Consider the following 144179-nt stretch of genomic DNA (forward strand, 5'->3'; position numbering starts at 1 on the left):
CAGACAATGTTTGTTTGTTATAAACTAATGTAGCCTCACCGTAAAGGGGTATTCCATTTTTGAAAACGTTGAACTACCGATGCCATCGACAGAAACATGGCTGAAATTCAGGAGCAATTTATTGTTTTAAAAAGTTTAGAAAGAACATTAGGGTGAGCTTGTTAGCTACCATGATGCTAGCTCACTGTGATTGGTTACTCGGACACTTGATGGAACTGAGACATAATTAACCTCATTTGTTTCACCTGGGTTTTTCCTACTGTGAGGTCAAATGACTGCTGTGAAAACAAGTCTTCAATATAAGAAGAAGAAAAATAAGTCTTCAATATTCTTAACCCTTGTGTTATGTTCACATTTTGCACCCTTTGGTAATGTTCGGGGTCAAATTGACCCGGGACATATTTCAGGGTTTAAAAAAAATACAGAACTAAATTCAACATGCACAATTCCTTCTATACATTGTCTTTAACTCATTCCCCAACAATATAAATGAAATATATGATTAGTTTTTGAAAATAGTCTTTGCTAGATCAAATTTAACAATGGAAGTGTCCATCGTTTTTTGTGTTAAAAATGTAATTTATGTTAAAAAAAAAAGACACTGTAATAAAAACTGGGTTTACATTTTGCTCATGCTTTTCTAGGACAAATGTAAATGAAACATCTTTTCATTAATGTTTATTATTTTTAATCTGTCATATAATAGTTAAAGCCCTGAAGGAAATAAAGCAATCTAACAGCAATTGAAACACAAGGACCAAACATCCAAAAGTGTTTGGCTGTGAAATATATAGAGATGATGAAACTAAATGACATAGAACAGACATAAACACAAAGCAAATAAAAACAATTAACAGTCACTATTCATAAAATACAGTATATCCGAAAAATATATTGATAAAGTGACGCTGCAGAACATCATGTGAGTCAATGGGCAAGTCCGTTTAGGAAACACATGATGTACAGAACTTCTTTGTGTGTATAGCACAGATGTACTTGTTGCAGTTGCTGCATGTAGTCTGTGTCTTGGAGTCCTTTGAGGGTCCACAGACCTCACAGCGCTTCCTTTTGCCGGCACAGGGTGCAATCTAGAACAGTAAAATATGTATTAGTTCAGAAATTGTTTTCACCACATCTCCTAACACTGGAAAACACACACACACACACACACACACACACACACACACACACACACACACACACACACACACACACACACACACACACACACACACACACACACAGACACACACACACACACACACACACACACACACACACACACACACACACACACACACACACACACACACACACACACACACACCACTTACTTCAGGCACTGCAGGTTGTGGTTGTGTTGGCCGTGCAGGTGTAGCAGCAGGAGTTGCCACCATCTTCCTCAATATAGCAACAGAGGCTGGGTTCCTGGGCATGTGTTGTCTTCGCTGCATGTGAGGTCACCAGTCACTAGTGCCTTGCCAAGCTCCTCCAGAAAATGCGTCTTCTTTGGAGCTTATTTTGGTTCCATTCTGGGTTTATTGCCATCCAAAGTGCAAAGGCATTGTAAGCAGAGACATCCAAGATGTTGTAGAATGTCACAAGTGGCCACCTCAAGGTCCTTCTTTGGCAGCTGTAGCAGGACAGCAGCTTGTCCAAGTTCTCTACTCCTCCTTTGGTGTCATTGTAATCAAGCATTATATCTGGCTTACGGTCCTCACGTCCACTGATCTTTGCATCTCTGTTTAATGTGCTCATGAGAATGACATTTCTGCCCTTTTTTGGTATGTAGGATACCAGGGCAGTGTTGTCTGTGAACACAGTCGGAGGAATGAACTGGCCTTTTCCTCACTGTTAGAAGATGAGGGGGAAGCTCTGTCTTGATTTTTCGTACTGTTCCAATCATTGTGACTTTTCTTCTGAGAAGTTCTTGTCCCAGGCTGTGCGATGTGAACAAATTATCGCAGGTGTCATTGTGGCCACTGAGGCCCTGCACCATGTCAAGCACCACTCTTTTACATGTTACTTGTTAGACGCTTTTATCCAAATCGACTTACATACTCAATACTGTGGGCAATCCCCGCAGGAGCAATTTGTGGTGAAGTGTCTTGCCCAGGGACACAGCGACATGCTGACTACAGTGGGGTTTGAACCTGTGCTCCCCTGATCCCAACACCAACGCACAAACCACTGCGCCACAGCCTCCCAATCTTGCCCCCTGGTTTTTCTCAGGCACTCCTCCCTCTGGCTTCCCTGTAAACATTTGCATATTCCATGCATAGGATGATACAGCATCGCAGGCAGCCCAGATTTTTATTCCATACCTTGCTGGCTTGGAGGGAATATACTGCCTGAAAGGGCAGCGGCCTCTAAACCCCACAAGCCGTTCATCCACAGTAACATTTGGCCCAGGGTTTTAGAGGGATGGAAGCCGCTGCACCCACTTGTCCCACACTGTGCGGATTGCTGCCAACTTGTCCCTCCGTCGTCTAGCAGGTCTGGTCTCCCTGTCATCAAACCTGATGATCCTTGAAAACATATGAAAAGTCTCAAGAGACATTGTTGCCCTGAAAATGTCTCTCCCTGTTTCAGCATCCCCCAGACTCTCAGTGGACTCCCCTCTTGACCTATACACACCTGCAAGAATAAGGATGCCAAAGTATGCATGCACATGTGTAATATCCAACTCTTTCCATTCCTTCCCAAAAACCTGTCTCCCCTCAAGATTGGTCATGTCCAATATGATGTTTTCTATTGAGTCTGGCATCAAAAGCTCAAATGATGACTTGATGTTGTGAACATGCGTCACTGCCATGCGTATCGGCCCGGGTACCATCCTTAATATATTTGCAGACAAGCGAGTGGGCTCACTTATTGGGGATGAACACCATTCAATCCTGCCGTTCTTTGACATGTATGTCTTGACCTCTTCTCCTACTGTGGCTGGCTGTGGGGGTCTTCTTGCGGCTGGTTGTGGGGGTCCTTGAGCGGCTGGCTGTGGGGGTCCTTGATCGGCTGGCTGTGGGGGTCTTCCAGCAGCTGGCTCTGAGTCAAGTTCATCTTCCAATTCGCTGTCAAATTCTGAGTTTACCTCCACATTATCCTCTGCTTCAGAAATGTCTTCCTGTTCCACTTCACTGTGTTCTTCGAATGCATTCCACTCACTCTCATTCATTATTAGCTCCAAGGCTATACACCTTAATGTGAGGTTATTTCTCTGTTTAGTCCCTCCTCCGACGGGTGTGTGTGTGTGTGTGTGTGTGTGTGTGTGTGTGTGTGTGTGTGTGTGTGTGTGTGTGTGTGTGTGTGTGTGTGTGTGTGTGTGTGTGTGTGTGTGTGTGTGTGTGTGTGTGTGTGTGTGTGTGTGTGTGTGTGTGATTGTGTGATTTTGTGTGTGTCTTTAGTTTGTGTGTTTTTAGTTTGTGTGTTTTTCTGTCTGTCTGTCCTGGTATTGTATCTGGGTCAGATTGACCCGAACCTCTTATGAAGGACATAAATGCGGGTGGGCATTTTTTCACAAGTGGAAAAAAAATAAAATCAATTCCACATGTCCTTCACAATAAATAAGCCCCGGCCATTGAGTTTCAGGTTGAACGAAAATATCCTTATATTTTTTTTATTCATTGAAAATGGAAATCGGGTCAATTTGACCCGAACACCACACAAGGGAGCTAGTTAGTTAGTTGTTCTCTATATCGCTGCAATAATTATTTCATTAAAGGTCCTATGACATGCTTTTCCGGTTATTACCCGTCCCCTTGTGTGTTATGAAGGTTTTTCTGCATCTAAATGGTCTGCAGAGTCACAAACCCTCAAAGTACACCCTGTAGCAAGTAAAACTCTAACACAGAAAAGACCTGTCTATGCTGCCATAGAACGCCTCGTTGGAGATTTCTCTTTTTCCAGTTCTCTCTTCTTGGCCATAGTGTAATATATATATATATATATATATATATATATATATATATATATATGTATATGTAATATATAGTCAAAGTGACGTAACGGCTCCGAGCCACACACACACACACACACACACACACACACACACACACACACACACACACACACACACACACACACACACACACCTTCTTTTCACAGTCGCAGCATGTATATGTAATATATAGTCAAAGTGACGTAACGGCTCCGAGCCACCCACACACACACACACACACACACACACACACACACACACACACACACACACACACACACACACACACACACACACACACACACACACACACACACACACACACACACACACACACACACACACACACACACACACACACACACACACACACACACACACACACCTTCTTTTCTCAGTCGCAGCACTCCACACAGGGTCGGCTCTGGAACAAATCAAATGGGGGGGGCAATCATTTACCAAGGGGGGGGGGAACACACTGCCGTCAACAACCAACACACAAACACCAACGCAACTTCAATTTAAAAAACATGCTGCAAAGTCTGTTGTCTTTCACACACATTGCATGGATGTAGTGCTATTTTATAGCGCCCCCATGACTTGTGCATACATGCACGGTTGTGGCACGACCACCAAAACAGAAACATATGGACATAGGCCACCATGTAAAAAGTGTGCAAATGTATTTAGTATCCTACTGTATCCATGTGAACATGTTTTAGGTGGGGGGTGGACCTAACCTCCTCTAGAGGGGTCTGGGGGCATGCTCCACCGGGAAGATTTTTTTTCAATATTGAAGTTAAATGCATCAATCTGATGCATTTTTAGAACAAAATGAAGAGATCTATGGATAGCCTACATCTCTCAACATCCATATGAAACAGAAGTGTACACAGATTTACTTTTTCTTTATGGATATTTTACTAATCACTCCCCTTTTAAACTGTATTCTTGTGTTACTGTACTGTTAATGAAAAACGGGTATGAAATACTATAAGACAGTAATTCTCTTATTCTTTAATAACTATATGATCATATAAAGGTAGCCTATTCCTCACAAATACTTGTTTGACCAAACCAGTTGAGACCCACTGAGATAACCTACACTAAAGTTAACTATCTAAACACTGAGCGAGTCCTTACCTCACTGAGCTGAGGTTATATCCCTCGACTGGACTCTATGGGTACTACCTTATCATGCAAGCATTCACCTACTGAGACGTAGCCGGCCCGGGGCGGGCCTACCTGAATGCGTGCGCATCTCACTTCCGTATAAAAGGAGGCCTCGCCTCTTGACCACCATCCTTTACTGTTCAGCGAGCGGAGGTGATAGCCTAGCACTGAGTCAGAGACGTACTTTTTGAGAAAAAGGAAGAAAGAGAAAGAAAGATATCGGGCGCCGATCCCCACCACCTCTGCTTCGAGTGTTTGGGGGACCAGGATATGGCCGAGGCGGTGACATTTCACGTTCGCCATTCCTTCTGAGTCCGGCGTCGATGGAAGTCCACCGCTCAGGGCTGTACTCTCCCTGGATGATGATCATGGCGGCGGGTGTGTGGGCTACTCGCTCATTGCTAGAGATGCCCCCGCCTCACCAGGTCAGAGCGATTATTGGGCGCAAGGCCGGATAAGTAGCTTGGTCCACGATTCTTGCCCCAGGCCCGGTTCCCCCGGGGACAGGTGCTCGGTGGCTTCACATGCTATAGGGTCGACCTTACTTCATCACAGGCCGCCGCCACTGCCTGCCGTGTAATGTGCCTGCTGGGATATCACGGCATGGCATTTTTCCAAAGAGGACCGTGTTGATCTCCTGGGAGCCCCCGTCTTTACGGAAGGGCTCTATGGATCGATCTCCTTGCTCACGGGATAAGGAGTAATCGCAGCGTGGCTGATTCTTGCCCATCCCCAGCGGAAGAAACACTGTCCTACACTCCCCGCTCCTGCTGTTAACCCCAGTAAAGGGAGCCAGCAGGTGGGCGTGTGCACGTGAGTGGAATAAACCGAGTGCTGTCAAAGCACTGTGCGGGTTCAAGAGACGCTATTGCCGGCGTGCTGTTGTCCAAAAACACACCTTGCCTGGTATAATAGCTCCGATTAATGCATTTCACCGTTGAATGGGAAATACAGCGTTAATACGTGGGCGCGCGGCCCTCGTGAGAGTGGCCGGAAAAAAAAGTGCATTTATCCCAGAGTAAGAGTAATCTCTCTCCACAATTCCACTTTTTCCCATAATGTCCGTTTCGAAGAGACGGCATTGTGACGGCACGCGCCCTCCCCTGAGGGCAGGCCGCAGTGCGTGCAAAGACCTCAGTAGAGAGAAGAGTCACCGCAGCGCGCGCTCCTCCACAAGCTTTTCTGCAGACGAGGGAGCGCGACGCGACGGTGAGACGAAGGGAGAGGTGCCGGCACGGAGATCTCGTGCCCGCGGCGCCCTCCACCTCTTCAGCCCACCCCGTGGAACCGGCGTGCCGGCACTCACGGGGACTGGCTGCCCGTCTTCACGGATCTGACTGGCCTGGCGGGGGGAGAAAATCTCTCCGCCCAGGACGAGAGAGCGAATCCGCCTCCTCCCTGTATAATGCACAGATCACTACGTTTTCTAATAAGAATGAGGTTGATCTGTATCCAAACCTGAGTCTTTTGTTTCCACAAATGCTACACTTACACACAATGTTAACCGTACAGATTCCCCATTCGCTGTAGCTCCTGTAAAGGAGGTGGCTAGTGGGCATGCGCAGATGAGAGGGATGAACCGCAGGGAGTGCTATCTAAAGGAGAGCGCTATGCGGGTGCAGGGACATTATGGCCGGCGTATTGCTGTCAGAGAACCCACTACGCCTAGAGCAAAGACTCCAATTAATGCATTTTTCCATAGTGGTAAAGGCTGCATTATAGCGGAGCCCGCATTCACACAAGAGCGCGTGGCGGCGCGTTCAGGGACCTCAGTAGAACACACTACGCCTATAAAGACTCCGATTAAATGCTGTTTACTGTAGTGGTAAAAACAGCATTATGGTGGAGCGCGCGCTCACACAAGAGCGCACGGCGGTGCGTTCAGGGACCTCAGTAAATAATCGGCCCTTTCTGTGTCGACCCTCCATGGGAAATCTTCCCTTCACAGGGAGTTTTGCGGCGGAACGGGTCACCAGAGAGTATCACAGCTTCATAGCTGCGGCCCCACAGCTGAGGGCTTTCCATTAACACAATGTTATGGGGAATGGAAACTCAGCTGTGTGCTAACAAAGTTGATGGACAGGACGCTGAAACGGGGCTATTCACTCCAGTTTTGCAGTGTCCCACCTCCTTTTATGGGCATGCGAGAGGAAATCTGTCTTCCCAGGAGGAGATTGGTTTCCTCTCAGCAGAGATTCAGGCTCTGGTGCAGAAACAGGCTGTGTCTGTTGTGCACCCTCAGCACAGAGAAAATGGTCTTTATTCCATGTACTTCCTGGTTCTCAGGAAGACAGGGGAATGAGAATGAGGCGAGAACGTCTGGCAGTCATTCTGGTAGCGCCGGATCGCGTCGGGGCTCCGTGGTACTCAGAGATGACACAGATGAAGGTGGGCCAGCCCTGGGCAATTCCCCAGTTCTGGGGGGCGATATCTCAAGAGGCAGGTGCAATCGGGGCGTTACCCACTCTGGGAAGTCCTCTCCGGGCTTGGCTCCTGAGAGGGACAGGCTGAGACAGGGTGGATTGTCTGACAGCGTTATTCAGTCTATCCAGGCAGCTAGAGCAGGATCCACCACAGCCTGTTACAGGCCGAAGTGGCTGGGATTCCAGCGATGGTGTGAGGAGCGGAAAATAGAGCCCCTATCCTGTGAGTTGGGCTCTATTTTGTCCTTGTCACAGTTATTGGTGGACAGAGGACTTGCTCATTCCACTGTAAAGTTTATGCAGCAGCCATCTCGTCCAGTCATGAGGGATTCAACGGCATGTCAGCCTTTTCTCATCCACTGATGTTGCGGTTTTTACAGGGGATCAGGAGGCTGCGCCCAGTAGTGCGCGCCTCCACCCCGCAGTGGGACCTGCCGCTGGTACTCGAGGCTCTGGTCACAGAGCCATTTGAGCCTCTAGAGCTCTCCTCCCTGAAAGCACTGTCGTGGAAGACAGCGTTGCTACTTGTCTTAACGTTAGCCAAAAGAGTGTTTGAGTTAACCGCTCTGTCGGTGCACCCGAGCTGTTTACTGATTCGGGGTGACCGGAGCGGCGCGACACTCAGACCGAACCCCTCCTTTGTGCCCAAGAGCCTAAGGAGTGCGTTCAGGTCGAGGGCTATTCAGTTGGGGGGGATTTAGTCTTCCACCCCATGTTGGGCCAGGGAAGATAAATTACATCTCCTCTGCCCGGTGCGCGCGTTAGCATGTTATGTAGAGCGCACAGCTACCCTGAGATGCACTGAACAGTTTGTGTGCTTCGGGGGCGGGGTGACTGGAAAAGCTCTGTCCAAGAAACGCCTGGCAGGCTGACTTTGCGGAGGCATTGCACACGCCTACGAGCAGGCAGGGATAGCCTGTCCCACGGGGGTCCGTGCGCACTCCACACAAGCTGTGGCTGCGTCGACAGCTTTATTCAACGGTGCGAGTGTGGAGGACATATGCACGGCGGCGTCTTGGTCAATGCCAGGTCCCTTCATAAAGTGTTATCTCTTGGATATGTCTGGCTCTTTCTCAGCGTCTGTGCTTGCTGGGGCAACACAGGAATGGTGAGGAAGGGGGGGTCTGTGGGTCAGTGGGCATCTGACCCCCTCCCCGGGTGTAAATGTGCTTACGTTTCCCCCGGACTCCTGGAGGGTCGCGGGGTGACGTAATGCGCTTTGGGCCCTTACAGGGCTAAAGGGCTCCCCTCGCCTGCCTGGAGGCAGGAGGGGGAGAGCCCTCCATACTATAGTCCGTACACACTCTGCACGGGGTCAGTGTCTGAGTGTGGGAACATAGGGGGCACTTGCGCTCTCCCCGTGCTCTTTAGGGACTCAGGAGAGAGGGTGCATAGTGAACCCATACAGCTGCGGACTTTCCCTGTCTGCCTAAAACGCGGACGCAGGGGAGCCCTCAGCACTGTTTTCGAGCACACTTTTTTGCGAGGCAAGCACGTCAGGGTGTGCTCTATCGGCCGCAGCCTGGACTTCTCCACGGTTACAACCGAGGGAGACGTGAGTGAGGCGCAGCGGCTGCTAAAGCCGGTCAGGGACAGTGAGGTGGAACGGTGTGCTGGACGATAGTGCGTACATACATCGGGGCTCTGCCCACTGTACCCATAGAGTCCAGTAGAGGGCGGAGCCTGTGAGAAATATAACGCCGGGTTACGTATTGTAACCCTTGTTATATTAGCACAGGCGGAGCCCTCTACCCTGGGGCACTGTCTGTCCTATACCGCTCGCTGAAGAGTGGTGAAGGATGATGGTCAGGAGGCGGGGCCTCCTTTTATACGGAAGTGAAAAGCGCACGCATTCAGGTAGGCCCGCCCCGGGGCCGGCTACGTCTATAGAAATCTCAGTAGGTGAATGCTTGCATGATAAGGTAGTACCCATAGAGTCCAGTAGAGGGCTCCATCTGTGCTAATATAACAAGGGTTACAATACGTAACCCGGCGTTATACGATCCTCTCAGTCTGACAGGAGAGGACACTCCTCCTCCACCTTGGTGTAGAAACAGCTCTTTATTCCGTTAGCATAGCTAGCTAACCAGATGCTAACAACAACATCCACGTTACCGCTCGCGCACTGACAAAATGCGCTCGTGCCACACACACAGAGAGCCGAGCTTGAATAAAACACAGAGACCCATGTACGTGTACTGTCATATCATATTATTTTCGATGGCTTTACTGTATAATCAGTGTAACAGATGAACAGATCGCCACTGGGCTTTCTAAACACAGCCACGTAATGATAACAAAACAAAGGTCGGGGGTCATTGGTCAAGGAACACACCAATCAAAGAGCAGCAGTGAGAACACCTCAGGCTGTGTTTCATATGTATTATTTATTTCTGATGTATTTCACACAAAAAACCTTTAGTGGAAACGTTTTAACGTATATGATAAAAAAAAAAAGGCAAAGTGGCAAGGCTTGCCCACCCTGCGTTAGGGGGGAACAGTGACTCATTTGGGGGGGCATGGCCGCGAATGACCCCCCATGACGCCGACCCTGACTCCGCAGAGCTTCCCCGGCACACACACTCACTCAGCCTTATATTTCCTCAGCCGCGGCTCCGCGGATCTCTGCAGGCTGTGAGTGTGTGTGTGTGTGTGTGTGCTCAGGCTGAGTTCCACTGTGTCTCGCTGACTCACATACCCCACGCAGCAACCAGGAAACGACACCAGTAATCCAGCTGACACTGTCCGCTCCTCGAGCCTCAAAGGGCGGAGCAGCGAGCCCCGCAACGTCCCGCCGCCAACACGGCACCCAGACCCCACGCAGCATTCTCATCTGTTTGTCATTACTGGTGTCATTTTCTGGTTGATACCAAATGCCATTGTAACAGATAAACACTGATGCTCCGCTGTAACGGTGGTGGACTCATCAGAATAGAGTGGGCGACCTGACCAATCAGAGCACAGTGGGCTCATAAGGAGGGGGGGCAGGAGCTCCGTTTAGGACAGAGACACATAGGCCTACTGTACAAAGATGCTGTATGAGAAACCAATGTGATTTTGGAACATCGAACAATGTACATCTATTCTAGTAGACCCCAACAATGGAATTATGATCAGTAGAAATGGCCATGTCATGGGACCTTTATGGCAGAACTAGATGGATAACTCACAAGCGGGTAACATTAAGTAGCCTAGCTATCTGAACGGCTATGGTAAGTGAGTTGTTGTTGTATAACCTTTTACTGCAAGCAAAGAAAGCTCCTACACTTAATGAGAACACATAACGAACAAAAAGTTTGTGCACTCAGCCGATAATTAAGTAATTTAAATGTGTTCACATTCTAACTTTTTATGCAAAGCACAGGTGTTTACTACAGCTTATAGGGTGTTACCAATACAATGAATGATGGCACTCTTCTATAAGTGTCCCAGTAGCCTAAGCCATGAATGTGTGACAGTGAGCCAGTATGCACAAAATGAGGAAATCAATTCCATACAATTCATAATATAGTTTTAGTCTAGTGTGGCCAACAACATATCCAGGGGCGCCTAAGGGGTAGGGGTGGGCGGATCGATCCCAAAATATCGATACTTCCGATATTACGTGACGTTTCAAAATATCGATACTAGAGCCAATAGGATCGATACTTTTATACTTTTTTTCCCCGTCTCCTCTACTCGTCAATTTCTTCAAAAAACTATGTGCATAGCCTACGAACACAAGTATATGCTCTTTTCTTCTCTCTCCACTGCTGTCCTCCTTTCCTGGAGGCTCGAGCACGCGCAGCGCGCTCCCTGCCTGAACGCCGATTATCAAGCTGATTGAAAGCAGCCAGCAGGGCAGGACAGCAGCAGCCAGCGACTCGCGAGTGCAACACACACACGCGCATGATGGCTGAAAGAAAGGGGAGCGTTGTGTGGAGCAATTTCACAACGGGCAATTCAAACTTAGCGAACTGTCATGTGTGCAAGAAGACAGTTCGCTACTCTAGCCACTTTGTATTGTTATTTTTCATGTTTGCACTTTAAATTTGCAAAAGTAAAACGTCCTGTCTTTATTCATGAAAATGAATTCAGATTTAGTCTATTTATGATGATTTCAGCTCAAAAATCATGTCATGCAGCTCTCCCCTATATGAAAGTAGGGTACATAAGACGCTTTTCATTAAAAAAAAGTATCGGTATCGATATCGGTATCGGCGATACTGGCCCTGAAATACTTGGTATCGGATCGAATCCAGATTTTGTGGTATCGCCCACCCCTTAAGGGGGTGAAAAGTGTGGACGATTCTAAGGGCCTGTGACTGACAGGTGGCCCAAACATTTTTAGAACATTAAGAAAAAATGTTTAAGTAATCTTTCATCAATCATGAATAATTAACATTAATCTAATGTCATATTGATAATGTACTCACTAAACTTATGATTCATTTACCTTATTTTCTTCCAAAAGTTAATTATCCAATGCATCGACCACCCCCCTCTATTTACATGTAATGGTTTGGTCCTGCCTCCAAAAGCTGTGCGGCACCGGCCGCTAGCAGAGAGTGAGAGCATGGCCCCGTCTCAGGTCGGTTAAATTAGATCCTTGCTTCCCGCAATTGCGTCGTTTCCCTGTGTTTAGTCCCTCCCTCCAGGGAAGCATGGAGGGACGCAAGGAAACCAAGAGAAGCAGGGAAATGAGTTTTAAGAGCAATGGGACGTCCTTTCCTCCGGAGCGTCACGTGAAGCGACGTCCGTTTGTGATGACGCCGCACAGCTGTTCGTCTGACAGCAGCTCTGTCCCCGTTATTTTCAAAAACACCCCTGCCACACATTTACTGACACAAACATTTGTATCATATGTTGTAGACCCCAATAAATCAAATCAAATAAGAACTCATTCTCAAAAAAGATAAACGCCATTCTTAAAATGTATAAACGAACAATAGTTGGATTAATATTGATTAGAGTGCACAATAGAAATAAAAAAATTGAGAGAAGAAAAAGATATATATTATCTATCAAAACCCAGTTAGATTAACATTCATTGGATTGCACACTTTGTTTGTTTGTGTGGATATGTAGCACATTAACATTTTAATAGCACTTAATGACTGACTGAATGGAAATTACAGTAAATGAAAATATAAAACGAAAAAAGCGATCATGAAAATGTTTCCAATAAATTAATAAAATGATTTTTCACCAGATATATCACATATTTGTAACTAAATGATACATGAATTGAAAAAAAAAACAGTTTAAACTGAGGAGTGACTCTCGTGAGTTTCATTTATTTTCTTCACTCCGCTGGGGTACTGCTCTCATGTCAAGAACAAGAAGCATGAGATCAGTGCATGCACTGCATCGTCCAATCAGTGAGCGATACACAGTAAGGGGGCGGGGCGAGTATCTGAGGATTTCATCGGAGGATGGCATGGTGGTTCCTCGATTATCGCTCCTCCATTATCGCTCCTCGCTCCTCAATCCTCGGTCGTCCGGCAGAAATAAGAGCCATGGGACGGTACTCAAGATGGCGCAGACAAATCAACTTCCGGTGAGACCGAGGACCGAGGAGCGAGGAAATGAAAATAGTCGACCTGAGATAGGGCCCATGTGAGGAGGGATGCTATGGACGATGTCTCAACGACTAACAAAGTCAGGCTTTCAAGAAAGAAAAAAAAAGGAGAGAGAGACGGACTAAAGGGCGACAGTATATCACCCAGTTTTTCAAAAGAAAAGGTGGGTGTGGTCCATGAGTGGTGGAAATTAGTCTGTTAGCTAAGCGTAGTCCATTGTAAATAATAATTTAATGTTTTGCTGACATTAAAGGTGGGGTAGGTAAGTTTGAGAAACCGGCTCGAGATACACTTTTTGTCATATTGCATGGAATTCTCTTAACATCCCAATAGCAATGAATATCTTAAGTGCTTTGACAAAAAATCCATTAAAAAAATTCATCTGCGGAAGCCGTGGCGCTGTAAAAAGCCGGCCCGGCTAAAAAAACTGGATGGCCTACCTGCCTGTCAGCCTTCCATCTGTGCACAAACTTATCTTGTGCCCTCATTGGTCATGTGCGCGTTCGTGTGTTGGAGGAGGGGCTCTGTAAGGAAGTGGCAGATTTTTTCCGGTTGTGTATTTTCAAATTCTAGCACACCTTGAAGTACTATTAATATCTTCGCAGACTGTTGAGCATATTTAGTTATATGACAAAGCCATGTTAAGCCAATCACATTAGTTACATTTGGAACATGTGTTGCCTGCGTGCACACTGGGCACACTGGGATGCTGTTGCGAGCATGCGCACAATAAACGGTCTTGTGAACTCCGACCAAAGAGATGATGGTTGTGTGTGATTTCTCTCCGTGAATATAGCTAGCTAACCACATTGGTGACTGATATAACGTGCTGCAGAAATGTCTCACGCTACAGGTTATGGGCCCAGTCATGCAGGCCAAAGGTGGTTCAGACTTTTATTCGACGGTGAAGAGAAAAGTTACGAGCTCTGGGAGACGAGGTTCCTCGCGCACATGGAGTTACGTGGTCTCAGAGAAGTTATCTCGGAAGACCCGGAGATAGATGGGTATGACGAAGAAACTCTCGCGGAAGATGAAACCAAGAACGGTGAGGCATATGCAGAGCTAGTGCAATGTCTGGACAACAAGAGCTTGTCGTTAGTAATGAGGGACGCGAAACGTGATGGAAGAAAAGCACTGAATATTCTTCGCGAGCACTATGCAGGAAAAGACAAACCCCGCGTGGTGAGTTTGTACTGTGAACTTTCCTCGCTCCATAAAGCTAGCAATGAAACGGTCACTGACTATATTATTCGAGCAGAAACTATATTCACGTCATTGAGAAGAGCAGAAGAGCACATTAGTGATGGGCTTCAGATAGCTATGGTAGTTAAGGGGCTACCTGATTCATACAAGCCATTCGTCGTGCACATCACCCAGACGAATGACACTGTAACGTTTGGCGAGTTTAAAACGAAACTGCGAAGTTATGAGAGTACAGAAAAATATGGGAAGAGTGACGTGAATGTTGAAGAAGACAACGTGATGAAATCTAGCGGGGCAACGAGGTCACGAGGACGAGGAAGAGGAAAGAAAATGGACCTGGCTGATGTTGAGTGTTACACGTGCGGTAAAAAGGGACACATGGCCAGAATATGTCCTGACGGGTACCACGTGAGACGAGAGGAACGAAAATGGGACACACCACAGCGAGGAATGGGGCGCAGTCGAGGACGAGGCCGTGACCATATGAAGAAAGCTGATGAAGAGACGGAGGCAGAGCCAACATCTTTCAGTTTCTTCAGGATGAGTGACTGCCCTACACAGAGAGGGAACAAGAAAGGTCTAATGGTCGACTGCGGCGCCACAGCACACATGATCAACGACGCCACAAAGTTCAAAACAGTTGACAAGAGCTTCAGACCCGAGGACCACATGATCGAGCTGGCCGACGGATCCAAGGTGAGCGGGATGGCGAAGATGAGGGGAGACGCTGAAGTCTGTTTGCTGGACAGCGAAGGACGACAGGTGAAAACGAGGCTCAAGCAAGCGCTCTACATCCCATCTTTTCCACAAAACATCTTTTCAGTCAAAGCAGCGACAGCCAACGGAGCTGAGGTCCACTTCAAGGACGGTAATGACTGGCTGGTCAACAAGAATGGTACCAAGTTCAAAATGGACGTGTATGGTAGGCTGTATTACCTAAGCACAGTAGAGGATGAAAATGTTGATGAAATGTATGGGTGTCATGACATTCAAACGTGGCATAGGATACTTGGTCATTGCAATTTTGATGATGTTGCAAAATTAGAGAAGGTGGTTGAAGGGATGTCTATAAAAGGGAAACATGACATGTCCAATCAAAACTGTGAAATATGCACACAGGGCAAATTTACACAAAGTAGAAACAGGCATGCAGATGCTAAAGCTACAACTGTGTTAGAGCTAGTTCACACAGACCTATGCGGTCGTATAGAACCAGCAGATAAAGATGGGTACAGATATGCAATAGCATTTACTGATGATTACAGTGGGATGATTTTTCCATACTTTATCAAAGCAAAGAGTGACGCGACAAAAGCTACTGAAAAATTCATAGCAGATGTAGCGCCATATGGAAAGATAAAGTGCATAAGGTCTGATAACGGCACAGAGTTTACGGGACAAGAGTTCCAGTCTCTACTTAGGAGTAACGGGATAAGGCATGAGAAGAGTGCACCCTACTCACCTCATCAGAATGGAACTGCCGAAAGAGGTTGGAGAACCTTATTTGAGATGTCACGATGCATGCTATTGGAGAGTAACCTCCCAAAGCAATTATGGACATATGCTGTACAGACAGCAGCTCAAATCCGCAACAGGTGCTACAGTAAGCGGCTAGAGCAGACACCTTACTGTGTTTTCACAGGAAAAACACCTAACCTATCTAACATGAGGATATTTGGCTCTGAATGCTATGTATATAAGCAGGATAAAAAGAAGCTGGATTCTAGATGTGAAAAGGGGATCCTTGTAGGCTATGACAAATACAGTCCAGCATACAATGTGTATTATCCTGAGACAGGAAAAGTCCTAAAACATAGGCTGGTGAAATTCATCACCAAAGGTAGCGCAGATAGACAGACTCGGACAGATTGTGACATGGGGGAAGACTTTGAGAGTTATGCAGATACACCACCAAAGAGAGTCAACCAGGTACAGGGACAGCCTAAGGAGCGTAAAGAGTCCAGTGGTGAAGAGACTGCTGAGGCAGGTCCTACCCAGATAGATAGTACTGAGAGAGAAGAGGGAGAAAGGAGATACCCTACGAGACAGAGAAAGGCTCCAGAATACTTTAAGGAGTACCAGTGTAAAGCTGAGTGTGATGGTGACGAAAGTGAGAATGTAGATTATTTCTACAGAGTAGCTTATGGTGTACCTAATACACTTAAAGAGGCAATGGACTCTAAGAAGTCAAAAATGTGGGCTGATGCGATGAAAGAGGAGATTAATTCTTTGACCGAGAATGAAACTTTCACTCTGACTCCACTGCCAAGAGGCAAACAAGCAGTGGGAGGTCGCTGGGTATATGCAGTGAAAGAGAGCCCAGATGGATCTGAGATTTGTAAAGCCAGATATGTTGCAAAGGGGTATAGTCAAGTTGAAGGGATTGATTATAAAGAGACCTTTTCACCAACAGCCAACATGACCTCTGTACGAGCATTAATGCAGGTGGCTGTACAGGAGGATCTTACTTTACACCAAATGGATGTGAAGACTGCTTACCTCCATGCTCCAATCGACTGTGAGGTATATATGGAGCAGCCGGAAGGTTTTGAAATCAAATCAAAAACAGGGGAACACTTAGTGTGTAAACTAAACAAGTCATTGTATGGTTTAAAACAGTCCGGACGTAACTGGAACATGTTACTGCATGATCACCTTACAGAGAACGGTTTTGTGCAAAATGATGCTGATCATTGTGTCTACAGCAGAAATACTGAGAATGAGAAAGTGATTCTGTTAGTATGGGTGGATGACTTAATCATAGCAGCGAGTGACAACACCTTACTCACTGATGTCAAAGAAATGTTGAACAAAAGTTTTAAGATGAAGGATATGGGTCCACTTAAACACTTCCTGGGTATCGATTTCAGACAGAGTGATGGAGAGATCAAAATGACTCAAAAGAGACATATAGAGAAGATGTTAGCAAAATTTGGAATGTCTGAATGCAAACCGAGATCCACCCCATGTGAGCAAAAGTTAAACTTTGACAGTGAGGGTGAAGTGATTGATTCAACAGGATACCGAGAGATAGTAGGTAGCTTGATATACATTATGACATGTACTAGACCTGACCTGAGCTGGGTGGTTAGTAAACTATCTCAATACCTAGCAGAACCAAAGCAGCAGCATTGGGCTACAGCCAAACACCTACTGAGGTACTTAAAGGGTACTATAGATCAAGAGCTACACTACCAGAAATGTGAGGAAAGCGTTCTAAAGCTGGAGGGGTACAGTGATGCTGATTGGGCAGCCGATAGGGATGATAGGAGGAGCACAACTGGATACTGTTTCAGCTTAACTGAGAATGGTCCAGTTATATCGTGGAAGAGCAGGAAACAGCCAACGGTGGCATTATCCACCTGCGAAGCTGAGTATATGGCACTAGCAGCCACTACTCAAGAGAGTATGTACCTTGTACAACTACTAAGAGGAATAGATAGTTGTAACCAGCATGTACCAGTCAAGATATATGAGGACAACCAGGGGGCGATAGCTTTATCTAAGAACCCAGTATGCAGACAGAGAAGCAAACATATTGACATAAAGTATCACTTTGTACGGTCTGCACACACAGAAGGGAAAATATGTATAGAATACTGTCCTACTGCAAACATGGTAGCGGATGTCTTTACCAAGCCAGTGACAAAGGCTAAGTTTGAGAGTTTCAAGGGATATTTGTTTGGAGAGTAATGTGAACTGGCAGATGTAAATGTTTTGAAGTCTTAAGAACACTGCCAGTATGCCAAATGTTTTATTTATTTTTTTGGAGTTTTGTATTTTTGGTTTTATTTACCATTATAGAGAGCTATACACATGTCTTTGAGTGGGAGTGTTGAGCATATTTAGTTATATGACAAAGCCATGTTAAGCCAATCACATTAGTTACATTTGGAACATGTGTTGCCTGCGTGCACACTGGGCACACTGGGATGCTGTTGCGAGCATGCGCACAATAAACGGTCTTGTGAACTCCGACCAAAGAGATGATGGTTGTGTGTGATTTCTCTCCGTGAATATAGCTAGCTAACCACATTGGTGACTGATATAACGTGCTGCAGAAATGTCTCACGCTACACAGACAATTCAGAGGTTTTTCATTTCACTCCTCTTTTAGCTGACTTTTAATAAATGCAGGTACATTTTTACCAGCTATTCATACTAAATCAGTTGTCCCTCCCCCTGGTGCCAGGACCAACAGATCCATCTCTAGGCTCAGCAGCCCTATCCTCCCGTAAAGGCTTTCCAGTCTTGCCATGCTGTCCATTGAAAGCCAGTTGGCTAGAAAGCTGGACTTAAAGGACTTGATCAGTGACTTTGTCTGTAAGAAGGCTAGGCGCTGGGCTCTTGTTGAGTAAGGCTGAGCCAGGGCTCGTAATAACTGTTAAAGGGCAAGGCTATGGTAACGATATTGGATCACTACACACAAGATGCATGATGAGAAAAAGACTGAGAACAGGTAATAGGCTCTGATTTAGCACCACCATCAGGCCTTTTCATTTCCATTTCCTTTTTGTTGTCCGTTTACACTTTAATACCCGCTTATTTTGTAGTTGGTATGTATATTTAATAAAAACATCTGCTGCTTATGTTTTTTTTTTGTTATAGCATTTTATAAATGATAATATTGGTGTTAATGTTCACTTTATTTTAATTTAAGAGGTCATGTATATTTAAGTTATATTTATTTAGATTTTTGAATGTTCCATTCAAAAATGTTATTAAAAAGATATGTACTGTACACCATAATAGATGACTATTGAGGTCTATTGTCAGGAATGTAAGTGTTATATCAAATAGTGAATTATACTGCAGTAGAATGTCGCACGTCTGCACAGTGTTATATGTTCACCGCTCAGTGTCAGTAAATATTGTGCAGTTAGTATTGGACTACAAGACAGATGCAAGCCTGTACAGGTAGAGTTATTTAAAGCATAAATGAGTCGGTTGGGTTCTGAAGGTTTGGTTACAGCATTGTGCTTGGTTGGCGTGGCCTGGGCCTGGTGGTGGGGCCCAATGTGATATCTTTTCATGGGGCCCAAAATCCCTGGCGGCGCCCCTGAACATATCTTCCAGGCCTGAACTTGCACAGGGGAATGAATGTGGCCTCTAGATAATGTCAATTCTCACGAACAACCACCAGAGGTCGCTGTTACCTTTCAGAGTCTTGTGCTGATTGTCTAAGTGGAGGCTATATCATCTTACTGTGTTGTCGTATTTTTACTAGACAAATGCCTTTCTTACACTGAATCCGAAAATCACCCTTTCTCAGGCACCATGCGTGTACGTGCACGTCAGCTGAAGTGATTAGATGCTGCAATCATGTCCACTTTCCTCAAGTTTCACACACAAGTGTTAGGAATGTGCTGCTACTGTTACCATGGAGACTGTCCTTGAATGTCATGTCATGTCTTAAAAATACACATTTTCTGCTGTACACAGGAGTAGTCTTGACCGTTCTGTTGGAAGCTTTTGGTTATGTGTCCTCTGCTTCAGGGGAGCGTCTTCCCTGTCTGATCTGCTTCCTCTTTCTGTCTCATGTCCTCTCTTCACAGCCACACTTCTGCTCCGGAGAACATTTCGTTTTTTCTCAGCAATAGTCAGTGGCCAACATTAAGTAATACAGGGAACATGTACATTCAGCCTTCTGGAGACATTATTAATGGCAGCAAATTGATAATTAATTTCTAAAATACATTTATTTTATGAGAATAAAGTAAATGAACAACAAAAGAAAACAACTCTATAGCTTATTAGGTCTTCAATATATGATATTAAAATATCATATAAAAACTAGTTAACTTATCCTCGTAACATTAGATTTTTTTCTCAAAATAATGAGCATTCATTTTGAAACTCTCAGATTGTTTTGCTTCCCCAAATACTAGGTTTTTGTGCTAGTTGAGATACAAGAAAGTGAGCCAAAAAAGAGAAATTGATATCCAACATAATCTTCATGTTGCTGTCAACTAAACATATGTATGTGTATCCAAAGCTCCTCACGACTCCTGAAAGTCGTTTCTGAAACTCTGACTCATCCCTTCTTGCCCATGAGCTATCCCAAGGGATTTTGGGAACTCAAGTCTGTGGGCAAGCTGAGAGGAAGAGATTTAGGCCAACGGCAGGACAACATCAGGCTGAACTGACGGCTCGTCCTCCTCTCTACCACTACACAATATTAAAAACAGAATAATTATTTCTTAACCCTCCTACTAGGCATTTGAACATCATACTACATCGTTTCTAACTTCATGTTTAATTTAAAGCTCAATTTTCTGAGCTGATGTTAGGACATCTGTTCAACTCTGAGCTGAGTAAACTACTGTGCTGAGCGGTGACACAGTTGATATTCACATACGTGAGTGGAAGCTTACAGCTGCTTTGTAGGCGTGCTGTATGTACTGCAAGGAAGTGTCAGGTGCATTGCACTAATCTTCAAGTGATCCCATAATTAGGAGCCCAGCAGGCGAGTGACAGGTGCCGCAGAAACCATGGCAACTGGGGAGGGATCTGATACAGAGAAGCTGTCCTTGATGATCGATGACATTTTCCATCGAGGCCGAACCCCACTGAGCCTCTCCGGTGATCTCAGGGTGCGACTTGCTGTGCTCACCTCCTCCTGCACGCCTCCTCATGCTGTCTATAGGAAATACTAATATATAGTGGTAAAGATAAGGTGATAAGGAAAATAATCGTTCAATGAAGCCCAAAGGAGGGTAATTATTTTTTTATTTGAAGGGTAAAACAAGATTTCACCCCTTCCCCACACTAATCAATTCCATAGAGTCCCTTAAAATAACATTATTGTTGGATTAACCAGTTTTCTGATATTTTCAATCACGATCCCGACTGAGATTATGATCGAGATGCAGTGGTAATTTTATCAGAATTACTGCCCTGTTTTCTTGGTAAACTTGGCCTTTAACACTTTATTATTATTATTTTTTGGCTAGCTATTTATCTTAGTCGTAACTTAAGTCTTTGGCATAGGCTAGCAGAAGGAAAAACGATGCTAACATTTTCTCTAGAACGCTTCCTGTTATCAACACATATTTTATTGGGTTTGTTTTTATACTATCTCTTAGATAAGTCGTCTCTTTTTGGGTTGCTTTTCAGTTAAGGCATACTTTCTGAATGCATAAAATCTACTTTTTGAATGCAAGTCTTTGAGTGATTAAATAAGTATTCACCATCTGCAGGGATGTGCATCTGCATTTTTGTAGGCGCCAATATAAATGCACTCTCTGTGAAATGACTTGGCCAAAGTCTGTCGTCATGGGGTTCGTTTTCTGAAGACTGAAAACAGAGCCAGGAGAAGATGCAAAAGTTGTCTCTCAAACCACTTGAATATAAAAATGCTGAAAGGTTCTTGTTGAATGTTTTGCCCAAATATGCCCCAAGACACCTCCAGCTTTAACTGAGCTAAAAATCTACTTCCAATGATCATGATGTGGATGTATATTGATAGAAATCTACTAAGACACTTTGACTTTCAAAGACCAATCAAATTATCAGGAGTTTGGTCTTTCTGCACAGATATTCCTTTGGTTTTCACTGTTTTTAGGGCCCTATGGGATTGCTGTTGTTAAGAAGCCATTATTTATGGCTGTGATCCCGCCTCCTCAACACCAGGCTACAAGCTTAAGAGTCATAAAACAAGACCTTTTCACAGCTGTGAAGGAGATATAAACAGGCCACAGTGGTTTGATGAGGTGATCAATGACCTATTCCTGCCCTTCTCTGGAGAGAATACATTCAGACTGGATTACCATCAAGGACTTGGTAAATCATCAAGGACTGCCAAAGCTTTCGAGTCCAAACTCCACCTTTTTATTATCTCTACCATCCAAGAAAAACTATTGTAATAAAGCGAAAGCAGGATTTGGAAAACACATCCAATCCTCAGAGAGGCAGTTGGCTTTGGAGTTAGTTTATGTAACTCCTTTGTTGGCTTAACAATGTGATGTGTTAGTGTTTTTCTACCTACCTGCGCACATTTGAGGTTTACCATCTGTGTGACTCATCTGTGTGTAGTCTAGCTTAACTCAAGGGATTTACACCCCCCCGCTACAAAGAGGTGACGTCACTGTCTATGACGCACTACCTTGACAACAGGTGAATGCTGTTAATGATTCATGAGCTGCCGGGGTGTTTATGACTTGATATGCATTCAAAGCAACATTACTTTGACATTATCTCTCATTCCTCTATTTGTAAAATGAGTTTCTGCGTTCTCCTTAAGAACTACTCCCAGTCCGCTTCCACTTCTGATGAATCAGCACGTTAGAGCCCGGAGCAGCATTAGTTAAGATGTCAGCTGCTGTCAGTTCACATAGAAAAATGAAATGTGGAGTGAGAGTGGGTGATGAGAGGAGGAGGCAACACAAATCCATTAAACTGGTGATTATAAATGCTTTCTCAAATGCAGAAAATATAAACAATTGAAGTGATTTTTGGTAAAATGCCTCCTCTGATCAAACACAAATGAAGTTGAATATTAATATAGCATCAAATACCAGAACTATAGAAAATATTTTTTGATGAGTAACAGCATTTTTGTCTTTAATATTGTTTAACTAAATAATGATATGTGGGATTATGTTTGTTGCTTTAAAATTAAAAGAAGTTATTTGATATTTTGGGAAATACACATGTTTTCAGATGAGAAGATTGATATTGCTTATGCATATGTGCTAAATAAAGACTAAGGAAATGTTTAGCTTACAGTCATTTAGCATGAAGACTTTTATAGGGGGTTGTTTGTAAGACTATTTAACTATTGAAGCGTCATGTCCATCCATGAAGGCTTCACTGAAAAAACCGAACTGTTGACTTTAATTAAATGTGAAATCTGTTGACATAATACATTTAATTATAGTCAATGTTTCCGTTTTTTTCTTTTTTGTTCATAACACTTTAAAAGCACCTTTTAGGTGAGTCCTTCTCCTGTGTTGTGACTTCTTTTCTGGCAGCAGCCTGTTTGGAATACACTGTTTGAATTAGCATCAGCAGCCTCCATTGAACACAATGGAGAAAGTGACTGGTATACTCACAGGAATGAAAACTTCACAGGGAGAAGACATCAGAGAACTGTAACAGTATCACAGTGATCTCGGTGAGAGTGTCTAGCACTAACTGTGCAGGAATGGCTAAAAATACAAAATAAATCAGGGGTGTCATTGTGGGGATCTTGTAGATACTCTCTTCAACTATGGATTTACTTTGCAATTGTTTTTACCTCACTGTCTCACACATGTTCTTGCTGCTGCTACAACAATCAATCACTGGACAGGTATCTTTGGAAAATTGCTTCTAGACTGCGACCAGTAAATCCTATTAACTATACTTGAGCAGTTAGTGTCTTTCCAACGCCCTTCACCAACGCAACCTTCAAAACGAATATTTTGTCACAATAGAAAACTCTTAATCTCATCCTTAAAATATACATTTTTCAGACTTCCAGTGACCAACAGTTAAGGTGGAGGTAAGTACCATCATCCCTAAATGGCTTAATTTGAAATCCACCTCACTGATGGCGAGGAGATGAAGATGAGGACAGGTGATGTGCCAGACAAATAAAGCCTGACATGATGTAGCATTCATCACATTTTGGCGGTGTTTTACACACTTCATGTCATAAAATCTCAGCGACAGCAAGCTATTCATTGGTTGGATACACATCTTTTTTCAGCATTTGCTTTCTGGCACCCTTTGTATTAGTGCTGCTGTGTATTTGTAGGAAACAAAAGCGGCTTGTATAACTCCCGCATTGTGTCGACTCTCTGAATCAGTCTGCCTTTGTTTGTCTTCGGGGAGCGGGGAGTATTATTCACAGAGAACATAGCTGGAAGGAAACCGTCTCTACAGAACAATACGGCCTATTTCTCAAACATAGCAGAGAAGTAATACAAAAGTTTCTTGTAATGATGCAGTAAAGTCATCCAACTCCCTTGTTTGTTTTAGTGGTCTCCACAGACGCTGGTGTATTGGATTCATACTGCAGCTTGGGGGGCTTATGGCAGCTGTAAGGGGGACATATTCTGAGGGTAAAATGTAGTTTCGGCAAGGGGAATAATAATTGATTTTGGAGCCTTTTGCTGCTCGTGTGTTTTTGTTGTTTCAGTTGATTGCCAGTGAGTTAACTGTAGCAGAGAGGCACAGCAGGACTCCACACTGTGTGTACAAGAACACAGCTTACAGCGCAGAGCAGTGTGTGATTGGCCTATCTCTCAGAAGAAAAGAGGATTAGAGAGACCTCTTATGTCTGTGCATGAGCATCAGACCCTGTGTTTGCACCAGTGTGTGTGTATGTGCTGAGAGCAGGTGCACGCCTACCTGTGCGCAAAATACCAGATAGTAAGGTGGAGTAAGGACAGCAGGGGAGCCTCTGCGACTTTAAAGGTATTTTTAGTCCACAGTGTCTCGTTTGGTCTGGAGAAATTGCCGTCGAGGAGGAGGGGGGGGGGGGGGGGGGGGGACTGCCAGGCTGCTAATAGGAATTAGAAAGGCTCAGTTCTAATGTACCAGAAATTAAACATCACGTGCAAGAAGTCGTCACTCAGGAGCTGCCTCACCTCACACACAACAACTGAAAGGAAACATACTCCTGCGCGATTACACGATCAAATAAAGGTATGTAACTTATTTTTGCTTGTCCTTTGGAGAAATAACCATTTCGTTTTGGATAGAAGAGGTGATTATGGAGAGAAAGCTCTCAAGGGAAGGTTCTAGTAGCTTTGAGCTAACCTTACTACAGGGAAAAAGAGCTGTTGAGGTAAATGTATGTGTAACAGGTATCATTGAGGTGTCTTTGGTGAGTTGTCTTATTGCATAAACCTGCAAAAAAAATTGTTTAGATGGATATTATTCTTTTTTGTACTGTTAGAAACTGCCTTTGTGTCTTTACCTAATGCCCTAACTGTGTATTCAAATTTAATGAACACAGTGCAGTGTGTGTTATCTGGTTACCAGACTCAGGTTACATTAGCCAGGCTGCTCAGCACATGCATTTCACACAAACTGATAATGTCATATTTCAATTAATTGGTAGGAGAACATACTGCTGTAGTGTACGTTCAGGTTTACTATTCCTATACTTCATTTCAGAAGGAAATATATTGTACTTCTTGAACAGCATTTATCTTAGTGTTAGCCACTAGATACATAAAAAAGAAAAATGAAGAGGCATTAATAAAGATTCACTACAATTCCACCTTTTTGGCTTGTGAGACCTTACATGCTATTATGTCAATAATATAATGTCACATAAAATAATACATCAATAACAGGCAGCAACAGTTCTTTCTCTTTTGATATGTTCAACACATTTAGCGTACAATATTCCCTCGTGTTGACTTTTTCAGAATTTGTAATGCCTCCTTATTTGGGATCTGAATAGTTATATAGTGTGTGTGTGTGTGTGTGTGTGTGTGTGTGTGTGTGTGTGTGTGTGTGTGTGTGTGGGTGTGGGTGTGTGTGTGTGTGTGTGTATATAAACTGCTGGGTTTGCACATGCCTCAGAGTGTTTGTCCCCAGGCCGCCTTTGTTAGATGTTGTGTGTTTACACCTGTGTGTGTGTGTGTGTGTGTGTGTGTGTGTGTGTGTGTGTGTGTGTGTGTGTGTGTGTGTGTGTGTGTGAGTCTGTGTGTGTGTGTGTGTGTGTGTGTGTGTGTGTGTGTGTGTGTGTGTGTGTGTGTGTGTGTGTGTGTGTGTGTGTGTGTGTGTGTGTGTGTGTGTGTGTGTGTGTGTGTGTGTGAGTGTGTGAGTGTGTGTGTGTGCCAGTCTGTCTGTATGGGTGAGTGTGTTTGCTTTGCATGACTAGATGCTTCACTCACTGTGTTTATGTGAATGTGAGAGAGAGGGAGAAAGAGAGAGAGAGAGAGAGAGAAAGAGAGAGAGAGAGAGAGAGAGAGAGAGAGAGAGAGAGAGAGAGAGAGAGAGAGAGAGAGAGAATGCATCATGTACGGGCTGCTTCCGCCTCACAGCGTAGAGACAATCTGGCCGCGCTTCAGCGATCAGTGGGAAGAAGGGGAGGAGCACTACACCATCATTTATCACTGGAGACAGAGAGCAATATTCACCTCGGCCTACACATAGACTAGGGTGAGGAGGAGGAGGAGGAGGAGGAGGAGGAGGAGGAGGAGGAGGAGGAGGAGGAGGAGGAGGAGGAGGAGGAAGAGGAAGATTGAAAGGACGAGGGAGACATATACATAAGAAAGACAAATATCTTTATATAGGAAAGGGAAGTATTATTCTAAATATGCAGATAAAGAAAGGAGAATTGGAGAATATTGTCTGGGAAGAACATAAGGATAAAAGGAAACAGTAAAGATGAGGATTGAACAATATGACCACAATACTTACTAAAGTCAACAACATGTGACCATTTCCGCTCATCTTCAGTATTATATTATGATAATTGCTCTTGGTAAATTAAAATGATAACTGTAAATATGAAGATAATGTATAGCTTTCCTGGTGCGTTATCTTCCTGAACACAACCCATATAAAAGTCAAGTAAAGCTTTTATTTGTAAGAAATTGAGAACTGATCAAGCATGTAACCCTGCCGAAGACAAAGCAAGGCCAAAGTTTGCTTGGTTTAGCTTAGCATGAACAAATCAAAACTTGGGAGAGCTTCAGGAGAAGTTTTTGCTAACTTTGAAGAGATTTAGGCTAGCTGTTTCCCCCTGCTTGTAGCCTTTGTGCTAAGCTAAGCTAACCATCTGCTAGTCGAACTCCTAGAAAACATGCAACAATGTAATTGTTGTGCATTCCGTCATTAATTGAAATTGTGCTATTTTGTTTTTTATATATTTTAAATGGCTCTAATCGACCCACAACCCACATTTGCAAGGACCTAATCATGGTATGTCATATCCACTTGCATCACATCTGACATTGTGTTTAAAGATGATTTGTTGTGACACATAGTCCTTAACGCTTTTATTAAGAAGCTTTTCCATGTAGGAAGACATAAAGGATAGTAACACACACATATTGGCCTTTGATCGGTTCATTTTAGGACAGACCCCCCCCCCCCCCCTCCCCCTGTCCAGGTACTGAGGGCTCTGAGATGGTGTATAGAGGACAAATCTGCCTCAGAGCTCCGCAGACAACACAGCAAATGAGCACTCGTTGTCATAATGCAACACATCAGCTTGATGTACAGCGGAGGAGACGTATTTTAATATCCTACGTGTTGGATCAGGCGACTGTGCATATTCTCAATACAGTGGAGCTAACTATACTATAGGTCTGTTCTGCGTCCATGTTCAGTGTATAGGTTGATGTCATGGAATTTCCCTTTATCCTTTCGTTTGAGCGTGCTGATGTATTCTGCAGCCTCTGTATTGTGTTTTCATCATGAGCTTTTAATATTGCATCGATTTGATCACATGCTGTGTTTGCTATGATAACACTAGCAATCTTCACAAGATGAGACCAGATTAAGAATTCATTATGATGAATTTGCCTACAACCTGATGTTCCCACATGCTTCTGCCAGCCTTCACATTTGAGAATATAAAAGATCGAGATATAAATGAGACTTACAGCTGCCTCCTAGAGAAAATGGAACAAAGCAGATGAGATATTATTCATGTTATGAGTCATCTGAAGACCTTCGCAGATGTTATATCTGTGTGTTTGAATATTTTATGGCAGAAATTTCCCCTAAAATGTGATGGTATTTTGAAGTTAATTGCTTTAAATGTTTTGTTGATCTGTGGACTAAATGGCTAGTATTGGATAAAGATGTTACTTATTTTAAATAACCTGGGAAATAGATTATTCATCCTGGGATACTACACTATGAGAGACTTTGTATTTTGAAATCTGGGGTGTGTGTTCATACAGTATGAACTTCCACAAGCCTTTCACTGGAGCCCCAGATATTTGACCTAAAAACGACTACCCTCTTCTTTTAGTCGCTCTACTTTAAAACCACAATATAGGTCTTCAGAAAAGCATACATAATCTCACCTGTCCACCAGCTTGGATTCTTTAAACAATAAAGCCAGACACGTTGGGCTGAGTAAGTCCCCTTTAAACATATTTCCCCCCCGCTGATTTCTTCTGATCACCTGTCAGAGGCGGTTGGAGAGTGTGCGTAAAGAGAACCTGTGTAACATAAGAAACCACGGAAGAAGTAAAAGTTAGGTGTCAACATAAAAGCTTTACAAATATTTATTTCGGTTTACGATAAATTCAATGTTGAGATGATGGATTAAAACTAGAAATGTTAAGTGAAACTTTGACATATTCCATTCATCTGGTCTACACCTATGGCTTAGTCTCTGTGGAGAGTCGTATAATGTGTTCATGTATTAAGGTACCATTTTGAGGTTCTCGTTAATTAGCCTGTATGTTAAGCAATTATGTAGTCTAGATTATATTATTTTAAATGTAATGAGAACATTTTTGGCAATTGCCTTCGATTTTATTTTATAAAACCTACCGGAAACCACCGTGTAACTGTGAGCAGTAGTAAGACGGAGATCCCCTCACGGAAAACTGTGGTAACTGTGGTGTACAGCTGCAGAGATGCGCGACACAGAAAAACAAGGGAAATGAGGGAAATGGAGGGAGATGACAGGAGAGGACGGTAACCACTGAACAAACACCATCTGAGAATGTTTCCACACACCGAGGAGCACCGTCGTCGTTGCGCACTTCGGACATAAAAACGCGGACAGGGCTCGGATCGTACATTGATCCGAATACAGGGGACGGGAGGGGTCGATCATGGGGAACGAAGCGAGCCTGGAAGGAGGCGAAGGGCCTCTGTCGGGGCTGCCGGAGGGGCTGGCACCTGACGGGAAGGGAGGCTTCGTCCGGGTCCCCGAAGGGACTCCGGTCAACCTGGGCGACCTGAGCGAAGAGCAGAGGAGGCAGCTGGCCGCCGCGATGTCAAGGGCGCAGGGCAGGCAGCCCGGAGGCGCAGCACGAAGGCAGGGGGTTTTTACCAGCATTTTTCTTTGCTCTTAAATACACACTGCTACGAGAGAGAGGAACGAGTGGATGTGTTTTAGTTGTGTGAAGCATCATTTGGAAAGTGTCTTAAGGAAGCTCGTTTACGCCCATGTTGGAGCCTCCTAAGAAATAATTGTATTCTGAGAGCTCACCATAATGGTTTATTATCATCTGATGATATGCATGACAGAAAAAAAAGATTTCTAGCCTGATACAGCTCTAATATTAGCTGGGCAATAGATACACTGCCGTTTTGGACATTGTGTATCAGCTGTTTGTACAAGATGCACAAGCCTCGTTCAAACTGCTCGACATCCGATTGTTTTCTTAGATTGAGCGTGTTAAATTAGTGTCCACGGTGTTTCTCTCTGTGTGAGATCACAGCGTAAGGGACACACCTCCAATATTTGTGCGAAATTTTCGAAATGCCTGCTGGGTATAAAATCTGTCGTGCCCAGAGGTTTTTTTTCTTTTCTTTCTCATCTGAATGACGTGTGAACACCCAACTAAACAAACCCTCCACCTTTGACGGATATATCCACTCCCTAATATTACCAACTAGAGTTCTGATTCTCGCATACATTGGATTTGAATCGGATGTATGGAGACTGTGATGGGCTGTGGAGAGCTGCCAATGAAAACAATGTGCTGCCAGATCCACGATACTTTAGATGTTGAATGATACTTACATGATATACAGTAATATGTAAATATTGCTCAATATCAGACAAAATGACATGATGTACATCATTTTTAGATGGCTCCGATTTGGGGTAGACTTGTATTTATATCTGAGCTAGAGACTGGGGGAGGGGTGCATCAATATTAATATGACTATTAATAGAACAGCAGTGTTAATGTCACCACCCATAGTAGATATTCCTAATGCTGCTTTCTGATATTTCTTCATTTAAAAGTAGGATTTCATCTTGTGTTGTTGAGGCCTTTTCCTTTTGAGTCTTGTCGCTGTCCTTGGTGCTGAAAAACAGCCCGCAGGGGATTGAAGCCCAGGCATTGCAACAGCAATACTTACAATGTGTGCTGGGCTCCCACAATGCAAGGGCTTCTATTACTCAGTACCCACTGTAAAAAAATAAATAAAATTCAAATGCTGTATTCATTACTGCATACAACTGTATTGCCTGGTAATGTATTTTAACTCACACAATGGCAGAAGCACTAGGGACTTTCAAACTGCAGGCTAAAATAACACTAGGTCTGTATGTTGCATTCCCACATCATACAATAACACAACATTAGCCCATTAGTGCATTGATGCATTTCTCTAAGGATGCCGTTGACTTTCACGCTCGTGCTGAGCAGTGTGTGTAGGTTGTATGCTCCCTCTCTGCCTGAGCTAACAAAGATGTCTCATCTTACCCCCGCGGAGGCGAGCATTTCCCTTTTTATCTCACTGATCTATACACTCCATGTCATTCAGCAGTATTCACTTTCCTGTCAGCATTACCCCAGGGCTGCTCGCTACACATTCTCTGCTCACTGATGTGTTGAAAGGGCCTGAGATGAACAAAGAGCTAGGTTGATGGACTTAGCTTAGCACAATCAAGCTACATTAGAGGGAGAGGGGTTAGCAAACATCCTGAACAATTATGTGTGAGATGGAAACAAAGCAAATGGAATGAAAAGACAACTGATACTCAAAGTGTGTAATATTTCAGACAGCATTAGTGTTTTGTTTATTATAAGGCTTATTATTCAGCAGAGACAGCTGATTAAGTTATAGTCTGCATGATTTTAATGTCAGATAATGGCCATCAAATACATGGAAATGCAAGGATAAGGTAGGGAAAAGGAGCTAGAGTTTATTTCAGAAACATCTGGTCTTAAACTCTCCTTAATAGTTGGCTCTGTTTTAATTGAGGCTCTGGGTATGCTGTGTGGGTTTATAAGATGTTCTCACAGTGCTTAAGGAAAAAACCTGACACCCACAACATAAAAACCCACATTAGAAATAAAATCACTGCTAACTAATCTGTGTTTTTCTTTTTTCCAGACCGTCAGAATCTGATACCCAGCATTCCCAGCAGGTAGGGGCCTCCAGGGGCCCTACAGGTCTCAGTAAGAGTCGCACTGTAGACGCCTTCAACCAGGGTCCACCGGGAAAGCCCGCTCCGGGCCGCAGCCCCTCGTCCCTCAGCCTTTTCGAAAACAGATTCCGGCAGGAGCCAAAAGACCCAGAGAGCAAGTCCTCCGGCATGTTTGGCTCCAGCTTCCTGAGCGGGGCCAACCCCCTCAGTGCCATGACCTCCTCCGTCTCCTCCTCCATGTCCTCCATTGGCGACACCGTCAATATGCCTAAGTTTGGACTGTTTGGGGATGAGGCGGAGGGGGACGCAGCCGCAGCGCCTGAGTCTAAACAGGGAGGCAGGCCCCCTGGCAAGGGCCCTCAACAAGGGCCGGGGCAAAAGGGACCACAACAGGGAGGACCTCAGAAACAGGGTCCTCCTGGACAGGGGCCAAAGCCAGGTCAAGGACCACCTGGCCAGGGATCTAAACCTGGCCAAGGTCCACCTGGGCAGGGACCCCTAGGTCAGGGGCCACCAGGCCAGGGACTAAAGCAAGGTCAGGGACCACCAGGCCAGGGACCTAAACCTGGCCAAGGTCCACCTGGTCAGGGACCCCTTGGGCAGGGTCCCAAGCAAGGTCCAGGGCCTCAATCAAGCCAGGGTCCGCCTGGTCAAGGACCCAGGCAAGGCCAGGGACCGTCCGGCCAGGGTCCTCCTGGCCAAGGACCCCCAGGACAGGGACAGAGACAAGGACAGGGACCACCAGGACAGGGGCCACAATCAGGCCAAGGTCCTCCTGGTCAAGGTCCTCCAGGGCAGGGACCAAGGCCAGGACAGGGACCACCAGGCCAAGGGCCCAAATCAGGCCAGGGTCCTCCTGGTCAAGGACCTCCTGGGCAGGCCCCAAGGCAAGTTCAGGGTCCACCAGGCCAAGGGCCCCCTGGGCAACAAGCCCCAAAACCAGGTCAAGGACCACCAGGTCAAGGTGCCAAACAGGGGGCCCCTCCTCAGCAAGGACCTGGAAAGCAACGGCCCCCAGGTCCTGGGGCTCAACCTGGGGAGCCAGCTAAGAGCGGAGGGTCTCCTGGTCAGCAGGGGGCTGGAAAGTCTGGAGGGGGTCCCTGTCCTCTGTGTAAGACCACCCAGCTGAACATGGGCTCTAAGGACCCCCCAAACTACAATAACTGCACTGAGTGTAAGAACCAGGTCTGCAGCCTCTGCGGCTTCAGCCCCCCCGACTCAGCGGTAGGTGTCAGATTTCCAAATGATGATTATTCAATGATGAACAAAATTGCAGTATCTCACCATGTATACTGGGATTGATGTCATAATAGAGAAGACAGTCCATGTTATTGAGTCAGGGAGTGGGACATTTGTATCTGTGTGTGAAATATCAAAGTACCAAATCAAGTGTGCTATATAGCCATTACACTGCAAATACTTAATTCTTAAACATCTATTACTCTAATCTTCAGACTAAAATAAAGTTTTTGTTGCAAAAAGTGAATCTTGAAAGTTGAATCCACCTTGTCAAATTGAAAATCAAATGAATAAAATAATACGATTTCAAAGATTAAGATAAAAAATAAGAATTCTTACTATATTATTAAACCCCACATTAGCCTGTTAGCAGCATGTTGCTGTTCTCTGAGCCTGGCGGGGGGAGTGGATCTCATGAGAGTGGCACATTTGAGAAACAGAGGGACCATATGGACCCGGGGAATGTTGACCAAGGTGACTCATGTCATGGCCACAGGAAGAGACTGTGCCAGGCAGTGAGGACACTCCGTCACACAGGGACTGTAAGCACTGGTGGGCCATGACTACAGCACAACAGAATGCCCGGTTCCTTCTGCTTAAGCCTCTTCTGAGGATGTGTTATTATGCAGATCGATCTGCAGTTGGGGTCACTCATTGAGCAGATCAATTTCAGAAAGTAGATTTTCTTTAATTGTCAGTTCGAAAAAGACAGCTCTATGTATTTCTGTTTGCAGTTACAGTATCCTATACAGTTTACAGTTATGTTGGTTGAATTGACCTCATCTCTTTGTTTACACATTATGCAATAAGTATTACACCCAAAATTACACACATTGTTTTGAGTAAGTGATCCAATAGTCAACATTGTCCCTTTTTAACACTGTGGTTTGCACACACTGAGATACTCTAAACATTGTGGTGTAGCCAGGCTTTTTTGGAACAGGCGTTCAGATATACTGTGTGGGCAGAACATAGACAATGAAATGCATTTGTTTAAGCTGGTCCAACATTTACAGAACCCATGCTGAATAATAAGAACAAACATCATTGATACATGAATAGCATTTGTCTTTCTGCTATCAGTCTGTTAAAAATATTCCACTTGTTTACACACTTTTTCTTTTTGCTGAAATAAACGGATCATGTACAAATCCCAGGGTGTTTATGATTTAGTTATAAACAAACATTTATTATATAATTGTCTGGACTGATGAGTATTTATGTAACTGTTGGCAGATTTAAATTCTCTCATGTTGTAAATAGGCAATTTGGCTAGGGAAGAAAGGATTCAGCAACTTTTGTAACGCTAATTAGTGTCTTTATTTTACACAAAACAAAATGGTTATTTTAGGGGTTTAATTAGGTATGCCTGCCTGTGTATATACTGTTCTGTAATTAGTCATTACACATGCCGTTGATGTTTGTGCTCATAACAGTGTGCTAATGTGTTCCAGTCAAATCTAACCCATCTTTTGTTTCCTGCACAGGGTAAAGAGTGGTTATGTCTCAACTGCCAGATGCAGCGAGCAATGGGCGGTATGGACCCCCCCGGCATGACGAAGCCCAAACAAGGCTCGGCCCCGCCCTCGCCCCAGAGACAGGGGCCTGGCAAGCCTGGCAAGCTGCTGATAAGGCAGCAGAGTGCCTCCGACCAAGGGTTAACACCTCCGACCACACCCAGACAGAAATCCCCTACCTCTCCTGGGCCGCTTTCCCCGGGCTCCTCGTTGGGAGGGTCCCCAAAGATCGACCCCAAGACGGGCCGTCCCATTCAGACCAAGCCCAGTCCCCAGCAGTCTCCAGCTAAAGCCAAGCAGGAGTCCAGCTTCTTTGGGGGTTTTGGAGGTATCAGTCTGGGAGGCTTAACAGATACCAAACCTGTGGGTGCTTCGCAAGCTACCGAGTCTGTTACAGGGAAACTGTTTGGAGGGTTTGGCGGTTTGATGGATTCACCGAAGCCTCAAGCGCAGACTGCCCCAAAGCAGGAGGAGTCGGTGGCTGGGAAGTTGTTTGGAGGTTTTGGAGGGTTGACAGAATCAGCTAAACCTCCCGCAGCTGCTTCTCAGATGTTCAGTTTTGGTTCTTCACTCTTGAGTTCAGCCACCATTATCGTCTCTGGAGAGGAAGAGAAGAAGCCGGCAGTATCTCCGCCTGGGTCGCCACCAGACTCCGGACCAGGTTCCCCTATGGATTCTGAGCCTGGTTCACCACCTGACTCCCCCTTCTCTGCTCCTGGGTCGCCTCCTGATTCGGACTCTGCTCCTGACACTCCACCTGCTAAGTCCAAGAAACCCCTCAGAACCCTTTCTGTGGAGCAGGGGGAGAAGGGGCCAGCAGCTGAACCAGCACCTGCCCCTGAACCTGCCCCTGAACCAGCACCTGCCCCTGAACCAGCACCTGCACCTGGCCCAACTACCAAGGAGAGCTGCCCTCTCTGTAAGACGGAGCTGAACGTCGGATCAGCAGACGCCCCGAACTACAGCTTCTGCACCGAGTGCAAGAAGACAGTTTGCAACCTTTGTGGATTTAATCCTACTCCCCATTTAGGAGAGGTAAGAACATCATTTATCTTAAGCTTCCTGTGCACTCTGCACCTACCAGTAATTTATGCAATCTGTCGTGTATTAATAGAACGCAAACATCCTCTCGATGTTTCATTGAAATAGGTCACCGTAAAGATACCATCAGGAGGATGGGCTCTGTGTTTTCCCCACAAGCACATTGCAAAGTACTCTGAAAGGAGGATAGCATGTTATTATTTCAACAAAGTACATACATTTACACCAAATTACCGTTGCTCACATTTGACTTCAGTAAATTTGATCAGTTACGCTGCATTTTAACAGTCTCTACTACCAAGCTTTCTCTAGGGGAGAGGTCAGCCTGAAGGATAAATGAAATAGTTTTGAGTGGACATCTCATCATCAAAGAGCACTTTCAACAATTGACTCTTAAACTGAGTGTGTGTGTTTCTGTTTCAATATCTGCTTTGTGTGTATTCTTATTTGACTGAATAGAAACACTTTCTTCCCATTGACTATGCTTTTATTGTGAAATTTGTTATAAGCTTTTTGAAGTGTGTAATGCTTGTATGTTTGCTTGCTAGTGTTTGTGTATGAGTGTGTTCTTTGTCTTTGTTTGTCTAATGATGACGTGGAAACCTAACACTTTAAGCCTTCTTATCTCCAGAGGTGTGGGGACTGGTTTTCCTGTGTTTCTGTGGTGTTTTGTCTCATTTGGAAGTAACACGGTACTGTGAGATTCACTGAGCAGATGGCACTCTATGGTGTAGGATCAGTATATTATGTGAATAGAGGCCAAAGTGTGCTTTCGTATGAGTGGTTTTTCAGCATGCAGGCAACACAGATTTACATATGCTAGTCTAAATATTCCATATGAAGTACCTTAGTTATTGTCTGTTTTGTAATCTGATGATCTTTTCTGACATGATCATGTGATTTAGGGTACAGCTTTATCCTGTATTGAGATATGAAATCACAACTTTGTCAGATGGTGGTTTCAATGTGGTAATCTGCTGTGTAGTCCGTGCTCTATTAAGAACCATCTGTATCACAGAATATAACTATAGCAAAGTTTAAGACATGTTTCTTTTTAAGCGTTATTGAGTAAGCATTAAAGGTGCTGGTCAGCTAATTATTTAGGTTAAATTCATTCTCTTGTTATTAGAGGCTAGCTTTACCCCCTCTTTTCCTGATGTTGTGCTAAGCTAACATATCATGTAACTCAATTTCTGCAAATGTCTCACTATTTCTATGCCTGTTCGACAAAGACAATCTTGAATATCATTCCTGTGTATGTAAGTGTGACCTTCCATGCCACTTTTCTAATGTATAATCACCAAAATGTAACATAGAAAGATAGAAGTTCTCCCCTGACTCATTGCTAAACTAGCACTCCAAAACAAGATGGCCGCGATAAAGACTACAATTCTTTACTGTCTGTTTCTTTTTCTGTAACCTTAATTTGCACACGCTTGCTGGTTTAATGAGCAGCTGAACCCCATAATCACTTAATTGAGGCCAAGCATGGGGAAATATGTAATTATGCTGAAAGAGATGGGCATCCAGGCCACTGATGCTCTAATTGGATATAGATCCTTTTAACACCATGCTGTTTCAAAGCCAGAACTTCCAGCCAGTAAAGAATGATATTGTTACAAATTGATACAGTACAAGAAGGATAAATCATATTTGACTCATCTAGGACTGACTACAGTAAGGATATAATGAGTATAAAACAGTGTTACCTTGTAAAGACTGGCTGTAGGAGACACACACAACACCTTGGTTGAGTCATCGCACACCCCCCCCTACATACTGTGCCTCGCTTCTTTGTCATTGGCTGTCATAATGCCGGCTGTCAGTAGGGGTTCACTTGCTGACGCATGTGAGTCTGTGTACATGAGTGTGTGTCGGAACTGAGCAGTATGTTTTATGAGCAAGACTGTTGAGATTGTGTAGTCTGGGCAGGGCTGCTGTGAGGCTCCACACTGTAGGTGACTACAGTATGTGAGACTTTGGGATACATGTCCTTCCATGGGTAGGGTTAGGGTTCACGCATACCGTATGTGTCAACATGCGTGCGTGTGTGGGCGTAATCTCTGATGCTTAGAAGGATTTAAAGTACAGCAGGAAGCCAGTCATTTCTATCAAGGCTTGATCCTTGACTCAAGTGTCTGTGCGTAATCCTCATCAATACGAGTCGTGAAAATAGGCTCCTTAGAAAAAAAGCAGTCACCTTCTTTCACTTAATTTTTGTCTTTCTTTTGTTGAGTTTTCTGTCACCTTTTTTTTTAATAATCTCTTTATAATTTCCTTCTGTTTTATGTATTTAATCTTTTTAAGGCCTAGAGGAGACACTCTGAATACCAGCAGTGTTGTTTGTGCTTATTCTCCTCTTAGAGAGTGTGTTTCTGTCACACTCTCCCTTAGTGGTGCTATCCCTTTGCCTTTTTCACAGTCGTTCCTTTTGATGTAGGGAAAGTCTGTCCAGCACTGCTCAGCGATGTCATGTTGCCCTTATCAGTAGTGAGTGTGCTCGTTGGAGAAGTCTTACGTACAATGGGAGAGGCACCACTTTGCTATCAAGCACAAATGAAAGAAACTAAGCTAACAGTGTGGGTTCCAAGCTAGATACATCCTGTACCACCTTACACCAAATAATATCCCATCTTTCTGACCAAACTCTCTGGAATATGGAGAGTTACTGCTGTGTTTGCATGATTTCTTGTTGCCTGCAGCTTATGATCCAATCATAGATACAGTGACTTAGTTAAGAGTTTCGTTTTTCAGTCTGACATGTGCACCATTTTTTTACATAATTTTAAATTATGATTCATTTTGAGTTTACAGTCATGTTTTACTCACCAACAAATAATGCTTTGCTGTAATACATTATATATCAAATGGTCCCCTTGGCCTTAATTATTTAACACTGTATGGCTGAAGAAAATGTCCTGGTTTGCTCATTTGCTGTCCTGGCAAGAATGAAATGTGATAATTAAAACCTTTTTTATGTCTGTAAGCTAAATATGAAGAAACAGCCGGTTAGCATAGCTTAGCTTAACATTTTTATTAACATTTATTGTTAATTCATTTATTTATTTGATGGTCTTTATGTTTGATTGTATTTATTCATTTTGTCTTATGTCTTTTCTTTTCTTTTTAACGTAGAGGGTTATCATTATTTATTTTTTATTATCATACCTATGTTACCTCCTTGTGTCCCTTTAATTATGATATTAGGTTATTTATGCTGCATGTATTCAAAAAGGTTGTACCATTTGACCTGAAGAGAATTTATTGCGCTTTAAGCTGCACCTGGGGTATGAAAAGTGCTATATAAATAAAGCTTTATATTCGTAATAATAATACATAGATAAAGGAATAGGTCAAAGTAGGTAAGAATGGAGAAACAGCTAGAGTGCGCTAGAATTTGAAAGTACGCAGCCGAAAAAAATCTGCCCCTTCTTTCAGACTTCCTTACAGAGCCCCTCCTCCAACACACACGAACGCGCACATGACCAATGAGGGCACGAGATAAGTTTGTGCACAGATGGAAGGTTGAAAGGCAGGTAGGCCATCCAGTTACTTTAGCCAGGCTAAAATGATTGGTCGTGCTTTTTACAGCGCCACGGCTTCCACAGATGAAATGTTTTAATGTATTTATTATCAAAGTATTTAACATATTCATTGCTATCGGGATGTTAAGAGCATTCCATGGAATATAACAAAAAGTGTTTCTGAAGTGAATTACCTACCCCACCTTTAAGGCAAAACATGGTTATAGTAACGTGTGTTTCCAATGACTAGATCTCAGTTAATTCAATGTGTTCAATGTGTGTTGGTGCTTGCATGTTTTTGATGGTTAGGCCCATGACTTGCAGCTCTGAGGCTTGTTACGCCCACTCCCTACGTGGTGTTCCCTGTGTCTTCCTCCCTCATTGTTATTCTGTGGCCGTGTTGAAAGAATCACACTACCTTGCCAAAGTCTGGATCCTCCTGAGTCTGTACTGGCAGAAAAAGGCATACTTAAAATATAGAATTGAATCGGAGGGATGAAACCCCTCTTTAATGGTCTCACATGCAGAGCACACAGCACATACAGGGAAATGTGGCCTCTGCATTTAACCCATCCTAGTACCAGGAGTCTAGTACTAGGAGCAGTGGGCAGCTATTGTATTGCCCGGGGAGCAATGGGAGTTGGGGGGGGGGGGGAAGGGGGGTGTCCGGTGCCGTGCTCAAGGGCACCACGGCAGGGCCCAGGGGATGAACAGGGACCTCTCCAAGTAGCAGTCCACACTCCATATTTAGGTCTGTTCGGGGACTTGAACCGGAGACCCTACGGCTCACAGTCCAAGCCCCTACTGACTGAGCCTCTGCCGGACAACTTCACAGTCCCACATGCAATACACACATGTGTACACAAACAGCCTAAATCATGCACACATGAGGTCAAGGCTCTAAAAAAGCTCCGCATGGCATTGTTTGTTTTTCTCTTTACATAATCTGTCCCATCTTGCAAAATTCAATCCAAATTTGATTGGTTTTGTGATTCATGTGTTTAATCCAGGCTGGTCTGTATCTGACACCATATAGTCCAGTTGCCTCACAGCTTTGCCATCACTTGCCCAGGAGGCGTAAGTGTAAAAAAATAGCCACAAAAGAGTCAAAAAGGGGAGAAAACAAGCAACTGTGGGGCAGCTCTCTCTCCCCCTCTCTGTTCGGATCAGGAAAGCACAGGTTCAAACCCCTCTGCAGTCAGCATGTCGTTGTGTCCCTGGGCAAGACACTTCACCCCAAATTGCTCCTTTGGGGATTGCCCACAGTATTGAGTATGTAAGTTGCTTTGGATAAAAGCATTTAACAAGTAAAATGTAATGTAAACAAATGTAATGTCACTTAGACAAAGGCCCTGTTTAGCAAAATCTTTAAAGGTCCCCTATTGTAGTCTTTTTCCACAATATATTATAGGTATATACAAAACATGTGTCTGAAGTGTTTGGCTTGAAATACCAAACAGATCATGCATTGTAGCATCCCATAATCCCCTCTGTTGTTGCACTGTTTCAAAAGTGCTGATTCTGTGTCTGTAGCTTTAAATGCTGATGAGCTGCTGCTGGCCACGCCCCTCAGAGAGATGATTGGTTAAAAAAAACACAATGGTGCTCTAGGAGGAGATTCAGGTGATAAGGTGGGCGGGCGTTACCTTGGTTGGTTATTGGCTAATGGTTACACATGCCAAAAAAACATTGTGACATCACAAAGTGACCAGAATCTGATCAGCTCATTTTAGGTATTTCTATAAATGGAACAGGACAAAAAGAGAGAGAATTTTTTTCCTGAAACTTTCCGAATCTCTTTACACAGAGGGGACACATGTTTATGTATAAAAGACATACAAAAAGTGGATTTTGCATAATAGGTGACCTTTAAAAAAAAAGAAAATGTTGACGGTACATTGTTGATTTAAAACATTTTATTAGATTCAACGTTTCAGTTTTTTAAGTATGTCTGTTGGCAATGTTGTGTTCTGTTATATGTTTTCCTTCAAAATGGTATTTTTGTTGCAACTGGCAACCCGCAGTCCCCCACATGCCCACCTGTTGAAGGCTTGAAATGGATCGTATTCCCCCTTCTAAGAGTTATTGTGTGTGTGTGTGTGTGTGTGTGTGTGTGTGTGTGTGTGTGTGTGTGTGTGTGTGTGTGTGTGTGTGTGTGTGTGTGTGTGTGTGTGTGTGTGTGTGTGTGTGTGTGTGTGTGTGTGTGTGTGTGTGTGTGTGTGTGTGTGTGTGTGTGTGTGTGTGTGTGTGTGTGTGTGTGTGTGTGTGTGTATGTGCGCGCACGCGCGCGAAATGCATTGGTCTCTCTGCTGGAGAAGTGTTCAGTTAATTTATAGTAGTGTGAATGCTGGGACATTAATAGGAATTGACTGTTAACATCATGTATCCTTGCTTTGGCTGAGTGATTGCACACACAGGGTGAATGAGTAGTCTTGTTTGCCCTATTTACCAGGTCCAGGACCCTGTTCAAGCTGTGACAAGTGGTTTACCGTTGTTTTAGAAATTGCTGTAATTGAAATGAGCCGTCCTCAGGCTCTGCAAACAGCCTCTTCTCTTTCTTTTTAAACGGCTCACCCCGACAGCTCCACTCCAGAATGACTTTAAATGACTCCTTTCTAATTTTCTGGTGCTCGCAAAGGGCCACATTTTAGCCATTGACATTGAGCCCTTAGTGCCAAAAAGAAGGGGGGGGGGAAGAAAGCCAAGACATCATGTGTGCCAGCACTGAGCCCTGCTTAGACAAAGAGGCAGGCAGAGATACTGACACTCGATAACACACACATTCTGGCAGCACCCTCATCTAGTTAGCACAGGCTGTTGTATTTACATCCTGACTGCTTGCCCCCTGTAGCACAGAGTGACAGCAGAACTTCAGTTTAGAGTTTAAAAAACAAGTTTGGATGGAGTGTCTGACTTCGACCTCTCCCTAAAAATTGATATTCAATAGGTGCGGCCAACAACAAAGCCAGGAAATCGCTCCACCTCAAGAAATCATTTCCATGCATTAAAACCTGAGAGGAAAATAGATGAGGTTTTTTTTTCACACCTTTCATCCTTATTGGATAAAAAGGGAATGCAGCTGGAATGCACTCGTTGGATTGACGGATAGAAATGATCCTGGTCACAAACTGCCTTTTAAGGTCTCTAAATATACTCATGCATAAAACAAAACACTATACTAGAACAAAGTAAGGAAAAAGCACAGAAAACAGAAGAGACAAGAGAGAATGCTGTGACATAAATACAAGTCCGGCAGAGGAGTCAAGAGGATAAAGAGGGGAGGGGGGGGGTGGGGTCACAAAGGATGTGGGTGCCGGGTAATGCCGCTCTAAGCAGTGCAGACCGCAACATCCTCAACATTGTGCTCCGTCGTGACTCGTGACTCACTCCTCTGAGCCACATTAAGAGCACCTATAGGCAGAAATGAATGTCATGCAGTAACATGTGATGAAGCAGGAATTGGGACATCAGACAGTAGTGTAAGAAGGAAAGCTGTTTTATGTGGCTGTGTAGGGTTGATTAAAGTTGCATGTAACTTGTAACATTTGTATGGAAATCAAACACATTTATCAGCAGGTTACTAAAGTTAATGCTAATGGTGTATGAGGCGACTTGTCATTATAATGTTTAATATGGACTGCCAAACCAGCTCTAAGCAGGTGGAACTAAGGTGATTTAAGGAAGCATATATATTGTGATACCTCGACTCAATATAAAAATATCTATCTTGCTGTATGCCTCTTTGGATTAAGGTGCCCGTTCTGTACGATATATGTTGGATAACTAGAAAACAATAATAGCCATTGACAGAAAAAAGAAAGGCTTCTTAATGTCTTAAAAGACAAAATGATACTTATCCTTGAAGCTGACACATGCAGACAGATTATGAGGTGGGTTGCAGAAAAACACACACAGCTCCAGACAGGAAGTGGCCTGAAACGAGCGTCAATCTCCTTAATCCCTGGGCTCAGAGTAAATAAAGGCTCTGTCTCACACCTCTTGATTTGTGTTAGAATCCCTAGACTCATACACACTACCGCACAACTATTTCTCCCTTTTTCACTCACCTGGCACTTTAACATCCATCCACAATGTAGAAACACAGTCTGACATTTGTTAAGAGAGAACATGTATTCTATTGTAAGTCATCAGTGAGATTTGAGTTGGGTAAAAGATGGATTTGTTTCCAGAGAATGTTTGCTCAGATGGCTTTTTGTGGTTTCCTACAGCACTCTGCTTCACTCACATGCATCTAGGATCGGACCAGTACAACCACAGCCCACTAGTGCTGGTAACTAAGCTGCTGGAGGTTAAAAGTACTTTTCTCAGAGGCTTTTTGAAAGAACAATTTGATTTATTCAACTTCCCCCTCTCAGATTTAGCTGCTCATTTTGGGATTGAAGCCAGCATTATCCTGGTCCAGTGCCCAGTTTTTTCCAGCCTTAAGGCTATCACTGCCCACATAACATTTAGTTTCATGGGTCAAACGAGCATTGAAACACACACGAGCATGGTTCATGTGTAAAGAGCGCATACAGCACATTGAACCGGAGATTGGAACATCTATAAGAGAGAGATATTTATTAGGAAAAAGATCTGTTTTGGCTTGAGCTGATGCTGTGATGTTGCTTGTGCATTATAATTAAGAAGGCCACTCAGTAGGTGACTCGACCAATGTTGTAGGATGGACACAATATTTTCAACAGCTTTATAATTAATACTAGTGCAGTGTCTGTCAGAAATGTCACTTCCTTGTGTCCTGAATAATACCCCCGCCAAGTTTGTTGAGAAAGCGTATAAATAGATGTGTGCTGTAACTCTCCAGCCTGTCTTTCTGTTGTCTAATCTGTTGTTGAATGTGAGTGACATTAAGCAACCAGTTCCCAGCATGCCGTTCAGTGTTGTACCCGCTAATAGGGTTCCCTTCTTAAATCATTACACCGTGTGTACGTATTGCATATTGGCAAATATTTTTGAACAATCAACTAGGATAGCTGGCCATAGAATAACATTAAAAACTGCATATTCCATGCTGGCTGGTACTGCGCTGTGATTGGTCATCTACATTGGGCACACCTGGTCGCAGGTCTCTTAGGGATACGTCACATTTGAATAACTTGTTTTAAAATGTGAGATGTTTCGAGACTAATTTGCATTTACGATTTGGTCTTGCCTTGTCAGACTAGTACCAATACATTTTCTTTTGGAATAATCCATTTTCAGGGTGGAAATATCCATATTTGCCTGTTGTTGAGAATTAGAGGAGAAGGTTGATATTTGACCGTTCTTTAATATGAAGCTCCCTGAGTCTAAAGAATGGAAACAGGCAAAAAACATCTAGTTTTTATTGTTCTATATTGGTTTTATTTATAATGAAATGTAATGATTGAAGGTCACTCCTGGCATTCATCATGAACTGCAGCTTGTCCTGATTTCCTGGCAATTCATTGGCAGATTTCTAGGGTGATAATGTTAAGTTGGTTGGCAGGAGGTGGTGTCGAGTCGCCTCCAATGATCACTAACCTCCTTCGCTTGCTTCACCCTTTCCCTCACAGCTCCATGCTCCTTTTGTTTGAATCCTCTTTGCTTCCCTCCCCTCATCTCTCTGTCTCTTGCCTCTCACACACCATTATCCCCCTTTTCTTTCATTCCCTCTACCTCCTTCCTTCTCTCATCTTTCTTTATCCATCTGTTCCATCTTCCTCTAAATCCTCATCTTCTCCAAGTGTCAGTGCCAGTCTTAATCAAAGGGCCTCACCGACCTTCCCAACACTCCAATTCCCAGTTGGGAACAATAACCGAACATAACTATGGCTACAGCCCATCTCGTCTCAATATCTGGTTTCTGTCTGCGGTTTTCTGTCCGTCTACTTTCCGTGTCCTTGGAGAAACTTTGAAGAGAATGGAAAGTTGGAGATGAAACACTCACACTGAATCTGTCTTGACTTATTTACGTATAAGCTTGTATTTGTTTGAGAAACGGTGGGAAGAGGAAGAGCAAGTTGTCACTTCTCTCCGAAGTATTTCACGCCTTTCATCTGATATATGACAACAACGTAAAAACTCCTATCTGTGGCTGTTGGTATGTGTCAACATCCATGCACATGTGGTGGTTATGTGAGCGAGTGACTCCCCGGCTTTTATGAATCATCCAGGCTGCATCACAGCAGATTCTCACACAGACACTCCACATTGCTTTTAAAACTTGCAGCAGGGAAGATTGTCATTCAAAGATACACCTTCTCGTTATATTAATGATTAAGGCAAAGCTGCAAGAGAAGAGTGTATCATCCCCGCTAATTTAGACCCTGCAGATTCACTCTATAAATGACATTCGTGATGTACAGTATGTGTCCTGGTGAGAAGGCTTATCTGAAGATAAAAGACCAACTAGGTCCTAACCAATGATTGTTGTCGTTATATAATATAATCTATTCATTCATTTTGGCCACGCTAACAGCTAGGGCAGCTGATTGTAAACCTTTTTTTTAGATGGACATTTCTCAACTACCTGACGGATTGCAATTGAATTAAGCACACACACCCATTGTCTTCAGAAAAATATATTCACTTACAATGATTTTATCGGCAAATCCTTCGCATTTCAAATGACGGACACTTTTTCTTTGCCAGGAACGTAGACAGCAATGACACAGAGAGCAGGCTGCGTGTTCTTAGGTATAAAACTATTTGCAAAATTGGGATCAATAAAGTATATCTCATCTGAAAGTGCCTTTTCGAGATAAAACACTTATATGCAGACATCTGAAACAATTGGGTTTCTGGGTATTACATTTTCCTGAATTTGTTGAATTCTGATCAAAGTCATCTTGTTTAATTTTAAGTAAAGGCAGACTGATGTTTCAGGGTGACAGCTGTTAGACTTGTCAGTAGGAAATGCATTAAAGATGGCCACTTAGCAGTTAAAGAAACATATCTGCTTTAACAGAGAGGTTATTCCTAATGACTTAAAAGAGGGCAATTTAGTGGCCAAGGTTTAAGTGTGCCTGTGGGGATGTGTTGATAACGTCGGTGATGACTGGCTCTGGAGAGGCTGAGGCTGACCGGCTGTGGGTTCTGCTTCAACTATCTGGCGGCAATCTCTCCGGCTTTGATTGTCTGCTCTCTCTGGTTTAACTGATAGAGCCATCAAGCTGGAGAATCTCAAGTCCTCCCAGCAGGGACAGATGTTGATAATGCATGCTTTATTACTCAAATACACACTCACATCTACGCTGTGCCCATCATCATTTCTGAGGATTAACTGGATTTATGTCAAGTTGGGACCGTAACTCACTAATGTCAGCAAACATGTATGTTTTCATTTCCTCTTTTGCTTATTTCATCTTGTGGGTGGCAATTGCAAGTATGAAATGTTTGCTGCTTTTTTATGTTGGGTGTGTGCCACAGATATCTGGTGTGTCATTCTCTCAAGACTGCAAAAGGATTGAAACAGGGCTCATGCCTTATTTACCCTGACGCTGCGACATCCTCCCTCTTTCTTCTGTGCCTGCAGAGAGGTGGCTCGTCTGTGACAAGGCTTTACAGGCCGGCTGCGATCTTCTCTGAAGCCCGAAATATTGCATAAACCCCACTGTTAACCCAGGCCAAGGCATTTCTTAAGGGGGGGTCAGAGGCGTATGTTTGAGCACTTCAAAATGTGAAAGGAGCTGTTACCTGGTAGATACATGCAGGCTGGTTTATAACATGCTGACATTTTACCCTTCTTTTTTTTAATACTTTTTATTTATCGGTTTATTTAATTAAACAGATGCACTTTCTTCAGATTATAAACTCATATTTTTGTATACAGTATAACCAAATCAAAACAGAAAAAACAAAAAAAGAACAAGAATCTAGCTAAAATACAACATTAAATAAAAATACAAATCTAAGCAGTAATATGTTATGTTAGATAAAAGGTGATAACAAAGCAACATTTCCCCCTTCTAAGAGTTATTGTGTGTGCGTGTGTGCGTATGCGTGTGCGTGTGCGTGTGTGTGTGTGTGTGTGTGTGGTACTCATAAAACATGTTCTGACCTGGTGCTATGGCTATTTGTGTGTGTTTGTTTGCACTGTTTATAGCTCCAGTATTATTGTTCTCAGATGCAAGCCCGTTGATTGTTTGTCAACACTTGTATTTCCACTTAAAGCACAGCAGTACTGGATATAAAACTCTAATAATAGCTGCAGCTCTTGATTTATAGCCCTCATCAGGGCCTTTAGGTGCGGATGTGTACGCCTCGGGCCCTGTGTCTATGTGAATACCTCGGGAATATGCAACAATTATCAGATTGCAAGGACAGGACAGATTTAGCAGACCTCTAGGATGACGGATTAGGCAGCGGCGCCAGCAATGTGTTTGTTTCTCAAAATACAACGCTGTAAAGATTTAGGTGAGGACTATATCACAATGGATTTTCAGGAAGAGATGATGGTATTAAAAAGAAAAAACGGCAGTGGGAAACTCCTTAAATTGGCCTTTGCTCTGCCTCAGCGTTTGCAGAGATGTTCAAGGATCTAAAATAAGATGTTCAGGGTGCAGAGAGTCTTAGGGAAAACTGTCAGCTCAGTGAAGGAAGCCTTAACATAGCCTATACACACACCATTAAAGTACACAATCAAAGAAAAACACATTCAAAACTGTTTCTCTGTCTGCTACATGACATGTCTGCCCAGGCCACCCAGCCCTTTTGGACATGCATTGGTAAACACAGCCCCATTACCATGCATTATGCATAGTCTCTTAAGTCCGATACATGTAAAAGCTTCCCCTTAAAATAGCATGCCTTGCACTGGTGCCTCGTCACAGTGACGTTTTAACTACGTGGAAACATTTGGTTTCACATGACTGTGAAAGTCAAGTCATTTTGTGTTATTCAGAACATCATATAAATGGTTATGTTCTAATTAAATGTTAAAAATGATTGCAGCAAACATAATGAATTCCTAACTACTTACAATGTGTTCTCATCTTTGTCTTACAGAAAGAATGGCTCTGCCTCAACTGCCAGACACAGAGAGCCATGTCTGGCCAGCTGGGAGACGTGCCACCTCCAAACATAGCTTCCCCAAAGAAGCAAACACCTGCTCCTGCTCCCTCCTCCACCCCTGCCCCTGCTGCTGTAGATAGGAAACCTGTAGTAGAAGCAGCAGACCTAACCCCACCAGCTCCTGATACCAAGGTATTGCCTGAAAACATTCCCACACCTGACCTTGAAGTCCCTCTTTCCGTTAGCCCCCCTCCTCCTGATATAACCCAACAGGAAGCACCACAGTCAAAAGAACAACCACTAGCAGCTGAACCAGTGTCTGAGCTTGTAGTTCAGCCTGAACAACAAGGTCCGATTTCAGAGAGTGTAGCAGCGAGTGTCCCTGGAGTTGAGCAACAGCAGATTAGCTCTGATAATGTAGCAGAGGATCCTCCTAACTCAGAGACAAATGTGGATCAACAAGCACAGAGTTCACCTGTCAGTGAAACCCCAGCAGGTGAAATACAGAGTAGCTCTGAGAATGCGACAGAGGACTTTTCTCCTCCTGTGGAAAGTGAGGTGCAAAATGTACTGACTAATACAAGTTTAGATGAGACAACTGTCCCTGCTGAGGTAGAAACGGAGCCAAAACTTGAGATTGCCCCGATTGATGCTGTAGCTCCCCTGACAGATATTGAGAAAGTGGAGCCCACTCCAGAAATTCTTCCAGAAGTGACACCTAATTCAGTTTTGGCGAAACCTGCCTTGATTCCAGAAGCAGTCTCACAGGAAGGCCCTGTTCAGGTTGATCCAAAGCCAGATTCTTCAGCTACAAATGTAGAAGAGGAGAAAATAACAGATGTAGAACTTGATAAGCCAAGTGAAGAACCCCATATAGATGAAACTACTTCTACTCCACCAGACACAGTAGAATCAGCTTCTAATGTGGAGCAAACAGACATCACAAACCCTGAAGCCGACAGTATAGCACCTGATGTTAAAAATGAAGATGTACAAATAGAAGCAGAACCTATAGAAGATAAGCAAGTACTGATAGAAAGTGCTCCTCCACCTGTGGTTGAGGTTGAGGAAAATGTAGCTCCTGCTGACAAAGTTGAGGTCCCTAAACCTGACGAGACACAGCAAGAATTCAAACCAGAGCCACCTAAATGTGTAGAAACGGATAGTCCTCCACTGATGTCAGAAAACATTCACCCTTTCTTAGCTTCAGAGGAGAATAATGAGGCTAATAAAGTGGAAACTAAGCCCATCGAAAAAGAGGAGGAGCCTTCCGCACTTGTCCCAGCAGATAAGTCACCTTCTGTTGCTCCAGTTGAAGGAGAAACCAAAGAGGAAACAAAAGAGGAGATTCTGGTTGTGGATAAAGTTAATATTGAAGAAGAAGAAACAGCTCAGCAAAAGATTCCTGATGAGGAATCAACAGTTCCAATTGAAACTGTTAAGGATAATGCTGAAGAAATAAGTATTGAGGAGAAAGCTGTAGAAAAAGAAGTTGTTGAGGAGATAGCTGTTGAGGTGACAGTAAATGAGAATAAACCATCTACTGACAAAGTCGTTGAAGATGACAGAGTTCCGGAGAATGCAGCAGCAGAGAAAGCTATTGAGGTCAAAGATGATGAAGGGAAAGCTTTTGTAAATGAGGCTGTTGAACAGGAAACAGTTGGGAAAGCAAATGACCAGAAACCACTTGAGAAAGTTGATGAAGCTGAATCAAGTCCAGCACCTTCCTCTACTGAAACAACAAGTGTTTGTCATGTAATAGAGAAGAGAGAAACAGAAATAGCAAGAGAGCCAGCTCCAACTACTGCTGGAAATATCCAAACAGCTATAGATACAGTTTTAAAAGCTGGTGATACATCTGAGAAAGTTGTGGATGCATCTGTTCCCCCAACTCCTGATGACAGGAAAGAGATAGAACATGTTGATGTCAAGGAATCATTGCAAAGTGTAGAGATGGTGTCATCCTCAGCTGTCATTAGTGAGACAGAAGTCAGAGATGTAGCCTGTGAGGAGACACTTGTTCAGGATGAAGCAGAAGCTGGATCTCAAAATACAAACAGTATAGCTGAAAATCCACATGAAGTAAAGAAAGAGACGTTGACTCTGACAGGGAGTGATGATGAACCACTTGAGAAAGTGGCAGAGCAAAAGGTGTCAATCAAAGAGGTGGAAGAAAAACCTGATAAAATAGAGGATGAGTCACAACCTGTTACTGGCAACATTCAGGAATCAGAGAAGGTATCAGAGACAAGCGCCGTGTGTGACAAAGATAGCAATGCAGAGTCTAACGTAGGAAAGAACGCAGAATCAAAGAAGGATGAATCTTCAGAGACAGATTTAGAAAATGGAGGAGGCGTATCTGTATCAGAAGCAACAGCCCCTGTAGCAGAACCTGAAATCCCAATGTCTCTAGTGAGTGAGCATGACAATGAACCCAAGGAGGGGAACACTAACGTGGAGGAGAAAGAGGAGGCTGTAACCCAGTCTCTGGGAAAGCCCAGTGATGAAGATGCAGTCGCTGAGGTGACCATAGTATTTAGCACAAGTAGTGGTATCATTCATTATTATCTTTGTACATCATCTGTTTTATTTCTGCAGATTTTAACACACCAATAATCTCTATGAAAAAAATAATGGTGTCTTTTTTCAATCCAACAGGTAAAAACATTGGAGACCTTGAAAGAGCCTGCAGGGAAGGATATGGTTGCAATGGATAGCAGTCCCACCAGCCCATCAGACCTAGCTAAGCTGGAAAGCTCTGTCCTTCCAATTCTTGAGGCAAAGGCAACCACGCAACAAAATGATGATGATGAGGAGGAGAAACTAACAGACACTTTAAAGTCCAGACGTAGATTAGAGGTGCTTCCTCTCTCACTAGACTCCCCAAGCTCAGAAGATGACAGAGAACTTTCTGATAAGAATGCCAAAGGCTCCACAAAGAAAAAGCTTCTTGTGCCCATGGATGTCAGGGCAGATTCGCTGGAGGATAGCAGTGAAAGCTTTGGGAAGGAGAGCCCAATGTCTGGGGATGATGAGGACTTTATTCGAAAACAGATCATCGAAATGAGTGAGAATGAAGATGCTTCCCCGTCTGATGAGGAAAACCTGATCCAGCGTAAGATCAGAGATCATGAGAAGAAACAAATGGAGAAGAAGACAACAGAGGCAGTAGAGCGGAGTTCATCAGGAAAAAACCGAAGACTTACCAAGAAAAGCACAATAAGTCCAGATGATGAAGAAGATAAACAACTCCATGGCTCGTTCGATAAACCTGATATAGACAAAGAGGTGGGACAAGAACAAAAAGGGTCTCAGAGTGGTACTGGAGTTCGCCAATTCCAAACTATGGAGCTGAATTCTACCAGCAGCCCAATACGCATACCTAACGATGGAGAGCCTGAAATGGAAAGCCTTACAGACTCTCCTGATGATCGATCTAGAGGTGAAGGGTCGTCCAGTCTACATGCTTCCAGCTTCACTCCTGGGACATCCCCAACATCCATTTCATCACTGGATGAAGACAGTGACAGTAGTCCAAGCCATATCCGTTCTGGTGAGGGTAAACAACACAGGAAAGCCAAACACAGACAACCCGGTCAAGTGCTGCCAACTATCGAAGACTCTTCTGAGGAAGAAGAGTTACGAGAAGAAGAGGAGCTACTCAGAGAGCAAGAAAAGCAGAAGGGCTCTGGGAAGAAATCTAAGAAAGACAAGGAAGAGATTCGTGCCCAGAGGAGGCGAGAGCGTCCAAAGACGCCACCAAGCAACCTTTCCCCCATTGAAGATGCCTCACCAACAGAAGAACTGAGGCAAGAGGCTGAGATGGAGGAAATCAGGCGATCATCTTGCTCAGATTTCTCCCCCAGTATTGAATCAGACTCTGAAGGATTTGAAATCCACCCCTCAAAGATTGCAGCAGTTCAGAAAACCTATCAACTGCCTCTATCAGTATCTCTTCACTCCCCTTCAGATGATAAATCAAAGAACAAATCTCTCAAATCTGCTGATGAGGCTTACGAGGAAATAATGCTAAGGGCGAAGTCTCCAACACTTGAGCAAGGTGAGATTCAACCCGGAAAAGAGTCCATTTATGGAGGCATGCTTATAGAAGACTATGCTTATGATTCACTTATTGACAATTCAACAACTGACCTTAGGGAGCCAGAAAAGATTGCTGTTCCTTCTCAGCCCAAACCACTGAGATCACCAGATGAAGTTTATGAAGACATGATTAAAAAGAGGCAGGAATTCATGAAGCTGGAACAAGAATACGAAAAGATTCAGCCTAAAAAGGAAAACACTAATCCAGAAATTGTGTTGCAACCTGCTGAGAATACATTCTCCAAAAGCAGCGAAGTAACCTTAGGCGCAGATGGGAAGCCATTGTTGGATGCTGAAACTGCCTATGAAGAGCTAATGAAAAAAGTGCTGACTCCTGGAACAAGTCCAACTCAGCAGGATCCAGAAGTGGAAGCCACGGCTTATAGAAAGGCACTCCATCCCATTCCAGACTTAAGGGTGACGCAATGCTCTTCAGGAGAATTGTCTTCTGATGACGAGAGTATGATAAAAAAGGAAAAAGGTACAACTGCAGTATCAGGCACAACATCAGCTATGGAAACTGACCCTGTAACAGTGTCCGAGTGGCCCCAATCATCCACATCAGATCAACAACCTCAAACCACAATTGCTGAATTAAAGGATGATGTTGTTGACTTATCCAGTGCACTCCCAAAAACATCAGCCACTGTAATTGCCAGTGTTTCACCCCTGCCCACAGTTCCACAGTACACACCGAGTATTCCTAGCGTAGTCTCTACTGCCCCACCTCTACCCCCTAAGCCAAGTGTCCTGTGTAGGGCTAATTCTCAGGAAAAAGCAGAAGTACCTGTTCCACCACCACTGCCTCCTCCAACTCCACCAAAACCTACAGTTTTTCCAAGGAAAGCCCCAGTTCCACTTCCACCTCAGGCTTCAGCAACTCCAATGAGGCCAGAGATAGGGGCAGTGACTGCAGCCCAAGGAACTCCTACAAGACAAGCAGTGACACCAATGTACAAGCCTCATGTTCCTCCCCCTGTTGCCCCAAAGCCATCCATTCATTCACCAGGACATAGTGTCAAACCACCAATTGCACCAAAGCCTGGCTCCCAGCCTTCTTCACCTGCCCATGCCCCATATCCATCCAGACCCTCTGTACTTCCCACTGGTCCTACTGAAATGACTGCTCTAAATCTGAGCCCTTCTTCTGAGAGTAAGCATTTCCATCCCTCACCAAAGTCACCTTCTTCTCCAAGATACACCAGGAATCTACGTGACACATATGTAGTTATTACACTGCCATCTCAGCCTAGCTCTCCTGTAGAAGGTATTTCCACTATGGCTCCTTCTAGCCCTGGCCCAGCATCCCCTTCTCACCAAGCTCAGCCCCAAAGTTATCACCAAGCACAGCCTCAACATTATTCAAATCCACCGCAACATCAACAACCAACCCCTCCTCAAACAACCAGGGTGCCTCTGGCATATACTCGATTCACAGAATCCATTGAAAGTCAAGAGATTTGTGGCCCAGAAAAACATGTATCTAGTTCTTGTCACATAATTGAGGCCATATCTGCCTCAACACAGCCACCTGTGGTTATGCCTAACCTGATCTCTCAAGTAGTCACCACCGAAGTCCAAAGGACCACTGTCTCTGTTGTTCATGAAAGGACAACACCACCAGTACCAGCTCCAAGGGCAAATGGTGTCCCAATCTCAATGGAGAAACCTAAGCCCCAATTGCCAGCACAAAATGGACAGACTGTCCAACCCTTTGAGGTGGTGGATCTTAGGACTGTTAAGGTTGATCAAGCTTCAGATATGAATGGTGTGGATCTATCTGCTGGCCCAGACTCAAGACGTCAGACTTTTCCAACTGAAATCAGTCGCCAAAACAGTGCAGTGCAGTCACCTGTAGTCAACCTTAGTGCTGAATCATCCACTGTTTCTATAGTGACTGATAGTATCACCATTGTGACCTGTGCTGCCACAATCCAGCAATGTGACAATGTAGACACCTCTCTAGTATCTTCAGGTCCTCTCGAGCTAACAAAAGTCAAAGCTTTTGAGCCTGTTTCTCAAATTATATATCGGCCAATTGATTATCAGCGCTCCACTAATGTTGGTACCGAGATTCCTATTAACCTATCAGTTGGATCAAGTACAGGTGGAGGAACTTTCCAGACCCCCCCTGTCACTATTGCACCCACTTATATAGCGAGTTGTGCTGCAAATGGATTAACTACGGGAACAACCACAGTGGCAGGAGCTGTTGACCTAAGCACAACTAAACCATTCAACACTATGGTATCAATGGATGCTGCTTCTGCAGAGATGGTCACAGCTGTAATCACAGATGATGATGGCAAACCAGTGGATCTGACTGCAGGAAAAAAGGCAGTATGCTGTGATGTCATGTTCCAAATCCCATTTGCAGGAAGCTGCACTTCTCAACAACCTACCACACCTCTACCTGAAGATCGTTTTGGATATCGGGATGACCATTACCAGTATGACAGATCACCTTACAGCATGAGAGGTTTTGGTGGAATTAAACCTTCAATGTCCGAGACAAACTTAGCAGAAGCTGGTCTGTTCTTTTACAAAAGTAAGAACAGCTATAATTTCAGTGGCACAACAGAGGGTGCAGTAGATCTTACCTCGGCAAAGATTTCTGATGCAGGTCAGTGGAGTGACATTGCTGACCTGTCACTTAAATGTCAATTTGAACTACCTCAACTCATTTATGGCTAAAAGACATTATTTTGTTTGTTATGCTTTTCTTTTTGTCTTGCATGGAAATTCATCTTTTTTTTCCTTTTTATTTTTACTCTTTCACCATATCTTTTTGTTGCATGCTGTGATCTTGTTTATACGTATTGCACTTCCAAACATTGGATTTTCTTTCTTCATTTTTTTCTCCCCCATTAATTGGATAAAGCATGGCTTGCTTCATCATTGAATAAGTCTGCATTATTTGGACTCAACTGATATTTTTGACTTTTGACAGGTGAAGCTGTTGACTACTCCAAGAAAGGGGCTTATGCAGGAATGACAATTCCACCATATTCCCAGACCAGAGTCACAAGTGCTGTTGGTACACTCTTTGGTTCAAGCAGTGTCTTGAGGTCATCAAATGGCGTGGTCTATTCCTCTGTTGCAGCACCAATCCCATCAACGTATGCCATTACCAACCAACCTGGGTCCATCTTTAGCACATCATACAACTCTCTGTCAGGTATGCATACCAGTGACACCATGCCCTCCCTGTCCAACCTCCAGAACTTGCCACTTACAAGATCCCACAGTTTCCTGTCGACTATCTCCATTACTGCAACGGAAGAACAAGGAGATGCCCCACTTAATCTAGAGATCTCAAGAAGGGGTAGCATTGCTGGTGTCACCACACTACCAGCTTCCTTATCCCTTGACACTTACACTGATGCATCGCTAGAAGCAATAGCGGCTTCACTGGAAGCTCTGTCTTCACCCATGGTTCCTGGGGATGGCCAGTATCAGGCAGAGCGTGAGAGGCTAGAGATGGAGAAACTGAATCAACAGCGCCTGGCTGAGGAATTAGAGTGGGAGCGCCTGGAGATTCAGCGATTCCGAGAGCACGAACAGGTCTTGGTGCAGAAGGAACTGGAGGAGCTGCAGTCCATGAAGCAGCATATCCTGAACCAACAAGAAGACGAAAGACAGGCCCACCTTATGATGCAGAAAGAAACATATGCCCAGCAACAGCAGCAGCTTGAGCAGATTCAAAGACTCCAAGAGCAACTGCGCATGCAGCTGGAAGAGCAAAAGCTTCGTCAGATGTACCCAGGTGGGGACATGCCCGGTCACGGTGTGCAGGAGGCAGTTGTTTTGGGACCTGATGGCACAGTGCTGTCTCGAAAGATCACGGATAGTGGGTGCCAGACAGATGACGAGGATGAGACAGTTAGTAAAGCTTACACTGCAGGTAGAAAAAAGAGGAGTGCTAAAAAGAGTGTTGACAGTTGTGTGCAGACTGATGATGAAGATCAAGACGAATGGGAGGCTGAGACCAGAAACCGTCAAAGCCGGCCACGCACTGCCAGGGGTGATAGGGGTGGGCAGTCAGATATGTCTTTTAAAACCCACACTGAGATTTCTATACAAACAGATTCTGAGGGGAACATTATAATGGACACCAGGATGGAGCTGTCTGACTCTGAAAGGACCTCACCTAAGAAACGACCTACCCCCTTGGAAATAGGCCAGTCTTCTAACCTCAAAGTTGATTCCTCCACACTAGCACCTTCTAAATCTGCCAACGTACTCTATTCCCCAATATCTCCCTGTATATCCCCGAGCAAATCCCTTGAGTTTGTGTCCTATGAGAAAAAACTGGGTGATACAAGCCCACAAAACCTAAAGGGGAGTCCAGATCCAGCAAGTCCCAGGGGACAAAAAGGCATGCAGAGATCCATGTCTGACCCTAAGCCCGTGAGCCCAACAGGAGAAGAAAGGGGAACCTCTGGGGATAGCTACACTGTGAGTACTGAACGTATAACTTCAATTAACATAAATATAAGAAAAAACAAGTGCTGGCTGACAAAAAGACACATTTTAATTGTGTCTGAAGTGTTCTTTTGGTTAATAAAATATCCTGGTAGCAGCTCCAATGAAGGCAGTGTTTGTCCTTTGCTTTGGTTTGTAATGCTTCTCATATTGCAACTTTGATTCACCTTTTCATTTAAATACATGTCATCTCCTAACAGTACCATATTTTTTCACTCACACATCATCTTATAATTATTAAGATATTATTTCTGTGAATAATTCAGTTTAAAATTACTCTTCATGTAAAACTAAACATTAGTCATGACCATTCTTCGTGACATAATTGCTCAGTGGTTATATCTATTTTGCCCCGTGGCGAGAGTTTGCATGTTCTTTTCATGTTTGCATGAAGAAACTTGCACACCATACTGTATGACATTTTGTTCACCACACAGCTGGCCTTAGAAGAGTTGATTCACCCACATTGCTGCACTTTGACTCCTTAGTAATAGAGAATTTTTCTAGCAGAGATAGAAGAAAATGCTCCATTTATTGATCCTAATGTTATACAATGCTGCTGGTTCCATCTTGCACATTGCGAAGTGTACTATATGTAAAAGCTTAAACTCTGAATGTGAAAGTAAAAGGAACAACTGAATAGGTTGCACATATTCACTTTTTTTCTATGGTGCTCCTGGCCCTCATAGGGTATGGAAGTCAGTTTTCAGCCTGGGCAATTCAATGTTGAGAATCTCATACATACATAAAAGGATGGGAAATGAGCTGAGCTTGCAAGAAAATGCTGAGCTCTCAGAGATCCACAGAGGCTTAGTGTGAATAAATTACTTTTTTTTTTTTTAAACCAAACGTTGTATGTGGAATTTAGTGAGATTGTGGGTAACATTTATGGGCAGGAATACATATCTTACTGGAAGGCACAAAAGGTGCAAAAATGGGTGTATTTCAATAAACTTTCTTACACTTCACATTTTCTAGTCTATATCCTTATTTAGTATCGTTAAACACTAAATAAGTGTTATCGACACTTAAATATTAACATTATACAGACATTAGAATGTATGCACTTTTTTCCTTTGAGACAACTGAGATTGTGAATAAAAACAGCAATAATCTGTTAATCTGTCAATAATGTTAATTTTACATGGCATTCCGTTCAGATAAATTATTTTTTACATGTTAATGACTACATAACCTGCTGAATAATTTATTCTGGGGATTAGGACATTTGTTTTGACTCTGAAGTCCTAATACGTTCTTTGTTTACTTTTCATACAGGGGAAAAGCTCAGGTAGCACACCAACAGGCACTCAAAAGAAGGTGAAGAGGACGCTTCCCAATCCACCGTCAGAGGATGAGTCAACAACAACTGGTCAGACAGCATACACCACTGGTTCGGCCCGCCGAAGAATGTGCCGCAATTCCAACATGGCACGTGCCAAGATACTGCAAGATATAGACCGTGAGCTGAATCTAGTGGAGCGTGAGTCTTCAAAACTCAGGAAAAGACAAGCAGAGCTGGATGAGGAGGAGAAAGAGATTGATGCCAAGCTCAGGTATTTGGAGATGGGCATTAATCGTAGAAAAGATGTCCTACTGATGGAGAGAGAGAAAAGAGAAAGGGCCTACTTACAGAGTGTTGCTGAGGATAGAGACTACATGTCAGACAGTGAGGTTAGTAACATCCGAGAGACAAGAGGTGGGCTTGGAAGTGAAGATGTTGAGATTGAAAGTCATGGTCTTGAACGTCCCAGGACAGCTCCCCAGGCAGAATTGGATGAGTTTGTCCCACCTCAAACCAAGCATGAGTATGGAAAATACTCCCAGTACCAATACAATCAAACCCAATACCAGCAGTCTCTCTACCAGACTCCTCAGTCCTACCAATCTCACTCTCTGTACTCCTCTGTCCCCTCGCTCACCAGCGCCCAGCAGCAGAGTTACCACCAGATGCTTCTGTTGCAGCAGAAAGCCGCTAGACAAGCAGCCCTCCTCTCAGAGCTGGATGCAGCTAAATATGAAGTCATTAGCCGCCAACCTGATCCCACATCATCAGCTTTCCTGGGGGTCAAGTATGACAAATATGGCAACCACCTTGACCTCAGAGCGTTGGATGTGGGAAATATGGCACGTAGCCCAATGTCAGCTGTCTCTGATTCCTATTACACCGATGTAGATCATCATACACCTAGGAGTTACATGTTGCTAGAAGATGCTGCAGAACTTGCTAAGGGCTCCACAGGTATGTCTTCATCTTACAGTCTGGCGGAGAGGGAGCTGGCCAAAGCAGAGAAGCTTCTGCGTAGGAGTGCTGCAGATCTGGGATCTACTGACTATCTGGGATCCACCTCTAGACTCCATACTTATGGAAAGACCCCTGATGAAGAGGATACAATGGAGGAACCCTATGAACTGAAACTACTAAAGCAACAGCTCAAGCAAGAGTTTAGGAGAAGTACAGGTGGGACAGAAAACTTAGAACAACTGACAGGGCTGTCACAACACTACTATACCCCAAGCTCGAGCGTCTCTAGTTACTCCCAAAGAAACTATCCAAAGACAGACAAGTACAGCATCAGTCGACTTACTCTAGAGAAGCAAGCAGCTAAACAACTGCCGGCATCGATGTTGTACCAAAAACATAAGACTCCATTGATAGAACCTAAGATCTCCTCCAAGTATTCCTCTATTCCAGATAACAGAGGCTTGGAGACAGACTATAACTATCTTGGGTCTACCAGTGCATCAGCAAGAGCCAGCCGGCTCTCTCAAGATGAGATCACCTTTGGCCTTCGTAAGAATATTGCAGAGCAACAAAAATACCTGGGGTCCACCTTGGGTGCCAACTTGGCTGGGTCATTAAACCTGGGCCAGAGTTTAGGATTGGACTCTGCATATCCCAGTGGTAGTCGCTCAAGACCCTCATCCAGGCCCACATCTTGCTATGGGTTGGACTTGTCTCTCAAAAGAGACCCTTCCAGCTCTTCACTGAGGCTCAAAGGGGACGGGGAATCATCTGGGGATGTACCAAGCTATCAAACCCCCTCTGGCCGCACCAAACCTACCAGCCTTCCCATTGTACAGAGTGGCCGTGGCCGATTACCCATAGTGGCCCAGAACTCCGAAGAAGAGAGTCCGTTGAGCCCTGTTGGGCAGCCAATGGGCATGGCCCGTGCCTCAGCGGGACCTCTGCCACCTATATCAGCAGATTCAAGGGACCAGTTTGGTTCCTGCCTGTCCTTGGAGGACTCCCAGCAGCAGCAACTTATCAGGGAAGAGCCAACCAGGGGTAGGGGTTATGTGCTGATGGATGACCTTCAAGGCACCATGTCAGATAGTGAAGGTAAAAAACAGACATGTCACTCTGTCACTCTTTTCCTCCTGAATGTTTCATACTTTAGAGTGTCTGGTTGTGGTTTATTTTGCTTGCATGTATTGTGTATAACATATAGCTGTGTCTTTATTGAAATGCTGCATGTGTCTAACCTTAATTTTGGTGAATGTATTATCTCTTTATTTTTGGTTCTCACTAATGTTGGTCTATCAGCTGAGATCTGGTGTGCATGCATGCCTTTGTTCATTTTGCTTTTTGTGGTTGAATGTAATCTTTATGCATGCACTGTGTTGCTTTCTGCATTTAAGATATTGTGTAACATTTCCAGTATTAATTCACTGCATGACACTGTAAAGTCTAACTTCCTGTTACTGCTATATTGCGTCGGAGGTTCCCATCCTTATATAGAAATGCCTCACTGGCGGCAGTCAGCATTTTATATTAAAGAAGATTTTCATTGTATTAAAATCCTGCTTGTTAGACATTCAAGGCAGAGCAGGCTAATCCTTTGAGTCTTAAATCAGATTTAGACAAAGAAAAATCCTCAAATTATACACGTAAAAAGTGCCGCACCATATGAAAATGTACCATTTGGTACAAAAGAGTTTCAATTGAATCAGGTATTATACATTTACACTTAAAAACAACACATATTGTAAAAAAATAGCCAATTGTACATTAACTATCTTTTTGGATTTTCCAATAGTGTGAAATGTAATTTAGATGGTGGATAATGTTGGTGTATTATCATCATATTTAATTGTATGAAAAATAAATGTGGGTTGAATCATAGTATCAAGTTATAGGCAAGATCAATAACATTCTGGGAAAACAACAGTGTGAAGCAGGGTACTGTCTTATTTGTGGAAATGCATGATATTTGTTTGCAACACTTATCTGTGTGTAATAAATATAACAATTTAACTTGCATGTTTTGGTGTTGTTGCTTGTATGACGATATATCAGTGATGTTGTGTTGCATGGAATGTTGCATTCATTTCTTGTAACATTCACTATTTATTTGTCTCTACTTTCAATGAAAGCAAACTGTGCAGAATGTGCGAGTGTCTTCCAACAGGAAAGACTATTATTTAAAGCAAGAACTAAATAATTTCAGTACATCTCAGTTCTCTTCTGTTTTGCTAATAAAAGCCACAAATCATCTATTCAATATTTAGCAATATATTGTTGATGCACACTTCCAGTGATGGCTAAAACCATTTTATTATAAGTGATTTTTTAAGTACCAATATGCAACAATGAGTTTCCATAGTTTCCAAACTAAGAGCAGTGTTTTGTAGGTTCAGATTTTAATAAAGGTTACAATGTTTCTTTCTAGTTTAAACATTTAAATATCCCAGTTCGGATTTGTCTTGGAAGCATAATAACTTGTTAATACATTTCAATGGATCCCAACATTATGCAATGTAAACCAATTTGCCTTGATTCCAGCCCTAAGTGATTCGCTGATGGCTTTGAACAGAGACGACGCAACCAATGGTAGAGTATTAGTTCAGTTCTATAGTCATTCATAAGCTATCACATTAAAATGCACCTAAGGTCTAATGCACATCACCATTATTTTTACTGATAGGCCTACCGTTTAAAGAAAGTACTTTCACGATTGGAGTTATGAATAATGTAAAATATCTACATACCCAAGATTTACATTAATAGAAAATAACTGCATTATAGTTACTAATAATAATGCTGATAGTACAAACTACTACATTTCTTTGGTTCTGTTTTGTTTTTTACATTACCCTTAATGTTGTGTTGCTTGTCAGTCCTCTCTAGCAAGGAAGTAAAATAATATTAAACTCCTTCTCTGGCCCTTGTTTTTCTCATATTTCTATCCCAACTGTAATTGATGTAGATTTATTTATAAATACAAATGTGCTTAAAGCATTTTAATAACCCTTATATGAACTGAAGAAGCCCGTATAGTGGGATGAAGCAGCTCAAGTTCTGAGATCTGTTCTGAAGTAGTTCTTGTTTTAATCCCTAAAGCCTACCACCTTAGACGAGAGGAGACCGACTGGTTTGACAAACCTAGAGATGGCCGTTCAGAGAATGGCCAAGAGAAGAGACAGGTGAAAACCTTCTGTACACAATTTTACTGTAGTTAAATTCTTGCACGGCAATATCTACTGGTCTATTTGTTATTTAAAAATCACCTTGATGCAGAGCTACCATAATGTACTGTTTCCCGGTGACCTTGTACACAAATGACACTTCCCAATTGTGTGTGGACCACAGGGAAAAGGCCCGTACTACCCCTTCCCTCACCTCAGGGTCAAACTGCAGAGGGATCCCAAAGATCGCAGTGTCTCAGGTAAAGTATCACAATATTCCTTCAATAAAAAGAAAAGCAGCAAAGAAAATGGCTTCAATTGCAAGCTAATGCATTATTGACTGTAATGAATTCGATTTTATTGAGCTCGTTGCTTACTGACTGCATTTAATATGCATCGTTTACAGCATACACATTGTTTTACCTTTATTTAATTTGAAAAATTTAAATATAGATTCAAAATCATTCAAAAAGAACTAATACAGTCAAATGTACACATTAATATGTATCATGATCCCATTAGGGTTTACAGAGCATGACCGGTGTGCTTCATGCGTTCTATTTACTTGATATTCATGCCAGATCTCATGAAACTGACGAGTCACTTCCCCTGCCATTACGTTCCATCACACTATTCTTCCAGGCTCAAAGCAGTCGAACATTTCCTGGCTTCTCTTATGGTTTGGCTCTTTTCCACACTCATCAGTCATTGCAATGCTTAAAATGGCGTATCCCTCACATTCAGGATTATCTTACACAATTAACAAATAGCCCACAAAGTCAGCATTTTGTTTATTTTGTGCTTTACTGAGTCATTTCTATTCTATCTCAGTTGTTTTGTTCTTGCTTCAAAAAACATGTTAAATATTTAATTTTGCTTCTGTGTATGTGAATGCATTATATTTTACCTGTGGGGGTACATGATAGATCAATATATGATTTGTGGATAACTCATAGAGAGGTTGGCATTTATAATGTTTTTTTTTTTAGATCATTTTCTACAGAAGCTGTAAAATGTATAGAAAATGTTTTAAAATGAGTAAAAGAAAGGTTGTAACCTTATGCTTTATTGTTAAATCTGCGTAAATATCTACATAGCTAACAAACTACCAATAATACCTTCAGATAAACGTTACTCTGATTATTTATCATCCATGATTATAGGGAAAAATGTGGGCCATCTGGTTGTTAGTGTCCTTCTACTTTTACTAGTCAATTGAGTTATATAGAGTGTATTCAAATCAATGACAAATGTATCTCAAATTGATAACATTAATATGTAATTTAAGTAACCACACCAATTCCCATCAATTTGAGTCAAAGCTTAACTGAAAATACTGCTACTCTGCTAAGCTAATTAGCTTCCATCATGATTGGATTTAAAGGGGACCTATCATGCAAAATGCACTTTATGATGTCTTTTATACATAAATATGTGTCCCCGGTGTGTCTGGGAACTCACGCAGCGTGAGAAAATAAAACCCTTTCTCTTTTCCTCCCAACCCAAATCTCTAAAAACGGGGCTACAACGGCGCTGATCCAGATTTGCGTATGACTTAATATCGGAAATTTAGGCTGGCTTTACACCCACGGCCCTATCAGAAACGTTGCTATTAGAAACGTTGCCCGTCTGTTTTGGACGTAATATGGTCGGTGCATGTTTACATTAGCATCGCTAACACTCAGAGGTAACCTGTACTGCACAGAGCATGTGTGTGAAGAAGCAGGAAATAAAAAGGAACTCACCTTGTGGTATAGCCGGCAAGAGAGAAAGCATTTGAGCTCCATACTGTTTCAGAAATAATCCTTGATAATCCATGATATGGCGTTTCATCACCGCAGTATCTGCTGGTAGAATCTCCCGCATGAGCTCAGCCCCCTCTTTTTTTTTATCAATCTCTTTTTTTTTTAAAGCTTTATACCCCAAATCAGCGCTTTTGAAACAGGAAGTGAAATGGAGGGATATGAGGCATGGCTAGAATGGGTGATCTGTTTGGTATTTTGAGCAAAACACTTGATAGACATCTGACTCTATACTATTGCCTACAAATAGCATGATAGGTGACCTTTAACTTTAACCTCTTTTAGTTATGAGGAATAATTAACTTAAGCAGGTAGCTTAAACAAAGGATTTAGCTAGGGGAATTTTGAAATGACTGTAGGCTATTTCGGCTGTTTCTGTAAGTTTTAGAGTCTGAATGGGTTTGTGGACAAAGAACAGGTTAATAATTTAACTTTATTTACACTAATATTGCACTCAAAACTTTTCGTTTTTTGTTCTATACAGGAAATGGTCTGGGTATCCGTGTCGTTGGAGGGAAAGAGGTCCCTGCAAGTAATGGAGACATTGGAGCCTATGTAGCTAAAGTCTTACCAGGTGGAGCTGCAGAACAAACAGGAAAGATTCTTGAAGGTAAACTCTTCTACCAACAAAAAACAAATTCATAATAATCAGAATGTTTAATCTGAGGATGCAATTTTAAGTTTTTAAAGTGACATCAATATATTGGATACCACACTCCTTTCATTAGGCTACAGAGTTAGCAACTGGATCCGTTTAGCTCATAGCCCAGCCTTTAAACCGAGAGAAGCTCGTTTGGTTCCGTTAAAATATAAAAACGAAATCTTGCTAACTCGTCTCAAAAGCTCCCTGATAAATGTGGTATATCATTTCTTGCAATTTCTTCTTATTCATTTTCGTTATTCATCATTTGTTTCATTCACAGTAGCTTGAAATTACAAAAATGTTTCACCAAGTAGCCATTGTGCACTAACTTCCACACCTTTTACTGACACCAGCTCAGGATAAATTGCTCTGTGGTATGTTAACAGGAACACATTTCATGAGCTGGTATTGATTTCACATGCGGGAGTCTGGGAACTGTTAACCCTCTTTCCCTCCCAGTCCATCTGTCCGCTCACAGCCCCGTTTAATCTTTGTGTTGAGTCACATTGAGGGTGTCACTGACAATGGCTAAAGCTGTACCCCGCGCCTTTTAAAGCTGCCAAACTGGTGATCTATGGATGGTGAGATAGGGCTTGAGAGAAATACTGCCCTTTGTGTGCTATCCATCTGTCTGCGGTCTGTGGATATGTGTGTGTGTTGAGCATCGATAATATTTGTTCTATTCTTGTTTGTATTCCTTTCAGTTTCCCTTCCTTTTATAATTTTTTCTTCTGGGTTTTTCTCTTTTTCTGTGTTTATCAGGACATTTTAAGTAGGTTTCCCCAGAAAACTGCTTACTGAGCTGCAGCAATAGAGTGGTGCAGTCAGTGACGAGTCCTAAAACCCGGAAGTGACTGTGAGTTAGCATTTTACCACTACCGGTTCCCTTGTCTCAGAGTCAATGGGATTTCTCCACAGGATTTTGGAAAATAGCTCGAAATAAGGTCTGTGTTTGACACAAATTTAAGAGACGGATCACGTTTTGTTCTATGACATTAAATACAACAGCAGTGGTGATTTTTTAAAAGTTAACGTGTCTGAAAAACGATGGTTGTTAACAAGTGGCTGAATAGGACTACAGGAGTTGTCGAGGACGTTGTACGTCATTACGCCAAACACGTAAACACTCCCGCTAAGTTTGTTTGCCCCTGTTCTGCTTGAAAGCAAGTACCTGTCTCCTGCAAACTGTTAAAACAAACGCTTTGACTTGTACAATTTTGTATTTTTGAATATCGATCTTAAAGGTCCCATGTCATGGCCATTTCCACTGATCATAATTCCATTGTTGAAGTCTACTAGAATAGATTTATATTGTGCAATTTTCCAAACTCACATTGGTTTCTCATACAGCATCTCTGTAAACTACGTGTATTCACTGAATTTCACTCTCTGCCTTTAACGGCTCGTTGTAGCTCCAGTAGCTCCAGCCCCCACCCTCCCTGTGAGCACAGTGTGCTCTGATTGGTCGGGACGTTGTGAATCGTGCTGAGCTCCGTGGAGGTGTTGTTTCCTTGTTTAGCGATACACAGCGAAACACAGCCAAACTCATCCTGAGCACACACAAAGTCACAGCCGAAGTAAAAACAATAAGTGTGGCTTGATATTGAGTAAGAAAAAGGTTTATAGGTCGATAAACGCTGTGAGAATGGGTCTGCAGAGAGAATTTCGCCACGATCCAAACTGTCTGTTATCAGCCTGCAGCCAGGGAGGAGAAATCAGCAAAGCTGCTTGCACTGAGTGTGTGTTTGAGGAAGTCCGTGGATTGGTCAATTTGGACCAATCAGCGGGGGCTTAACAGCTCCGCGGACGTAACGGCTCCACTGATTGGTCCATTTCGTTCCGGGTACGGTTGACATCATGCGTACCCGGAAGAATCAATGGACAGTGACGTATCTCCAACGAGGCGTTTTGTGGAGGTATTTTCTGTGTTAGAGTTTTACTCGCTACAGGGTGTACTTTGAGGGTTTGTGACTCTGCAGACCGTTTACATGCATAAAAACCTTCATAACACATAAGGGGACGGGTAATAACCAGAAAAGCATGACATGGGACCTTTAAGTTGGCGTGACGTTGAAGTCGTGCGACCCTGCTGTAGTTCGGTAATAGCATAAAGTTAGAATTTTGCTTCTGGCGATTAGATTTATGATTAGAAAATTATAAAATGTGGATATTATCCGCCTGAACAAAACATGCATTTATCAAACAGGTTCGTTTTCCACAGACCTTATTTCGAGCTATTTTCTAAAATCCTATGGAGAAATCCCATTGCTTTTTTGTTGAGGGAACCCATGCGCAGCTTTCTCCCGGGTAAATACGTCACCCCTGCACCAGTCTAATACCTCATTCACACTAATGGTGTTTCAGGGCCGGTTCGGAGCTGGAGTTTGAAAAGCACCGGGTTTTCCTGTTCACACCGCAGCGGAGCAGCCTCTTAGCTCCGGAATCCAGTTCGTTTCAAGCACCAAAAAATTGTCGGCCAGAGCAAAACTACCACATACGTCACGCTTACATCGAGGCGGGGGCAGGGTCAGGGGCGGGATCAACTCCTGAACAACCACACAAAGCCCGCGTTTTATCCAGTTTGTACACAACGATGGAGAAACTTAACAAGCAGCAGTGGTCCACTGAAGAGACCAGCTACCTACTGGGGATCTGGTCTTCCGAAGAGGTACAGAGGAAGCTGGAGCACAATCGGCCATTGTTGTTGTGGTCGTTGTGAGCTGTGAGGGGTTTCCGCGCGGTTTGGCTTTATGAAGCAGGCACGCAAACAGTTACGTCATGACGCAAACGATGACGCAATGACGCAGCACCAGTCGGACTCTGACGACGCTGAAGTTGGCTTCCGATTCAGAGCATCCGATTCGGCAGTTAAGGGGAAAGTTAAGGGACATTTAATTTACAGCGCTGAGCGAACAATCCTCCGTGTTGGAACCTCTTAAATCGCTGCATAGACGATTTATTTGGACTGGATTATCCCAGAGAGTCTAAAGATTATTTATAACCCAGTTTCAGATTTGTGAAACCTTTATTCTATTTGTGAAAATACAAAAAAGGGAGATTTCAGTGCTTTTTTTACATGTAGACCACATTAGACCAGGTCCTGATCTGAAACCACTAGACCTACGTTTATCAAATCTGGACTGGATTATCCCACGGAGGCTAAAGATTCTTTATAACACAGTTTGAGATTTGTGAAACCTTAATTCTATTTGTGAAAATACAAAAAGGGAGATTTCAGTGCTTTTTTTTACATGTAGACCACATTAGACCAGGTCCTGATCTAAAACCACTAGATTTAGACTTATCAAATCTGGACTGGGTTATCCCACGGAGGCTAAAGATTCTTTATAACACAGTTTGAGATTTGTGAAACCTTAATTCTATTTGTGAAAATACAAAAAGGGAGATTTTGCTGCTTTTTTTAAATCAAGACCACATTAGACCAGGTCCTGATCTAAAACCACTAGACCTAGACTCATCAAATCTGGACTGGATTATCCCACGGAGGCTAAAGATTCTTTATAACACAGTTTGAGATTTGTGAAACCTTAATTCTATTTGTGAAAATACAAAAAGGGAGATTTTGCTGCTTTTTTTAAATCAAGACCACATTAGACCAGGTCCTGATCTAAAACCACTAGTAATTAAAAGAGCCGGAGGTAAACCGAAGAACCGGTTCTGAACCTGAAAAGCTCTAGCACTGAGCTTGAACCGGAGTTACACAGAGCAGCCACCGCTCCTCCGTGTAAAGACGCTCTCGTAGCTGACTAGCTTCTAGTTCTGCATGCATTCTCTCACACACCTACTGCACACACACAACCATTTTGATTATCACCTACAGATCACAACAGTGGAAATATTAGGGGTCTTAGTAGATCACTAATGCAGCAAAGCCAGCAACTTTGTGAGGGACTAATCGTTCATGCTAATCATCTTCATGTTAGCATATTAACATTTTCCATTTAATTAGCACTAAACAGCTGAGGCTGACGGGAATTGATGTTGTTAATTTTGCAGGTGTTGCAAATACAAGTGTTGACATATAATTACCCAAACATTTCATAGTTGTTACTTTGACTACTGCAGTATAGCTTTTACATACACTTTTAAGTATACTGTATTTTGTAATTATTTGATACGGTTTTCTTTAACCGCTTACTATCAATACGTTTATACCTCAAGGAAACTTCAGGATCAGTTAAGGATGTGTATTGGCAATACTCTGACAATATGATTTATATATAAGTCCCTGTATCATCATAGCTCCCACCAATATTTGCAAGTAAGCTATTTATGAAATTGACTTTTGAGTGATTTTGAGGATCAATACAATTTCACGTAACATAACATACAGTAAATGTAATAATAGTTTCCTACACCAATAGGATCATTGGTGTTTTAAATGTGCCTTTTCTCTTATCTCACTCTTTCTCAGGCATCATTGTCCGGACCTTTCCACTAGTCTCATGCATTAGCATTGTAAGAAGTCAGTGGTTGATGACTCCTCATTTCAAGATCTGCCATGTTGTTAGTTGCTTGGACAACTAAACAATCATAACAGCCGTAACCCTATCATCAACACTGAGAAGAAATGCTACTGAGGGAACACAGCGCCTCAGTATTGGGTGTTAATATGGAGAAAGGTTGTCAGATTTAACAGGGGCAGAGGCAGAGTGTCATAGAGGGACACTAAGTGTAGATGCCTGTTTGTCTCATCACTGAAATTCCAGCTACTGTAACTCAAATCGGTACAAACTGCAACACACATGCAAGCCATAGAGTGTGAACAACAACTGAATGCATGATACAAAGGTGAAACTACAGTCGTTTCCCTCTCACTCACACATGCAGCTCGAGATTATCGTCGCAAAAGAACCATCCTGATGAGCTGTTTCAAACCGTGTAAGTCCTGCCGGTGTGCAGGGTGTGCTTTGGAGGCTGCAGTTGCTTTGCTGTGCTGTGTGGATTTATATGAGCTGTCATTCGTGCATTAAATATGAACAAATGACCAGTGTTCCCCATAAGACATTTGTCTTGGCTGGACTAGATAAGAGAAACTAGAATCTGATTGGATTTTGGGTCCTTTCCAGGCTGTCATGCATCATGTTTGAAATGTTGTCCTGCAATTTTTGCTAAATTAAAGTTTTATAGCTGAAATAACATAGAGCCATTTACAAGTTACTTTTAACCCAGTTCTGTGCCTGAGTGCTCCACTAGCAGCTGAGTCACACAGCTGCTGTTTGGGCTTTCAGCCTAAAGCATGATGTTGGAGTGATTCAATCAAAGCTTTTTGTGTTTTTCATTTAATCATTGAAGGGATGTCCGTCCATCATTTGGGTCTAAAACAAAGTTATTGACTTTTAATTTAATAATTTAAAGAGCTCATCACTTCAAGGCTTTGATTTGGTTTGTGGTGAAATGTTTGCATATTTGACGAATACTGTATTATTGATTGTTTTCTTATGTGCAAATGTGTAATTGTGTATAGGAATGCAAGTCCTGGAGTGGAATGGTGTTCCTCTGACGGGGAAAACCTATGAAGAGGTTCAAGGGCTCGTCGGGCAGCCGTGCAATGAAGCAGAATTGTGTGTCAGACTGTGAGTATAATTCCCTCCTGTTTGATTTTTCCTCATACTGTAATTATTACTCGATCTGCCATCGATTCCTTATTCAGTCATTTCTCTTTTTACATTTCTGCCTGTACATCCCCTGATGCCCCCATCTACTCTTTTCTCTTTTCATAGTAACTTGAGTTTTTATGACACATTATTTCTTTATGTCTTTCAGTGATCTCAACATGCTGTCCGATTCTGACGGTTCTGATCACCTGGATTTCCAGGAGCACAGCAAAGGTGAGCTACAGTATTTCTATAACTGCAACTTCAAAATCCCATCACTGCTTCTTACCTCTCTCCCTCACCACCATCCCTGTCTTCTCAGTCTTTCCCAATTAACGTTTGTCTCTTGCAATTTTTAGACACTCTTGTCATATCGCTTTCATTTACAATTCTCTCTTTTCTCGAGTTCAGCCATGCATTACTTGTGGCCTATTTTCCCCTTCTGCAGCACACTCCATTAGATTGTTCTCAGAACTTCCCCACTGTAAAATTGCGATATAAACATGAATTCGGAAAAATACCATTATACTCTTTCTATAACATCTCACATCTGGCTAGCAGAGAACTCACAGCTCCATAGTTTCTTATTTGATTACTGGAATTATAACTGGACTTGTCTCCACACTATACATTTTACATTTATATTTAATTGAATATGCTATTCCTTCCACTGACAGTCTAGCTATTTCCATCTTTCACTGTGAACCTGTATATTGTTTGAGATGTTTCTATTTTATGTTTGTTTAATTTGTACTCTCTTTATTTCCACATTGTGTGCAATACCTTGTTTTAACATGCTGCTGTGACTAAAATGTCAATCTTCTCCCCCATTGATGCTCCTGTGTGTCTAGGTGACAAACCCCCCAGGTCTCCAGGTGTTGACCCTAAGCAGCTGGCAGCTGAGCTGCAGAAGGTGTCCCAGCAGCAGGCCCCCTCCTCCACCTCTTCCTCCGGCCTGCTGCCCACCACCTCCGCTACCTCCAGCCAGCCAGGGTCTCCCTCCGTCAGCAAGAAACGCCACAGCAGCAAGGCGAGTCCGGGGGGGTCTGTTTGTCTTACAATAGATTGAGCTTCATAATGTTTTGGCTTACAGTATGGCCCTGAAGTGAAATATCATCGGACTAATTACTTTCTGGCTACTGCATAGTGTCCTGTTTCTTTTCCCGGTTCGAACATTACGTTTGGGGAACACATTTTGTGCATACCTAGTACTATTTTGTCTATCAATACAACATTGGAAGGGTTACTTTAAAAAGATGTATTCCGTTACTAGATAACCCTGTAAATATAATCAGTAACCTAATCTGAGTAACAAAATATAAAAGTAATGTATCCTGATTACTTTCCGTTACTTTCGGATTACCTCAATATCAAATGTAATGCAAATAATTAAAAGACAAAGAAATATCAATAAGATTTTACTTACAGTATAAGTGTATTATGTAAGACAGAACACCTCAGAAAGGAAGAAACCAAGATATTGAAAGAAAAAATAATGTCCTCTTATAGGACAGGCCTACATAATAGTATAGTTTGCAAATGCATTTTTGTTTAATACATCAGGTGTTCAAAAACTTCATTTGAAAATAGATATTTAAAATAAAGAAATTAGCCTAAATTAAGACTAAAAAGAATAATCTAGCAGTATGTCTACCTTTAATATATATTTTTTTATTTTTGAAATATATTGTAACATTGTAATCCTGCTTGTTATCCCCTTTTTATTCAAATCTATCAGTAATTCGATTATGCTTTTTTTTTTACTGCAAGGGAATACATTTAAAAAAAATTGTATCCTGATTACGTCATCTTGTTACATGTAATCCATTACTCCCCAAGCCTGAACATGCCATTAAGAAATAAAATGCAAGAAATCCCAGTGCATTTTAGATGCACAACATTTTCATTTCATTTCATTTCAAACCTTTATTTAGACAGATTGGTCCCTTGAGATCATCGATCTCATTTACAAGGGAGACCTGCATCATTTAGTTCCACATGAAACATAAAAACAACATACAAACAAACAACAGAGGATATCATATTTACATATTCAACATTTACAAATACCCAGAGTGTCAGAAAGCATTTCATTTAGACGTGCCTTAAATACATTCAGAGAAATAAAAATGCTCAATTTAAATTTTGCCTGTAGACTGTTCCAAGCAAGTGGAGCTGCGCACATAAAAGCTGTCTTACCTAAGACAGTCCTTACTCTTGGCACATCTAACAAGACTATATCCTGCGATCGCAGACAATAGCTGCTTGCAACTTTCTGCTTTATCAATGAACAGATATAATACGTATACATAGCTTTATAGATAAAAGTGTACCAGTGACTGAGCCTCCGTACAGTGAGTGATGGTAAACCTGCCTTGGCATACAGTGTACAGTGATGAGTAAGTGCTTTACAATTTTTGACAAATCTCAGAGCACTATGATACGCAGCATCTAGTTTGCTCAGGTAGTTGGCAGGTGCATTCATATACATCAGATCACCTTAGTCCAGCACAGGTAAAAAGGTCACAGTGACTAGCCTTTTCCTGGCCTCAAGCGAGAAACATGACTTATTCCTGAAAAAGAAACCTAGCCTAACCCTCAGTTTTTTAAGCAGGTTATTGACATGAAGTTTAAAAGAGAGACAGTCATCAAGCAAGATACCAAGGTATTTGTAACAGGTAACCACTTCAAGTTTTGTTCCTTGCGTAGTTACAATATCTAAAACAGGCTCTAGTTTCTTTTTAGCTTTAGAAAAGAGCATTATCTTGGTTTTATCCACATTTAAAAGAAGCTTTAGTTCAGAGAGCTGAGTCTGAATAATGTTAAAAACAGCCTGTAATTTAACAACAGCCTCCTGAATGGAGGGACCTGCACAGTACATCACGGTATTGTCCGCATAGAAATGTAAAGTAGCTTCATCCACATTTTCACCTAAACTGTTGATATATATGGAGAATAAAAGTGGACCTAAAACAGAACCTTGAGGAACACCATTAGCAATGTTTAACCACTCAGAAGGCAGCCCATCAAAGTGAACACATTGGGACCTTTCAGAGAAGTAGTTCACAAACCACCCCACTGCATGGCTGGATATGCCAATACTGAGTAGCCTCTCTTTTAAAACGCGATGATCAACGGTGTCAAACGCTTTGGAAAGGTCAATAAACAGAGCTGCACCACTCTGTTTATTATCTAGCATACCAGTAATATCATTTACCACTTTCATTGTGGCAGTGATGGTGCTATGTTTCTTCCTGAAGCCTGACTGATGTTTAGACAGGATATCATTTATACATAAAAACTCCTTTGCTTGTTCACTCACAAGTCGTTCGAGCACCTTAGCCAAAACTGACAATTTAGAGATTGGCCTATAGTTATTTAAAATAGTTGCCTCCCCTCCTTTCAGTAGAGGCAGGACATAAGCAGACTTCCATACTTTAGGAATTGTATTTGTGCTGAGGGAGAGGTTAAAAAGAGAAGTAAGAGGTGGAGCAATAAAATCTGCAGCTATCTTTAAAAAGAAAGGTTCTACGTTGTCCGGGCCAGCCGGTTTCCTAGGATCTAACTTGGATAAAGCTTCATGGACAATACCAACAGTTAAAGGAGTAAAACTGAAAGGGTTTTCCAGACCACATTGTTCAGAGTCAAGGGCTGGAGCGTTCACAGAAGCAGAAGCACAGTCAGTGACAGAATCAAACAGAGAGCCACAAGAGACAAAATGCTTATTAAAGTAATTTAGCATAGTAGCCCTGTCTGATATAATGCCAGATGCTGTGAGGCACGGAGGTAGCTCATTTGGGATATCACTAGTGGAAATCGATTTTATGGCTTTTCAAAATGTCCTAGGATTATTCAGGTTTTCTGTGGTAACTGACAAATAGTAGTCTGACTTAGCACTTTTGACATGTGAAGTAAAGCTATTCCTTAGCTGCCTAAAGCGTAGCCATTCTACCTCTGAGCCTGATTTCCTAGCCTTTGCCCAGGCATTGTTTCTCTCATGAAGGAGACTGGACAGTTCAGCAGAAAACCAGGGATTGTTTCGTCCCTTCACTCTAAATTTACGCAGAGGTGCATGTTTATCTATAATTTTCATAAAACCAAGATAAAAATAAGACCATGCAGTTTCTACATCAGCACACAGATTGATTTTTCCCCAATCAAAATCAAACAGATCATGTAAAAAACCCTGCTCCACTAAGTGTTTTTTATCTCTCTTTGTGATGATGCGTGGTTTAACTTTTTGGACCTAGGCTTAGTGTCCCTAATTGTGGCTACAACACAGTGGTCACTCACATCATTAGCAATTACTCCCACAGATGAGTATTTATATGGAACATTTGTTAAAATGAGATCAATTAAGGAGGATTTATTTGGGGACTTAATATTTGGGCGAGTAGGACTGTCTATAATCTGAGTAATGTTCAAAGAGTTACACAGGTTTTTAAAATCCTCTGACACAGAAGTTAACCAGTCCCAATTAAAATCACCAAGCAGTACTATTTCCTTGTAGGAAAGCTGAGATAACAGTTTTGCCAATGAAGATAAGGAGTCCTTGACAGCCGAGGGGGCCCTGTAGCAACCCACCACCATGACCTGTGGACCCTTTGTTACTTCGACATTCACAGCTAAAAATTCTAGTTGTTTACTAACAGATTTGGAAACCATATTTGTTACACAAAACTTATTTTTCACATAAATGGCAACGCCACCACCTTTTTTAGGACGGTCAGTGCGATATACATTATAACCATTTATGTAAATGTCAGAGGCCAAGATGGATTTGTCTAGCCACGTTTCTGATAAGACAATGACATCAGCATCAGTTGAACTCGCCCAAAAACGGACAAAATCTAATTTAGGTAACAGACTGCGCACATTTAAATGAATTAAACCTAACCCCGATCTAGAAATAAAATCAGCAGGAGTAGCTATTTGACTAAAACTACTAGGTGGACCCGGATTTGGCTGTACATTTCCTGATAGTAACAACAATAAAAATACCAAGCACCTTTTCCTCTTAATCAACACACATACATTGTCAGCTGTTCTAGAGTCACCAGCAAACTTCGCGAAAGTGAGATTAGAGTTCAAAAAATAATTCTGAAGGACCTTTGTGGCAGGCATGTGAGAAAGACAGACGTTTGACGAAATGAATGTCCGCGACAGTGCAACTAGCAATTGTTTGTGCAACCCATCCGAACCTGTACAGGGGATGTCCACTGCGGGCGGCAGAACAGACCCGAATCCAGCAGAATTTTCAGGTTGACTAGCGAACTTCTCCTTGTCCAGCACAGTCCAAAAAAGGCACAGCAGAAACACGACATTTGCCATTTTCCCAGTCCAGCTCAACAGCATCCACGATTTTCCCGAAGCAAAACCACGTCAGGACAGCAGCAAGGAAATAGGCAAGCAGCAGTGTGGCAACACTCCGGTTTCTCCGCGGTATCTCCAGACCAGGCCTCCCCCGCACAGTTTAATTTTATAAGTTCAACTTTAGTTCAGCCTGAAGCTCTGCATAAGGCACAGCACAGTAGATAATGTACAGTATGAACACCCACCAGTATCCACCTACAGATTTCTGCTAGAGGCTTTCTAAGTGTGTTGCTTTATTTCTTACAGACTGCAGAGGGAATGAAGACCCAGTCGCAGCCCGTCTCTGGAGAGATACAGGTCTGTGAAGCTCTGTCATTTTTAACTTTAAAGGATTGAGAAAAATCGGTGATCACTTCCAGTTTTATTGTAAGCATTTTGGAAAACATTGAATCAACCCTCCTGTTGTGTTCGGGTCAAATCTGACCAATTTACTTTCATCAATCATAATGATTGTGTTTGACATTTGGTTGCTCAAGACCTTATGAATCCTCCATATTAGGATTTGAATTTGCTGATCACCACTGTCATTGAAGTGGTTTAGTCAACTGTGTGTCACCTATAGTGTTCACAGTCGAAAATGCCTGCCATAGGAAATGAATGGTTAATCTTAGATGATGTTCATCCATCAAATAGTACACACCCACAAATCGACAGCCATGTTGTTTTTTGGAATACATTTTCAGTGTTCTTTGTATATTCACTGCAGTTACAAGTATAAACCAGTAGTCTCAGACAAGTTTAGAGCAGGGGTGTCAAACTCAATTTTATCGCGGGCCACATTAGCATTATGGTTGCACTCAACGGGCCGGTTGTAACTTTAAGACTATATAAAAATACATATATAAATATTTAATATATATAAAATAATGTATTATATTGCATAATTGCCTCTGCATTGGATTATTATGGGATAGGGTAATAACTACATAATTAACTACGTCTGAAAGAAGAAGTCTAGGGCAAATAAGTGCAAGTCTCTTCAGAGCGCATGTCACAAAATGATTTAAAAAGAAAAGCCAAATTCTGGAAAGAAAGTAACATTTGGAAAAAAATTCAAATTTGAGATGCATTGTGGGAGATGTAGTTTATGGGCAACGTGCTTCTGTAAATCGGCATGTAACCGTATGATAAACATATTATATTCTTTGCAAGCTCTTGTGGGGCCACAGACAATGAAGTCACAGGCCGGATTTGGCCCCCGGGCCTTGGGTTTGACACCCCTGGTTTAGAGCTTAAAAGAGTGGTAAATAAAATATGGTGGTAATTAATGGTTTTTGTGTTAATGGACGAGCAGTTAAAACAGACCGGCAAAAGACACCAAAGTAAGAGGGAGAAACAAACACAACAGGAGGGTAAAAGAAATGAAGGAAATTCAGTTTTATTCCATTGATTCTCGCACCGAATGCATTTCAATCCATTGTAATTCAATATGTTTCTATTTGCAGCTTCAAATCCACTACGACAAGCAGCTTGGCAACTTGATCGTTCATGTCCTGCAGGCCAGAAACCTCACTGCGCGGGACAACAATGGCTACTCCGACCCGTTTGTTAAAGTGTATCTCCTTCCAGGGAGAGGGTGAGTCAAGGGTTTGGAACCTGCAGTCACACCTAAAGTAGTTCAGAACAGGAACATCAGTTTAGGATATGAATGAGAAAGATGTTTTCGGTTGTGTTAATCTAGAGAGAAATGTGTAAGCTGTGACATAGTCTATTTCAGTCACTGTACCTGCTAAAATAAGCCCAGTGATATACCGGCTATAAAGGCAGCCAGTTTGTAAAGCTCAAACCTAATTTCCATTCATTTTAAAATCGATTTACAATTGATTTTGGCTTACCATGACATCTTTCAATGTACAGCACATGACCTTTCTTTGGTATCAATTCCAAAACACATAAACACTGCACATCATCACATATGTTTTTATTATGTATCCAGGGATGTAATGTGATATGAACTCCTTATGATGGGACTTATCGGCCCTTGACACAAACGTTATGAAAAATATATGAGGTGTGTTTTTGAGTTGACGTCGCCCATGTTAATACGAGTTCTACTGTGTAAGTGCAGTCAAAATCAATAGCTCTCATATTTACTTGCAATACGATCCACACATCCCATAAGTCTAGGGCTCCTGTTCTCACTGTGATTGCGCTGTAATGTAATTGACTCTCCCACCTTCTCTGCTGTTCGAGCTCCCCGGAGAGAGGCTTTTTTCCTGAGATCGTTTCAGATAAAAGCAATAATGTTCAGATGTGGGCTTTGCAGCCGCCACTCAGAAATTGCACTGTGGGTGTTAAACAGAGAAAGGGTTACTTTAAAGGGACTGGTAGAGTGATACGCACAAGCTGTACATACGCCCTTCTGAGAGTGTTGTAGAAATACACACTTAGTCTCATGTGAGCCAACACTTGTGTATATGCTATATGTGTGCATACATGGACAAGATCACAGCTTTTAAGTTGCATCACAGATATCCTGGCAAAGATATGGAGCTGCTGCAATGAAACAGGTGGTTTTATAGAGGGAAATGGTTGTTTTGGCAAAAGTAATACACATTAACAGTGTCTATAAAGTTGGCATTATGGTTCTCCAGGCTGCGGGGGTCTCGTTCAAACACGTTTGCATGTGTATTTAAAACCTGTATCACGCCAGCAAACCTCAATGAAGTCAGTTAACATAGAAGTAATCATGAAATGGAATCATAGTTCACCCCTGAACAGTGTAAACAAACCACTTTATCCAAGAAAGTACATTACAATGCAGTCTGAAAGAATAAATGTGTATCCCCTTTCAATTTTACCAGGAAAGTAGTAATGTCTCCATTGTAACCGAGGTTATTAGACATGATCTAAAGTCTTTGAAAAGTAAAATACTTGTCAGTAGGGCAGAGACATAATTTTTCACCATACACATTTTGGATGAATACTACTTTTAACTTGACACGGTAATGTTTAGTAAACTCACACAAGATAGTTTTGGCTAACAAAGTACGAAAACATAAAGTACATTTGATTTAGTTTTTACATGCTAAACAACCAATCAGAATCGGTTTTATTACCAAGTAGGTTTACACGAGGACTTTGCTTTGGTATGAGTGGTGCATACAAAGACACAGGAGGAAGAATACAGAGCAAAAAATAGTACTATAATAAAAGCTATTTTAGGATTATTATAAAATAAAATATAACAAATACTATTTTCAAAGTGGAGAGCAGTACAGATTTAAAAGGAGGTAGTGTGGAGCAGAAATGTGCAACATTTTGTTCAGGATTTACAATATTAAAAAGAACAAGATAGTGTTCTCATGATGTGCATACAGTATCTCTGAATTGAGTTCACAAGGCAAAGATTATTAAAATGCTTCCACTTTCCACAGTTTCATGAGCAGCAGATCTCCATTATGGTTGCCAATGGATGCGTCACATCACACAACTCATAACACGACAGCACACACTCAATCCCCCTCTGCAGCACACCACAGACCCCCGCTCTCGCCCCCTTTTCTAAACACAACTTCTAAATCACACACTTAACCTAAATCTACATTCCCTCCCCACATACACGCGGACACTCTCTGACCCCCCCCCCCACCTCTGACTATTGTTTCTGTATGCTGTTCTCTATATTTAATGCATGCTGGACCCTCTCAGTCAGGTCATGGTTGTCCAGAACGCCAGGTATGTGACTTGACCATTTTGATACTTTTGGTTCTGTTTTGAAATTTGGTGGTCATTTTGGTGAAGGTAACAACACATCCAAATTATTTTCTAACTAATCTGAAGCTTTTGGATACAAATCAGTTCAACTAACTCCCTTAAATTGTGCATTTTCCACTCACCTTAAAGGAAGGAGTTGAATCCCTTAATATTAACATCTTCCCATTTCTTTAACATAACATAAATAAACGTATGATCCAAGCTAACTTCTGCGTGTTCCTGGTCTGTCCTTGTTCCCAACCATTGTAATCTGATAACCAAACATTGACCCCTTTAGTTTGTCCTTGTTTTGTGAATAAAACCATCAGTAATGTCCTAAACCGTGCCATGACATCGTCCTGTACCCTTGATGCCCTGCCACATTCAATACACACTCCATTGTTTTCCTATGCAGTCCTTATTCATCCCATTATTTTCCAATATACATGAGATTGTCCTTGTCTCTACCAAACTAACTCTTACAGACTTACTAATATCCTACAATCTTATATTAAACCCTACACACTGCAAAAAAACATCCATTGAACAAGTCATTTATTTTACTCCAGTGGGTCTGATAAAAAAAAAAAGTTTATCCTCGAAAATAATTAGTCAGTAGAGTCAGATTATGCTTTTGTTTCTTTTGAGAATAAAATTGTGTTACTAGTGGCACCAAACAAGAAAAAGATTCAAGCTCTCTCTACCATACTGGCATACAGTTTCACTTGTTTTAGGACTTCTACATTTTATGAGACTAAATGACTTGATTGACATCAAAATGGACTTTTTTGCAGCGCGCCCTGACATCATACCTGCCTTTCATGCACGTAGGCTCATACATTGTTGTCGTCCGAACAATGTGCATCACCTTCATTCTCTCCCTTCTTCTGTCTACATTGTGCCCGGTGTATTGTGGTGGTTTCACTCTCCTGTAGGGCTCCAGTATGTTTCTGACCGAGTGTGTCTTGTTGTGATGTGTTCCCTCAGTGCTGAAAACAAGAGGAGGTCCAAACACGCAGGCAAGAGTCTCAACCCCGAGTGGAACCAGACTGTCATCTATAAAAACATCCACCTGGAGCAAGTATGTCACCATACCAGTCAATGTTCAGGAAGTCATGGTGCAGAATAAGTTGTAAAAACACAAAATGACACAGCATTTTTGTACTGACTTTATCTTAAATTCAATTTTTTTTTGAAATGCCACAAAGATTATTACTGTATGTGCAAGAATCAAAGATCAAATGCCAAACTCCCATTTGCTAAATATAACATCTCTGCCTCACTGTAGTATGCTTTGTATACCTCAATATTCAGTGAAGGCATAAAAAGAGACCTCACATTAGGCCAAGTTTTATATAAAAATGATAAAATCACATTATCTGTGCTGGCATGCTGACTAGCATTGCGGCCTTTGGTTTGAGTAGAGCAGATGGATATGCCATTGGGATTTAATTAAATCATGTTGGATCCCATTTTAGATTCATTGGACCCATATCAATCACAGTCAATTCTGGAGTTCTGCTATCTGTTTTTTTTTTTGCTTGTGAATGTCCAGTCCCACTTTAAGCCCAGATCATATGTTCTTTCTCCAAGGTACATTTTATCAGCCAGGAAAGCTTTTCATTAACTTTATATGTGTGTGTATCAGCTGAGGAAGAAGACGCTGGAAGTGAGCGTGTGGGACTACGACAAGTGCTCCTCTAATGACTTCTTAGGAGAGGTAAACCTGTTTTCACTCTATCTTCAGTTAATTTTTGCACCATGGTGTAGGCACATGTCCATTAACCTACCGAGTTTGTTCCCAGGTTCTTATCGACCTGTCCAACACAGTCCAGCTGGACAACGTCCCACAGTGGCACCCCCTGAAGGAGCAGAGCGAGGGGGACCACCACCGCCGCTCCCACTCAGGACAGAGCCGCCACTCCTCCTCTAAATCCTCCTCCCAGCACTCATCCCCTAAAACCACCGTCTCCGAACACGACAATCAGGATTCTCCCAAATCATCTGTCATCAAGAGCCGAAGCCACGGGATATTTCCAGATCCGGCCAAGGGTAGGATGCGATGAAATTCCTTCAGCTGCTTGACCTTATCACCCCCTAACAACCGTCTGTACTCCTCTAGTACTGCTACCTCTCTCTGCTTCTACTCTCTTCTTGTCACTTCTTCTCTCGCCTGTCCTCCCACTATCTCTGTATCTACTTTCTGTCCACCTGTTTCTCTCTTGCAGTCTTTTTTTCCACTAGCACCTTCCTATGCCCATTTATGCACACCCATCATAGCTTTAGCTTCATGCTTTTTTGCTTTCTCATGGTCTGTATTCTTGGTTGCCATGATGTCACCCAGCTCAGAGGCCTAGCCTTAGCTCCCCTCTATCTCTCCCTTAACACAGAGAGCAGCATGGCCGTGGAAGGTTTTGAATGCTCCCCTAATTTAGAGAAATAACCATCAAATTTAATGAGGCTGTTTGAAGAGCATAGACTTACAGTTACCATGCTGGGCTACCTTCCCCAGCTACTTATTCACCACAGCTGTGAATAAAAAGTAAACCTCTAACTTCTCTAAAGTAAAAGGTAGTTGTTTTTGGTAATTTGGTGAATCTGGTTGTTTTAGACACGCAGGTGCCAACTCTCGAGAAATCTCACAGTAGCCCTGGCACATCGAAGCCTTCCCCGTCCGAGGGCCAGAGCCAAAGGCACGGACACAGGGAACACTCTCGCTCGCACGGCGCTTCACACTCCGGCAAAAGTGCCACGCGGCACCACCATCAGGACAGCGGCACTGGAAGCGGTGGAGGCGCTGCCATAGCAACAGCCGCTGCCTCGCTGCAGCCACAGCAGCAGCCGCTGCCGCCGCAACGCCTCCAACCAAGTAAACCAAGACGCAAATAAAGCCTACGCAGCATGGCCTCCTCGCACTCATCCACCTTCTGTTATTTTACTTTGTTCCTTCAGTTTCCTTTTCTGTTTTCGGTTTCCCTCACCCTTAACACAAGTCTGGTCCTCTCCCATGTCGTACTCACAGTGTGTCCACCTCTCACCGCTTCTCTGCTGTGTGTACTCACAAGTGTGTGGAGCGAGCACCTCACCTGTACTGTAGCACATCTGACCTTCCTAAGTTTGACCCTTTTTAATTAACCCAAAAAGGCGTAATGGTTGCTAATCGAGGCCAATTCTACCTACTTAAAAAAGTAAACAGGCTGTAGGCTAAATCCTTATTTATCTAATGCTCTTTTAAATATAAAAATAAATAGGTTTAAACATTTGTTTTTGTTTTGAAGGGTGATTGAAATACTCTTTAATCTTGACATAGGATGAGCAGAAGCATGACAGTCATAAAAAAAATGAAATCTAAAGTAGATTAGCAGGACATGATCTAAAGGCAAATCTGAGCATTTTGTCGTAGCACAAAGACATCTCAAGCTCCCTCAAAAATACTGAAAAAATGATAGACTTTGTGGGAAAAGTTCAATTATTGGAGTAGAGTTTCCACTTCCAAGAGAGTTTATATCACCACTAACTAAGCAGGGATATATTTTGGATGCATTGATCCAAGCAGTAAAACTGAAGAAAGTCCCAATCCCAGCCCCTCCCCAAACTATCATTAACCTCTTTTGGTAGTCTTTTGTTTGGTTTTGAGTTGATCCCTTTCTCTGAACAAGCATCAACCAGCTCCTCCACTGAGATGGCTGTGCATGCAGTCCGCTAACCCCCCCCCCCCCCTCCCCCCTTTCTGGTTTGAACAACTATGGGACTCACACTGCACCTCAGTAGATGCTGCACACCCCGCCTCCTAGTGACATGCAGGAGGGGCGAATGTGCACCGCACACTGTGGCTGCATGTGATGTGACAGTCAAGCTGGTTTCCATGGTGAAGATAAACCGCTCTCTGAATCTCCATCTCGCTCCTCCCTCCTTCCATCTTAAACGTCGACCCCATGACCTTTGTTTCCTGGCGTTGACCTCCCTGACACCTGACCTGCCGAAAAACAAACAGGCCAACGAGGCCGCCTCTCTCTGAGGCAGCAGAGGCACAGCGTAGCGGGCGTGCTCACCATTCAGACAGCGCAGTCCGATTGGCTGCCTGCCCTGCCAGCCGTCGTCTCGGCCAATGGGAGCAGAGCAGACGGCAGACACCTGACCCTCGGGAAAGCCGTGTCGGAAGAGAGGCCGCAGAGCATCGGAGGTGAGAGTTCCCCCCCAGAGTCTCCTCGCAGGGGGAGAGTGAAACATGAGATGCTACTAACGCACACCTGCAGAAAGAGAGTCTAATATATAGAGCCAGGGAGTCACACTCACCAGAGATCCATGCAGCGAGACACGCTTTCTCCACGGCCACCAACACAGTTCACTAGAACCAGGAAATGATGGTCTGATTCAATGTGCCACCCCCACGACCCCCCCCCCCCCATTGCTTCATTCCTCTGGTATGGACGACGTGTTGCGTGGCCTGACAGGAAAACGTGTCGCCATGGATTATGTTCTGCACAACATCCCACATCATTCATACTCTATCACACTGCCTGGTCAAACATTTACTTCTTAAACATCTTGCAAATATACAGGCTTTAAAAAAAAATGTAGTACAATCTTAAACATCCTTTAAACTTTAATGATCTCTATTTATTTTTAAGCTAAACTAATGCTAACATCGAGATTATTATTAAAAGTTCATGTAAAAAACTAACATGTCAGCAGGGTCTACGTGCCTCTTGTGGTCTATTTGTGCATAAACATATATATGTGGTTTCTCTGGATGTATTTCTGTGTTTCATGTTAAAGCTTTAAATGTGTTGTCCATGTCTGAGAGAAAATATTACACACTTTGTTCATGTGCTTCTTAAAGCTAGCCCACATTGTTTGTGTGCTATTCATTACAATCCAGTTTTCTTTACTGTAAGTGTAAACAAAGCTCCCTGTTACAGATGATTTGAAGTATTAGGCTGATAATGATGGGTTTTAGTTGCTACGGACATGAACTGATGCTTCTTGGACCTAGTTTTTACAGTCTTGGATCCGACAGAGGTGCAGTTTGTGTCCCTTCTCTTTGTGGTGATGGTGTGGTCGTGTCTCTGCACAGTTCGGTCCAGCTACAGATCCGGAGACGCCCCGGTCACAGCCGCCTCTCTGGACAGCGGCCTGAGCGGCAGTGCCTACAGCCTGCTGGACGAAGAAGGAGAGACAAACGAGGTGGACAGTGCCATCTTCCAGGTGCCTCGATTGTAAGTCACCTTACTCAACACTATTTTGTATTTAAATCTTTATTGTCACATTATACATGGTATTAACATGCTGGTTACAACAACATAACAATCATGTGATAAAAGGCCAGCAAGGCAGTACAAAATAAAAATAAAATAAAAGGCTAGTCTATGTCTTCATGTTATTAGATTCTTGAAGATACATGTAACTATTAGCTATTGTTCCAGTCAAATGTCTTTGTTTTGAGTCAATCTTTCCCACTTTCTGTTGAGTTGCGTTTCTTGCAATCTCAATTTATATGTCAGTTTTTCCATCAAAAAGATTTCTTCCACAATTCTTCCCTATTGGTTTTTGCTTGGTGGTGCTTCCTTACGCCAATCCTAGTGATAGCTTTCCCTCAACAATTATTTTAAGCCTCACTTTTTTGGATGTGTTATTAATGTTTTTTGGATACATGCATTGTGTAGTTTTGTAAATTACAGAACGTTGTTGCCTCTCTCTTTAGTGGAAAGATCCCCAATGGCACAGACGTGATGAAATCCTCACTTGGACTCGGTGACACCGAAGGTTAGACATTTCCTCTAACACTATTAAATGCACTTTTTTTGCATTGAAATAAGTAATTGCAGTGAAATTAAATAACTAATTAACTTATAGACAAACAATTGGTTTGTTGTTTCCGTCTTTTTTGTCTCTATTTATTTTATTAAATGTTTTAATACAAGTTATTTAATGTTTACTGTTTGTTTTTGATTGCAAGTATTTCAATGTATATTTGCATCATTCAAATTATCCGTAGACTTGTTAACTCATTAATGTTCAGGTTATTTTCATTATCTATCCCTGGCTATTTCCTTTTCTTCTTCCTGCCTTTAAATATTGGTTCAAGTAAATTATGACTAATGCAAAAATGCAAATTTGACCTTAAAAAGCTAGAAAGAGGTTTGTTATCTGACATTCACATTTCCAACCAGTGTGAGACCTAAGCTACAACGCACATGGATGAACACATTTTGATTATCCGCATGACTTTTTTATCTCTTTTTAATCTGCACTCTTTTTTTTGTCAATGGGACTCTCTCGCCTGGTAATAAACACACACACACAAATACACACACACAGAGTATACCCTTTCACAGTTCTCATTTCCATTCAGTTTCCAAGGCAACCAGAAGCCAGGCACAGTTCTTCATAACTTCTCCCCATCGTTGTTAAACAAATAAATGAGATGTTTGAAGGCCTCGTTTGAGTTGACTCATCATGAGAGTTCTCTCAGCGTCCAGCAGAGGGCAGTCACACGCACCAGGTGCCTTATTTTACAGAGGGAGTGTGAGAATAGAGCAGTGATGGAAAGTACATTTTAGCACTTAAATACTTTTGTGACAGATTTGTACTTGAGTATTTCCATTTAATCAAACTGTATACCTCTACTCCACTACATTTCAGAGGCAAATATGAAAGTTTTACTCCACTACATGTATTTTTGACGCTCAGATTTACTAGTTACTTTGTACATAAAAACACATGATATGATGGTATAATGCAGAACTGTTCTACTAATCCACACAGTATTTTAAATATCTACATTTGGTCCACACTGACAACTACAAACTATTATAATAACCTCTTACATGTTAGTGATAAAACCAGGATATTTTAAAAAAAATACATAATGTAATACTTTAAAAAGACCCCTTCTGCAGTACTTTTACTTCCGAAACTAGTACTAAAGTACATTTAGCTCATAATACTACTGTACTTTATAATATTTTGAAATGGGCCATTCTGTATAATGAGTACTTTTACTTTGTGTACTTAAAGTACATTTTGATGCTAACAATTTTTGAACTTTTGCTGAAGTGACATCTTGAAATCGAGCCTTGAAATGTAGTATTTTAAGACCCTAGTATTTGTACTGTGTACTTTCAGGTAAGTCCCAGGTGATGGGGGAGATAAAGATCGCTCTGAAGAAGGAGGTAAAGACGGATGGTGAGCAGCTGGTCCTCGAGATTCTTCAATGTCGCAATATCACCTACAAATTCAAGTCTCCGGACCACCTGCCTGGTAAGAGCAAACACAACACACACACTTATTGTCATTTAGCTTGGACATGCACAAGATCTCAACATGCACGACTGATTTCTCCGTCTTTTATCTTCTTGTTTCCTATTCTGTCAATACTTCTATAAAGACTCTTCACAGCATTCAAAGAATATTATATGAGATACATATTATTTTTATAATTTGACAGCCGGGAGGCCCACACTGCCCACACTGTAGAAAAAGACAGGCATCTGACATAGCACATACATCCTTGCCAGTTTCTTTAGTTGCAGATCCTTTGGTGTCATAATTTGTCTTTCAGCCAGCATTTCCTTTACCCTGTTCCTGCCCAGATGGATACTCCAGTTAACACCCAGGATGGAAAATAAACTTTATTACTGTAACTCCTGTATCTGTAGTTTAGAAAATCAGCAGCACCCTGAGTCAAAGCTCTCCTGTCATATCAGCAGATTAGACGGTACAATATATTTAGATTTCATGTGAACTGGACTTGGCGTTGACAACAATCCCTGACTTGTCTTCCCTCAGCGTAGCCGCCCACCTCTCCTCTTGTGATATTTACATCTTAATACCCAAGCTGCCTGCTACTTGTTTAATATGCATTGGTTAACAGATTGGATATGCAGGGAAAAGTCCATTGACAGTAGAGAAAAATGTGGAGCAGTGACTCACAGCATTAATTCTTTATTGTTGGCTGTGTGCAACTGTGACTATTTTTAAAGCTGCTGTGTAGACTTTCTACTGTATGTGTTAAGTGGCCATGATTCTCCAATAGTAATGACCAAAGCCCATTTTAAACTATGTGTGAAGCAAAAGAAAAAGCACAATTTGATGAAAGGGATTTTTTTTTTACATAGACAAAAATGGCAGAAAGACATGAAATAAATACCTGTGCTGTAAATGTAGAAACATGAAACATGATCATTTTAATAAGGAAACGTACAACTATAAAGCTTTTGCTCAGCCCAATGGGCTTCCCCTAGGCCAAATCACATTACTTACTATGTTGTGTGTGTATTTGTGTCCACAGATCTGTATGTGAAGCTCTACGTGGTGAACATCGCCACTCAGAAGAGGATCATCAAGAAGAAGACCAGAGTGTGTCGCCATGACCGGGAGCCATCTTTTAACGAAACCTTCCGCTTCTGTATGAACCCGGCCGGACACTCGCTACAGGTAATGCTAATCCAGTCCTTATTACAGGCACACACAAACACAGCAGGAAGAATATAAATTGTTTTAATAAGGTCTACATTAACTGCTTAAGAAATGCTTATTATTTTAGTAGAGTTATTTGCTTTCATGCCGTGAGTTAAGTGTTTCTTAGCCCTATTCTCCAGGTAGGACTAAAGATATTTCATGTTTTCTTCCAGGTGAAATTTGTATTTCTATATTTACTCCGTTTACAAGATATACATGGTGTATTGGTAGGATAATATGTACCACCACTTATGGTTCAATGTATTGTATTAAAAAAAAATCATCGTAACAAAATATTTTACTGTTCTCAGAGATGGATAAAGGTAACTAAAAAAAATGATCTTTGCACATATTTGTTTATTTTTTTCCGTTTCTTGTCCCCAACAATTGTTATTTTGTTCTGCCCCTGTAACACTGTGCTTGGACCCCCCTGTGGCCCCCCTCTAAAAGACTAAATCTATGATAATGCAATGTGTGATAGTGTTGCAGCCAATACTGCGCTGTAACCTGGGACTAAGATAACAGGAATGTTTTTTTTTTCAGTAATGTAATTAAATAAATTGAAAATAAGTTACTGAAACAAATTCTGTTACTAAAGAAAATACCAACACATATTAAGAAATTAAATAAAAACAATGTTTTTCTGCATAAATAATGTATTTATTATCCCAAAACTGCATTTATGTTAATGGTAAAGTAAGTAACTCAAGTTGTAACTCAGTCATTAACACAAATGCTGTTATTAAAACAAAAAGCAGTGATGGTATTTTACGTTTTTTGTGCTCTATGACTTAATACTGAACTGAAAAAGTTTAAATCTTGAACTCTGTCTTTGTCTTCTTTGTCCAGCATTTAACATGCCCCTCTCATTCAATAACTATCCCCCAGTTAAATTGGTCTGACCCGCTTTTGCCCCTCTGGGCTTCCGTAGATACCTAGAACCAGGAGACTACTAGCTTAGCTTAGCATAAGGCTGGAAACATCTAGCAGAAAATGTATATTCCTTAAAACATTCACCAATCTCTTGTTGGACCTGGTTACTTCACATACTCAATAATTTGACATATTGTTTGTTTGTTCTTTCAACACCAGCTGTTCCTGGTGTCCAATGGGGGCAAGTTTATGAAGAAGACCCTGATTGGGGAGGCCTACGTGTGGCTGGACAAAGCGGACCTACGCAAGCGAGTGGTGAGCTGGCACAAGCTCCTCGCCAGCACCGCCCAAATCCACTCATAGACAGAAACTCCACCTAAAAAACTCTCATTTGAGGACGCTTAGGTTCAACATCTGTCACACTGATCCACTCCGACTGGATGGGTAAAGGGTGGTTTGGGCTTGGGAATATTTTGTTCAGGGCTCTGAGATTTGGAAGATGCTTTTGTTCATAAGGGCACCTCTGATGATCGTTTCTGTCCTGCAGGAGGGTTGGGGGGAGTAGTGATGCATTAAAGTTTACAGGAAGTACAGTGTACAGTAGTGAAGCCAGGGCTGAGGAGAACACAGGTGCTGAGGTCAGAGGTCAAGCACGGAATCAACCAGGTATTACACTCTTTAATTCACTACACACACACACACACACACACACACAATTATTCACGACAAGTTTGCACACTCATTCACGCAGAAGAGACATTTTAATTCTACAGGGAATGGACACACTTCAGATTTATTTATGTAGATGTTTTATCCATTCCTTCATTGCTTTATTATGAGAGTTTTATTGATTTACAAAGCATTTTGGGAATGAAATAGTGAAGACTCCGCTGCGGAGACCTCGTATTTATTTTTGTATTAGGATATTAGTGTAGAGCTCTATCATTTGTCTTCTTCTCAATTATTTAAAAAAGAATCTATCCTGGGAAAGAAGCATAATATATTTTATAACACACACTACCTAGCATTCCAGTCCAAGAGAAAAAATAAATCTCAGAAAGCATGAATTTATTATCTCCTTGTTCACTTTGCACCCCATCTTTTCTCTCCCTACAGTAAGTGTAAACACAGTGGTATCAAATTATGTATATTGTTTGATGATGATTAATATGGATATATAATTGGATACTATATATTGTGTGCATGAGTCTATCTATCTGGTATGCATTGCCACATGTTCTGCACAAAAAACAATCACCTCTAAGGTTCACTCTGTACATAGTGAAGTGTCATAGCTGGAAATGAATTATAACATAATAGATAGATATATAGATATCTTTATCAGAGACAATGGAGTCTTGATGATTGTGACATAGAGCTTTTATTTACCCATGATGCCCCTTAGAATGTGAGATGTTTACCATATGAGATTTTATTCTTTTTCTTTGTGAGATCCAGGCACATTACGAGTCTTATATTCGCCCTGCTTTCATTCATAGGAGCAGTCAACCTAACAACGCGCGCTTTTGTGGTATTTTGCACTTTTTTCTGCTTAGAATGTAAAACCGATGTCATCGTCCTGCTAAACATTTGAGAGGATTTACCTTACAAGGGCGGGAAGTAGAGAGGTAAAGTAAAGCGATGAAAATATCTGGAGATATTGTAGCGAACAAAAGACAAATGTGCCGGGAACCATCCACGAAAAAGCACTATTACCATTCTAAGATACGTCAATGCTATCGTTGTAGCATGTTGATGTTTTGTCCCAGTTTTTGTCATATACGTGTTGTCTTGTTATTGCCACTTCCACAAATTGTCAATGTTGTGTCTTTAAAAATCCATTATGTCTTAGTAAATATCCTACCATGTGCTATTTAGGGGGGAAAGAGGTAGGCTTCATTTAGCATTTTCAGTCCAAATTAGCAGTAAAAGTTGATATATGAGTCATATGCAACATCTTCTGAATAAAGGTGGTAACTGCATCATGACTCAGCAGGTAGTTGAAAAAAGAGGAAGCTTTTATCTTGATTTTTCTTTCGCACTGTGTTTTCATGCCCTCCATGAAACGCTTAATCCTTTAATATCATTTCTATACAAATATTTTATTTATTGACTGTAAGACTATTTTATATGTTGTATTATATTTGTTTACAGTTCATATCAGGTGTACATAAAAGACAAGTTGGGACATTTGTTTTTATACATACCGTATTGTTGTTTACAAGGTTCAGAGGGCCTGGTACTCAGAGAACTAACTTTGTTGTCCTTAACACACATACGGACATTAACATGCACAAATCCTGAATTTCACAGCCGGGAATCAAGATAAGAAAAGATAACATACCCATTTAAACAATGCACTTTTTTTCATGTTCTCCCCCTTTTGAATAGTTCATTTTAAGCACTTGAATAACTGAAATGTTTTAAGGTCAGTGTGTGGTTTTCTTATTTTCATACCTGTGTGTTTGTGTAAAGCATCTCCAGACCAGTCCATGCATGTCATAGGCCAAATTGCATATATCTTCTTTTAAGTGTTGTCTGTCTAAAAATATCAACTTTTAAAATTTCTCTAAAAAGATGAACACACACACACACACACACACACACACACACACACACACACACACACATACGGACGCACACACACACATGCTATCTCTCTATTTCCAACCTTGTAAATACAAAGCTTTTTTATACTGGGGTTTGGGGAGCAATAGGTCTTTTAGCAGACTGAAAAAAGGTGTGTAATCATAGAAGTAAAAGGAAGTTGTTTTTTTCTCTTGATCAATGTACAGCGGATAGACTGAGAAACAACATTATATCTGTTTATAGGGACAGATTTACCCGACCCTTAACACTAAACACTTAAGGTTTACCAGAGTCTAACTACACAGAAGTCTATCTTAACTCGAGCAGTTGCAGGAGAATTTAAATGTGCTCACACTGGATGTTGCATGTTTCGTTGGTGGTTCATACTATTTTTGTGTCAGATATTATTAAAGAATAAAAAAGAATGAGGTAGTGAAAGATATAGAACAAAACTGTCGTAGAGAAGGAAATTATGAAGAAAAACCTATTAAGATTATTGATGATGTATGCTGACTGTACAAAGATTATGCTTGTAAAACCTGTCTGGTTTTTCACTTGTAAGTAAACAGAAAAAAAAATCTACTGTCATGGTTTTGTGATTGTATACAGGAGGTATTGATAAATTATGCAAATTGTGCTGTAAAAATGGCTGTTGCCCCATGTCTAAATATTAAATATCAGTACAAAGGAAATGCTGTTGGGAATTGCATTATTGACAATAACAGTTTTTTAAAAAATTTGTTTTATCTACTTTTCAAAGCTGGTTAATGCATTGTTGTATTGATGCATGATGTAACCACAGGTTGGCGCCAATGGCTTTTCAATTTAGGGGCTGCACCCTTCGGAATACGCAGCATACGCGGTCCACGGAGGACCCAGCCCTCGTAGACCATGTGCTACCAAGCAAGCGTCCACCCACGGCCCATGTGTCCTTACAGGGCCTTGCACAGCTGCAATCAACACAGGTGTTTCCACTTATTGGTTGATTACACCTCTTCTCAGCTCTGTAAGATGTGCTTGTGTGTTTGATTGACAGCTCTCCTCTCCTATGGCATCTCTACATCCATCTTCAAGGTAAGAGGCGGTCTAATTTTCACCTGCTGTGTGTAAAGGGCCTTAATCCTCAATTATTTATAAATATGTCTATAATTTATACACAATGGAAGACAAAAAGATCTAAGAATTTGCCCACATTTCTTAAAGATCAAACATGGTTGTATTTCTTGCCGCTTACACTGTATAACAGGTAAGGCCCATGTTACTAATAAACTTAACAAGTGGCCTGGTATGAGGCTTGAGTGTGTTTAGTAAGCTAGCATCCATAATATAGATACAATGTTATTGAAACTAAATGGAATGCAGCCCAAATTGATTTTGATGGTAACATTTCTGCTTTTTTTGTACTAAGACATGTATGACTTATTTATTAAATTGCTCCTGGTGGCCAATGATGTGTGAATGTCTTGATGAGCAGGTGGCCATACCTCTGTTTTTTTTAATTGTGAATGATGACTTGTGTTGTAAAGCGCTCTGAAGGGTTGCAAAGACAGGAAAATGGCTATATAATTGCTGTTCATTCACATAGGCCGTTTGACAGGCTTCATTTCATTATCTCTCATCAGGGAGAAGCGATTCAGCCGGCCAATCACTTGTTGCATTGGCAAAACTTACGGTGTACATTTCTAAAACCTGGCTTACACTCTTTTTTCATCACTAAAACCACTGCTGTTGCATCTTTCTACTCTACATGATTTCACTTTGGCATTTATTTAATTTCCTGTTTGAGCTGTGTAAAAAAAAAAGAAGCACATTTTATTTGTTTTAATTGACTCAACTAATGGGTGGTCTCCCCTTTTTCTTGTTCTCTTCTATCCTTCTACTGGTTAGCACAACAGAAACACTATTCTTCAAGGATTGTTTCCGAAGGTTTGAGAGCATATGCTTTCACTCACTCCGTACAAATAAAATATGTCCTCTTTGTTGCTCTAGTAAGTCATACAGTATAAACTCAGACAGAGTATATCCTCCTTCTTGTGTGTACTTTTAAAGGTGTTTTAATTAACCCAGGTTTAGCAGTCTTACTGTAACAAGGCTGTACAAATGTGTGTACTGTGATTTGGTGGGATCAGACATTTCAAAATTTGAAAACAATGTTCATTTTTAATAATGATATCCTGTATTGATCTTAATTATGTATTTGAAAAGCTTTTTATTTATTTATTTGGCGATCAGAATTAGCAGCAAAATGCTATTTTACACTCCTAACCTCCGTCTAGAGACTATTTGTATATTCTGTGTACTTGTACATGTTTTTTATACACACTTTCAAGTTTTGGTTGAAATATGAGGGCGAGTAGTTGCATAATTCTTCCTGCAGGGGGAGCGACGGACCCATTGAGCAAAGTGACCCAGTATTCTCTTTCTGAAACACAAAAAATATTGTGTGTGCATGTGCGTGTGTGTGTGTTTACAGACAGCCTGTGGATAAATCATGTTTGTGAGCACCTGCTGGGTGGTCACTCTGCAGCTGCAACTACAAACCACCTGCTTCTGCCTGCTGAGTCTGTCAGAAAATACAGATGGATAATTGATCTAAAAACACATACCACCTCAATGTCTACAAATATCAAAAACATTACTGTATGCCAGGCAAGATATTCAGTCTTTAATGTAGTTCATCAACCTAGCACTTTTAATCTGTTCTCATCCTGGACCCTACAGGCGTGATTCACTCCTCCTGCTCTTAAATGGAGTCCAGACGACTCTGTTGTGTGAGATCATATGATGACTTGGTACTCTTCATCGTGATGATCTGGTGTAATTATAATCTGTGCACAGACACCTGTCGCAGACACCATAAACGGCTGTGATAGCTGGGTGAGGCTCAGTGAGTCTACACTGTATATTTAAATATAGAAGTCATTTTAAATATAGAAGAGCCTTGAGGTCATGTCACAAGCTTTATTTAGATATTCAACAAGTGGAACTGTATATGTTTGAGAAGATTTAAATATTAAGTTTGACACGTATCTGGAAAACCCCTAACCAGAAACAAAGATTGATACCACCCTGATATGAAACTGAAGTTTGTTGACTTGGCTCAGTATAAAGAATGGGAACTGATGGACAATGTTGAAAATAAAATGCTATTTGCATCCGGGTGACTATAGTGAACAACGCTATTTGAAACCGGGTAGAAATTGTGAACAATATTATTTCAAACCCAGATGACTATTACCAATACCATTTGCAACTGGACTGTGTATGGCAACATTGCTGGGCTAAATGTTAAAAAGCCATCTTTTTAATAATTACATTAGAATGTCATTCCTTTACAGGCTATACTGCAATATACACACACCTTTTCAAATATACAAACGTTTGCATTACTTTAAAAATGTATTTTCATTGACCCGTACTTGCAATCTTGCGGGAGAGAGTGAAAAGAAACTATAATTGTATCATAGATATAATAATTATTTTCATCAAGACTGAGATTACAATTATTTATTATGATTAATAATCAATGGTGCAAGTGACAAATTATGTTAATACACTTAAATAAATAGACACATCTAATGCCAGGCTAGCTCATTCCTATTGTTTCAGCTATTGTACTAAGCTAAGCCAAGTGACTGCTTACTGTAGCTCAATATTTAGACAGATACAAGAGTTACCAAGGAACAGAATAAGTGTATTATTTCATATAGAACAAAATTAATACATGAGGTTATTAATATGCCCTCATTTAATTTACTCCTTTCATCCATCTTTGAAAAGAGCATTGTGATAATGCATCTAACTTTGAGAGAAGAGTGTCAATTCAAGGGCAATATTTTGTTGATTTCTCACGTGCTTCTTTCTGAAAATGTTCACAATTTGATCAAAGGATGCCAGGCTCTCTCTGCACGATCCCGCACTATTCTCTACACCCTTTCTGTCTCCCACTCGTTTTATGTTCCCTGTGTACTCTTTCATATTCAGCCACTCCATCTCTCCTCTCTCCCTCTCTGTTTCTCATGGATCCCTCAGATCCTTCACTTCTAAAGATGTGTTTGTTACCCTCTTTGCCTTCAAAGATGTGGCCTGCGTCACACAGGGGCCTAAAACGTCCTGTGATACACCGAGTGAGCAGTGAGGCTGATCACAACGACAGTGATTCGGCAAGGCCACATGAGGCGACGTTTTCCGGATACATCAGCCTATCCAAGGTCAGAAAGGGTGCACTCGCCCATCAAACATGGCTTGTTCTCCAAAGAGGCAACGTTCAATCGAAAGGTCATTTTCAAATGTGTGTTCTATAAGGCTTTGTGGAGAGGATTACAGAGGATACTAAATGTGACCAAACAGATCAAGTAAAAAGGAATGTGGCTGACATTTGAGGTTTTGTGCGGAGCAATTTGAGGAATTGCCATGATATTTGATATGGACATAGATCTTCTGTTTCATTTTGTTTCATTTTTGGGGTCTCCAGACTTCATCTACCCGTATGATCATAGCAAAAATGTTCCTTTAATTAAAAACCAAAATACTTGCAACACTGATTCCCATCAGCCGAAGTAAGTTGTGTTTTCAGCTAACTAGCAACATGCTAACTTGCTAAACGTAGACCGAGAGCATGTTTAACTTTATGTCTACTCAAAATGTGATTAGTTAGAATTGTCGTTGAAAGCATTTTAGCATTACCATTAGCTTTTAGCTAAAACATACTCTAACTATGTCCAAATTAGCTTCAGTCTAAAACAGCCGCTAGCATGGCTGTAAGACCGTTGGTGATGTATTGAATTGAAAAACTGACAAAGAAATTATCAGGCCTTATAGAACTCATTTCAAATTGATTCCTCCGTTCCAGTTATTGGCTACATTATACCAAACCATTTGACGAGAGATCAGAAGAGTAGAAGCCATCTGGACTTTGATTTAATGACTAGCCCTTTTTCCTGCTGGGCTATATTTGAAACGATGATGATGATACACAGACTATGATGTGCTGTCACTACCCAGTGACTAATGTTAGTGCGTTAATATTAGATTATGCCATAGTCTGGAAACACATGTGTGCAAGGCAGCCTGGTAAATGTCAAAAGATAGCATCAAGTCCTCCAACTCATACGACAAAATAGGTTGATTGTTCAAGCGCTTATTACGACCAAATAATGTAGGTTGATTGTTCAAGCGCTTATTACGACCTATAATCACGTTTTAAAGTTTTCGATCTCTAAACGCTCCAGTGGGCCGTATATTCACAAATAACCCTCTCTGGAAAATCCTGAATTGTAGGATAGTTTGGCCATTAAAATGCTTTTTGATTAGATTTCTAATTGTATATTGTATACTTTTAGAGTCCACGTCCTGTGGATGTGTAGGATCTATAGTTTGATAGATATTACGAAGATTATTTGAGGTCTCGCCAGGAGAACGTGTATATACTACGTCTTTCCCCCTATTAATTTCTATTGAATGTAATGTCAAGTTAGCATCAACCAAAGAGATGAGCTCAAAGTGCCAGCTCGTTTTTTTGTTGTTTTGTTTTTGTTAAGTAGGCCTAATACAAGACAGAATGATATGATGATCTCCGCGCTACGGGTGCTCCGTGCATGCATGCAGTGACATGTCATATCCAAGGATTAGAGACTGTTGGATGTTGCTGTTTTGAGCATTGCAATATATTTATTTTCATTATGTTATTTATTTATGATTATTTTTAGGCTCAGCAAAGATTTGTTGGCAGTTTGTGTTGCTATCTGCTTTTTGTTAGCGTGGTTCTACAATCAGAGTTACAAGGGTCTGTAAATGCAATGAAAACAATTGGCCACAGCAAATCATTTATATTAAAAATGTAATTTTTACTTTTGAATACTTCAGTACAAAGGATGTATTGAATAATTTAAGTGATAGGCTATATGTGTACACGTATAAATCACACATATTCACATATATTTATATACACTTATAAATCATTAGTCAAAACAGGGCTAAATTTGATTGAATTATAAAAGGTATTTTTTGCAGATAAACCTATTAACCCTGCCCCCTTAAAAACGGCTCTTTTGAACGGCTCTTTTGAACGGCTCTCGCAAAGGAATGGAGCCATAAGATCCGGCTTCCTTCAAAGAGCCATAATTCCCATCACTAATTCTGAGAGACACATTTCTTTTTTCAGAGGTTTTGATAGGCTAAAACATTGAACTACCCATAATCCTCAGTTATCGTTGAAGCTCGGTGATTGGATGTTTTAGTCAGAATGCACGTTTGGATATGGTGTTTACGCGATGTGAAATCCAAAAATCTTTAAAAATAAATAATAATAATACTTTATTCCGAGTGTGCTTGCTTTTGTCTTTGAAAGTTATCACATAACGGCAATGTAATACACGGTTCGGCTGCATTAAATATTACACATCTGCCGTAGTTCTTTATTTATAGAGCCCTGATTAGAAGACCTTTGAACAAACTTGAAGAAATGCCACCGAAACTGAATATGTGACGTGGATCATAAATATATCAGGAATTAAACAACATTTTCAAATTCTCTTCACATAATACATCTCCTTGCAGTATCAATAGTAATTCGGCTGACTTTTATATTGATCCAATTGTTAGATAGGCTATGTTCAGGGCCGTCCCTCCCTACAGGCCGATCATACAAACTGCGTGGGGGTTTCGCCGCTGCGATGCTCCATTAGCAACACATCATTAATCAGAATCTGCAAAGTAACTAAAATAAATGTAGTGTAGTAAAAATACTAGGTTCACCTCTGAATTGTAGTGGAGTATAACAAAGTAGTATGCTGCTGTAACAAAAACATTTCCCAACTTGGGATCAATAAAGTATATCTTATCTTATCTTATCTTATCTTAAGATGATCGATGGCCACTGCCATATTTGCAAAATGTGCCTCTGAACCTTGACAAGTGCATGTTTCAGGCTTATCAATGAACAACAGGAGGGGTCACAGACATAAGACCAGCTGTTAAATAAAGCTCTTCTGACCTTCGCTGTCATGTGGGTATATATTAATGCTGCCCATTATGGACACAAGCAATTTTCACCCATTTATTAATTATATATTTTACATTTGATAACACCAATGTGTTTCCCATCCCCTAAACCTCCAGAGATGTACACAGTTTAATACTGGCAACTTCTAATTATGGGAAATACGAAAATGTCTTTTAAAACTACAATACCCAGTAGAGACGTGCCATAGAACATGTTGCGAAACACAATTAGCCAGCATATGTAGTTTTGGGGGGGTGGAGCTGGACCCGTCCGATTCCAGTTTTGGATAGTCTGCCGTGGTTTCATTCCATTTCAAAGAGCTGTTTGACGCTCGGCGTAACCTTGGCGCACTGCCACTCCAACATCAAATCACAGGGCTTGAGGACTAATCATGAGGTTTGTCAAGCAAAGAGGATGTTATGGTCCCAAACGATAGCTGAGGATTATGGGTAGTGTAGTGTCTTCGGCCATCCTAAACTCCGAAAAAACTATTAGTTTCTCAGAATCGAAGGTTAAAAACAAAAAAGAATTGTTCACAATTTAAACCAATCAATGTTGTGTAATTAACAAGGATAAACTGATGTTTTTTTAGTGGATGAGTATGGCAGATATCACTGTGTAATCATTTGACAGTGAGGGGAATACTTCCGGTTTTATTATGAAAACTTTGAGACCGGAAATACTGTTTTCACCCCATGAGGGTTGACGCCAACTTTACACGGACGCTGCCGTCAATAGAAATGAATAGGAGAAAGACGTAGTATATACACGTTCTCCTGGCGAGACCTCAAATAATCTTCATAATATCTATCAAACAACGTGATCCTACACATCCACTGGACCTGGATTCTAAAAGTACAATATACTATACACTTCTCGCTAGAAATCTAATCAAAAAGCATTTTAATGGCCAAACTATTCTACAATTTAGGATTTTCCAGAGAGGGTTATTTGTGAATAAATGATCCTCTGGAGCGTTTGCAATCAACGGGAGCATCAGCCCATATGCCGCAAATTGTTGTTTCTTACACGACCACTAGAGGTGCTAAACTTTAAAACGTGACTATAGGTCGTAATAAGCTGCTGAACAATCTACCTATTTGGTCGTTTTTTGGAGGAGGACAGGCTGAAAGATAAAGCTGTCGATCCTTCAGATTGGATACCGTTAACGCAGAAAGAACATTTAGGAGGACAAAACATTTAAAGATCTACCTTTTACATATTCGATAATTGAATAGGCCTACATGTGGATAAAGCAAAGGCCAAATGTGGTTTCTTTCTCCATTGACAATTTATCAAATGACACAGGTAGGAGTATATAAGCTTAAAGTTAATTTTGAAGGAAGGAAACAAGATTGTATAAGTAAAAATAATTGAACAGGACAGCTGAGACCCTTCATGTCCAATCACCTTGGATCCCCCCTTGGGCCTACTTCCTGTCACTGGATTCCTGTTTCACCCTGAGCGCCACCTTGTTGGGTCATAACTTCTCCAACTGACAGAATAGCTTTGGCTAATAGTAATGTGATCAGTCAGTGCACAGGGGACTGAGGCTGCCCCCCCCCCCCCCCCCTGTCCCGAGTGAGACATCATATCACACACATTGGACAGCGCTTCTCTTTATCTGAGTCAACAAGGCGAAACCATGCTGTCTTTCACTTTTTTGTAGATCTGGAATAGCTTACATGGTGATGCTCGGTGAAAAACTGCGCCTAAACATTTGCAACAACATAAACGTACAAATATTTAGCTTTGCATTGAAAAATTGTTAATCCTTTTGGAAAATGTGAAGTTATATGGGAAGATTGATAAAAAAAGAAGCTATAACTAATTACAGGAACACTGGAAACTAAGATATACTCCATACCAAGTGTACACATAACATGTCCGATCATCCATCCCAGCAAGAGACGGGTGATTCAATTTTAAACTATTTGTTGCTAAGGTTACACAGAATTAATTAAAGAATTGTGCTCGGCAGCCCCTGGGGGAGGAAGGGATCCAAGTTTTTGCATGGGTCTTGAAATGTTCCCGTTTAGTGAAGTCTCAGCTGTATCAATTTGTTTTGTTTGTTGAGCATGACAGTGACAGTTTCCCTTTTCGGAAAATATGCAGATTTTACCGGTGCTTCAACATATTGTAGCTTATCATGTCATGTTGCTTTCACTGCTCACAAATGCTTACAACCTGCAGTTATTCTCAGTGTTAAGAAGAGTAACCATGAACTCTAAGATTATCACGTTTAATTTGATGTGAAAAATGAACCTGGGTGCATTTCAAATTACATTAGAATAAAATGCAAAGGCGTTTGCCCCGCAAATGTGTTTTAATGAGCTGCCACATTTTAAAAATTGAACCTTATTAAGAGGCACCAATTCCTCATGTGCTCTCATATTAAAATAGTGAGTTGAGTGACTCTGGTTAAACCATATTATACTTAAAGGGTTGTATGGCTTCCTAAATGGCAACCAATACTAAAGTGGTGCAAATGAAAGTCATAACAATTTGTTTAAATTTCAAAAAGCTCATCTCTATTCTTTTTATTCAGATTATTAGTATTATACTCAGTGTGAACACACACACAGCGTGATGTACTGGTTTGGAAAACAACAGCCTTGTAGCTCGGTCATGAGGAGTCTGCGTGGAGACAGCAAATAGGTTGCTAGGCGACGGCAGCCGGGCAATTCCCCGGACAGGTGGGTGGGGTCTGGAGCTGGTGATAGAGGCCACACCTGCTGCCTGCCGGGCACACACACATTCCTCATTCACTCAGAAGCACAACCTTTATAAAACCCCTCTGTCGCTTCCCATTACACACACACTTGCACTCTTGATTTGACCTCTTTTGCTGCACTTTTGTGGAAACATGACCTGAAGTAAACATTACCTTGGTGATCCACCAGGTCATATAAAAAGCAGTGAATGTGAACATATTGCAGTACAACGCAACCTTTACCAACAGATGAACTTTAAAATGCCCTGCAAGGTTCCACTTTTTCATGTGAGGCTGAGATTTACCGCTTAAATAGTTTAGTTATTTAATTTCAAACTAACCTAGTATGATGACAGAATTGAAAACATCACAGACAAAGTGCAAACCTTCATAATAAAGACCTTAACCATCTAAATATTCCTGGTATTGTGCATGCTGGCTAACTGACACTTGATTAACCTAAATTTAGCAAAATGAGTTATTCATGTGCTTTTCTGCTGTGCTATGACACATCTAAATGGTCCAATGTTTTGGCCAGAATTGATGTCCAAAACTTACTATCCTTTCACTGAACAGTTCTGTTTTGTTTTCCACCTACTCAGAAATGATCTGGGTTAGGGTTGTTCACAGGAGCGCATTCACACCGCAGTACTTTTCCCTCTTCAGTTCCAATATCCGAAATGTCGCGTTCACACCTAAAAGAGCCGGAATTAAAATTAGCTTATCAGAACCTTGCTGGAGGGCAGGTACTTTCGTGGGAGAAAAAGGTTCCTATGTCTGATTGGCTGGGCGGATTGCAAACCACGCCCCGTAAAACTCCCAAAAAGTTTTGTGAAGCCGCCATTTTATTTCCTCGCATTAGCATTATTAGCATTAGCATTAGCCCAGCGCACAAACGCAAAGAGACTAACTTATGGCAACACAAAAGAAAACATTGGAGCGGTGGAGATGAGGAAGTGTCGGCGTTCTGGCGATTTACTCGGAAGGCTTCAGTAGAAGCTGCTGGGAGTCCCAGCAGCTTCTACTGAAGCCAGTCCCTAAATCCGGGGACTTCCGGCCGGGGACTTCGGGTGGCATTATACGCCGTGAAGTTGTTTGCGGCCTGCCAGTAAACCCAAAGCAGAAGAAGAAGAAGTGACGTCAGCGGCTTCATTTGACTAATCCTTCCCCAGGAACTTATTCCGGTGTGAACGCGATCTGTACTTAGTTCATGAGAACTAAAGAGTTCTCATGAACTAAGTTCTCATGAACCTTTGTGGGAAAAGTACTGCATTGTGAATGCGCCTATTGTAGTAGCTAACTATGTCTGTTTATTGTTTGGTGTTACGCACCATGCCAATTATTTAGAATGCTCCTATTTCAAATGGGTCCACCAAAAATTAAATCCTAAGCAATACACCCCCCAGCGTGAGGTCAATAGGCGCGTTCACACCAGAGTACTTTTCCCCGTACTTTTCCCTTTTAGTTCCGATATTTCCTGGGATTTTGCGTTCACACCAAAAAGATAACTTAGTTCATGAGAACTTTTCCCCCCTTTTCAGTCCCTGCTAGAGAGCAGGTACTTTCCAGTGGAGAAAAAAAATTCCAATTTCTGATTGGCTGGGCGAATTGCAAACCACGCCCCGTAAAACTCTGAAAAGTTTTGTGAAGCCGCCATTGTATTTGCTGGCATTAGCATTAGCCCCGTGCACCAACGGAGAGAGAATAACTCATGGCAACACAACAAAAAAACATGGGAGCGGTGGAGTGATGAGGAGGTGTCGGCGTTCTGGCGATTTACTCGAAGGGCCAGTCCCCAATTACGGGGACTTCCGGCCGGGGACTTCGGGTGGCAGTATACGCCGTTTTGTTTGCGGCCTGCCAGAAAACCCAAAGCAGAAGAAGAAGAAGAAGAAGAAGTGACGTCAGCGGCTTCATTTGGGTAATTTTCCCTCAGGGAACTTATTCCGGTGTGAACTCGATCGGCTCTTTAGTTCCATGGGCGAATTAAGTGCTGGGAACTAAGTACGGCAAAGTACTTGATGTGAAAGCGGCTAATGGAAGAATTGTTGTCTCGAAATGTACTAATAAACAAGTCACCCCATAGATTTCTCCAACCATAGGCAGGGCTCTCAAGTTTTGAACAGAGATTTTGGCAGCGGTGTTTGGTACTCCAACTTCTGGCTCCCCTCAAAGTTCCCATGAAGCCCTCTGTATCGCGAATGCATAACAGTTTATACAGTTCCCCTCATGATACACCAACAGTATACACACTGTTGGTGTATCATGAGGGGAAACCTATACACTGTTACATTGTATAGGCTACTGTATAACGCACTAATAAAATATGTACAATGTCAAGAGCTAGCACTTGACATTGTACTTCCTTGGGTCCTCAGCAATACACCCGCCTAGTGCCCATTGGACAACGGTTGTCAAGGAAATCGAAGGACAGACATGCATCAGACTGACTCCTTCCATTTTAGTGAGTTGGGATGTATTTAGTCAAACTGAATTTGCATCTTTTGAGCAGCTTTTGTAAAACCAACTAATCCCTGTGAAAATCCTGTTTAATCCTATTTTAAAGAGTGTTGCATTTGCTCGCCTGGTTCAAAAACAGAAGCAGCATGAGGGATTGGTGTCGGATAATGTGGCAACACATGGTGCCTTTTGCTTTCTTTCCAGATAAATGTCTAGAGAATTCATTATATTTTAGAAAACAGGCTTGGGGCATTTTGTTATCTATTCACTTGTATTTCCATACAATAAAGTGTGTAGTTTAACACATTTCCAAACCATCTCTTCCTGTCAGGCTGACATTTTCTCTTCACTGTAAACACTTCTCTCCCTAACCTCTGAGCCCTGCCCGGCTAAAGGTCCCACAGGAGCAGCTTTTATCTGTTGTAGTGAAACCTGAGTGGGGTACATGGTCAGCTATTTGAACAGTAAATCTATTTGTGTGATCATGTAATTGCAGGTAAGTAACACTTTGCCTTGTTTGTCTGCTTTGGCCGCCCTTGGCAAACACAATTAGCTCATATGCATGCTCACATCTACAGACTGAAAAATAAGCTCACAAATAATAACTTCGGGGGTCCATAATAAGTGACGAGCTCTGAGGAAATGAGTCAAGGGGATTTGGAGAGAAAAACTCATTAGAAAGTAAAGTATATTCTTCTGGTATTTACCTTGCTGATTGTCCCAGCACAAGAACATGTCATTTCTTATTAAATTTGACACAGCCCTTGGAGAAAGCAGAATTTATTATCAAATTTCTGCATAAGCGGATTCCTGTGCTGTTGCAAATTGGCTTATAATGATCAACATAATAAAACAGAGGACCGGGTGATGTTTTGCTGAATCTGACACATCAGTCTTGAGGCACTAAAAAACTCCACGTGTGACTGGACATGTTGTCCTCATCTGCTCTCAAATGACACCTGGATGTAGTGTCCTTGTTATCGAGGATGCAGAGGAGGGAGAACAAAGCCCTCCAAACGTCAGCGTTGGCAGTTTTAATTTGGATAATGGATCTAATTCTAGGAGGAAAATGTGTTATCATTAGGTAAATGTTGTGAAGTAAACCATTTACCTCTGAATTGTTGTGGGGTAGAAGTACAAAGTAGCAAAACATTGGAATACTCAAATAACGTACAAGTCCCTCAAGAAAAAAGTACTTACAGTTCTTGAATACATGTACTTAGTTACTTTACACCACTGAGGCTATGGAATAAAAATGTGTACTTGTGGGTTATCTGCCGCCACTTTCTTTGGTTTTTTCCAGACTCTCTAAATACGCACTTTTTTTTTAGAGAGGGTTAGGGATAGTATATTTTTTGTGAAAATGGCGACATTATAACACACAACTGTATTTGTGAAAAACCCACAAGTACCAAAATGCATTATAAAATAAATAAATCAAAGCACCCCTCTTCCGATAAGATGGTGTGTGATGAGCATCAGTCGGAGGTGGATGAAGGGAGAGCTGCTCATTGATCTGAATGACAGGTGTGGCAGCAGACAGGAAGGTGGCTACATGGTGTGTGTGCCAAGTGTGCAGAGCTTGATAAGGAGAGAGAGCCATGTGTGTGTGGCTGAGTGAGGCTGGGAGAGAGGGAGCCCGGAAACCCATGTGTGCGTCAGAAACAAACACAAAAAACACCCACTGTAAAAAATGTCATTACAAGTAAGCCACACTTAACAAACAGCATGTCTTCTATTGTCGTGTGGCTTTATTCTATAGAAGTGACACCTAAAAAGCAAAGGTGGAGAAGAACTCAGATACAATGTTTGAAGTAAAAGTCCTGCAATCAAAATGTTACCCAAGTAAAAGTAGAAAAGTATTAGCATCAAAATATACTTTTTTTTTTTACCAAAGGTAATAGTCATTATACGGATTGGTCCATTTCAGAATAATATATATGATATGTTTTATAATTTTTGATCATTAAAGTGTTATTGAAGCTTTTTTTACTGCAGGGTAGCTTGTGAATTTACTCCAGGTGTAACTAAATTCTGATTTAAGACTTGATTATATTTGACATCATTAATCCAAATGTCTAAAGTAACTAAAGGTATTAAATAAATGTAGTAATAATAATAATAATAATAATGTTAATAATAATAATAATAATAATACATTTAATTTATATAGCGCTTCTCATCTGCCAAGACAAATCTTGAAGCACTCGAAGCGTAGTGGAGTAAAAGTATATGATTTACCTCTGAACCTGCTCTGAACTGTACAGTAGTAGAAGTACAAAGTAGCAGAACATTGAAACACCCAAGTAAAGTACCTCCAAATTATACTTAAGTAAATGTGTAACTTTACACCAGTGTTGAGAAGTATATTGTATAGGTTTTTCTCACTTCTGTCATTTTTTACACTGAGAGCCATTTGTTTTGATCAGTTGAATTAAAGCACAATTCAGAAAAGGACAAACCAAAGACATGATTCAAATGCATGAAAGACAGTATGATCTCCCCCACTTTGGCACACTTTCCCACGTGTTTAACAGTGGTCCCCGCACTGCTAAATGACTGGCTGATGTTTCTTGCAGTGTGCGGAGAGGCACCGCTCTGCCGGCCCAGCTGAACATCCAAATGCGCCCTCCCCTTTTCTGCTTTTATTTTTTGACACACGCCGTAGATCTGCTCTAATAGCCTATCGCAGTTATACAGTCACATACACACAGACAAGGCTGAACCAAAAAAAACAACAACAAAAAACGCGCACCGATGGCGGTCTGAGGCGTTTGGCTGAGAAGTACGCACGGCGCTGTGGATTTGTGAAACCTTTTTTTTTATTGGCATCTTCTTGCTGTCTGGATCCTGGTCCCGGGGAAATAAACAAAGCTATGGATTACTCAGTCTGCTTACTTTTACTTCTGTCAACCATTTCGTCTGTGTCGACCGGACAATTCCCCACAGCGCAGATGTGAGTAAAACAGCCTGTTGGCTTTTTAGAAAGTCTCGGATAATATGCAAAGTGGCCGAAAATACAGCATGGCTCTTTAAAGAGTTTACATTTTCACAGTGATTATTGTTTTTGTGACACGTTTCCGATAGAATAAATTAAGAGATATCTAATTATTGCAGTTGGTGGAACATAATCCTCGATGCGCCTCAGCAGAATCAGAAAGTGCTTCCTTCTTGCCAACTGATGATGATCGCACATTACTTCAGATACAACTTTACCCTGTGAAACATGATATTGAAAGCTCATATCCGTTGGTTGCCAGCTAGTAGCAGTGACATGTGGCTCTCTGTCAAATGAATCATTCCAGGCTGAGGTCTGCAGGAGTCCCCAAACTTTTCCCACACAGGCAGATTTAAGCACAGTTTGGTTTGTTTATGGATCAATCAAATGTAATTTATACTTCAGGACAGATCATTGATTTTGTCATTGGTTTCACGCTGAAATACCACAATATTCACCGGTTCCAGCTGCTAAAGTTTGCCTATGTTGTGTATTTTGTGATGGTAAATGGAATCATTTTGGATTTTGTTGATTGTCAGACAATAAACGCAATTTAAAAGAGGTGCCTTCAGGTTTTGAGGACTAGTAAAGACCCTTTTCCACTATTTTTGACATATTTGGAACCAATTATGAACACATTTTCAAGATAATTAATTAAACGTATAATCACAAACCAATATTTGCAGACCATCTAGGAAATTTGGGGCCAGACTCACTCATTTCAGATTGATAAGACTCAAAATATGATCTGAAAACTCTCTACTGTATATGCCCTGCCAGAAGGATTATAAATGTAAGATAAATTATCACTCCATCTAAATCTGACTCTCTATATTTGTCTCGCAACATTAACAGACCTAACAGATGATATATCCAAGATTAAACAAACATGTAAGTGTGTGAGTCTGTTTCAGCCACCATGCTGCCCCTCACTCTTAATCAACAGGTTTGAGATATTCCAGATGGTTCTGGAGGCCGGACTACAGCATTGGGCTTTGAATGCAGCCCAACACGGTCCCCCAGAGAGGTGGTGAGCCAAGATGGCACTCAGCCTAATGGGCGAGTACAATGATGTCAGACTAGCTGAGCGGCCTGCCCACTCCCTATATTTCATGGGCACTAAGTGGATTGATCTGTGGGTTGTGTACATGATATTCACACAGAGCTGCAGACCCACTTTCACTGACACAGTTGAGTGGAATTGGCAATCTGGATAAAAAAACGATATTAAAATTCACAACAAGATTGGCAGGGGCTCTTCGTTTCAATTAGCAAACTTGATTTAGAAGAAAAGTCGATGCCAGAATCAAACTCCAAGGAACTCAGCGTCTGTATTTTGATATTTGCCAATTGGTATTCACATGTGGAGGAGAGGTTTATTGCACAAAATACTCTCCCATTCCCGCTCTCTCCCTACGTTTTGAGTGCTACTCTCTGTGAACTCTTGTGGTGACGGTGATTTTGAGTGACAAGCTTCACATCGACTCCTCAAGGTTAAAGTCTCAGAGAGAAGCAGAGACTGACCCGGTCTGTTCCCCTCCAGGAAATTCAGAAATGTGGAAGTAGCTCAGCGTTTGTGTGACTAAAAGCAGACCTTTGAACACTGTGTGTGTAGCACTGCCGTCTTCCTCCCCTCTCACCTTTGAACACTGTGTGTGTAGCACTGCCGTCTTCCTCCCCTCTCACCTCCTGTGTATGTCTGGGCTCCATCTCTAACCTCACATGCCAGCATCTGCCTGCTTCAGATCTTCATGTCCCCCTCTCTTTCTCCCACCCTCCCTCCACCCCTTTTCACTATCTCCCTCATCGCTCCCTCCCTTTCCGCCTTGTTTGTCCCCTGTCAATCTCTTTTCCATCCTGCTCCCCATGCATCCCTTCTCTTATTTTTTCTCCTTTGCCCCGAAGGCAGATGATTAACATCATTGCATCTGAAAAGCAAAGTCTGATGTCATAGCCTTTTGCCCCAGAGAACTGGGCGCCAGCTTAGAGATAAGGAAGAGAAGATGCACAGAAAAGATGAAGATTGAGAGAAAAAGAGACGACAAGGACATCCAGATAATTCAGCCTTCTGGATCCCATATGTCTAATGCATACGGACATTTGGCTGCATGAATTCTGCACGAGTCCCGTTTCCTGTTACCACCCTCACAGCCAAAAAGACAAAACATGTCCAAATCTTTCTGTCATCACATGCCAACGCATTATGCTGAGTTCAGCCATCCAATCCAATAATTGTTCATATGCTTTTTTGTTGGCTTAGGCTTGAGTCTCCAACAGACATACTTTTTCTCTGTCCTCCTTTTATCCACAGTTTCTGTCACCCTCTGCTCCATTTCTCCCACTCTCACTTTTTTCTTTTTTTAAAGGCTAACTAGATTTCATGCTCAACCAGCTAAAGAGCCATGCTCCTCGTGTTCTCCTCGTCTCTGGCGATCAGAGGGCATAATGTGAGGAGGCACTCCATCTGAACAGAGAGCATCATGGGCAGTTGTGTGCAGGGATAGTGTAAATATACAAATATAGAGTGGGTTCCTGAGATATGAATTGCAAGCAAACTAGGTCCATAGTCCATAATCTCATCTAACGCTAAGCAAAAAAAGGACTAAGCATTTGTCCTAAAAGTCAAACTATTCCTCTGTTATGGTATTATTCTTTTGGGTTCTCCATCTGTACATCTTGAGAAAATGGCTTTACATTTCCCACAAACTTTGTCTTAAGGCCCTGACACACCAGATTGGTGTGTCCCGCACCGTCGTGTCTTTTCGGCCATGCCGACACCTTCCGCTGCCGATTCACCTTGTTGAATCGGCAGCGGAGGCTGTCGGCAAAACAAATCACTCTGATTGGCTGTTCAGCTTAGCGAGTCAGTGCATGAGAAGCGAAACGGAAGTGAGGTACGCAAGCAAACTATTAGGCACACACACACGGCTATTATTTTTCATTTTCATCTCACCTGGACGCAAGAATTTATTTTACATCATGGCGATCTGGAATGAAGAAACCGAAGACCAACTCAGTTGCCACGTAATTTGCTGCCACACTTCCTGCATGAGGTGGACAATAGCTTCTTCAAGTATTTAACAGACAGGACCCTGGACGATGTGGCTATTTAGTTTTTTTATTGTATTACTTACTATTTGTATCTTATTGTATTTCAGTCGATTGTTTACATTGTACAGTTCTCCATTTGATAATAAACCACTTTTTACCGCTACTGCAAAATAGAAAACTTTATTTTGTACCTTCATACTACAGCCACTAGATAACACAACATTCGAATGAGGATAAAATTAGCTATAGCCTACTACAATAAAAGTCAGAAGATACAGATGTACATGATTACACATCATTTGCCTGTCAGTGTTATGATGTTGTATATTAATATAATATTGGATTATAATTACTGATGCATTGAATGTGGTAGCAGCAGTACTTTAAGGTTGCCAGCCACAATGCTTAAATAGTTTCTTTCTGCTTCAGAGAGCTGAAGTTTGTATCACGCAGTCTTCTTCTTCTTTAATGTATCACGCAGTCTGTGGCCGTTTCTCAATGTTGAGTATACCTGCTGCAGAGCCACTATTTCAAGTATACTACGCCATCGAGTGGCGGCGAATGCTGGGCATTTAACATGCATTTAAACAGTCCTTCGGCGCCACTCAATGACGTGGTATACTTGAAATAGTGGCTCTGCAGCGGGGTTGCGGTCGGATAATCCAAAAATCAGCTCCTAACGTCTAACCCTATCTCCTATTCCTTGACCTCTGAGTGAAACGTCACGGGGTTAAGGGATAGTGGATAGGAGAATTCAAAAGAACTTAGGAGAAGAGACTGGGGTACTTTAGAGAATCTGACTGCACTTTCATTATCCGATGTGTTTATGATGCGCCAGCGGATGTCATGAATGTGCGTCTGCTGCTGTGGGGAAACTATGGAAACTACAGTTTTCTTTACAACGGAGTACAACATGGAACTTATGCTCATCACCCTCTCCCTCCGGTCCACATTAATACAAATGATCCCAATACGTATGATTGTATGAACTATGAAAAGATCTTAAAAATAAATACAAATGTATTTATTATAAACGTTAGTCTTTAACATCTATCACTGTGTATATCACCATTCAAACATCTTCTAAAAGTTGAATAAACCCCACACAGTATGAAATGAAATGTTGACTTTATTTGATCATTTCAGTAAAAACTAACGTTCATATTTCTCTTTTTGAATATGATACTAATGAACGTTCAAAACAAAGCAACTTACCACATACGTTTTAAAATGCTTAATAAGCACCGTAACTTTCATGATATAATTTCTCGGTCATAATCGGTTGTTTCCGTGAATGGCCGACTGTTGTGAGAAAGCAAATGCTGCTGCTACAATGCATTGTGGGGCAGCATTTTCTCCTCTCGTCTTGGTGAGGGAGGTCCAGTGGTTCCTATAAGCGAAAGGAGGTTATAAAGGAAGTTTGAAACCTCCTTTCCTATCATCTAGAGCAGGGGTGCCCATTACGTCGATCGCGATCGACCGGTCGATCGCAAAGGTAGTGTGGGTAGATCGCATGGCATGGAAAAAAAAAAAAAAATATATATATATATATATATATTTTTTTTTAAATGATAAGTTAGCCTATAATCCATCCTTACTATGGCATTTGCCACTTGATTGACATACAGGTAAGCCAGTCTGAGTTGTATTGTGCCATACAGGTTCATGCAGTTATGAGGGGGCCTCACCTCCTCATCTGAAGCGCAAATGTGGCGCACTATTATGTGCTTATGCGGCGCAATTCGTCTAAGCGCGTCACAGTTTATCCGCCATTTACTCCAATAGCACCCCCCCCCCCCCCTCGCGCTCGCGACACAGATTGGGCAGGGGCGGCCCTGTAGGTAGATCTTTTGGGCTTGGTCATTTTAAAAGTAGCTCCCAAGCTGAAAAAGTGTGGGCACCCCTGATCTAGAGCAACGGGTTCCCAAACGTTTTCAGCATGAGACCCAAAACAGAAATGTTGTGGTCCTAAGGGACCCAAGCTCAAAAAATGTCATGATTTTCCATAATATCTACAGTTATAAACAAAGAATGCAACACACCATGAATTTAAAATGTAAATGAAAATATTTATTTAATTATAAAAGTGCATCGCAGCAATTAGGTTTCTCACCATAACAACCTTCCCTTTGAGCTTGCCCAGAAAAAATAAGGATCAAAGCAGAAAGACGAAACATGGGACGTGCAGTCAAGTATATACAGTAGAAATCAAATTTTAATTATACAATTATCAAAAGTGCAATATTAAGTTTGTCGCTAGCTCAAAAACTATGTCCACACCATTTTAAACTATTTTAAATGAACAAAGAACAAACATGTTGTAAACAGAAAGGGACAAAACACTAACTATAGGAAGTGCAGTCAAGTGTATACAGTACATCACAGGTGAAACCAAATTTAAATTCTAAGAAGTGCAACATTAAGTTTGTCACTAGATCAAAAACTATGTACACACATTTTTTAAACACTTTTAAATGAACAGAGCTGTTGTAAAACACTCTGAGAGAGAGACAAAGAAACTCCAACACTTGGCAACTGATTAACTTTTTTTTGTGGAGGCTGACTTGATAGGATGCCCTCAGTGCCCCTCTGTTCCCTTTGAATGCCTGAAAATAACAGAGAAGATATTATCATTAACAATGCTGGGTTATTGGCTGATTTTTAACACCAGCCGGCGTACGCTGTATACCCAATGTGGACCTGGCAACCGCATTTATAGCGCATTACATTACATGTTACTTGTTAGACGCTTTTATCCAAACCGACTTACATACTCAATACTGTGGAGAATCCCCACAGAGGGATTTTGACAGGGTTGTTGCACAAAAGATCCAAGCGCGCACAGAAGAAATCTGAGAGCAGACATTTCACGAGCGCACAGAAACAGCCTGAGTGCGAGGAGAAGGTTTTAAGCTGGAACACAGGAAACCTGTAAGCAGAAATATATCTGAGTGCAAGCGTACAGTTTGAGCAGAAGCAGAGCAAATCTAAGCGCAAGCAGGCACTATTTGAGTGTGAGGACAGGTTTTGAGGGAAATAAATACATATTCTGAACGTGAAATCAATAAAGTATGCTCTCAAATTTGCATGCTCTTGAATAAAGATAGGGAATAACCCCCATATGTATTCCAATGTGTATCACAATGCAGCAGTCACGTCCGTGCGGCTGATACTTTCTCTCGCTTTCCTTCTTATACTGCCGGTCACTTTCCCTCTAATCTACCTGTGGTTATTGTTTCTCTGTTTTTCTCCCGGCCGTTTTAAAAACATTTCAGGCTCGTAAAAGTTGAAACACCGCTCCATGCCGCTGCAGAATGTAGTGGACTCGCGGGAGCGAGTAGAGGACGCGCGAGAGCGCGCAGCTGGCGGTCCGCTCCGGGGCTCAGTCAGCATTTCATCCAATTTGCATTAACAAAACAATTTCACAACAGACACTGACAAACTCACAAACACACAAAACAAATGATTAAAATGAGTGACTTACTTTTCCGCCGTCAAAACACTGCTTCTTGAAAGACTCTTCTTTGCAGATGAAAAAATCCTTCGATTTGTCCCGATGCAGAGGATGTTTTGTTTGGAGACGCCGGTCCAATTTATTAATTTTCAAGCTTTCGTTACTGAGCACCTCTCCACATAAAACACACTGAGGCTGCTCCTCTCCATTTCTAACAGCTTTTGTGAAGCCAACGTTTAAAAACTCCTCTTTGTATCGTCTTTTTGCCATCATGTACGATCGGGATTAATCAACAAACAATAAACAGACAGCGCGAAAACTTTCGCGGGGGACGCGTCAGAGCTGATACAAATATTATCTTTTATTTTTACTTAGAAAATTAAATCATTCAATATACAATGCTATATTGCATAATTTCGTTTTCAAAATAAAAAATAAAATAAAAAAATTATAAAAAAATTGTATTTGCAACGCAGCCATCAGCTCTGACGCTGTGTGTGTGTAGCAATGCATTTAACTGCGACCCAATCAAAACGGGTCGCGACCCTGAGTTTGGGAAAGGCTGATCTAGAGAATTCGAACAGCAATTATCATGGTAGCCACTGAGGGACTTCCGGATCATTCCACTCCGTTAGGAAGGTTCCTAAGCTAAAGGGACAATTCAACTTCAGCCCGGGTTTACTCGAAATTGAGAAACGGGCTGTCTTCCGGTTGCCTCTTTTGAATGACGAATACACACTACCGCCGCCTGCTGGTAAGGAGAGTTATTACCGCATGCGCAGTGCGTACGTGCTACTTTGCCGTCGGCTAAAGTCTTTGCGGTGTTTTCCAGTGCGACTTTTTGGCCAAGACGCAGGAGACGTGAGGCGACACAACAGTCGGGTCCGTCGGGATGTGTTCTTGGGTGTCAGTTTGGTGTGTCAGGGCCTTAAAGGACCATGTTTGTCCAATTCTCATCAATGCCTTGAGGGTTTCCTACTAAGTTGTTGCATACGTCCAAGAATGGATCAATATTGTGGTTGATGCTACAAAGTGAGAATGAAGGTCGAGCTACTGTCTTATCTCAAGGTTTTCTTTGAGAATTTAATGAATACGGTGTTATATCATTCATGGTGGTTTACTTTATTGCGTGATGTCTTTGTCTCAGTCTTGACGCATCCCAGTAGCACAGAGAGCAGCCTGTAATGAATATGGCTCGGTTCCCACTTGAGGCCACCCGTATTTATCTTATTTCATGGCCAGACTTCCTCTGGACCCCAGATGCTTTGGATGCACCGCTCCTGAACAGCTCAGACAGTTAGTGTGAAATATAGCAAACGATAAAAATGATGCAGTGATGTAGAGATAAAGAACATAATCATGACTTGAACTCACTGCCAGGCTGGGATCAGACTGGAGTTGTTATTTAAAACATGGCTTGCAGCAAAGACAATGTGGTAATTGAACTAGAAAATAAACCTGGCTACAGTCCCAGTGTCCAACACATTGGTCTTTTATTATATCTTGGCAAATTTCATTTTCGTCAATGGAAAAAAGCAACACGCCTTGTCTTGATGTCTCTTCTAATATAAACAAAGAATGACAGTTGAGAAATTACATTTTCCTTCCACTTTGATTCCACGGTGAGATCTAACTTGGATTATGACACTGATAATACGGTGAGTTTTATATTAAACGTCATGACGGATGGATTGAACGGGTCAGGCTACGATTGGGTTTCCTTGGCTGGGATTTGCACCTCTCAGCCGCCAGAGAGTTGGTGCTTGCAGGTATATTTCAGGAGTCATTCCCCTGCCTTGAGTCTAGCAGCTGGCGGGCTATATCTGTTACACGCACGCACGCACGCACACACGCACACACGCAAGGGGGCCAGGTCTGTGCCCATATTTGCTCGCCACTTCATTTTTTCTCACCCTCCCTCTGCTTTTCTTTTGCCTTTTCCTTCCTTTCCTGCTTATCCTTAATCTTTTTCCCTTTTCCTCTCCCACTCACTCCCTTTTGACCCCATCTCAACCGTGGCTTTATTTAGGCAGGCCTCTGTCTTCCCGACTCAGACGTTGGTATATATACAGGGCCGGGGGTGTACGGTGGCAGGGGGCTCCACATAAATCCTACCCCATTCACCGTCTGATGTTTTCTGGACCCCTTGTTTATATGTGGCCTCCGAGTGTTGCTTTAGTTGAAGTTTCTCATGAATTCCTTTAAAGACAAAGAAACGTCCCCTAATGTTTTTGCGGAGTAATGAAACAACCTTGCTGCTGTATTACTTCCCACAATCCTTTCCGACATGGAAATTCCCAAGAATTTTCCATTGCAGCGTTGCCCTGGCAACTTTGGGAATAGTTAACAGCTGTTTGGTCGGGAGCCCTATCCTGTACAGGAAGCACATCTGTATGCCGTATTATAAAGCATGGGGAGTGTAGTTTTTAGGTGGTGTTAATTTATATTTATATATATATATATGCCTTTTTATGTATTAAATGACATTAAGAGCGTATACAAAATGATGAATAGTCAGTAAACTAAAAAGACAATTTAAAGCAAAGTGAAACAAAAAAGAACACTTGTAGTACATAAAGGAGAGAATCCTCTGGCTCATCTGGTCTGTCTTCATCAGATTTTTGTGTCCTCTTGTCTTTTTGAAGTTCACAATCACATATTTGTTTGAAGGTTGAAAAAATAGTGCAACAGTTGGAGCTCATAAAGTCCTTTTTATAACCTGTTGAACACAAATGCACCCAAAGGCTAAAAAATAAGGCATACCGAAGAAAACCAATATGACATTTAAATAAAAAAATCCCTGTCAAAAATAAACAGCTTCACACGACCACTCAAGCGTTCTATATCACCAATCTATATCCATCTAAAGAAAGACATGATGTGGAAGAGTGGTTTGACATTTTGGGAAATATGCTTGTGTATTTTGTGCGCTTCTCTGAACACGGCACAGGGAAGTGTTTCCTTGGGACCTTCTAGTTTTCTATTTACTTTTTAAATTCTGAAAATTGGTGGACGGGGGTTATGGGCACTGCTGCAACCAATTCACTTCTTTATTTGCTCTACAGTATTTTGGTTACAAACTGGTTGCACACCTAAGCCCTGTCCAAACTCAACACAACATTTTAAGAAGGGAACGTAAATAATCAGAATTCCTTCATTTGTCCAGCAACGGCAGAACACTAGTGCAGATTAAGTAAAAGGAATATACTTACATATTTAAAAAAATTAAAAACTAACTAGGTATGCACACATTATTAATAGTAAAAAATACAATAAGTACAAAAGAAATGGCAAATAACTACACATGGTTAAAAAAAGTGACCGTATAGAAATGAAGAGGTAGCTGTTACTGTTTACAGATTGTTAATAGATTGAAAGAAAGATAGTTAATAGATTGAAAGAAATATAAAGCGTGAATTGTGTGAGGGTATATTGCAGATGCGTGTATATTGCACAACGTTTTATATTTATATGTATATTTTTAAATATCACTTTATAGAAAGCTGTGTAGAGTGTTAACAGGTTATCTTTAGAGATCTGGAAATGTGCTGACGGACTTAATAATATGCCAATCTAGCCTAATTGTGGCGTTAACGGTTAAGTGCTTAAAATATCTCTAGTGAGACACCCAGCACTTCTGATGTGTAATATTTTGAGAGAGGCGGAGAAAAGTGGACCCATGATGGCTCCTCTCGAGCCCCTTAATGGAGTCTTTTTGCTACATACACTGTAAGAGCTGTTAATGCCAGACAACACTACACTGCACCGGACAATGTGGCCATGAGGGAGACTAGCACAGCGCTAACAGTCCTCTTCTGTGTATGCGTCTCAATTGAAGTTAATTTTACATTTTAGCCAAGGGGGGGCTCCTTTATCTCTCTATTTATGCACATGGCCCGATATTTTTGTGCGTGTCGTGAGGCAAGAGGACAGAGTTGATGTACGGACGGATGGGTACAGAGTTTGCTCAGGAAGTGTGAAGGTGACGGAGATATGGAGGGTTAGTCATTTGAGCGTAGTTCAAAATGACACGAAGCAGAGAAAAAAAGACAGCTAGATGGGTTATACTGAGCGTGAGGGGGCATCAAATCAACTCTTTTAAAAGTAATTGTATTATTTTTTTTAAAGACTAAGGGATTACAAATATAATATATGTTCAAATTATAGGACACTGCATTTTTTAAGCTTTCTGTTACAGACTTTCTGTCGTTTTGATCCATTATATTGCATAAATCAGTCAATATCTCTTTATCCCAGACATTTCCATCAATATTTTCCAACATCTTTCTTTAGAGTCTACTTGACCCATATTCCTGAGCGCTCGCAGGGAGTATAATATTAATTAGTTGCTGCTGTCATTCTTTAGTGTTGTGATTGAATGTCACCAGCAGGTGTGATTGCTCTGCAGCGAGTACAAACACTTGCAGGTGTCAAAACAACTCTGCTCCCTCCAATTTAATGTGTCCAGACACCTGCTGGGACGGGTGATACAATGGGAGCTGTTAGTTCTGTCAGGACGTATATGCCTTTGGACACGGAGGGGGGGGGGGGGGCACGAGGCAGACTTGGTGCTAGGGGGACGGCGAGTCTGGGGTCCACATTGTGAGGTCAAACATGGACAAGGGTAGGAAGAGAGACTGACCCCAGGCCTTTGTGCCAGTCTCATGTTGGACAGACAGTGGACAGACTCCTAACCAATTGGCATAGTCTGATTTGGTTTGATTACCGACATTTAAGATAAGAAATAAGATATAACTTCATTGATCCCAATTTGGGAAATGTTTGTGTTGCAGCAGCATAAAAAGACATGGCATTGTACAATACAAATTTAAAAGACAAGAAATAAACAAGAAAGTGGAAAATGTTGAATTTACAAATGAACAATAACAAGTTATAAGCAAGGTATTATATTTACATAAGTATGTGACTGATGGAATATTAAATATTAGACTGAATATATAAATGTAAAGTGTACAGTGAAGAGAAAATAGAAAAAACTATGGAGCAGAGAGTTCTCTGCCAGCCAGATGTGATTTATTGTACAGAGTTATTGCAGTGGGTATGAATGTTTTCCTATATCGGTCCTTGTGACAGCGGAGCTGCAGCAGTCTGTTGGAAAAGGAGCTCCGCTGACTGTCCAGCTGCAGGTGGAGAGGATGGGTGGGGTTATCCATGATGGACAACAGCCTGTTCAGTGTCCTCCTCTCCACCACAGCTTCAAAGGGGAACAGCTTGATGCCGATGACAGACCCAGCTTTCCTGATCAGTTTATTGATTCTGCTGGTGTCACCGGCTCTGATGCTGCCCCCCCAGCAGACCGCAGCAAAGAAGAGTGCACTGTAGAAGATCTCCAGCATCTTGCTTCACACGTTGAAGGATCTCAGCTTCCTCATTTCTTGGGAAGGAAATTATTGTGTAAGAATGAGTAAATTAATAACTTTTTATTTTCAACAAAATATGAAAAGATATTAACAAAAAGGAAGCAAAATGACACAATTTACAACCAAGCCTAATCAAGAACTATTTACAGCTTTTGGTTCAGTCACATAAAAAGGTTAATTCTTACTTTCCAAACTTCATTTGGTAAGGAAAGGTCCTCGTAAGTTTGTCCTTTTTTTTGTGTGCAGTAGATCCAACTAAGAACACTTGAATATGGTGTAATGTAGGGTGACTTACACACTCTGTCCAGGCACTACGGATGAAAAATAGCCTCTTGGCTAACTGGCACATTTACAGAAATGTTGATTAATGTGCACTGTCCCTGTTAACATAAAATAAAATATCCCTTATTTGAATCATTAGGTCCTAAAAGTTTGAATTTGCCAAGTCTAAAAAGATTTTCCTCTCTCCATTCATGTAAACGGTTGGAAGGCAGTGTTAAGGGAAATGCTATTGCTCTTGCTCTATGGGCCCAATATATGTGGAAGATCTCCATCTATTTGAACTATTTGGGTTGTTTAGTTTGGTCATCAGGACTGGCTTGTTGTCTTTTATGTGGTAAATGCTGCCATAGCTTCAAACTGAACTAACCGAGTCTATAGAAGCTGTTTATCTTTGGCCATTAATTCTCCTGATGAATCAATGCCATTAGAATCAAGTTCCTGTAACCTACACCTGCTTTATCAATATATGATTGCCACCAGCAGTTTGTAATGATCATGCAATACATATCCAGCTCTCGCACAGGTCTAATACACCCTAACATAAGTGCCTGATAGATTGCTGATAAAACCGTTGTCATGGCTTCACTTCAACACGGCTCTTCAGATCCACGCAGGGGGGCCTCTGTAAAAAGGCTCCGACTGACTTTCTAAGAGGAAAATTGCAGAAGAGCTGACGGAAAGGGGTCCAGGACACAGGTGGAATTATGGTGTTATTGACCTCGGTGAAGGATAAGATATCATCACTTGTCTCCTTTGTGCTCCATGCGGTACATGTGAGAGGCGGGAGAAGGGAGGAGGACAGAGCAAAGACATTTCTAGCATTATGGGTTTCATTTAGAGAAGAAATGGGAAGCATTAGGAAGCAAATAAGGCTGTTAATGATGTGGAGCTTGTAAGATGAAAATGGAAGCTATAAAAATACATTATACGATAGACAATAACAAAGGAGTCAGAGAGGTGGAAGGAAAGAGCATACACAGAAGAGGAAATAACCAGCAGAAAAGGCAATTAAAACAAGGGAAATAAATACAACATTGTATTTACTTGAGAAGGATGAAAGAAGCCTGAAGGAGGATGGAGAAACAGAAACAAAAAGGGGCAGAAAATGACTGTTTGTCTTCAACAAAGCTCTGTCAGGCCCGCTGCTTCTTAGAATCCGCTTCATTGTCAGGGCTCTTATTAACCATCCCTCCAATGGCTCAATTACATCCACGCTGCCATCCTCAAACATCCCCTCCACACCCCATGGTGTCAGGCTTGTCTCTCTCTAAGCACTGATTAGAACCCGAAATTACTACTATCAGAGGAGTATTTAAGGTTTTCAGCGATCACCCGTGGCTTGAAACCATGACTTTACAACATGGTGAGGAAAAGAAAATAGTGTTTCTACTCTTTGGCGGTTCGGTGGTATTAAGAGATCAAATGTGGATCCTCAGACTGGGTTCTGAGTATAAAAACACGAGGATGTTTACAAGATGAGAGGGCGCTGGAGTGGACAGTCAGAGATTGGATGTTGAGCCGGGGATTCTTGTGGCTATGGAGCCGTAGGGAGGCAGACTTTACTGGGGTTCAGTCGGAGGGGTTTTAGCATCCAATGTCGCTGGATTTATTTTCTGGACTTTCACTCGGTTCTAGGTGTTTACACAGAGTCAGGTTTATCACCCTGTATAAAAGGAAGGTAGGAAAAAAAATAAACACTTGTTATGAAGCGATAGAAATAACACCTGAACACCTCTGCTGCTGAATGACAAAATGAGGTTGTGGTGGTTAATAAACTGATGTGTCTATTCCCCTAATGATCGAGTATATGGCATGCCAGCTGCATGACACAATTTATACCACGAGTTTCAGTTCACATGAGAGGGCTCTGTCACATGAGAGGAGTTAACCAGCAAAAGTGTTTTTATGACTAGCTGTTCCAATTCTTTGACAGCCCAAAGCACAAGAACACAGTCTTCAGGGTATTTATCTGAAGTTCCCTCCCTTATCTTTCCAGAAAGAACATAGACATACGTTTGGTATGAAAGTAAAGACAGGACTTTTAGGCAGAAAAGATTAAAGGTAAATTATTCTCCCCATGAACTCCTCCTGGGAACAATATTCAGAGTTGCTTTACAAACGTCTGCAAATCTCCTGTAACAACCTGACTATGAGCTTTTTATCAGAACTTTACAAAGAGGTAAAGGTAGAAAACAGGCGGCAAGGACAGTTTAATGTCAGCTTACCGTATATATAAAATTGTTTTCGGTTTATCCCAACTTTATTTCATTTCTGGCGGTTATCTTTCTGTAATAATTCGACAAACATGATGACATAATCACAACGTGAACAAGCCTACAGTTTAGCCAGTTTAGGAAGCCAGTCTGTAAAATGTGCATGCAGTCTGAGTTGTCGACAAAAACTCACAACAAAGTCTGTTCTGAAGCTTTTGATCGCATAACATGACCTTTCTCAGCAGATCGGGATTGAAAATTCAATTTTAGCATCCCAGCTGCCTTTATTTTCGCTTCAAATATTTGAATAGGGTAATATTTGAAGATAGATAGAAGATAGTCCTGTCTAATCCTGTTGCTGCGGTCGTGTGTCCTGGATCCTCTATCCTGAGCACTGGATCTGAGTCCTGGACTTCGAGTCATGGCTGAACCTGTCTTTGCGGTCCTGCCAGACTCTCACCATACTACTTCCCTGATGGCTCCCACAGGATTGTTGACATCCTCGTGGATTCATCTTCTTATTATAGACAGATGCATTTCCAAACATTTGGACTACCTATGTTGTAAATGTATTATCTCTTCGATTTACACACGGCATCTATTGCACGTGTGTCCGTCCTGGGAGAGGGATCCCTCCTCTGTTGCTCTCCCTGAGGTTTCTCCCATGTTCCCCTTTAAACTGTGGGTTTTCTCTGGAAGTTTTTCCTTGTACGATGTGAGGGTCTAAGGACAGAGGGTGTCGTATTGTCATACTGATATTCTGTGCAAACTGTGAAGACCACTGAGACAAATGTAACATTTGTGATATTGGGCTATATAAATAAACATTGATTGATTGAATGATTGATTGTCATTCTTACTCCACTGCATTGTGCATGAATAGCAAGAAGAATGATGGCAAAAACAAAGATATTGAGACCCATTTGGTAAATTATCCTTCAATAACTAAACATTTCAGTCCAGAATGTAATGTCAGTTTGAACTACTCTTCCTTGTAACATTCTAAATGGTTTCCTAAATTGGACCCGACAGACTTTGATATTTAACGTTTTTGAGTGTTGAAGCATACCCACTTCCCGAGTCACTTTGAGTCCTGCCGAATGAGTAATAAACAGTTTAAGGCTGTGGTTTTAACATGTAGAAACGGATGGTTTCTTGGATTGTGTCCACTTCCCTGAGTTCAGCCCACAGATTGGACCGACTGCCTTTAGAGAGAGACAATTAGTTTTTCTTCTATTGTAGGGTCAGTGTGTTCCTTTGGTTGCTTTTTAAGTCTTTCTCTTTTTTTGTCACCTCTATAAGGTGGTTAAACTCTCAAGTTTTATTGAACTAATAGAAGTCAATGATTTGCTTGGAGATTTAGAAACCAGTTTTACACCAACCACTCAATACACAATTAAACAGAAATCAAATTACACATCACTGACATATTTTCCTGTTTTCAATTTAAAATGGGATTTCAACTCGAGCACCAATGATACATTAACACGTGACGCACCTCGTCCCTCTTACAACCAACCAATCACATTCTCCTAAACATGCCGCTCTATTTAAGCTGCCAGATTTGCCTGCCTCTGCCTCGCTATTGCTACTGCTGCCTGCGTGCCCTGCTGTTGCGTTCACATTGATGCTGCTGCTGTGTTTCATGTTGCTGCTGCTCGCCTGCCCCACCACAACCCGAGCTTCCATCCCAGCATTCACCTGTAGGCTCGGGGGGATAGTTATCTAAAAATCACTCAATGTTCTTTGTAAATCTATGGAGTGATGAGGCCCGAGCCTAGACGCCAAACTCAAACTATATGCTGCTTCTAATAAACATATAAATAAATACATGAGTGGTCTGACTGAACTACATTCAGCACAAACATAACATTGACCTGGAATCATGAATCTCGTTGAAAAAAACTGAAACGTTGACCTTAATTAAATGTATTATGTCAACACATTTCACAAAGTTGTATTAGGTTAGTTGAAAGCAATAATATAAAGTTTAAATAAAAACGTAATAGGTCAGCCTTGAAAAAGAGATTTTTTGATCTCAAGGGGCTTTCACCTGGTTAAATAAAGGCTACAAACAAACAATTGACATAATACATTTAATTAAAGTTTAGTTCATTCAGTGCTGGCCACTTGATGAATTCAAGTCCAACAATCACTCTCCTTTTAGCTTTATTTGACTCTGCACCAAATATCTGACATTTTAATGGTTACATTTTTATATCTGCTGTTAGTGTAGTCTTAGCCTCTGCTAATTGTTCATACTCTATATTGTTATCCAGTGCTTTGTCCTGCACTGTTCAATCACTCTTGATGGTGGGTTGTATAACACACTAGATCAAATGGTTCAACCCACCTCATTACATTAAGAGCTGCACCTGTCCTGGTGACCTTTGACCCTGAGAACCTTGCTCCCCCCCGCCCGCTAAAAGACCCACTGCTCTGGTTACATACAGACGTTGACACAGACATGTACATGTACACTTGTGACAGCTGCCCTAAAGGAGGCAGCATCTCTTCCAGTCATTAGAGGGATGGAGACCAAAGGAGGGGGGAGGGGCTTCTTTGACTACCCATCAGCCACTCATGGGTCAAGCACAAATTAAATGAAGACACATGGAGTGGAGTAAAGGAATGAGCAAATTAAGCAGTTCGAAAATATTGCATACCTTCTGACAGTATCCTGTATTTTGTCTTTTAGATCTGAGTATTGACACAGCTCACAGCACCTCATCTAATTTCACACCATTCGACCCACTGGCACATTGTTGCTTATAACTGTGGACAAGCAAAAAACGCTGTGAAATTTGAATGATGTGTTTTCAGCATTTCGAGCCCTCTTTTCAGACGATCCGTTTCTCTAAACTCCAACCAAGTGTGTCTCCATCCCTCTAAAGTCAGTGAATCCGCGATGATCCGTACTGCATTCACCCCGAGTTACATTTCACTCTCGCAAACAACAAGCTGAGGTAGACAGGTATCACAGCATTTCAACTCTCACAGGTATTAAGCCAGTCCAGTTCCAAAGTGTGAGTGCATGTTTAAAACAAGGGCTTATTTTCAACTGGGCACAGGAAAATGTGGGCGTGGTAACACATGATAGTGATATAGTAATGTGCGTACTGAATTAGGCACCTCTCTATTTTACTCTACTGTACTTTAAAGCCTATTCCTATTCCTATTGGCCTTGCCTTATTCTAAAGAAATTGTAGTCGTACATGTATTTGATAGTCCACTATTTCTCAATGACCTACCTCATCTAAAAGCACGTTTATTTCATTTTTTTCCACTGTGTGAGCCACTGCCAGCTGGAACCCATTGGGAGAGAAGCACTTAATGTCACCAAATGGTCAAAACAAACCTCACTGCTGCCATCAGACTCTCTGCAAACAGTAGAATCACTGAAATTACTATTTTATTTAATTGACTTATCAAAATGTTAGTTTTAAAGTTATAACATGTCTTCATCTTTGAGACTTTTTTATTTTGTATTATCGAACAACACTTACTATTTAGGTTGATGAAACAAATACAAATACATATTTGTTGTCATATAGCCGGACACTATAGGTACAAAAAAGGAGTATGAGAAATGATTTTATAACTTTTTATTTGACAATTATTTTAATACAGTTTCTAAAGGACAGGCTGTCATAAACACTGCTAAGACTATCATTTAAGTTGTGCATTCCCATCATTTTGAGGGCATACAGGGGATATATTAAAATACATATTGAATGCAGTCAATTAAACATCAGAGCCTGAGATACAGCATCTTAACCCCTAGCTGGTAAATGCTGTTACAATGGGTAAACTGGTTACTCATTCCAGTCACAGAATAAATGATACATCTGTTTTCGCAGGCCAAGTATTATTATCTAAGATGTGGAGGCTGAACTGTGTGAAGTTGATGTTTTGCCCATTAAAATCCATCATCAGAGAAGCACAGCAGAAATGTCCAGAGAACAACACGGTGATTGTGCGATCTTTCCTCATGCAAGACCCTATTGGTTTCAATTGCCTCATCATCAGGGTTGTTGCGATACATTAGATTTACAAGTAGAGTACACTGGACCTTTTTACATATTCAGAAGACAGAAAACCCCCTGGGATAATTTGAAGCCTCTACCTAAATAATAGTAAAATGCACAATGTTGTAAGCCAGATTGATTTTATTAGTTTCGTTACACACTTTTAGAACACATAAAAACAGCAATAAAAACAATTAAATGTAAAAGAAAAAAGGAATGTGGTTACAAAAAGTGTATGAATATGTTGATGTGGAAACATTTACATTATTATTAGTAAAAATTGCTTTTGCTGTAACAATTCTTCAATATTTTAGAACAACAGGAATAAACCTTAAAGGTGGGGTAGAGAAACCGGCTCGAGATACACTTTTTGTTATATTCCATGGAATGCTCTTAACATCCCGATAGCAATGAATATCTTAAGTGCTTTGACAAAAAATCCATACAAAATGTCATCTGTGGAAGCCGTAGTACTGTAAAAAGCACGACCAATCATTTTTGCCAGCCCAGCTAAAATAACTGGACGGCCTACCTGCCTGTCAGCCTTCCATCTATGCACAAACTTATCTCGTGCCCTCATTGGTCATGTGCGCGTTCGTGTGTGTTGGAGGAGGGGCTCTGTAAGGAAGTGGCAGATTTGTTCCGGCTGTGTATTTTCTAGCGCGCTCGAGCTGGTTTCTCCAAAATTACCTACCCCACCTTTAAAACCTTAAAATGATAAATCTAAATGTATTGCCTGGAATCTGTTAGTTTAGCTTAGCTCAAAGACTGCAGCAGCTAGCCTAAACCAAAAATGTTAAATAAATAAAGACTTTACATTTTTATACGTCGCTCTCGATAATTAAATGAGAAAAGTGTGAGAGCATGAGGCCTGTAATGCCAGCATGTCTCACACTTGGCTGAGTGTCACATGGCTCCTCTCATTCCCAGTCTACAACCACTGTTTATCCCAGTGACTTTAGTTCACCAGCCATTTTGGAGGCTTCCTTCCTTTCCACATTGCCCCCCCTCTCCAATTTCCCCAAAGGACAGGGAGTGAGAGAGCGATAGAGGGGGCAGAATAGGAGCTGAGCATGATGGGAGGGGTTAATGATGCTATCTCCTTTTTCCACGTCCTGCTCCAAGTTTCCATCCTCTCATGAAATGCTTTTGTACTTTTTCTCAACTTTTCCTCATTTACAGACCACTTCCTTTGCCATTCAGTAAAATATGTCTTCACTTATGAGAAAGCCACACATCCTGATGTTATGCGGGGAATTTTTATCTTGGACTGGAGGAAGGGGGTTATTTGTGGAAGTGGCTAATCAGAACACTGCTTATCCTTTCTGTTTTTACCCAAGAGATTTTATAAAGCCAAGATCAGAGGGATTTCCAAATTATAGCACTAAGTGAGTAGAATCAGCCATTAGCAGGGAGTTGTATTACTTTACAAGCTGACCTAGTAAAAACCTCTAAACTACAGGACAGTAAAGCAGTGTTTCTCAAAGTGGGGGGTTCAGAGGCATGACAGGGGGGGCACGAGAGACCAGGAGGAAAGATGGTTTTTAAAAAAAAATAAAAAATCATAATTTGAAAAAGTATTGATTCGAAAATAATATGCTACAGTATAAGTATGTCTGGGTCTCTGTGTTTCATTCAAGCTCGGCTCTGTGTGTGTGTGGAACGAGCCATTTTGTGTGCGTGCGCGAGCGAGAGAGAGAGAGCGCACTGGTACCGGAGATCGTTGTTGTTAGCTTCTGGTGCTAGCAAGCTAGTGGCCGGCTCTCAAACGGTTTGGTCACGATTAATGTAAACAATTATTTCCGAGGCACACGTTTATATGATCATTATAAAAAGCTGTCTCTATCTAAAAACATTTGGATTAGCAACATGGGATGTGTGTTCTGCAACACTACATTCCTCAAAGAGTAGATGTGACGAGAGTACATGTTTATGTAACTATGACATTTAATAATGAATTATTAAGGGAGGTGGCATGGAGCATCTCTTCTTTAATGGAGCATAACTGGAAACCCACACACACTCACCATTAGACACCTGTTCTAATGGCTCACCCTTCTTGCTTGAAGCCAATGGGGCTTTTTTGAAAAAGTTAAATGCAGAACAACTCTAACACACCGGCTTCTTGCTATGGTCAGTGGACCTTATCTCGACCCTGGAGTTGGTTCCATGTGAAGTAGTTAGCAGACATTATGACTATCAATGAATTTGAAGTCATTTGTAGCTCATTATATCCTCTCAGTTTCCCTTTAACCTGCAGCATGTGTGTGTGTATGTGTAGATACTGTACATGTGAACGTGATTGTGACGGGCAGTTGAAAGAAGTTGAGCTATGTGCTGACAGAACACCCATCCTATATCTGCCCCCGGCCACCAGCAGCTGTCTCTCAGAAGGCTAAATATACTGTTTCCAGCATCAGCTAATCCTGCTCACATGACACTGTATTTCTTAAATAAGATAACATAGACAGGGTTCATATGTCAAAGGCCCCTCAGCAGTGTGGAAGGGGAAGAGGTTAAATCACACTGTGGGGGAGAAAAGGTAATTTTCTATATGGATTGTGTCCTGTATTTTTTTATCAGTTGTCATAAAGGGGCCTGTTGCACTAAGAGATTGAATTGTTTCAGCGGCTGTTTGCAGTTGCAGCAGCATGAGCAGCAGCCTGACAAAAGCATTGTAGTAGCAATAGAGAAACATTTACATCATTATTAGTGGACATTGTTTTTGCTGAAAAGATTATTCAGCATTTTAGAATAAGAGAACAATTCTTTGATTTCAATATTTCAATATTTACAATCGGATTAGAGTTATGGTTTGCCTTTTCCAGATAATGAATAGGCTACCACTCTCAAATCTACTGTATATGATAAATGTAAAGTTATTGCCTGAAAACCGTTAGCTTAGCTTAGCTCAAAGACTAAAACAGCTAGCCTAAACCGAAAGTGGCTTTTGATATATTATTTTTGAACAGCTTTTGAGCTTTATGTTGGAAGGCAGATTTCGTAGCTATTAACAGCGTAGTTACAGCGACAGCATTAAGAAATCGTAATAATCTATGCAGCTCTGGCTTCGTACAGGCTACCATTTTAGCTGCATCTGATGAAACTTCAACTGCAACCTGAAGTGTTTATTTCCACTCTTAACATTGTTAAAGTTGTAAAGTGTTATTTAGGGGTGACCACCTAGACTTACTAAGAAGTGGCGGTACCCAATAAGTGCCAGTTGTTAGTACTGGTGAGTACCGGCCCATTTTAGGCACTGTAAATAACTGTATACAGTGCCTGTAGGTAGGCTCACCTAACACCTGCCAAGTAAAGAGATTCATTAGTGTTTTAACAGTGAGGGGCTATGGTGGATATGGTTTCACCCAGATGCCACGTATACTCATGAAGACCTATGCATAACCTGAACTGAACCGAACTTCAGGGGTTCCATTTCAGGAACTAGTGTCCTTAAACTCCCTACGGCACAGTTACAGTACACTGCGTTAAGTTGATTTTATAACAGGTTAGACATGGGAGTAATTACTGTTTATATATGTTTATACACACAGATACTTTCACATAGGGGTCATAGTGTACTACTGGTTGTACTATTTAAAGCTATTGCAATGCAACCACAATAAAATGTGTTTTTTACACGAGGAAAGAAGTCTCAGTGTGTTAACGTAAAAGAAGAACTAAGTCTAAACTTTAATAAATCAGTGTTTCTGTTTCATACTCTTTCCCTTTCTGTCCTCTTTCTCATAAGAAGAATACAATTTCAGTTTCACCCCGAAGGATGTGGAACTCTCATGCTGACAACTATGAATAGCACTCGCCTTAATGCACAGTTCATGTGGACTAGAGCAATGTATCCACTCGGCTAAACATTATTATTTCATGCTTTCCTTCCCTGAATCTATACAGCCTTTTTTTTTAAATGTTAGCATATTGTGATAGTAAGCAATAAAGCCTGTGATCACATGGGCCGTATTCAGAATGAACGAGATTGGAGTATACATGTAATATAATGTATATGCTAATATTAAGCTTCCAATGAGAATATGTTGGCTAACTGATTGTCTTTGTGTTCTTAGGGTAAAGGAATGGGTGGACCAGATGCAAAAAGAGTTGATCTCATTAACAGACACAGCCAGTGGAATGGAGAACCTAATACAGGTAAGCATGAATTTGTATGCCTCTAGGCCAGGGATGGGCAAATGGCGGCCCTCAGATTAATTTATAAACAAGATAATTAATTAAAAGAATATATATTTCTTTTATTTTTTTACTTGTAGTACTGATACCTTCCACTAGACTCCTAGTTACGTTGCGAGCTGCGTACATGATTTCATTCGGCAGCCAAATACCGCGAAATAATCTGTGACGCTTTTGTGTGTATCGTGTTTGTTTCCCGGGGAAACACTCACAAGAAACACCGGCTGTTGTTATGCCTGCTGTGAATTTAAGTTACCGCTTGTATGCCTTTACAAGCTTAAAAGTTGTATTTATCATCTGAATTTGGCGAAACAAGTTTAATATTCTAAAAACCAAAACTATGTTTATTTGAAATCAGATGAAAACAAACTGTCACGGGCCCTGCCGTGTTATCTATGGTTACTATACACTTTTCATTCATAATTTCAGCGGGAGGGAGGGGGAGCGGTGCTGAGGAACAGCAGAGTGCGGGTTGACAGGTGTCTGTGTTGACATTCCCCTTATTTTGGAATAAGGGGAATGCAGAGACTGGCTACAAGTGTCTTAGGTTCAAGTTAGACAACTAACGTCTGGGTAGTGTTCATGAGTTCATGTTTATGTCATCTTAATGGTTAATCTCAATGCACACACAGTTTCCGTGCTTTCCAATAGCTTAAAATAGTTTTATTCCAGTGTTAAATAACCTGTTCAATACAAACATGCCACTTGTAAAAATTAAATAACATTTCTGTGAACTGATATTTGTTTAGGTGAGCTTACTAGAGGATGTTCCCTGAAAGACTGTAAAATGTCAATGAAGATGTCAGACTTAGTATATTTGTTAATAATTACATACAATACATGGAATTTGTGTATGTGTGAGTTCCAAGTGAATCTGCGGCCCCCTGGTGGCAAGTACATACATTATGTGGCCCCCACCACCATCCAAGTTGCCCATCCCTGCTCTAGACCCACATAACTCAATTAATAAGATTAGATTTTCATGGTTTAAAGGGCAAGGTCAAAGTTCAATGCCCGTCCAAATTCTCATTAAATCAATATCTGAAAAATTGCTTAAAGGAGGATTTTCTATTATGATTGATTTTATTTCAGTTAGACTTAAAGTAAAGCCCACTGCAATGTTTCAGTATTGACAATAATTACCATGTGTCATAAGTCTCACTCTTGCTCACCTTCCATGACCTCAGCTGTCACAACACATCAGCAGGCTATACATAGCAGCTTTTCATTTGACATAATGCTGAATCACTGCATTCTGCCAGCCCAATGTACAGGCTCAGATGATATCTGCGTCATCAACAGGAATGGCCAGACCTTCCACACACATACGAGACCACATCAGACAAAACAGAAGAGGCTCTATAGACCCAAATTGATTGACATAATGCATCACTGGAATCGGTACAAAACTTGTTTTTCCTGTGGAGGGCCAACTTCCACATATCTGGCATTATTTCTGATTACCACAACCTTTGAAACTGTTGCTGTAGAACAGGGGTGGGGAACTTCTGGCCTCCGGGCCGTATATGGCCCGCGAGAACATTTGCTACGGCCCTCGAGGTAATTTATAAACACACTCAAAAAAGAAAACAATTCAAGAAATTTAGACCGCAAAATAACAAGCGAGTGCCTGTTTTTCCTGGCCAAGGTCAGGGTCTTTGAACACAACACGAGCCTAACGTGTCATCACGTGGTATATGTCTCGTCTGACAGGAGTGTAGTTCTCACGGAGAGCACCAGAACGCGGTTCCGGGCCAGGACGCGTCTATCGTTTATTCCAGGAATATCCATACAGAAAAATAATCTGCTTACAGTTTTGTTTCATATGGGTGTTGAGAGATGTATCCATATATCTATTAATTTTACTCTCAAAGTGCACGAGATTGATGCTTTTAACTTCAACATTAAAAAAAAATCTTCCTGGTTATTTGCAAATTATGGTGGAAAATAAGCATTTGGTCAATAACAAAAGTTCATATCAATACTTTGTTATATACCCTTTGTTGGCAATGACAGAGGTCAAACATTCCCCCCCACTTAAATCATATCCACATGGATATGAAACTAAATACATTTGCACACATCTTGTGTCCATATATTTCTGTTTTGGTGGTCATGCCACGGTGCATGCATGTGCGGGTCATGGTCAAATATCTGGATTAAGAGGTTGCTTTTTCTTTGCACAGCATGAAAGAAAGGCGAAATGAATGGGCTGTGATTTTAGTTTTTTAAGCAGACGTTGAGTTCAATCATTTGTACGGCCCTCGGAGGATGTTGTAAAAATTGAAATGGCCCTTGAGAGTAAAAAGGTTCCCCACCCCTGCTGTAGAAGAAGCAAATACTTTCGGGCACCGTCATTTAAAAAAATTATGAAAAACCTTCTAATAATGTCAATTAAAGGCACGATTTGTAGACTGTTATGTGCACAGTTGTGTCACTGGGAATCCTATTATTTTTAATGAAGGAACTCCAAATCTAAAGCTTAACATTGTCACCTTAAGTTTTTAAAATATAGATTAAGAATGATAATACTAAGACAAATCCTGCTGATACTTTGTCATAATGTAATCTAAAATCAGGAGTATTACTAATATTTTAATAAAAACAAAATCCGTCAGATGCCTGGGGGATGAAGACAAATACATGCACGCGCCTCAGTTCTGTGGTTTGAATGTGGGATAATAAAACCCCTCTAGGCTGCTAAATAATTGGCTGTTTGGCATTTGTGTGTCTTATTTCTTTTGCTGGAACATATTCCATAACACGTTACATAACCTGACATTGCAATTTAATCAGTGGACATGTTGCTTCCTTTTTTAAATCATTGTGCCTGGGTCAGTGGGATCTGACAAAGAATAGAAGCTGACCACAGATGCAAAAAAACATTCTCAGCGTCAGATGCAGTCATTCTGTAGATGGGAAAATATCTGAAGGCTGAGAAAGTCAGTTTAAGGGGTAGAACACGCCACTCTTAATGTTTGTTATTGGAACAAAATGTTGAAATCAAATGTCTGGGGATGACCGTTTATAGGAATAAGGCACCACACCCTTTGACCGTTTCACCTCCCATCCTGTCCACATGTCATCATCACACAGCTCACTCATTCATTTTAAATGGACTGCTGCCATGGCACTGCAGGGTCACCTGACAAAAAAATCTTGCTCATTTATTGATGTAACACAAAGCAACTACGGCGTGGGCCAATCAAAGGCATGCAGTTGCATAGTGTTCCCTGGTGGCTCAGGGGTCCATGCGCCAGGCTTGAACTGCTGAGCGGTGTGGTGTCTGACAACCCTTCAAACTCAAGAATCTATTTTTCAAATTGCCCTTCTTTTGAGTGGGATTACCTTGACTCACCACTACCTGAACAAATCAAATCCCCCTCCAACACAGCCTGGGGTCTTTATAAATCAGGTCTGTTTTCAGTGAACACCTTCTAGCTGATAAAGACTTTCCGGCAAAGACAGTTGTTGTAATGTGAGGTGCAGGTGATAAAACATCACAATTGGAGAGAGGGTTTTCTGAGTGGAATTTCAAGCCTTCAACAAAAAAACGGTATTTTACAGAATTATTACCTGCTCTTTCACTGACAAAAGGAACAATTCCAATTCTCTCCCCTCTCTTTCCAGTCACATTTATAGCAGACAGCCCGCCTTCACAATTCAATCTGGCCAATCAGATCACAAATCAGAATGAGAGTAAATTAAACAGAGAAATAAACATTGGTTCCTACATCTAACAAAATCCTCAAAGCCTAAGTCAATTAATAATTGTATTTACAAAAATATCGTAGATCCAAAACAAAACAATTCTGCCAAAAAACTGATTTTTTTAAGTTAATTGGCCAGCATTACATCTCATATTATTTAACCAATGACATTTGAGACTCCACTTACTCCTACAAAACATATAATGAGTACTTTGGAGGCGGCCCCCCCCCCTATGAGCACTGTCACAAGATGGCTTCCAGGACTGAAACAGAGGAAATCGTGACCACTTTCATGAATGTGTATCTTTTTAAACATCATTTTCAGAAGTTAAATGAATTTAAATGCAATGTATATGTATTTGCCTATGTATTGATTAAATGAAATAAAGAGGTAAAATGCCTACCTTTCTTTACAAACAAATGGCTTAGCCAAATGTTAGTGAGGGAGTCTGTGCTTCCTCTCAACATTGTTTGTCCAGTTTAATTATGCTTATCTCTTACCCGTGCTTTTCTCTTTTTATTGTCCCAGATATATCATAAACACAGACCTCACTTCAGCATTGAGACCAACAACGCACAGCAACTGGTTGCCACAGCTGCTGGGAATATAGAGAAGCTGCTGGCTAACCGCTCCCAAGCTCTGAAGGTGAGTGTGACACACGAAAATGGGACATTTGAATGTAGCAACTCTGTGTTGAAGAGAATTGAGGTGTTTAGGTATTGCTTCCTCTTTGTTATAAAAGCTGTAATTTTTTGTTTAAAATAGGAATATAAAATGCGTTTTTAGTCTGTCTGTGAGACCAGGCCTAGCGTCTCTCTTCTACAGAAACCCACAGAAACAATCTGCTCCTCCTCATTTCACGACAGAGCGGACACTGGAAACAGCCACTGCCTCAGGCCATGCACTGATCTAACATGAGCCGACATCCTCCAGCTAGATGACTTAATTCAAAGTTACCAGTCCGGCTTGCTACGTAATTTCTTTTTAAAACATTTGGGGAAAACATGTGTGGATATGATGCATGTTTTGAAATGTATTATATTACAGATGACGCTGTTTAGTTTCAACTTTCAGCAATATTTTGTCTTTCCTTGGGATGACTGAAACAAATCTGCCCTTCTTCATAATTCATACCTGCTGCTTCCATGGGTAATCTTTCTGATTCTAACGGAGAGAAAATGCTTGAAGGCTAAGCTGGAAATGCTTTTATTTGATTTTCAAGTGTTGCCTGCAGTGCTTACCACAAGTGGCTGAATTATTCTTGTTGAATGTCGGACAAAGCCATTCAAAGACCTTGGAAGAGCTGTGAGGTTGTCGGATTGTGTTCCTTTGCTTTTGTAAACACACCGCATATCTTAAGTTGAATCTGTTTATTTTATACAACCTTCTGACAAATCGTAGACATGTTAGCTGAGACTGAAGATTATTCATTTTGGCTGAATATGGATAAAGCCCCACCAGCCAATGGACATTTTCATCTTTTAGTGAAATCTCTTGACGACTGTTTATAGTTTACTCTATAACTACCAGATTACCAGAGGTGGGAAAATAACTCAGATTTAGTCCTTACGTAAAAGTAGAAGTATCAAAGTACTCTGTAACAAAAATAAACTTAAAGTTCTAATGGTAGTAATCGTTATGCATATTGGCCCATTTCAGAATAATATACTGTATATGATATGTTTTATTATTATTGATCATTAAAGTGTTATCAATGCTGGTAAAGGTGCAGCTAGTTTAATGACTTTGTATACTGCAGGGTAGCTTGTGAATTTACTCCAGGTGGAACTAAAGTCTGATTTAAGAGTTGATTATATTTCACATCATTAATTTAAATCTGCAAAAGTAACTAAAGCTATTAAATACATGTAATGGATTAAAAGTACACCTCTCAATTGTAATGAAATACAAAGTACCAAAAGATGGAAACACTCAAGTAAAGTACAAGTACCTCAAAATTGTACTTAAGTATAGTACTTGAGTAAATCTACTTTTTAGGCGTTACTCTACACCACTGCAGATTACCATGTTGCCTATTTACTTTGGTGACACCCTGGTCGTTTATTAAGCACACCCTGCAGGTCAGTTATCTCTTATCTCATTATCCCCTATAAAGAAATTGGCAACACATATTGTTGGGACATTCATGGATTTACCCTTGCGAGAACCTCTGACTATGACTGCTGGGCCACTCTGAGATTCAGACTATTTTTGATACCAATGCATCCACTGTTGGATAGTTTAGTATTACATTTTAAACATTTGTGTTTAGTATTAACCAATGTTTACATGCTAGTTGCTAAACTCAGATGGTGATAGATGACCTGCTAAACATTCAACCCAGTCTCACGCTATTTCGTGTTATAGTCACGACATTTAATCTATTGATTCGTGTTCACCAACACGATTTCCCCCTTTTTTTCATGTCACACAGAACGATTTTAAAAGCAATGTATTTCTATTGGTAGTATGTTTCGTGCCTGCACCACGTCTTTTTGTTCGGTCGGGTCTTGGAAGACCGGAAGCTGTGTTGTTCATAAAAACATTTTCTTACTCATCATCAAGCCACGATTATTGTTTTTATTTTAAATCGTATAATGTCTGACTTTTTTTGCCATCCATGAGGAAAATAAATGGGGCTCAGAGCCTCAGCATACTGAAATCCCTTTCCTTTTAATTTGTTATTCTTTTCTAAATAACACACTGTTATTTACACACAATTATCCTTGTTTTTATTTATTTGTTTAATTCTATAATATCGGGCTTTTTTGCCATCCGTCAGGAACTGAATTTCACAATAAAGTCACCGGAAACAGACGTAGGCGATGCCCACCCACTGAACTGATTACCCAAGATCCCTCAGCTATTGTTGAAGCTCTGTGATTGGATGTTTTAGCAATGCAGGATCCGGCGAGGGTGGGGCTGGGTCGCTTGCCATCCATTGAGCCTGCCATCGCCTCCCCAATTCTGGCTCCTGATGAGGCTCCAAGGCCTGATGCCAAGTGCCCTCGGCCTCAGTGCAGGGTCACAGACGAACTGCTCTGTGAGGCCTACGAGACAGCGGCACGCATGGTTCATAACAGGAACTCCCTCTCCCATCTGATGCTGGCTGTCTCTACCTCTCTGCAGCAGGCTCCGGCCGAGCCTTCTTTGCTGGGTCTCAGTGATGCATCACTGCCAGCCTTTGCCCTAATGTCTAGGGAATTGGGACGAGTTATGTCCTTATTGGTGCAGACTAGTCTCCAAGTCTGGCTTGCTCAGTCACCACTGTCTGAAACATGACCTCTGTAGTGTGCCCGTCGAGCCAGGGGAGCTGTTTGGGGCAGCTGCCCTGGAGGCACTGGAGCGTGCTGCCCAAGTTAGGCGGACCAGGCAGCAGCTCTCGGATCTTCATAGGCCTGTGCCCCCTCCCAGCAGGCCCAGGGGCCCCTCTAGCAGCTGCACTCAGCCACCAGCTTACAGTGGTGGTCTGCGGAGGTTCCAGCGGCCCACTCAACTGCCTCCCGGTGGCTTTCGTGCCCCCTGTCGATGGCCTTCTAGGCAGCCTCAGAGCCTTACCGGCGCCCCCCAAGGGGCTCTGGAGGCCGGGGGGCTGGTCCCCGAAGTCTTGGGGCCGGTCGTCGGCTGATTTTCCAGCAGCAGCTCAGTTACTGGGCTGCCTGTACTTCGGACCCTTGGGTGGTTCCACCTTAACCCAGGGGTACGAACTGCAGTTCCGGCCCCTAGCCTTTGGCCGGGTCAAAATGACAGTTGTCTGCGATCCGGCGAAGTCCTTAGCTCTGGCCCAAGAGTTGTCCGTCCTCTTGGCCAAGGGCGCAATCGGGCCAGTAGACCCTCTGCTCAGCCCGTGGAGTTCTACTCGGCGTACTTTCTCGTGAGCAAGAAAGTCTGCGGATTTCGTCTGATCTTGGACACCTCAGAGGAGGAACAGATTCCTGAAGGTGCTGCCATTCCATATGCTGAACGCAGCACATGCAAAGGGGGAGTGGTTCGCAACCGTGGACTTGAGGGATGCATCTCACCACCGGAAGTTCTTGAGTTTTGCCTTTCAGGGCCGACACTATCAGTTCCGTGTGCTTCCCTTTGGTCTCTCCCTCTCTCCAAGGGTGTTCACCAGGGTTGTGGCGGCAGCTCTCGCACCCCTGCAGGCGCAGGGCTTTAAGGTCCTGCCGTATTTAGACGAGTGGCTGGTTTCGCCTTTTATCTCACGTAGCCCGGTTGGGTCTAATAGTAACACCGGGAGGAGTTTCCTGGATCCTTCCCAACAGGTCACTTACCTGGGGATGGTCCTAGATTCAGCCGCCATGAGGGCCTACCTCTCACCTCGTCGTGTGGACGACATTTTCCACCTTCTTCCCATCTTCAGGCTGGGCAAGATGGTACCTTACATTCAGTTCCTCCGGCTCTAGGGCGGACTGACGGCTGCCTCAGCCGTTGTGCTCTTAGGCCTGCTGTCGCTGCGCCCCATGCATATGTGGCTGAACAGCCTTTCACTTGGACGCCAAGTGGCACAGGCACAGAAGAGTCAGGGTGTCTCAGCGGTGCCTCCACTCTCTGTCCCGCTGGAGGGACAGGGCCTATCTTTTGATGGCCGTGCCCAGGGGCGCCATCCCATCCCGCCGGGAGACTGTCACTGCAGATGCAGGTCTCTCAGAGTGGGGTGCAGTGTGGCAGGGCAGGACGGTTCAGGGTGCTGGACGTGCTAGAGCTTCGGGCTGTGCAGCTTGCACTCACGCACATGCCCACTGTTGCCCAGAATGCAGTCCCTTCTAGATAGTGGACGTTCTCACACCACTTTGAGAGTTTAGGTGGCTGCTATTCCTGCCCGACATGTTCGGGTCGACGGCGCCACGGTGGGGTGTCACAGGTCGGTGTCCCTCTTCCTGAGAGGGGCTTTACGGCAGCGTCCCCCTAGCACCCAGAAGGCTCCGGCTCGGGACCTGCCCCTGCTGCTGGATGCCCTATCATCTCCTCCCTTCGAGCCCCTGGCCCAGGTGGGGCTTAAGTGGCTGTCCACAAAGGCAGCATTTCTGCTTGCCATAACCTCAGGGAAGCGAGTTGGGGAGTTGCATACCCTCTCTATGAGCGATACATGCCTGAGGTGGCACTCTCAGGTGTTGCCCTTTGGGCAAATGTGGCGTTCCTGCCAAGGTGCTTCCACAAACCCACTTCAATCAGCCTGTCCAGCTGGCACGCTTTGACATTCAGGAGAATGGCAAGTCGGAGTTGCTGTGCCCTGTGGGTGCCCTAAAGGCGTATATCTATGCTACTGCCTGTTACGGCAGTCGGAGCAGCTCTTCGTTTGCCATGGGTTAGGTTTAGGGCCGCCCCACTGGGTTGTCGATACCATCTCACATGCCTACAGATGTAGCACTTCATTTCAGACTCCAGCTTACAGCTTCCTGCCTACGACCTGCCTAAGACCAGTATAGAGGAATGTTAAGCCCTCCCACTATTTTCCAAGAGGGCGTTGCCAGATTTTCCATTTCAGGTTTTAACCAGGAGATGGCGCTTCATTCACAAATACAGAAAGACAAGTTTCATGGACTTTCAGTTGTGTTTTGAAGAGCATTTGAACGCATCAATATTTTAGATACTATACTAAAGTATATCTAATCTTGTAATTCAATAATATATAGTCTTTATATATTAAATAATCATAATAATAATGTAAATCTTTACATTACACTTTTTATTTGTTATGCTCCTACTTTTACCTTTACAATCATTTGCTTTAATATGCAGTATATGTTTTGTATATTTTTGTGTTTGCCTCCTCCTGCTCCCTTTCGGACACATACTTTATGATTTATTATTATTATTAATATGAAGATATTATTAAGATAAGATAAGATGTTACTTTATTGTATTGATTGAACATTTTAGTTTAGAATGTGCTGTCTGTCCCACGGTAATTCAGAAGGCTCACAGGTCACATTCCGACCATTATTTAAAACAATAGGTGCTTTCACACCGTCTACAGTTTGATTTGTATAGAGGGAGCTCTGTGGCTGAATGGCCAGCGATTAGGTGTGGCGCATTTATCATAGGTGATCAGAGCTAACTGCCTGCCGTCAGATTTCATTTAAAGAACAGATCTGATTTTAAGACTATTTCTGCACTCATAAAGAATGATAAGAATAAGAATAATGCGTATTGAACTGGTTTCATTAATTAGTGAGTTCATTTAACACTAGAACCACCAATCGGGTCAATTTGTGTGATGTGTGTTGTGTGTGTGCAATGTCACTTTTTTTCAATAAAATATTAAAGTCTCCCAGTCCGTGACTTTTCCTGAAAGTGTGTTATGTAGCACCCTATGTTGTTAAAAATTGCATTCTAATAGCGGGATTTGACGGTTTTAGGTAGGCCTATACAAAAACCTCTGGCGGTTCTAGTGTTAAGGTAATTAGGTACAGTAGAAGACCTTTTTTATCAGTAACGAATTTAGCAGTTGAACATAAAAGTCAACTAACTGAGGGTCACTTGCAATGACAGTGTTGTGTCTATTGTAAGCTTGTCACTCAGAGTAACCTACAGTTCATTTAGCTGCTGGAAAGATAAGGGGGGGAGGGGGGAGAGAGCTGCCGTTTCATTCACACTGTTTAAAAAACGGCAACAAGGGACTATTTTTCTTATCGGATGCATGTCAATTTAAATCAATACATACAACTATTTTTTAAATCAATAAAAACATTTTCTAAATCCATAAAAGCATTTAAATTAATATTGGGAGTCATGTCGTTACTTTGTTGAGAATGTGGCCATGTAATAAGCGGGATAATTTGCAGCGACTTGTTCCTTATGGGGAAAATAACACCCGTCATGCAGACCAATATCCCTCCGCTGCGCGTTGGGATCCTGATCTGCCGACGAGGCTCCATTAAAATATAAATATTTTTAGTGAATTACTGAGTTTAGGCACGTTAATAACGTTTTAATGAAGTTGAATACAGTATATTCATATGTGTCAGTGATTTCATGTCAATTCGGTGAACATAAACATAAATGATCGTGGTGAAGATGATGATTAAATTAGGATTAAAAATCGAGAGCCGGGCTGCATTTCCTCCCGTTCGTTTTTTTCGACTAAACAACATTATTTTGTTAAATAACAACATGGTGATGTTTTGTAAATGATTACATGTCTCTTATTTAGCACAGAGTATGATATCCGTGACATATGGATCTTAACAAAGTTCCGCTGTACATCCAGCGTACTGAATCTGACTTTATTTCACATGAGCTCCAGTGTGGAACCCCACTGCACCCCCTGGTGGATCAATGATCCATTGCAGCTGGCTTCATTATAATTACATTTATCTATCACGGGGGCGGTCTCAAGTCAAGCTGGAGGTTTTCCCTTGAGCGAGGGCAGATCACGTACCAATCACGGCCCTCGCGTTTCAAACTGTCTGAAATTAATCACTACATCTGTATGGGGCCAGTGGCCGCCCCCTGTCATCAGGGCTGAGATGCCACTCTACAAGGAGCATCTCAACATCTTGGGCTTCTCTGAGAGGGGTGCCCCTGGAGACCATCTGTGCCGCGACGTCGTGGGCGTCTTCTGGCACATTCTCCGTTTTTTCTCGGGTTAATGTCGCCACTCCCCATCCTTTGGGTGTGGTCCCTTTGCCGAGCTCCGCTTCTTCCATTAGTGAGCAACGACTTGGATTATTCATGACATGGTTAGTATAAGTCATCCAGTGGTAAGGCACCGCCTCTGGCAGTCAGTAGGGACAAAATAGAACGATAGTTACGCCTGTAACTACGGTTCTATGAGTCCTGGATGACTGCCAGACAGGGGCGGACTGGCCATCTGTAGAATCTGGAGAACCAAAGAACGGCCGGTCTTCAAGGGCCATTGACGGCTGGCCAGCTGGCCCTTTTTAAAAAAAAATTGTTTAACGTCATCATTTAAGTTGCGCTGACGGCCGACAGAGGGCGACAGCGGCCACTAATGCAGTTGTGTGGTTCTTATCTGTCAAATAATCACACACGAAGAAGAAAAAAGACCGGCCACACGAAGAGAAGGGATTAGACGCCGCGGCAGACAAGGAGAATGAAAAAACATGGATAAAAATCAAAGAAAAAGAAAAGAAAAAGGTGGGGCCGAGAAGACAAGAGACAAAAAGGTGAAGTCACTCGCAGGTGAAGCATATACATGTCGCAAATTGACAGACCTTTTTGGCAGCAGCGCTGCTCCAAGCACTATCAGTAGCAGCTTAGAACAAGTGCAAGATGATGAAGAGAATGATGAGGGCGCGAGTTCAGATATACAGCCAGCCTCCTGCGTTCATGATGAGGGATTGAGCTGAGCTGGTGGAAGAACCAGCTCAGTGGCATTTTCTCCTGAAGGCCAAGGGAAGCCTGGCTTCCCCTGCTTTTTTGGATTGTAGTTATAATTTTAATAAATAAATAAAAACACTTTGTTTAGTTTCTCCCCCATTCTCATTGAGTATTTTACAAAGAGTGAAACAGCGTCCCCCTAGATGTTATGGCGAAACAGTAGATTGCACTCTCTGTTGCGAGAGGAGGCTAGCCGAAATTGGCTTCCCTTGGTGAAAACAAATCGAGAGATTGACCAATCAGATGAGGCTCACGTCATGCCTCACGATCCAATCAAATCGCATCAACTTCAGTTCGTACTGTAACTTTCATCACCACCCTTAAAAAGTAGCAAGCAACTGAAGCAAGTGCAATTATGGAGGGTGGAGATTTGGAGTATTTCATCAAAAATAATTTTACTAAACTTCCGCTACAGGCAGCAGCAAATAAAAATGAAATCTGATGACAGGCCAATGCCCAAACTGGCAAATCAAGGCAAATATTATTTAAACCAGTTCATGGTTTGAAATGGCAAACATTGAAAGGCAAAAGTATTATTAAAACCATGTACTAAATCATCACCTTGGTCCCATCATATACTCTGGGAAGAGAATATTTACTGTGCTTGAAAACTGGTTCACATCATCATGTGAGGTTGACTTTGTGACATGGAGAACATTTCAGCTGCAACATTAGCTTGTTGATAAGCTTGGGACATGAGATATTTTTGTAGCCATTCGTGGTGAAGGCATCTGTGCTATTGTATGCATTATTTTTGACCCAACATTTCTACAGGCATGGCAGAATATGGCACTATTTTCACATGAAAATTCTAGCCCTATTTTTATACCACAAACTGCAAAATGACCGCCTGACTCCACTGTACAGACGGGTACTTGTTTAGATATACCTGGGCAGGCTCTGTTTTGCCGTGGTATCCTGGCACCTGCGGGCCGCAGAGCGGCGGCTGTCAGGCGGCAAGTCAGGCGGCAAGTCAGGCGGGAGTAAGCTAGTGTCCACAACGGAGGGTAACGTGATGTCCGCATCTGACCTGTTGCTACTGTCTGCAGTAGATGTAGTGTTGCTGGCGTTTAGTGATGGTTGCTTTAACCATTTTCGTAAAAATGATTATCCACAGATTTGTGTCACTGCTGTGGAAGCACTTTGGAAAAGATGCACGCGCAGCGGAGCAGGTCACGCCACGTGCACCTGACACAATTTTTTCTTGTATTTTTCGGTCCGTTCTCTTTTTTTAATAGAGGTTGCATATTGACATTCAACTGGGGGTGCAATGCATGCCTATGCACCCCGAAGATCCCGACGCGAAGCCTGCAGGGTAAACGCCAGGTTTACTAATCTACCCGAACAATTTGTCTCTGGTGTCGGAATGTCTCGCGATGTTAGTTCTTAAAAAACAAAACACCATTTCATTTCGGGTTAAAATGTGTTATAACTGCGTTACTGAGCATTGTAATGGGTAATATATTACCCACATTTCATTAGTAATGCGTTACATTACTTCGTTACAGCAAAAAGTAATATATTACTGTAACTCCGTTACTTTTGTAACGCGTTGGATATAGCCTTTGTTACGTGGGTCACAGCTCACAGGTGACTTTGTTGTTATTTGTACTCGAGCTGCGCATGCGCGCGATGGACATATCCAGTGCTAAATCACCGCCTCTCCGGGACTAATAGAACCGTAGTTACAGACGTAACTATCGTTTTATTACTGTGCAAGCTGACCCCATGTAAAAACCTCTAAGCTGCTACAGGACAGTAAAGGGACTAATCTCTTTTACTATGTGGTTAGGCACTTTTTTATTGTGACTTCTCTCCTCATTAGGGTTCCATAAAGAAGCTCTGCAAACATAATTAGTGTCGGCTAGTTCATAACAAAAGCTGTCTCTATCTAAAAACACTTGGATTAGCAACATAGGTTGTGTGTTCTGCAACACTATATTCCTCAAAGAGTAGATGTGACGAGAGTGTGCTGTAGCATGTTTATGTAAATATGACATTTAATAATGAATTATTAATGAAGGTGGCATGGAGCATCTCTTCTTTAATGGAGCATAACTGGAGACCCACACACACTCAAAATTAGACACCTGTTCTAATGGCTCACCCTTCTTGCTTGAAGCCAATGGGGCTTTTTTGAAAAAGTCACATGCAGAACAACTCTAACACACCGGCTTCTTGCTATGGTCAGTGGACCTTATCTCGACCCCTGGAGTTGGCTTCATGTGAAGTACTCAGCAGACATTATGACTATCAATGAATTTGAAGTCATTTGTAGGTAATTATGTCCTCTAAGTTTCCCTTTAACCTGCAGTATGTGTGTGTATGTGTAGATACTGTACATGAGAACGTGATTGTGACGGGCAGTTGAAAGAAGTTGAGCGATGTGCTGACAGAACGATATTTACGTCTGCAACTACGGTTCTATGAGTACCGGATGACTGCCAGAGTATCCTGTAACTCAGAATTCTTGTGTGGTCGCGAGAAGATTCTGGGAACAGATCCTCTGACAACACCGGCAGATATAGCTGGTGTCACGTGGGTCACAGGCAGTGGTTTTTCATGTTTTAATGATGAGATGAGACGTATTTATGTTTGGGTAGTGAGCAGCAAATGTTCATTCATTCATTTTTTTTAATGATTCATACAGAACTTTTAAGGGCATGGAGGAAACAAAAAAAGAACAGAGAAACCGACCGTGTGGTCACTTTTCAGGTCAACACGAACATGAATGATTTATTTTTTGTTGCACTGACAGCACAGCAGAGGGGGGCAGAGGCCACTAAAAACACTGCGACCATTGTGCCTAAACAAGCAAATATGAACAATGCCATCGTTTTAAATGAGACAATTACAATCAAAATATGAACAAAACATTTACAAGAACAACCGACCTGCTGTAGCCTAGCCTGAACGCTAGCCTGAATGCTGATTTCTGCATCGTCGTGCACCCTCGGACAAATCCGTTACTCATCTTAGCTTTTCTACAGATGTCGCAGAACATTTTGCCATCTTCCCTCCTCAGCCACTTAAACTCTTGCTCCCACTGAACCTGGTACTCCCGCTTGAACTCCTTGCCACTTGCTTGCCCCTCTGCCGCTGGCTGAATGTTGTCAGTTTTAGTCTTACTGGCTTGTCCTTCATCCTCCACCACATCAATCCCTCTTTTTTAACCTCGTTTATCCACACCATCACAATTACTGGGCTTATTAAAAAAGCTTCGGACGATCAGCTGCCTTGACATTTTGCAATTGCTAAAGTCGGTTAAACAACGAGGTAATCAACGAGTTAAAAAACAGGACTAGACAATATGTACACACACTCACCAGTCACCACCAACTGGACAGGGGTGTGAATGACTAAATAATAGTTACAGACTACAGTAGAGTACAGTAGATCGCCTTCAGTCTACCTGGCCACTAAGGATGTAATATAATGTGGGCCGCTGGTGGACATTTTGGCGCTGTTCCGAGTTGTGTTCTAATCTGTCAAAATGACGGACTGCTTTCAGATTTTTCCTTCATTGTTAGAAAAAATCCGTCATTGATGGAAAATATTCGGTTAACGCGACCTCTGGTCACAGGTGACTTTGTTGTTATTGCTACTCGAGCTGCGCATGCGCACGATGGACATATCCAGTGCTAAAGCACCG

General features: G+C 41.9%; 2 protein-coding genes across 2 annotated transcripts in view; both read left to right on the forward strand.

Annotated features, from left to right (window-relative positions):
* Positions 1-28816: 28816 nt before the first annotated feature.
* On the forward strand, positions 28817-91376 carry pcloa (piccolo presynaptic cytomatrix protein a). Its single transcript, XM_079654791.1, is given in 27 exon segments — positions 28817-29242; positions 29244-29254; positions 31284-32541; positions 34044-35108; positions 47627-47824; positions 50291-51692; positions 54684-56191; positions 57497-59561; positions 61005-61052; positions 61563-61645; positions 61812-61887; positions 63914-64039; positions 69561-69669; positions 69860-69924; positions 70542-70720; positions 75310-75360; positions 76509-76639; positions 78715-78741; positions 79747-79840; positions 80408-80479; positions 80565-80811; positions 81371-81628; positions 83837-83978; positions 84464-84525; positions 85888-86022; positions 87053-87198; positions 88315-91376. Coding segments are annotated over 27 exon segments (9903 nt in total). The 5' UTR covers positions 28817-29041; the 3' UTR covers positions 88459-91376.
* Positions 91377-105474: 14098 nt separating this feature from the next.
* The window catches only part of cacna2d1a (calcium channel, voltage-dependent, alpha 2/delta subunit 1a), a 112792-nt gene continuing 74087 nt past the window's right edge, over positions 105475-144179 (forward strand). The window contains exons 1-3 of the mRNA XM_079656357.1: positions 105475-105816; positions 128347-128428; positions 132707-132823. Of these exons, the coding sequence (XP_079512483.1) occupies positions 105737-105816; positions 128347-128428; positions 132707-132823 (279 nt within the window). The 5' untranslated portion in view covers positions 105475-105736. The remainder of the gene's footprint in view (positions 105817-128346; positions 128429-132706; positions 132824-144179) is intronic.

This window comes from Notothenia rossii (assembly GCF_949606895.1).
Source record: "Notothenia rossii genome assembly, chromosome: 10".
In the NCBI taxonomy this organism is placed as follows: domain Eukaryota; kingdom Metazoa; phylum Chordata; class Actinopteri; order Perciformes; family Nototheniidae; genus Notothenia; species Notothenia rossii.